The following is a 144179-nucleotide window of genomic DNA, read 5'->3' as shown; positions in this document are numbered from 1 at the left end:
AAAAAAAAAAGTTTTTATTTATTTATATTATAAAAAATTTATCATTTTTCCATAACTAGCAAGATAGAAAAATTAGAAGACTGGGAAATTAGAATATCAAGTTGGTGTCTACACGTACCAAAGTTCTCCTTAAAATCCACAATCCTCTTTACTAAACCCTTTGTCCTTCACCATCATTCATAATCAGAAGAACCCTTAATTCCTCTTCCCAGATACTAACCAAGACCCCACTTTCTCTGTTATTTCGAGACACTGTTTTAACAGTAAAACCCGCCGGAACTGAAACCCAGAGCAAAGGCGAAATCAATGAGTCGGTGAAAGAATTTAGGAATTTCAAAGAAAACCCAAAAGGGAAAAAGAAAGAAACAGAGAAATTAGATGGGAAAAAACCCAAGAAATTCAAGTGTTTGGTTTATTGGGGATGAAAACAAAGAAGAAAAGATGAAAAAGACGATGAAAGATAGGAGAGAAAGGGAAAAGGTAAGAGCTTTGAAGGGTCTTTCACAGTTATCTGAGATTTTGTCAGGCATTTGTATGCAAAAGGGTATTTTAAGGAGGCTAGTTTTGTGGAAGACAACAAGTTGGATTTTGGTTACTTTGAGAATAGTTATGGCAGGGATTTTATCAAGTTTTCTGCTTACAATTTTGGTAAAGATCATCAAGATATTGCAAAGTAAGAACTTTTGTTTTCTCCTTTTTTTCTTTTTTAATTTGGATTTGACATTGTTCGACAATTGTTAATGTTTTATATTCATGTTGGCTGATTGATGTACTTCATGTTATATTTGGTTGTTCACATTGTAGGGGAAAATGGAGTTTGAGGATTATGGTTATTTTGCATTTTTCAAAGGAATTCATAATAACTAGGTGGATTGATAATATTAGTTTCTTACTTCATTGTTATATACTGTTCATTTTTCCTTAAGTACCAGAGTTCGAGCATGGATATAGGATATATATATATATATAGAAAAACATATAAAAAGAATTGAGCTTATCCATATTTTATAGTTATGGTGTATGAGGGTATATAGGAAAACTTAAAAAGAAATTCAGAAAATAGGGAAACAGGGATAATCATATTTAAGTGCATAGATGCATACATATGTGCAAGGCTACCGGTATTCATAGACACAAGTGTATGTTCAAGCATGTCTTTTTCATGTAGTTATATTAGAGTTATTCATTTGGACCGAACCATGGGTTGAGTGGCAAAAGACTTGATATCAAGTATTTAATTGATACCAATCTTGGGTTCAGTCCTTGGACAACCCTAAACCCTCCCCTTATACAAATAAACTTTAGAGGTATTATAAAAATTCGCTGCATTCTTCAGTCAAATTGTCAAGAGATTTAGCCATAGCATGCCGTAAGAATGCAAGGTCTTAGATTCAAGCATTGCAAAACTGGCAGATATGCACTGAACTTTCACTTAAAATCAATGTTAGTAATTAAGTACATAGTAGCAGCATATGCTTGTCAGAGCTATATGATGTTCTACTAAAATTGTGCAAAGTTGGTTTCTATGTGTTTGACAAAATATCAGGTGTGACAGATTTTCATTTATTTTTTTAGTATCAATCAATGATTGTAGCATAATTTTTGACTTGATATGATATGGTCAACCATATGTACACCGATGCAGTTTATCTATTAAAATATCATGCTTTTATATATAGCTCATCTCCTTGCCATCGTTTTGGGGAATCATTACTTCAATGACTGTCCTTTTGCTTCTTGTAAATAAAATAACCTTCGATTTTGGTATTTGCAGATGGTTGCTGGGAAGTCACTTGAAAAAAGTGGTGCTCTTTGGTTGCGCTTCCCTTGATAAAAATAATGTCTTCGCTGGTAAGAGATTTTTCTTTAAAATTCAAGAAAACACCGTAAGCCATTATTCCAATGTTTACGTACAATCTTCGTATGTTGTTTGTTTTACTGATCGGTGATCTCTTCAGGTATGCAGTCGATGCATGTTAAAGGATTCATGCGAGTATGCTAATAAGAGTGTATGGGGAATCGGTACCAACAGTTCGCTTCTGGTTGATGTAATGAAAGTTATCACTTTGTATGCTTTAGATTTAGTGCCTGCAAAACTCACCGTTCCGGATGAGGTAAAAGATTCAATCAACCAATTGTTGAAGGTGGTTATAAAGTTGAGTCAACCCACATGCCAAGACTCCTAAAATGTTCCTACAGGTACTTATTGTAAATTCCTCTTACTCGGACTTCGAAGTAAGATATGAACATGTTTAACTTTTGTAATTTTCCCTATATTTGTAGGATTATATCTCCATATCCATGTCTGAATATGTGCTGGATAAATACTCAAGGGAAAATGAACGTTAAGAGTCAGAGTGACATAGGTAAATTCAGCTGTAACTATGTCAGTATCATCATTTTGGTTTCCCTTTGATTTGTTCGACTCATAATGTTACAGATTATCGATATGATTGCAAGAAAGACGAGCATAGCTTTTTCTGGTGACATGAAAGTTGTTCTTTGCAGAGAAGCACATGTCTAAAGATGAATTTTCGAAGCAGAATACCGATGAACGATGTAGGTATGTAATTTACATTCATGAAATGACCCATTTCCTTTGTTGACTGCTTGCAAAGCTCTTAGTAATCTAGCATCCATATCAGATCATTCATTCAAGCCATTTTAATTGAGTTTTCCTTCCTTCGGTCGGTCAAGCATACAATAGCAGTTCGACTGGTAAACTGTTAGGCACCCGTTAATCAAACCCGAGATTTTTTCGTTTTAAATATATTTAGCTTATACATTCTTGTGATTTGGGGTGGGATTTGAACGTGTATCAATTGTATTAGTAAAACTTTTAATTTACTATTGAGCTAAAACTTCATTTTACTATTTTTAGACATTTTAATTTTATTATACACATTTTATTACTTTCATCAATTGAATATCTATACTATTTATTAAGTATTTTATTGTGTTGGTGTTACAAGTTAACTTAACATTGACTCAAGGTTGATGACAACACCTTAATAAACAATCTAAATCTAATTTTTTCATTTTAACATGGTACATATTGCATTTGTTATTATTAATTAGTTTCAAATTATACATTTTATTATTTGTTGTATATTATTTTTAAAGACATATTTATGTTCTAAAATTATAATTTTCACACACATACACATATTAATAGAATTTCTAATATATTATTAATTAGCTTATTATATTTTAAAATAATACTTTTGGATGAAAGGAAAAAATTAATGACTCATTTGATACTTAACAACTTTTAACGTGAGAAAATATAAAAATTAAGGGTAAAAGATATTTAATAACTTAAATAACAAATTACATGACTTAAATGATCCACACCTAAATAATTTGAATGATAGATGAAACCAGATTCAAATTTGAAATATTTAAAATTTTTAACTTGATCGTTTGGAAGCACTGTTTATAAGTTACTAATTAAAATAATTAATATAAATGGATTTTGCATGTATCAAATTTAATAAAATGATATTTATGTAAAAAAGTATGCAATTAATGTCTTGTCTCCCACTTTGCCTTTAGCCCTCCACACTTGTCTCTTTTTTCTGGGAGACCATGACCGTCTTTTACTTGTTAAAAAAGACTGGATTTTTTTTTAAAGACTGCATTGTTGTCTTGCCAATGGATGGATGAAGAATTGAAATTAGATTTAAGTGTTGCATTTTGGGATTTCCTTAGAATCAAATATTTAAAGAATATTGAGACAACATTACAAAAATATTAACTCATCACTTGTTTCTTCTCTTATGATTTGTCTTTTACCCTTTCCTTACCATCAAAATATTAACCCAACTTTATGCCAAAAACTAACTTCCTCTCCCTTTTTAAGTTTGTGCTACTGTTTACAATTTTTGGACTATTTTTTCTGCACTAGAAATGTCAATTAAACTTAGTTTACTTATTTTTAAATTTTGATTAATTTAATTATATGTTTCAGGGAACCCATATTGCAAATTTGACTTTTCTCCAAATACTTTCTCTTGCCCATAATAAATTAACAGGTATACTTATGCTAACGTGATGTAATTGTTTTATGCAATACTATTTCTATAATTTATTACATTGTTATGTTGAATCTGTTTTTATTGAGTTGTGGTCTTAATTATAAGTGCTACTATTGATCAAGTCTTTCATTTTAAGCTTTCATTTTGTGTTGTGTAAGATTGTGGTTAGAGTGCAATTGGAGGTGCTCATAGGCTTGCATCTATCCTATTTAATTTTTTACAACAAAATTAAGTCAAGTCAGGCCATTATAATGTTGAAAAAACTAAAGTCTGAATCCAACCTATACAAGCCGAGTCATCTTGCTCATGAACACTTTTAAGCCCAATACTTGCATGTAATTTTTTTACTTAAATTATGAGTCATGAGATGTTGTGCCTAGATCCTTAGAATAAAAACTTTAAAATATTAAAGATTGATTAAAAATTATTAAATTCAGTAATTCCTCTCCTTCCGGTTTGCCTTATACACACACAAAACTTTACGGTAGAAATCTTGGCTTTTGATCCATCATTTTTCTTTGGTTCTGATATTTGTTCATCCATAACCATTGTTTGTTCTTGACTTGAATTAATCAAAGTAATGATTTTGAGATTTTGGGTGATATATTGATGGTGAACATCGTGTGCTAAAATTTTCAAAAAAATATGTCTATATATCTTGTTTGTTTTATATATTTCAAAATTTAGAGATTGCCTTAATAAGAAAGATGAGTATTAGTGAATAAGGCAATAACAGTAAACATACTCTAAAGATAAGTCAAAGAATAAAAGTCCATATTTGTGAGAATAACTTGACATCTTGTTGACAAATCCTCCATCCTTTTTAGCTGAAAGAGCAAGCAACATTCGTATACTATCCAAATGAGCTATTGGTGCGAATGTATCTGATAAATCTACGCCAAACATTTGTGCGTATCCTTTGACGACCAGCCTCGCCTTATACTTGTTCATAGAACCGTCAGGGTGGAATTTGGTTCTGTAAACCCATTTAACCCAAATAGGTTTCTTGTGCGAAGGTCTATTCACTAGCTCCCAAGTGACATTTTCTCAATCATATTCAGCTCCTCCTACATTGCAACCCTCCATTTTTCATGTTCAACAACTTCAACAAAACCGACTGGATCAATAACAATAAAAATATTGTTGTATTTGCAGCTTTAGCCTAGAAATTTTTGGGCAACCCTTTCTCATGCAAAAGACGTTGTCATCTCCAGTATTATTCTATTTTACACCATTTCTTTTACTTCTTTTTCATTAATTACATGACTAGGTTTTGATTTTTCACCTTAAATTTATAAATTTAACAAATTAATAATCTCGACTTTTGCAGCATTGCTAACCCAACCAAATTATTTGTATCTACAATTTATAATCTACATTTATATAATATATATATTTATATATATATATATATATATATAACAAACATGCAAAATCTCTTGCATTGATGAAAATGATTAAGAGTTTTACTATTTTTCTATTTTGTCATTGCAAGGGTATTTATTATTATCATTTATAATTAAGATGTCTAGTTTCACTAAAAGTATTTTATTAAGAGAATGAATTTGATAATAATAAAAAGTTAATTTTTATTCAAAATCTACATTAAATTAATTTATGTTCTGAATTATAATTTAGACGTATCTCTACCCTTTTGGTTTGCCTTATTATTCATTTGTTAAATTAATTTTTCCTCAGGCCATATTTTATATTATGAGAGAAACAGAGTATATTAATTATCCAAACATGAATAATAAGGTCACTATTCTTTTCCCAAGTTTCTATTTGATTAGTGGTCACTAGGGAGAGCAAAATCCGATTCGATTCGAAAAATTCGATAAAAATTTAAATTTTGAATTAAATAGTTTAAGTTATTTGAGTTAATCAAGTTATTCGGATCAACTCAAACAAAAAATTAAGTTTTTCGGTTTAACTCGAATATTAATTACACAATTCGAGTTATTCGAAAATCCGAATAAGAAAAGACAAAACTACATAGTTTTGATAAATGTTTACTTTATTAAAAGTTAAAATTCAAAATAATTAAGTTAAAAGGTAAAACTACGTCGTTTTGATAATATTTACTCATTAAGTTAAAAGACTAAATCATTATATTATTCATGTAGTTAAATAATCTTGTATTTCATCTACTAGTTAAATAATCGGTCCATCTAAACATAACATTAAGTATAAATAATAGGATTCGTTAACTCGACTCGATTTGACTCGAAAATTTTTGACTCGATTCGATTCGATTTGAAAAAATTTCAAATTGAGTTCGGTTGCTAAAATAGGATTTGTCAACTCGACTAACTCGAAAATTTTTTACTCGATTCGACTCGACTCGATCGAATACTCACCCCTAGTGGTCACTATGCTTTCATAGCGCGAATCTTGAAACTATTGTGATTTGCTATAATTATAAAAATTATAAGTCTCTAAATATTCCTCTAATTTTTTCAAAAAAGTAATTAAGCTCGTTTTTTTTTCTTTTTTGTATTTAATTTGGTATTTAAACTTTCAAAATACATCAAAATGACTCAAATTTTTCAAAAAAAGCAATTTAGCCCCTGTTATTTTTTGCACTCAATTGGATACTTGAACTTTCAAAATGCATTAAAAAGGCCCTTAAACATTTCAAAAAAAGCAATTAAATCCCACTTTTTTTTTTTGCACTCAATTGGTTACTTGAACTATTAAATGCATCAAAAAAAACCTTTGACCATTAACGTTAATAGTTAACTATTAAAGTTAACGACCTCTAACTTTTTTTAATTAAAGTCACCCAATATAACAACCATGGCATGACATGTACAAAAATTATAAAAATAAAAATCAATAAAATTTATAACATTAATTATATTATAATAAAAATATTAAAAATTAAAAAATAGAAAAATTAAAATTGTAAAATTTTATAAAAATCATAAAAACATAAAATGCATAAAAAGGCCCTTTAATCATTAACTTTAATCGTTGACAGTTAAAGTTAATGACCCTCAGTTTTTCAATTAAAGCCATCATTTGTCTGCTACTGAGGATGTGACATGTAGCAAAAATTAAAAAATATATAAAATCAATAAAATTTATGGAAAAATTATAAAATGCTTCTTTTAGTAAGATAATTTATATATTTTTTTACATTTTTATAATTTTTACGACTTTATAAAATTTAATAATTTTTACGATTTTCATGAAATTTTACAATTTTTATAAAATTTTTATGATTTTGTATTTTTTAATTTTAAATAAAATTTAGATATTTTTATTAAAATTTAATATTTTATAACTTTCATTAATTTTTATTTTTATCATTTTTGCCACATGTCACGCTATTGTTGTGACACGTGGTGGCTTTAACTGAAAAAAAAATTAAGGGCGGTTCAAGTACCCAATTGAGTGCAAAAAAGGCAGGGTCTTAATTGGTTTTTTGAAAAAGTTTGATGACTTTTTTATACATTTTGAAAGTTCAAGTGCCTAATTGAGTGCAAAAAAGTGCTTAATTGCTTTTTTTAAGAAGTTTGAGGATCTTTTGATGAATTGTGAAAGTTCAAGTACTGAAGTGAGAAAAAAAGCAAAAATTTATATATATATATATATATATATATATATATATATTAAGTTTGACACCCTTAAACCAAATTATAAACACAAAATGTAAATTTTAATTACCCTTATAGATAATGCTACTACTTAGACTCCGACTCTAAAGAAAATGTCAATTTTCTATTAATTATGTTATTTTTATTTTTAAATTTCAATTTTCAGGAAAGAATTTTATAACTAATAATTAAAACTTTACTAACAATGATAAAAATAAACATCGTATCAACTAATTTGCTTCATGATTTGAGTTATAATTTAGAGTTTCATAAAAAATAGTTAAAATTATTTGTAGTTATAATAAATATTACATCAATAAGTGTTCGGTATAGTGATAAGATACATTACTCTCTTAAGAAAAGAATAAGTTTCAAGTCTTAGAATTGATAATCTTGACAAAATAACCACAAACGCCAATCATGAACTACAAAATATACATAAAAATACGAAAAAATAATAAATACTACAAATTGGAGTATAAGTAAGATATTACATGTCTATCTCTTTTATAACAAATTACAAATTGTTGGTATAGTTTCATCTTTTATTTGTTTTCTATTTATTTATACATTTATATAATCCTTTTTACTTTTAAGTAATCGAAATAAAAATTTCTTTAGAAGGTAGTAGCAGTTTCCTTTAATAGATTACAATTAAAAGTGTTGTTATGCATCTAAAAATGGTTAGAAGTAGAAGATGAGGTTTTATGAAATTATGATTCCCGTCATTCCTAGAGATGACATAGAATCACAATTTCATACAATTCTTTCTCTAGAAATAGTGTACTAAATTAATCAATTATTTTTATTCATTATACACATAATGCTTGTATTACATCAAAAATATATTTATTTTACAATTTTTATTCCAAAAATCATCAAACCCCAAATTCTAACTTTATTCTAATTTTACCTACAAGGGTGAATTCCAACACCATCAGCTTCATTGCAATGGTACACTGTTTCAAACAATAACTTAATTGGAGAAATCTCTTCTTCAATATGCAATTTGACTTCCTTGATGAGTCTTGTTCTATCGGAGAATAATTTGGAAGGAACAATTCCAGAGTGTATTGGAAACTTGAGTTCTTCTCTTATAAAAGAAATTTATCTACAGAAAAATAATTTAAAATAATTTTCATGGTCAAATACCAGAAAATTTTGCTAAAGGATGCATGTTGAAAAGTTTTCGCATCAACAACAACAAATTAGAAGGGTCACTACCACGATCTTTGGGTAATTGCAAAGATTTAAACCTTCTCGACGTTGGAGACAACAATTTGAATGGCACTTTCCCAAATTGGTTAGGAAATTTGGATCAACTACAAGTTCTTATCTTGAGGTCGAATAGATTTTACGGTCAAGTGGATAGCTTTGATGATACGATTTCCTTAACACATTTGCGTATCATTGATCTTTCTCACAATAACCTCAGTGATTACTTACCAACCCTTTTTTTTGAACATTTACATGCCATTAGAGAAGGGTATGGAAAGAAAGTTGAACCAGAGTACTTGACAGAAGAAATTGGTAAAGTTACAGTGATTATGCTCGTGGTTTATCTTTTACAGAAAAAGGGTTGGACACAAAGTTTCAATCACTATTATCCACTTGGACCGTTATTGACCTTTCTAGTAATCAATTCAGGGGAGAAATTCCAAAAATACTTGGTGAGCTTCATTTGCTTATTGTCCTAAACCTCTCCCATAACTGTTTAATAGGTGCTACCCCATCATCTTTAGGTAATTTGTCAGAGCTTGAATCATTAGATCTCTCATCAAACAAGCTCGAAAGAAGAATTCCAACAGAGTTAAAAAAATCTTGGATTCTTGGAGGTGTTAAATCTTTCTCAAAATAATCTCAAGGGACCCATTCCTCAAGGCAAACAGTATGATACTTTCACTAATGATTCCTACATGGGAAATCTGGATTTATGTGGTTTGCCATTATCAAAAAGCTGTGATACTAATGAGGAACCTCCAGCCAAATTTGAGAGAGATGATAACGATGGTGATGAATTGAATTGGAAATTTTCTATATTGATGGGATATGGATGTGGGTTGGTGCTGGGAATGAGCATGGCATACATTGCATTCAGGACTGGAAAACCATGGTGGTTAATTAGGATTGTCGAGCAAGTTCGACAAAGATTTGCAAAAAGGTAAGAGAAGCCAACTCTTCGTTGAGTTCAACAAGTTGTAAACAGAACAGAAAACTTCATAGCTTGGTGGTACGCAGGCCTTTTTTTGTAACTGTTTAATAAACGTTTTGTGTGGGTGCTTTATTGTATGTTATGTAGTTTGTATTATGTTTTTTTAGGTCCTCTCTCATGGCAATGTTTCCTGATGTGTACTGGTTTGTAAAGACTGGCTTTATCGGCACTTAATCTTTTTAATAAAATTGATATGGCTTAGTCATAGGGAATAGATAGTCCAAGAATGGTTAATTTATTCTAAAGAGATTGTCAAGAATTAAGGGAGGTAAACTAATGCAAAATTATATCTTCAATACTTCTGAATTGAATTTGAATCATGGTTTTAATTGCATGATACATGTCTTCTTTGTTTTTAACCTCAATCATATTTGTTGTCGGATATACATTTTATGAGGTTGATTTATTACAGAAAAGATTTAAAATTGAATCTATAAAATTAAATTACTTGATTTAGATTAATGTAATTCTTTTTGTGAAATTACAGATATCATCATATGCATTTTTTTATATATTTAATTGCGTAAATATGTTCCCATTCTAAAATTAATAGTGAAAATTTGTTGAGAACTCTTTTACAAATTACAGATGATAGGAGTTATAGTATAAAGCCAACTTTATACTTTTCATTTTAGGAGAATATTTGATGTACTGTTAGTACATAAGTCCTATACATTATAAGTGAATAATAATATGATATATTATTATTAAATAAAAAATAATGACTTATAAATAAATATTAATAACTTTCTTTAAAGATAATTATTTATAAATAAATGTTAAAACCTTAAACTTAAACATACGATTTTAGACCTTAGACCCAATATTTAAACCTTTAATTCAAGATCTTAATTAAATCCGATAGTTGTTAATATTTATTTATAATAGTTATGTTTAATGTTTAAATAGAATTATTAGTATCTACTTATAAGTACTACATATATATATATATTTTTAATAATAATATGTCCTATTATATTTCACGATGATACATGAAACTTATACAGACTCATACATTGATAATTCATCAATTTTTTCAAAATATATGATTAATCAAATTAAAGTATAAAAATAAATGCAGACATGATCTAGTATTTGATATAACTATAAATAGCTTCAAGTCAAATTTATTAAGTAAAAAGAGATTAATAACTAGTAAGAAATCCATCAAGCTAATAACAGAGCTATAACTCTTTATGATAAAATTTTGAAACGTTATAATTGAATTATGAAAATATTAATATTGTTAAAATATCAAATTAAAAAAAAATCAACTAACACATTAAACTTTAAAAACATTCCGAACATGTTTAGTTGGACTGAATAGAAAAAGATTATAGTCCAATTCGATGGACCCACCACCAAACTAATATTTGGTTGGCTGTAATGGCTATTATAACCTACACCTAATCCGTTCTATTTAGGGAAAAGATTACATAGTCATTCCATTCTCTCACCATTGAATAGGCGTTGAATAAGATTTGTTTTCTTTTACCTTTCCAATTTTTACTCTCACCTTTACCCTCCTCCTTCAACCCAATAGTGATTTTCAATTTTTGAATTTTCCTATTTAGTTTATCCACCTATGTGGTTTTGAGTTTCATTTATTTTTCCTTTCTTTATCATTGAAATTCCAAGCAAAATATCATGGGCAAGGATCCTGGTCTCTACACTGAAATTGGCAAGAAAGCCAGAGGTATAAAATTACCATTTTTTTTAAAACAAGAAAACTTTAAAGCTGTAACATCTATGTCTAATTTTTAAATTTTTGGGATTTTATAGATCTTCTTTACAAGGATTATCAGACTGACCAAAAGTTCACTTTGACCACTAGCTCTCTCACTGGTGTTGTAAGTTTGGTTCTTATTTTCTGAGTTTGTTTAAATTTTTTTCTCTACATTATGTTCTCTTTAATTATTATTAAAGAATTCATTTGAGATGCTTTGTCCTGTGAAACCTAAGTTTTGATTTTTTTCATATTTAATTTTATATAAAACACATGTCTTATTGTAAAATTATGTTAATTACAAAAAGGAATGTTTAATTTAAGCTGAAATTAAAGGTAAGGTGTATGCTTTTCAAACATGTGTGTGTTCAATTTTGGAAGTATAATAGCAGCTATTTTTCTTGAATTTCATCATGGTTATCTCAATCTTTTCACTGCAATGTATAATGGAAGATGTTTGATTTCTCAATCTGCTATGAAAACTTGAATTAATTTGACCTTGTTTTTGTTGTTTTTCCCTTTATTTTAAGGCAATTACCCCTGCCAGTACGAAGAAAGGTGATCTTTTCTTGACTGATGTTAATTCCCAGCTGAAGTCTAAGAATGTTACAACTGATATCAAAGTGGACACCAGCTCCAATGTAAGTACTTCATCTGCTCCTTCTGTTGGTTTCTAGCTTTATGTATAAGTTTGAATTCAAGTTAGATAAGATGCTCTTTCCTCCATTATATCAGTTGTTGTTATAGTTTTAAATTAATTAAAATTTATAAAATCAATAATTTATTTTGCTACAATATAATAATTATATTAGAAGACTTTTTTTTTACAAATTTACATATTACTTTTTTTTGCTACAGTCGAACTGAACTGTTGTCAAAGACAAAAAAGAACAGCAACAGAGAATCAGAAAAAACAGCAGACAAAATTAAAACGTCTACCAACAATACTACGTCAACAGAGCAACAATACAAAAACACACCACCAAGCTTTAGACATTTTCTCCCTATTAAAGCCAGCAATCGCCACGGAAGATGCCAATTCATTACCTTTCTAATCGGCCACCGAGAACACAACTTTTCCAGCCTTTAACATATCACTATCCATGCCTGCAAAAATTGCTTTTGAGAGACCAAGGTCTCATTGCCTTGTTAACACACCAAGAACACACCACCAAAGATCCAAGTTCAATAAATAATGAATCATAAATTTTCCAGTTCAAAGATAAAAAAAAAAGAACTTCCAGAGCCACCTTTACTGCACCAGTCTCGGCCACAATAGCTTCGATAGCATCCACCGCACCAGAAAATAATGCTTTTGCGACACCCTCCTTATCTCTCAGTACGCCACCACAATCAGCTTTCTCCTCTTTTGCAACCCCACACAACATAAAACTTTAACCATATGGAACAGAGCACTGTTGACATCCCCTTCTTTTAACCATTACATTCTTGATTTTTGACGGCAAAAAAATTCTTTGAATTTCATTGCTTCCCAAAACTCAATGTTTAGCTTTTTAAACTCCTCCATTTCCATCTCCATCAACTTTCTTTGTTTGCTTATTTCATCAATCACCTTAATCCTATCTTCGCTTTCAATAATTCTTTTTTCCAAAAAATTGCCAGCTTCAACAATCCATTTCTAGAGGGCTCCCTTCAGATTGCACAACTTAACAGCCGTAAGCCCTCTTACTCCCCCCATTCCCAACCATTCCATTTTGAATAACTTCCTACTATCATCCTTTTTGAGCCAAGCATAAACAGACCTTGACCCCCAGTCAGAAGATTCGATAACCAACAAGACTGGAAAATCTTGCTGATGAAAAACTCCAACCAATCTTCCTTAATTAAGAACCTGTCAAGTCAGCTACGTTTACAAACCGTACCCATCCAAGTGAACTTTTTCCCCACTAACGACAGATCAACCAAACTTACCTCAATCAATAAACTCTCCGAACTCCTTCGATCCCTTCTCCATGCCTGAACAGATAATTCGTTCACTTCTAATTCTCACCATATTGAAATCCCCTCCCACTACCCAAGCTTTACAAAATGTACTTCACAAGCCGAATATCTCCTCCCATATAAATTATTGAGCTAAAAGGTTGTTGGGAGCATATACATTTATCAGAACAGCCTCCTTCCCCTCATGCACCCATTTACCTTCAACTACAATTACCCTCTTCCCACAAACTCAGCCTTGACCGAAAAACACCCCTATCCCAAATAGTAAATAAACCTCCTGATCTTACAATAGCAGCAGCAAATTTAAAATCAAAACATTCATCCCCCCAAAATTTTCTAACTAACTCAACTGTCACCGATTCCAACTTGGTTTCTTGAAGAAAACATACATTATCCCTAGTTATTCTCACTAATCTACTAGCAGCTTCAATTTTAGCACCCGAACCCAGCCCTCTATCTTTCCAAGTTACAATACGCATAACTCAAAACTAGTTGAACAATTGAAAGTAAAGTCGAGAAAAATAACCACTCACCAGAATCACGAAACCCCCAACCCTCAGCCTTTGAATTCTCCCTATTGCTTTCCTTCAACCCTCATTAATTCTTCGATAACCATCTCTTCATCGCCTTGCACACTAAAGCCCAGCCTCTTCCCCACCTCCCACGTCTTCTTTGCTTCTTTTAGGATAACTTTCCTTCTATTGCTAATGTCTGAATCTGGTAACGACAAATTAGCTATGCTATCGTCAATCCTAGAATCCCCCTTTCCTTTTGATTTCCTTGCTCCCCTGTCCCTCTTCTGTTTATCCTTCGAGGTGAGCACAAAGTCCTGAATCTCACGCATAGATCTGATCTTCTTATTCTGCACTTTCTTAATTCTCTTATTCTGTCGCATTCGATGGATTTCCTCTTCTATTTCATCTGCAGAAACCCGATCCCTTGAACCCTCTGAACCTAATAAATGAGATAAAGCTTGATTAAACTTTGGGTTCTCGACATTATTTGGACACAGTGGCACTATCTCATTTAAGCCCAATTCATTTCCCACCGATACTTGAGTTTCCACCTCAATATTTTGATCCACACCCAATGCCAATGCCAAGCCCATATTGTTCAAATCTTCAAGTTCCCTATCAGATAAATCGCCAATTGCCACCCTTGCTGCTGGAACACTCACCACATTACTTACAGAGTTACCTTCCACATTAAATGCCTCAGCCGACTAACCCTGCACCCCATTATCATTGCCTTCATTCTCGAGGCCAGTCTCAATACTTCCTTCAATCCCATCGTTTCGTCTTCCCTCCGGTGACCGATCCAGTTCCGATCTGTTTGCCGATTCTACTTCCGATGAAGCAACTTCTTCTCTCGCCAATTGATCCCCTCTTCTTATTTGGTTTTCATTTGGTTTTTCCACCAATCGTCTTTCTTTTATACGGATTGGAAACGTCTCATTTCCAATCTACTATAAAATTAAAAATTGAATTTTTTTTAATTTTAATTTTAATGCATCAAAATTGACTTTTACATTTTAAACTTAAATAAATAAATTTAGTCAAATTTCAACAATTCAAAATTAAATCAATCAACCACCCCTTTTCATATGTTTTAAGCACAAAATTTAAGCATCCTTAAAATAAATGGCCTAAATTAAAATTCGATTTGATCACTGAAAATGAATTTATTAATTTTGATATAGATTAAAAATAGTTAAAATTAAACTTGACTCTATAAGAAAAACATGCACCAATTGTTATGATTTTTCAACCAAAATTTAACTGACAAAATATACATCATTGAACCATGCACATATTAAATAGGAATGAAATATTATTATCATAATAAATAAAATAAAATAAGGAAGTTTGATAACTAAAATTAATAATATATAATGTCACAATGTAAGCTCTGCTTTAATTTCTTCATTGATTATCTCATAATTTATAATCAATTTTTCAAAAATAATACTTTCATATTAAAAAAGTCAAACCTATTATCCATATCAATGAAATCAATAACCAACTGCTTCAAAATAATGCCATGTTTGGTTGGATGAAATTGCTATTCCATTGCTGCTTTATTCCGCGCGCTACAATGATCCATATGTTTAGTTCACCGTTTAGGTGATTCTACAGCTTAGCTATTACAACCTCATTCCCTCACATCTTGTAATAGCTATTCAGCAGAGAGGTCTCTGACTTGCTATTCAACACAAAACCTGAATACATTTTCAGATTTTGGGACCAAAATAGACTGCTTTCTTCTCCCAAAAATCTGCTCCAGATTTCTTCCAACCTTTTTCCCCAAATCAAGCATTCATACATCCGTCCTTCATCTTCATCTCCTCAAAGGTAGGTTTTCTTTTTTTACTTCAAGCTCCGATTCTATTTCTCCTTCCTCATAACTGCTCCAGATTTCTTGTTTGTGTTTCAAAGTTGAGAACTTTGTTTAGATTTCTTATCTTCAATTCTAATTCTTCTTTTGCGGCAGAATTTCAGATCCCTTGGAAGAAGGTTTCAAGCTTCGCCCCATTGCTAATAGAGGCCAGGTATTATTTCAAATTAATGACAGTCAGTCTGCTTGACTGAAATGCTACACATTCTGTCTGTTCTCCTGAGTTGTTAAGTTTGCTTTGATTGCCAGTTGTCATTAATTCAAATTAAGGACGCCATCTATGTTTGTAAGTAGTTGTTTATTACTGCAACTGGTATGTTTTTTGTGTGTTCTTTCTTTCTTCCATTGGGTAATTAGTGTCAAAAAAGAAGAGATGGACCAACTTGATAAAGCGAAAATGTATTTTCTCCTTTTGCTTGAATCAGATAGCCCATCGTTCATAGCTTGTTTTCTTCACTTTTCATTAACTGCTAAAGCTCTTATAAATATTGCTTCATATAACATATGATATGGTACACTGGTATCTATACTATTCAGCTTATAAATGTTTCCTATGCAGCTTGTTAAAAAGTTTGGCATTGATCATAACGATGCTTTTGCATTCTGGGACTGGGTTGGCGGTCATTACAGTGGTTAGTTTTTATCAATATCTTTGGTTACTGTTAGTTTTTATCAATATCTTTGGTTACTGTTAAGGATTAAGACCTTTTGTAGTAGAGCTGTGGAAGATAATTAGCCATGAAGTAAATTCTATTCCCAAGCCGTGCACAATCTCAAGTTTACAGTATCAAAATGCCTTGTATTTGTGCCAGTTAAAAAAAATTCTAACTACCTATTTCATCCTACTTAACCAATCCGGCTCAGTCAACTAAGTCATATTGAATTGTCTGTTATTACCTTCTCTCCAAATCAAACAAATGTATGCATTCCATCCTGTTCTCGGCAAGATGGATATAAGAGCCTTTCCTCTTAGTTTAACAGTCACCCATTGCAACTCCTGCTGCAAACTCTCAACTGATTTTTGAATCTGGCCCCCTCCCGTACTGCTCCCAAGTATCTACACTCAAAAAACAGATGATCCTTTGTCTCCAGCTCCAAGCCAAAAAAATTGCACCTGCCATCAATATTTTGCCCTCTCCTTATAATTCTATCCTTAGTAAGCAGTCTGTTTTGAACAGCCAACCAAGACACCAAAGAAAGCTTTGGTATATGAAATGGGTACCAAAGCTGCCGAATACTGATTTTTATCAGCCCTGCCACTTATCATATTCCATATGTTGCCAACTATAAACTTTTGGCCGTGAAATATCCATGCACCTGTCTGTGTAGGTTAATGAACTGAGCTGCTAAGCTTCTCAACTTGAGCAGCGTCTTCCAACACCAACAGCTACTGTTGGATCTCTGCAACCGCATAAAAGGACTACCCTTATTGTGGTTGTGCTGCATTCACTTTTCGAATTTCTATAACTTGTAAATTATGGTTTATAGTGTCCATTAGGAGTCTGTATCTGATAGGTGATGTTGATCTGTGCAATTTAAAGAGTATCTCATTGTTCTAAGGAAATAAATCACTTCAAATATAACAAACAGAACTTAAGGATGAAAATGTTCTTCAATTTTCATTTGTGGAGTTCATTTATTATCGCAAAATTCAGTTTTACACGCTGTACTAAGAACTTGTTTATTTTACAGTTGTAAATTCTATGACAACTAAGAGTGTGTCATTAGTTTTAAGTTTCAACTGAGCTCTTAAATCTCCAACTGCAGTAGTTCTTTTGGCAATTATTTCTTCATCCTTTTTACTTTGCCCCCTCCTAAAAAAGTAATAATAATTGTCGTAACCATTTTTTTGAAAAAAAAAGGGGAATCGACTTGGATTTTGAAAATGAAAACGAAAAATTGAGAGTCGCCACCAATCTTTTTTGATGAGGTGTGATCGGGTCACCTTTAAATTAACCATTTTAATAAAAGTTAAGATTTATTAAAATGATAATTTTTAGTCTGCGAAAATCAAAAAATGAGTTCGGGAGTCGGTTACGCACGAGGAAGGATTAGCACTCTCGATACGCCCAAAATTAGTACCTAGTTGATTAATTAGTGTCTTAGTGTCGAGAATTAAAAACTTGAAAGACCTTTGAAATACGATCCTTTTTTTTTATAAAAAAGTTCAAGTGTTAAAGACATTCTCGTCTCAAAATATGAAATGTCACATCCAGTGAGTTAGGACACGACATCTTGAATTTTTGAGAGCGAGCTTGCCTTTTATAAAAAACTTACGTATTTTAATTTGTTAGAAGGGTATTCGATTATTTAGAGTAAACGAGAAAAATCGAAACCCAGTAGTTAGGTACGTTTTCCGAGTTCTCAAACACCGAATATTGCCTTTGTTTTAAAACAAATTCATATTTCGAGGTGACGAAATGTCATACCCGGTAAGTTAGGGCACAACACTTCGTATCTCCGAGGATGAGCATTTTCAAAACTCGTATAGCAATTTAAAAGAGTATTCTGTTATTTAGATTAAATGAGAAAAATCGAAATCCAGTAAGTTAGGGCACGATTATCTCGAATCACCAAGTACGGCATATCACTTTTATAAAAGAATCATTATTGGGGTTAGATAAAAACCTACATTCGTAATGAAAGGGGATAATAAAAGATGCATAACAAATAAAATTGATAGCCTTAACAAAATAAACCTAAACATGAATGAGAATGATAACTATAAAAACAATGGAAAAATATATGCATCAAACAAATAATAAGAAGAGGAAATAATAAATGAGCTAAAACATTCAAACTAAAAGAACTAGTAGTAAATGAATAAACATTACATAAAACTATTTAAGAAATGATAGTAATAATAATATTAATGGTAGAAATGCAAGGAATAAAATTTTTAAGTTTGAAGTGATGTGAAAGATATATAAATGAATAATATGCAATAAATAAAAATCAGATAACTTAAAGAATAATAGGTAAAGATAATAATATAATAGCAATAATGAAAATATAAATATATAAGAAATATAGATAGATGAATGATAGGAAAATAAACATAGATAGAAAATAATAATAGTCATAATACCATAGTTATAACAATTACAAAAATAATGATAATAATAACATCAAAGTAGAGTGAATAATAATACTATATAAAAATATATATATATATATATATATATATATATATATATATATATATGTATGTATATAATAGAAATACACACTACTATATAATAGTAATAATAAATATAAAGATACAAAAATCAAATATAATAAAATATTAAATTAAAGTAATAAAAACAATACTATACGTAATATATATATACATATATAATAAATATATGGTGATACTAACGAAAGGTGTGCATAATATATATTTAGATATTAAAACATATATACATAATGTATAAAAAGAATATATATAGTATTAAAATGGGAAATATGCATAATATATATATACATACATATGTATGCAAATATAGACATCATATAATATTATCATACATATGCATTAATAAGAATGATAATATTAAAACTATTAATAATACTTTATAACACATATATATACAAGTATTAAATAAAATAATAATAATGAGCTATTAATAAAAATATAACAATAATAATATTAAAATTAAATTAGAATAATAAGGAAAAGTAAAAAAAAGGGGGACGAAATCGAATTAAAAATGGAATTTTGTGGCGAATTTAAAATAAATGAAGGAGAAGGGGGTTAATCTGAGCGCGCGAGCAACCAGGAGGGACCAAAGGGGAAATTATCCCTCTCTAAAACGCAACGTCTTAACCGGGGCTAAAATGAAATAGAAGTAAAATCATAGGGATAAAATTAAAGGAAAAAGAAATAGACGAGACCCCATTGAACTAAGCCTCAAAAGCGGAGAGACTGAGGGCGTAAATAACCCTTCAGTCTAAAAACACGCGGATCCTGGGCATAGGTCGGTCGGGTCATCGGGTCATTGTCTAAACGACGCCGTTTTGGGTGCTGAGTGCTTGCCCCAAAACGACGTCGCACCAGGGGCCTTTAAAAGTCAAAATTTTTTTTTGAAACTTCATTTTTGTTGAGTTCTAAAAAAAAAAAAGAGAGAAAAAGGGGTTTTCTCTGGAGAAAATCGAAACCGGCCAGGGGTTCGACCATCGCCCCTCCGTGGCTACGTGACGCCGGTGCCGTCGCCGGCCACCGCGTGTTTCAGAAAAGGGTATATTTCTTCTTTCTTTTTTTTTCTATTATTATTTTTGTTTACAATATATGTATATATGCGAATAAAAGGGCGTGGAAAATAGAAAAGAAAGAAAAATGAAAGAAATCGAAAGAAAATGAAATCACATTTGTTCCTCTGATTTTTGATTCTATGTTTTCGTTTCTTCTTTTAATGTTTTTCTCTTGATTGGATATTTTGTGCCTTTGACTTACTGATTTTGATTTCTTCCTTGGGCTTTGTTTTATTTCTTGCGATTTGTTGATGTTTTCTAATCTCAGTTTTGGTATTGAGTCTTCTTTTTTATTTCTTACCAAAAGAACCGAATGTACAAAGGTTTTATTTTTGGCTTTAAATAGCCATTTACATGCCATTTGCTTTCTGTCTACTCTCGTTTAATGCTTGCAGGTGAAATGATGGTGCAAGTTGGAGGATGGTGGGACGGTGCTGCAGACGTCGGTGGTGGATGGGACAAGGGTCAGGGGCGGCCAGCAGCTGATTAGGCTAGGGTTTTGGTTCTTTTTTTTTGTTTTAGGGTTTGAATTGGGCTGCTATTGGGTTTTGGATTTAGTGGGTTTTGGGCTAGGCTTTGGTTAGTTTGGGTCTGGGGTTATTTGGGAGTTATTTGGGTAGTTGGGTTTTGGGCTAGGGGCCAAAATTGGGCTTGTATAGCTGCCCCTCTTTGCTTGTTGTCGTGCAACGAGAATAGAGCAAAGACTTAAGAAAGACCAATTTTGCCCAGTCTCACCGTGTCTGGACTTGTTTAGCGCTCCCTTTCCCCAGGTAGCTTCATTCCAATCTTGTTACTTCGCTTCGCTTCACTGCTCTACCGCAACTTCATGAAATAAGATTTGTGTTGATCTACTCTACTGCAACTTCAGAGAGATAAGATCTGTTTTGATCTGCTCTACTACAACTTCAGAGAGATAAGATCTGTAATTTAGCTTTAATCTGTCCACTGCAACTTCAGGGGAATAAGATTTGTGTTGATCTACTCTACTGCAACTTCAGAGAGATAAGATCTGTTTTGATCTACTCTACTGCAACTTCAAAGAGATAAGATCTGTAATTTTAGCTTTAATCTGTCCACTGCAACTTCAGGGGAATAAGATTTGCTATCTTCAGTCTGCTCCACTGCAACTTCAGGGAGATAAGACTTGTTTTGATATTCTTCCGCTGAAACTTCAAGGAAATCTGTTGTGACTTTTTAGTCGTTCCAATGCCATTTCAGGAAGAAGAGATCCACTGAAACTTCAAGGAGATCTGCTGTAGCTTTTAGCCGCTCCAACGCCATTTCAGGAAGAGGTTCATTGAAACTTCAAGGAGATCTGCTGTGGCTTTTAGCCGCTCCAACGCCATTTCAGGGAGAAGAGATCCACTGAAACTTCAAGGAGATCTGCTGTGGCTTTTAGCCGCTCCAACGCCATTTCAGGAAGAAGAGATCCACTGAAACTTCAAGGAGATCTGCTGTGGCTTTTAGCCGCTCCAACGCCATTTCAGGGAAAAGAGATCCACTGAAACTTCAAGGAGATCTGCTGTGGCTTTTAGCCTCTCCAATTCCATTTAAGGAAAAAATATTTTTAATTCAGCCTGTTGCCCTACTGCTTAGGGGGTTAAGGCTCCTCGTCATCGATCTGTTCCACTATTGCTTAGGGAGACAAGATCTGTAATTCTCAGACGTTGCTACACCATATTCTAGGGGTATGATCTGTAGAATCTGTTTCAAATACCTATGCTTATGCAAAATGATTAGGAAGCTATGATCGAAATGAATCAGAATGCCCTTAACTAGGCATGTCATGAATGATCTATAAATGCATGAGTGCAGTATGTTATGAGAATGATCCATTTTTTAATGTTTAGGTTGTCATTGCTCTTTGTTTATCAAGGTTCTTTCGCTGAATTGGTATTCCGTCTTCTTATTCGGCTTAGATTTTTTGAACAGAAAACCTGAACAGGTAGTCCCAATTTAAACTTTTTCTTCTCGAGTGTTTCCAATCCTTCGGTTAGTTCTAAATAATAGCCCTGTTTCAGGTTCATGTACTATTTAGAAACTTTCAGAGTAATATACAGAACTCTTTTTGCAAAAGTGTCATTAGTCCATTGGTCGTTATTTCGATGCAAAAATGCTTGAGAAAGATCGTAACAATGGATAGAACTGAATTTTATTGGAAACAAAATTTGAAAGGAATAGATTAATCACAGAACATAGGCATTGCTGGAAGACAAAATAAACAAAAGGAAGATAGGTCCCCCAAATATCGCAGCATGAACTCCCCTGTATGAACTTCTTGAAGACCCTTCTTTTGAGCCTAATATGTGTTTAAGGGATCTAGAGTACTCTTGCTGATACCCCAAGATGTAACATCTCTCCTTTTTGCTAATTCAGATATTACAAGAATGCCGCAAGCTCAACCTCTGATCCAAGTTTGAATCGCCCTTTACGGGTTTTCGATTCAAAATCCCTTTGATCTCAAGGTGCTCTTTGTAAGTTTTCACCTTGGCCTCTCCCCCTTTTTTTTTTTTTAGGCAAAGTATTTCTTGACCGAATCTGAATTCACAGGGTTAGGCAAAGTCTTGCTATCCATTTCAGTCAATATCAATGCTCCTTTGGAAAAAGCCTTCTTTACCACATAAGGTCCTTCCCAATTTGGCATCCATTTTTCTCTGAAGTCTTTATGTATAGGCAAAATCTTTTTTAACACTAGGTCTCCTTCCTGGAATTCTCTGGGACGAACTTTTTTGTTGTAGGCTCGCATCATCCGTTTTTGGTACATTTGACCATGACGGATTGCCTTTAGCCTCTTTTCTTCGATCAAATTCAACTGATCGTATCGGCACTGGATCCACTCTGCCTCATCCAGCTTTATTTCTGCCAAAACTCTGAGGGAGGGAATCTCTACCTCGATGGGTAAAATTGCCTCCATTCCATAAACTAGTGAGAAAGGAGTTGCCCAGTAGAGGTCCTGATAGATGTTCGATAAGCATAGAGGGCGAACGGTAGTTTCTCATGCCAGTCTTTGTAATTTTTAGTCATCTTTCCCACAATCTTCTTGATGTTCTTATTGGCTGCTTCGACTGCACCATTCATTTTTGGGCGATATGGTGACGAATTGTGGTGTCTGATCTTGAACTGACTGCAGACCTCTGCTATTGTACTGTTGTTCAAATTCAATGCATTATCAGATATGACCTTTTCGGTCATTCCATATCGACAGATGATCTCTCTCTTTAGGAACTTGCTAACTGCTGATTTTGTAACATTAGCATATGAAGCGGCCTCCACCCACTTGGTGAAATAATCGATAACCACAAAGATGAATCGATTCCCATTTGAAGCTTTTGGTGAAATTGGCCCGATTACATCCATGCCCCACATTGAAAAAGGCCATGGAGAAGTCATAACATGCAGAGGTGAAGGAGGCACATTAATCTTGTCTCTATAAATTTGGCACTTATGACATCTTTTGGCATAGTTAATACAATCTCCTTCCATGGTGGACCAATAATAACCGAATCTCATAATTTGCCTAGCCATTGTGAAGCTGTTAGCGTGTGTACCACAGACGCCCTCATGAACTTCTTCTAAGATTTTCTTGGCCTCAATAGCGTCTACACATCTTAACAGTACCTGATCCTTCCTTCTTTTGTATAAGATCTCCCCGTCCAAGACATAATCGCCGGCCAGTCTTCTCAACGTTCTTTTGTCGTTTTCAGTAGCTTGGTCGGGGTATTGGCGATTCTTCACATACCGCAGGATATCATGGTACCAAGGATGACCCTCATTTTCTACTTCTTCTTCGAGGTTGTAACAATGAGCTGGAACCTCGTAAATACTCATTTGGATCGGTTTCACATCTTCTTGTCTGTTCACCTTGATCATAGAGGCTAAAGTTGCTAGAGCATCGGCCATCTGATTTTCTTCTGGAGGGAGATAGCAGAAGACGATATCATCAAATTTTTGAATCAATTCAAGGACCAGATTTTTGTAATTGATCAACTTGGGATCTCTCGTCTCCCATTCACCTTTGAGTTGATAAATCACTAGTGCAGAATCTCCATATACTTCTAGCGCTTTAATCTTGCATTCTATGGCTGCACGTATGCCCATGATGCACGCTTCGTATTTCGCCATATTGTTCGTGTAGTCAAAATCTAATTTACTAGTGAAGGGATAATGGTCTCCGTCTGGAGATACCAATACTGTCCTGATTTCGTTACCCATGGCGTTTGATGCTCCGCCAAAGTTTAGCTTCCAAGGATGACCTTTTTGAGGGCCTTCTTCAGTAGTTCCTATATACATTAGATCTTCAATTGGAAAGTCAAAGTTCAGAGGCTCGTAGTCCTCTAGGGCTCTGCTTGCCAGGAAATCTGCTATCGCACTCCCTTTTACAGCCTTCTGGTTCACATAGACTATATCGAACTTGGAAAGTAGAATTTGCCATCGGGCCATTCTCTCGTTCAAAGCGGTTGACTCCATTAAATACTTCAGGGGATCCATTTTAGAGATCAGCCAAGTTGTGTGGTACAACATGTATTGTCTCAGTCTTCGGGTTGTCCAGATTAAGGCACAACACAACTTTTCAATGAACGAGTATCTTGTTTCACACTCAGTAAACTTCTTACTGAGGTAATATATCGCTCTTTCTTTCCTTCCTGACTCATCAGGCTGGCCAAGCACACATCCCATGGAATTTTCAAACACCGTTAAATATAGTATTAATGGCTTGTCTGGACTAGGTGGCGTCAACACCGGGGCATTAGACAAATATTGCTTAACCTTGTCGAAAGTCTTCTGGCACTCCTCGTCCCAAACACCAGGGTTGTGTTTCTTAAGGAGCCGGAATATGGGATCACATTTCTCAGTTAGTTGTGAAATAAACCGAGTGATGTAATTTAATCTTCCTAGAAATCCATGAACTTCCTTTTGAGTACGCGGTGGAGGTAACTCTTGTATGGCTTTGACTTTATCTGGGTCAATCTCAATCCCTTTTTCACTGACCACGAATCCTAGTAGTTTTCCTGACCTGGCCCTGAAGGTACATTTTGCTGGATTGAGTTTCAGCTGAAATTTTCTCAACCTCAAAAATAATTTTCTCAAGACTCGCACACGCTCTTCTTCAGTCCGAGATTTGGCGATCATGTCGTCGACATAGACTTCGATTTTTTTATGCATCATATCATGGAATAGGGTCACCATGGCTCTCTGATATGTTGCTCCCGCATTTTTCAATCTGAACGGCATCACCTTATAGCAAAAGGTTTACCACATGGTCACAAATGTGGTTTTATTCATGTCTTCAGGATGCATTTTGATCTGATTGTACCCTGAGAAACCATCCATAAAAGAGAAAAGTGAGTAACCTGCCGTGTTATCCACTAAGGTGTCAATATGAGGCAAGGGGAAATTATCCTTTGGGCTAGCTTTGTTTAAGTCTCTGTAGTCTACACACATCCGTACTTTTCCATCTTTTTTAGGGACAGGAACGATGTTGGCTACCCATTCCGAGTACTTGACTACTTGTAAGAAACCAACATCAAATTGCTTCTTGACCTCCTCTTTTATTTTCAACAAAACATCGGGTCGCATCCTTCGAAGCTTTTGCTGAACTGGCTTGTATTCTTCTTTGATGGGGAGCCTATGTACCACAATGTTAGTATTTAGCCTAGGCATATCTTGATATGACCATGCAAAGACATCCTTGAACTCTTGGAGTAACTCAATAAGGTCCCGCTTTGTCTCTGTGGTAATACAAGCTCCAATCTTTACTTCTTTCTTTTCTAGTTCATCTCCCGAGTTCACGATTTCTACTGTCTCTTTGCAGGGTAGAATCTATTTCTCGTCTTGTTCTACCATCCTTAACAAATCAGGGGATAAGTTACAGTCTCTGTCATCCTCAATGTCCTCGGATCCCTCCAGACACATATCACGCTCAAAAGGAGACTCTGAGTTAGTAGTAAGGTTGCTCACATCATTGATATCCGGGGACCTGTTGTAGGTGCGAAGGAAGATACAAAGAACAAAATAATCTAAGAGCCATGATATGTATGGTATGATCATGAATGAAAGAATAAAAGAATATTTGCACTGAATACGACAAAAGGATGCATTTCATTGAAATAACGATTTTGAACATAAACCTAATTCACAAAAGGACACCTATTACTCCTAGGCCTGAAGTAATAGGTGTGTTTTGGGCATTACTCTGTATTGGTTCTAAAGACTATAGAAATCTCTTCTGCAGTCCAATTATTTAGAACACTTTCTGGCTCATAAGGGCGGATGCCCGACAAATTTTCTACTATAGCTCCTTCCTCATATGTGGCGTTAATGCTTAAGTCTTCCAACATTTCTTCAGAAAATCCTTTCCTTGTCGCTCTTCCTTCAGCGTGAATAATTCCTCCTGACACGAATGTACTGGCTATGTGAGGAAAGGTCATTGGCTCCCACTTAACCTCTTCCCCGCTCAAGCGTGCTCTTCTCCTTTCTTATTTCTTCTCTTGCTCTATTTTCTTTTGTCTCGCATCTGGCTTGAATCCTAAGCCAAAGCGGTCTCGTTTGTCCATGAGCATAGGTGTTTCGATCCTCCCTTGTAGGCTTCTTCCAAGCCCTTTTCTTGGCAAAGCTCATTTCCCAACAGTCAGTTGTAGGCCCATTCTTGTAGTTTTAGAGATTCGGGGCATCGGGATCTTATTTCCTTCGACAACAAAGGTCGTATTTACAAACTCTAATGACCGAAAAGAACATTCTATGGTTTCATCATCTATCTCCACATACGGTGCATTGCTGGTAACGGATGCAATCATATCTTCTTCTGCATTTGCGGTCACCAATCGACCTTCCGTTACAAATTTGAGCTTTTGATGTAATGATGACGGCACAGCCCCTGCTGAGTGAATCCAGAGCCTTCCCAACAAGCAATTGTAAGAGGGCCTGATGTCCATGACTAAGAAGTCTATCTCGTACGTGCTAGGGCCGATTAAAAGGGGTATTTCAATCCTCCCCATTACTTTCCTTTCGGTACCATCGAACGCCTTCACCACATTTTGGCATGTTTTCATGTGGGAACTATCCACGGGCAACCTATTTAATGTGGATAGAGGTAGGACGTTTAGTGCAGATCCATTATCAATCAATACCCCCGGCAATGTGAATCCATTGCAACGTGTGGTAATATGTAGAGCCTTTGTAGACCCCATACCTCCCGGTGGTATTTAATCATCGTTAAAGAAAATAAAATTATCGGCACTGATATTGTTGACCAGACGATCCAGTTTGTTAACAGAGATGTCATTCGTAACATAAGTCTCATTCAACACTTTCATTAATGCCTTCCGATGTGTTTCTGAGCTCAACAGTAGGGCTAGCACCGAGATGCGAGCTGGTTGCTTACGTAGCTATTCAACGACGCTGTACTCACTATGCTTTAAAAATTTTAGAAATTCCCTAGCTTCATTCTCGATTACCGACTCATTGACTGGTGATTCAAGCCTGACCATCTTCTCCTTCCTTTGCTCGACCATAGGGGCCTTTTCTTTAACGATTTCATTTTTTGTACTCGCAGGATCATAACGTCTCCCACTGCGTGTATAGAAACCTACATCTTGGTTCTCTTGAAAAACACTTACCGGGTTTTCCCCCCGGGGATTGTCACGTTGCAGTCGTAATTCCAAGGAACCTTTTTGCTATCCTTGTAGGGGAAGGATATCGGTTTTTGAATTATGACTCTCGGTGCTAGTTGTACTCCTACTTCATTGCTCCTGGGTCGCGAAATGATCACCACGGGATGATTAACTCTTTGGACCCCTTCTGTTGTTCCTTTCTCTGTAGCGTACACTTCTTCTTCCTCTGATCCTCTGGTTTCTTCATAAAATTCCATCTCCTTATTGTCCATTAGATTTTGCACTATGGATCTGAACTTATTGCACTCTTGGATATCATGACCCCCATCAGTATGAAACTCGCAGTATCTTCTCGCTTCTCTAGGCATTTCCTTTGGATGTTGTGTGACTAAACCTCTTTCCACCATCTCCTCCCAAACTCGTTTAAGTGGAGTTTTTACCTCTGATACATCTTTCTTGATTCTTTTGCTCCCATTTTCGACTATCGCGTTTACCCCTTTATTACCATGGTCGGGTAACGGATTTCCTGCCACATTGGGACCTGGTGAGTCATCGAACTTTATGACACCCATTTCGATGAGTTTTTCCACTAACTTTTTGAACTCGGTACAATTCTCGATCGAGTGCCCCGTTATTCCTGCGTGTTACTCATAGTGAGTGTTTGTGTCATACCATTTTGGGAACAGGGGTTGTAAAGGCTTTAAATAGAAAGGTGACACCACGTGGGTATCAAATAAGCTCTGATATAATTCCTTGTAGGACATCGGGATAGGCGTAAACTGGACTCTTTCTATGTTAGGCTTTGAGTTGGACTCTTGTCTCACGGAGCCTTGATAGCTGGTAGTCACCGTCCTTGGTTGGCTCACAGTGACAGGCTTGTTATAACTCTTATTGTACACACTCGTGTTATTCACCTCGTTTTCTTTTCTCCTCAGAATTACTTTCTTGGCATTTTCTCCTACTTCAATCTTCCCACATCTTATCGCGTTCTCTATCATCTCTCCTGACATTACTATGTCCGAGAAGCTCTTAGTGGCACCTCCCAGCATGTGGTTGATAAATAGAGCTTTCAGAGTGTTAATAAAGAGCATAGTCGTTTCTTTCTCCAGAAAAGGCGGTTGAACTTACGTCACCACCTCTCTCCATCTTTGGGCGTACTGCCTGAAACTTTCATTCTGTTTCTTCTCCATATTTTGTAGAGTGATTCGATCAGGCGCTATGTCTGTCACGTGGCTGTATTGCTTCATGAAAGCTTGTGCCAAGTCTTTCCATGAACGGATTTAAGCACGGCTTAGTTGATTTGTACCATTTGGCCGCAGACCCGACCAAACTGTCCTGAAAGCAGTAGATTAACAGTTGATCATTGTGAATGTACCCTGCCATTCTTCGACAAAACATAGTGATGTGAGCCTCTGGACAGCTAGTTCCATTATATTTTTCAAATTCTAGCGTTTTGAACTTGAGGGGGAGCACTAAGTCTGGAACTAAACTTAACTCCTTTGCATCAATTCCACCACGGTAGTCAGCATTTTCTATTTCTTTAAACTTTTCTTCCAACCATCTACACCGTTCTTCGAGTTCTTTCGGAAACTCTACCCTTGTCTTTTCTACCCCTACTACATCATTCAGATCGGGGACACCGGGGTTAGTCGGGTTATCTCCCGGATTAGAACCTGAACCAGCTTGGTAGTTCATCGGCATCGAGGTATCGGCCTGTAATTGTTGGGGCCTGATTGTCACAGACGGCCTTTGTATGTGCGGCTCATGTTGGGATTGAGTATTCATCGGAGTGAAACCAGGGGGTAGAGAGGATCCTCGGTAACGGCTGGCCTCTCATGTTGTATTTGAATGTTCACCGGATTAAAACTAAGGGGGTAATGCGGATCTTCATTATTATTTCCAACATCGGTCATACGCCCTTTCCTTTATCCGTTCTACTAGTCAGTAGTCGGGTCATTTCTTCCATCATACTTCTTTGCGACTCCAGCATTTGATCCCTCATTTCCTGCTGGATTTTAGCTAACCGCTCTTGTACTTGTGCTTGTATCTGCTCCTGCATCTCTTTCTGCATTTGTTCCAATCTCTCTAATCTTTGGTCCATTGCTCTTGTTTTTCCTCTTGTACTGTAACGATGTTCCAGGGTAACTGTCATGATTTTTAGGGTTTTTGTGAGTTTTAGTGCGTGTGATGCAATACTGATGCATGAATGCAATGAATGTGATGAATGCAAAAAAAAGTGTTGATTCCAACCCGATTTCATTAGAGTAACTTTTCTAGAAAACAAGTTTCTTTACATAAAATAGATTACATATAAGGCTTGGCCCTGATACTTAAGGCCTTGACCTGCCTAAAAAGCCAAGCTAGCTCTCGACCTCGGTCCGATTCTGACTCATATTTTAAACTCAGCATATCGGCTTGTACTGCTAACGTTTGCAAGTGATCAGCCACTTCTTGCACTTGAGTCAAAGCTTCGCCCATGACGTAGTCCCTGCTCCTGACTTGGTCTTGAGATTGATGAAGTTGCTCCTTCCATCGCTCGTTATTTACCTCGAGGAGTTCTATCTGAAGTTCACGATTTTGCAGCGCCGTTTTGAGTTCTTCTATATTCTCTTTCAATTCTTCGATTCTATTCTGATTAGCTTTCAACTCGATTACAGAGTTACGCGAGCGATACTGATACAATGACCTCTCTAACTCTGATACCCGGATCTTTAACACCTCTTTCTCATTCTGGCTTTCTACCAAACTTCTTCTCAGGGCACCCTCTCGAGCTTGAGCATCGCGAAATTTTTCTTCCCACTGGTTGGCTTTGCTTTGTTCTTCTTTAACTTCATATCGCCACTGTTCAGATGTTTTTCCTAACCCAGCAGTTCTCATTGATCTGTGTAGCTTCTTATAGTCTGTTTTCAAACTGTCCAAGTCCTCTTCAACCTTGTTTTTCCCTTTTTAGAGTTTTTCAGCTTCTAGTTTCTAGACATCGACATCTAACCCTAACTGCATCTTTTCTTCCTCCAATTGCTCAATCCTCCTCTCTAGCTCCAGGCTCTTTTTCTCGAAGTCTTACCTGATGATTTCTAGCTCAGATGGGATTACTTTCAAGTGTTCTTCTATCGGCTGAGGATTCTCTTGATCTGATGTAGGGATATTGTCATTGATCCTCTGATGCCACCATCGGTCATACTCGGGGGTAGTCATGGGATTGGCAGCAAACTTCTTCATTCTACGAGTCTGGTTCCAGGCATTTGACATCTCGCGAACTTTCTTTTTGTAGTTATTTCCTGTGAACGTAAACTCGCACTGAGCTAACCCATACGTAGGTGGTGTAAACTGTCTAGATCTGTACTGTCTTAGTGCAAGCAGAGGTGCGTACCCGACTGCTCCCCATACTCCTAACAAGGGAACCCAATCAAAATCTCCGCATCGGTATAATATTTCATCAGGAACCATCCACGGGGCTTTCCATTCAACGTCTTCCACTTGTAAATTTTGGAGAACCGTCATCCAATTTTCTTCGAAAATATCATCTCTCCTCGGTGTAGCTACCAACTCTTTCAGTGGAGAGTAATTCTCGGAGAAGATACGATACGAGACCTTCTCCACTTTCCAAAAATGGCTGTGGAACCAAGATAGCAAGAGCTGTGCACATCCAATAAATCTCCCTTCACCCGCCCTTCTACATGCATTCAATGATTTGAAAGTTTCAGCTAAGATTACGAGTACAGGTGTGGTTCCTTTACCAAGCCTGTCAAAAAGGTCGGAAATAGCCTTGTCTACATGCCCCAAAGCTTTGGGGAAGATGACCAGTCCATAAATGCTCAGGGCAAAGACATCTACCCTTTTCTTCACGTTGGGGTGAGCTAAGATTAGATCCCTCAGGTTCCTCCAAGGAATGCATTTACAATCTCCTTTCTGTTTGATTCGAGTTGTCACCCACTGTTCGCTCATCCTTGTGATGTTCATCAGCTTTTTTGAAAATGCTGGGACGTTAGCGGGTCTAGAATAAATTCTGTCAACCTGAATTTTTGGGCAATGGAGCAAGGTCGTGTATTCCTCTATAGTAGGTACCAAATCTACTTTCCCGAAAGTGAAGCAACTGTAAGCAGAATTCCAATATTGGGCAAGGGCTCGAAACAGGTGTTCATCTACCTTGACATCGAGCAGATAAGGTAAATCACCGTAATGACAATAGAATAGCTGTTTGACCTCGTTATCCCACTGACCCCAAATTTCTTTCATCTCTTGGAGATTATTCTGAGTTACGCTAATCCGAGTAAAGTTCCATAACTCTGACACATACCCCTCGGTAAGACTGTTACCTTTCTCTTGTTGTGTCGTCTCAGCCCATATCCGGACAGCCGCGTTGTCTTCTACTTTATCAAAAAACCCCTTTCCCATGATAAGCTATCTATTTAGGAACCGAATGCGAATCAACACCTTTTATGATGAAAATGCCATGCAAATACAATCAAAGTAAAACAAAGTAAGTCAGTAATTTATACACAGTTCAAAGCAAACAAAGAATAATAAATATAGCACTTGCTCAAGTAAATATTAGGGTTTCGGAGTGGCTCTACCTAGGGTAGGTTCCTAAGGTTCGCTATATGGGGCTTGGTTCTAGAGTAAGGGTACCTGAACCAGTAGATTCCTCGATCTTCACCCATTATAGGCTCATACAGACCGAGTTCAGTTCAGGGGAATACATTTCCCTATGGCTGCACGGAGATGAAAATCTCACGAAGACATATGTACGGATGTATCCCGAAAGTGATCCACTATCCTGCACGGAGGTGAAAACCTCACGAAGGAGTAGTTTCTCGCTCCCACTTAAGAGGGTGTGACCACAGTGGTCATGCAATGCAATATGCAAAACCATTTAAAGACTCGGATCAACGTAGCAGGTATTATATAAACCACAAAAATAGCTGATGAAATGCAATGAAAGGATCGTATTTCAAAATCAAATTTTCAATTTTCGATAAAAAGACAAAAGTTAATCAACTTGGGGCTTGACTCTCTTATTTAATCACCAGTGGAGTCGCCAAGCTATCGTAACCATTTTTTTGAAAAAAAAAAGGGGAATCGACTTGGATTTTGAAAATGAAAACGAAAAATTGGGAGTCGCCACCAATCTTTTTTGATGAGGTGTGATCGGGTCACCTTTAAATTAACCATTTTAATAAAAGTTAAGATTTACTAAAATGATAATTTTTGGTCTGCGAAAATTCAAAAATGAGTTCGGGAGTCAGTTACGCACGAGGAAGGATTAGCACCCTCGATACGCCCAAAATTCGTACCTAGTTGATTAATTAGTGTCTTAGTGTCGAGAATTGAAAACTTGGAAGACCTTTGAAATACGATCCCTTTTTTTTATAAAAAAGTTCAAGTGTTAAAGACCTTCTCGTCTCAAAATATGAAATGTCACATCCAGTGAGTTAGGACACGACATCTTGAATTTTTGAGAGCGAGCTTGCCTTTTATAAAAAACTTACGTATTTTAATTTGTTAGAAGGGTATTCAATTATTTAGAGTAAACGAGAAAATCGAAACCCAGTAAGTGAGGGTACGTTTTCCCGAGTTCTCAAACACCGAATATTGCCTTTGTTTTAAAACAAATTCATATTTCGAGGTGACGAAATGTCATACCTGGTAAGTTAGGGCACAACACTTCGTATCTCCGAGGATGAGCATTTTCAAAACTCGTATAGCAATTTAAAAGAGTATTCTGTTATTTAGATTAAATGAGAAAAATCGAAACCCAGTAAGTTAGGGCACAATTATCTCGAATCACCAAATACAGCATATCACTTTTATAAAAGAATCATTATTGGGGTTAGATAAAAACCTACATTCGTAATGAAAGGAGATAATAAAAGGTGCATAACAAATAAAATTGATAGCCTTAACAAAATAAACCTAAACATGAATGAGAATGATAACTATAAAAACAATGGAAAAATATATGCATCAAACAAATAATAAGAAGAGGAAATAATAAATGAGCTAAAACATTCAAACTAAAAGAACTAGTAGTAAATGAATAAACATTACATAAAACTATTTAAGAAATGATAGTAATAATAATATTAATGGTAGAAATGCAAGGAATAAAATTTTTAAGTTTGAAGTGATGTGAAAGATATATAAATGAATAATATGCAATAAATAAAAATCAGATAACTTAAAGAATAATAGGTAAAGATAATAATATAATAGCAATAATGAAAATATAAATATATAAGAAATATAGATAGATGAATGATAGGAAAATAAACATAGATAGAAAATAATAATAGTCATAATACCATAGTTATAACAATTACAAAAATAATGATAATAATAACATCAAAGTAGAGTGAATAATAATACTATATAAATATATATATATATATATATATATGTATATAATAGAAATACACACTACTATATAATAGTAATAATAAATATAAAGATACAAAAATCAAATATAATAAAAATATTAAATTAAAGTAATAAAAAACAATACTATACGCATAATATATATATACATATATAATAAATATATTGTGATACTAATAAAGTGTGCATAATATATATTTAGATATTAAAACATATATACATAATGTATAAAAAGAATATATATAGTATTAAAATGGGAAATATGCATAATATATATATACATACATATGTATGCAAATATAGACATCATATAATATTATCATACATATGCATTAATAAGAATGATAATATTAAAACTATTAATAATACTTTATAACACATATATATACAAGTATTAAATAAAATAATAATAATGAGCTATTAATAAAATATAACAATAATAATATTAAAATTAAATTAGAATAATAAGGAAAAGTAAAAAAGGGGGACGAAATCGAATTAAAATGGAATTTTGTATAATTTAAAATAAATGAAGGAGAAGGGGTTAATCTGCGCCATGAAAGCAACTGGGGAGGGACCAAAGGGAAATTATCCTCTCTCCAAAATGCAACGTCTTAACCGGGCTAAAATGAAATAGAAGTAAAATCATAGGGATAAAATTAAAGGAAAAGAAATAGACGAGACCCCATTGAACTAAGCCTCAAAGCGAGAGACCGAGGCGCAAATAACCCTCGTCTAAAAACACGCGGATCCCGGGCATAGGTGGGTGGTCATCGGGTCATTGTCTAAACGACGCCGTTTTGGGTCTTGAGTGCTTGCCCCAAAACGACGCCGCACTGTGGGCCTTTAAAAGTCAAAATTTTTTTTTGAAACTTCATTTTGTTGAGTTCTAAAAAAAAAAAAGAAGAGAGAAAAGGGGGTTTTCTCTGGAGAAAATTGAAATCGGCCAGGGGTTCGGCCATCGCCTCGGTGGCTCATGGCATTGCCCGCCATGCGGCCCCGTGTTTCAGAAAAGGGTATATTTCTTCTTTCTTTTTTTTCTATTATTATTTTTGTTTACAATATATGTATATATGCGAATAAAAGGGCGTGGAAAATAGAAGAGAAAGAAAAATGAAAGAAATCGAAAGAAAATGAAATCACCTTTGTTCCTCTGATTTTTGATTCTATGTTTTCGTTTCTTCTTTTAATGTTTTTCTCTTGATTGGATATTTTGTGCGTTTGACTTACTGATTTTGATTTCTTCCTTGGGCTTTGTTTTATTTCTTGCGATTTGTTGATGTTTTCTAATCTAGTTTTGGTATTGAGTCTTCTTTTTTATTTCTCACCAAAAGAACCGAATGTACAAAGGTTTTATTTTTGGCTTTAAATAGCCATTTACATGCCATTTGCTTTCTGTCTACTCTCGTTTAATGCTTGTAGGTGAAATGATGGTGCAAGTTGGAGGATGGTGGGGCGGTGCTGCAGACGTCGGTGGTGGATGGGACAAGGGTCAGGGGCGGCCAGCAGTTGATTAGGCTAGGGTTTTGGTTCCTTTTTTTTGTTTTAGGGTTTGAATTGGGCTGCTATTGGGTTTTGGATTTAATGGGTTTTGGGCTAGGCTTTGGTTAGTTTGGGTCTGGGGTTATTTGGGAGTTATTTGGGTAGTTGGGTTTTGGGCTAGGGGCCAAAATTGGGCTTGTACAATAATTATTTGCATGATTTTGGTATATACTTGAATATCTTGAATATATTTTGTGTTTTCTACTTTAAGGTTTTTAACGGGGACTTCAAGCATTGATCAACATTTCCATTCAGCTCCTTTCAAGAATAATATATTATATATACCTGTAAGTGCCTTAATATATATCAACTCCCACTGCAGTTGTGCGTCTTTGTTGCTCATAATATTAGCATAAAGCCATCTGCCAAAGTTTTTATGGGTTTACGGATTTGGCTGTAATCTAATACAGGAATTTAGATTGTGCGCCAATTGATAGTGTGCTGCTTCCTTACGAGGCTGGTGAAAGGCAAATCTAGAACAAATGGCTAACACAAGTTTTATCAACTAGTCAACCAGGTGAATTGTCTGTTACATCTTGCATATGGTAGAAGAATATTAGGAGATTTGTGTTGCATATATAACATCTTAGACCACCTTGAAGTTGCTAAATTATATATTTAACCCTGGACCTGCAAAGCTATGGATCTCTGCCCCTAGGAAAAATAAGATGCTTGTGCAAAAAATAGAGACCAGAAAGCTTTGTTGGAGACTGGCCAAATATGGCACATTATTCTTATTAGTTACCATGACAAATTTAAAGAAGTAGTAGCTTCTTGGCAATGTTCTGTGCTATTCTCTTTTTTTGTATATATCCTTGTAGGATAATCATGATTTTGACTTGACTTTATATTTTCTGATGGTTTTATTACTTTTTGTAATTTCTATTTTTAATAGTTTTAATACATTTTAGTTTTTCTTAAACAATTTTTTAAAATTTTTAAATTTTCATTTGTGTTTTTTCTTAAAATAGTTATGTCAGGTTTTTCCCAATCAAGTGTTTCTTCCCAGAGTTCTCGAGGAACCAAAAGGAAATGGGTTTCAGAAGAAGATGCTGCGTTGGTTGCTTGTATGGTCGACTTGCACAATGCTAGAACCTTTAATGCGGATACGAGATTCAAAGCTGGCTATTTAAATGAGTTAGAAAAAATGTTAGAAAAAGTTTTACCCAATGTCATGTTGAAGGCTAAAGCTAATCTTGAATCGAGAATTAGGACATTGATAAGGTATTGGTCAATCGTTTATGACATGCTTAGTGGAAAAAACAATAGCGGCTTTGGTTAGGATGAGCATAGGCAGCTTGTTATTGCTGTAAATGCGGTGTGGAACTCATATATAAATGTAAGAATTATTTCAAGTCTTTATTATCTTATTTTGACAAAATTTATATCTAATATGAATTTATCATTTTTATAGAGTCATAAAAAAACACCTCAATTCAAACATCGGAGTTTCCCTTATTATGAACAACTTACTGCCATCTACGCAAAAGATCGAGCGACTGGAAAAGATGCTCAAACAGCTGCTTATATTATTGAAGAAATAAATGCTGAGGATGTAGCTGCTACAAATACTCATGAAGAAAGAAACAATTTTCATGGATCCGAAGCTGATGTTTCTTTGGATGACATAGATCTTTCAGCTACACAACTGCAATCAGAACCGCAACCAGCTAGAAACCAAGGTGATTCTACATTTTCAAAGAAGAAAAAAAAGATTTCTGATGCAAGTGATTTTTCTACTTCATTTAATGATGCTGCCGCTTTATTGGCGGAAAATATACGGACCGTTGGCCTTGAAATTAGTAAGAGTATTGCATCCGAAGTGGTAATTCAACAAAAGTCAGAAATGACCATTCAAGAAAGTGCTCTGAAATTATATCCAACATTATGTGAAGTGGAAGGTTTAACTGAGGATGAACGCTATCAAGCATTGAGCAAAATTCCAGATCATTCAACGCAAATGCTCATTTTCTTTAGTTTATCTTCTGTTGTGCGATGGGAATGGGTCAGAAGATTTCTTACTGACCATTAAAAATCATGGTTCTGTTGATATTTTTGTAACTTTTTGTGTTTGTAATATTTGGATGGTATAATGACATGATAGAATGTCATTACAATGATGTAACTTTTTGATGTTGTAAAATTTTAAAACATATGGATTATGACATATAAACTAATGAAATCATGTAACTTTTGTTAATATATGAATATTATGCTTGAATGTGAAATATAATTATCAAGTTATTTATTATTTTAATATTTAATTATTTTTATTGTAGAATGATTAAATTATTTGTTTGAAATGATATTTTAACATATTAAATATGTATTGCAGTTTAAAAATAATAAAGTAGATTATATATTTTTTATAGTATTATATATTTTAATTTTTAATTCATATAATAATAATTATATTAAGAATGTTATTAAATTATATTTTTTATTAAATTATATTTAATAATAATTATGTTAAAATATGGTTAAGCTATTTATTATTTTTATTAAATTATTTTTAATAATAATTTTATTAAAATTTAATAACAACAAAGAATAATCATCTACTTTAAAAAAATTCTGCTAAGGGTATTCTGGTCATTTTAGTTTTTTTTTCTTATGCTATTACAACATCATTCTATTCAACCAAACATAAGAATATTATTATAGTTCTATTCCATTCTATTCAACCAAACAGTTGAATTACTTATTACAACTCTATTCCATTACAGCCAACCAAACGTAGTGTAAATATTTTCGCCAAAAAATGGAGCACAAGAGACATCTTTGTCTTGTCAATGGTCTTATCGTAACCTATAATCAGCTACTTCAAAACCGATGCTTTCTCCAAGAAGTGACGCACAATATGCATATAAAAGCAACCAATGAATATAACTGTCTCAAGTTAGGTGTATGAAATGTTGCTTGGCAATACAATAGTTGCAAATTCATCATCCCTACAGTCCTGTAATAACCATGAATTGAACCCTTCAACTAAAAAGTTTAATTTCATATCATACAAATTAGATAATATGAAAGAAAGGTTATGTAACGCCCCAATTTTTGGGAATTCTGTGAATGTTGGCAAAATTTCATGCTTTAATTTTGTCATTTGTGAGTGAAATTATGAAATAGGACCTATGTGAAAATGTTTGAAAATGCTATAGGCTAAATTGAAGTGGCCAAATAAATAGAAGTGCAAAATAGGAGGATTTGCATGACAAACCTCCCATTTTACATGAAGTGGCCAGCCATCATGTTGTTGTAGACAAAATGTACACTTGATATCCATAATTTATGGTACAAATTGATACAAATTAATAATAGGTTAGGTAAATGTTTCATGATAATAGGTTAGGTAAATGTTCCATGATAATAGGTTAGGTAAATGTTCCATGATAATGTGTTAGGTAAATGTTTCATGATAATGGGTTAGGTAAATGTTTCATGATAAGAATTTCATGTCTTTTGTATTAAAGAATTAAATGGATGAAATATGAAGTTTTATTAAAAGAAAAGTGGTGAAAAGAACAAAGCTTTGTCCATCTTTGTTCATCATAGCTGAAAGTTAGAGAAGAGAAAGGAGAGGAGAAAGCTCTTGAGTATTTGGTCATTAGGAGGAGGAAAATTGAAGGTAAGTTCTTGGTACCTTGCTTCTATTTTGAGGTTCATGAGTTCTTCTTGATTCTACCTTAACTCTTGAAGTATATTTTGATTTTTAGTTGTGTTGTGAGCATTTAGTCATGAATTAAAATGAAGGAAATGGTTGTTGTTTCATGTTCTTTTGATGAAAAATGGAAGATAGGTGAAGTTGAGCCAAACAAATGAGCATGCATGTGCCTTAGATGTTAAAGGAAAAATCAGCTAACATGTTGTGCTTTAAAATGATGAAATGGAGATTATACTTAAGTAAAATCATAGATATGTGATGATTGATTGGTGATATACATGTTTAAATAACATGCATGCAAGGTATGTGTGAAAGAGTGATTTGGTAATAAATCTGCTTGGGACAGCAGCAGTAATGTGACTTTGGAAAATCACCATAAATTGTGAGAGATGAGTTAGAAGCTGCATAAATTATGTAATTAAAGCTTAATGAGTCTAGTTTCAAATGGAATAAACGAGAACATATTTTGAATTCTGTACAATGAGAAATTTGATTCGTAATGAAGTGTGGTCAGATTAGTCAAACAGTGAAACATGGGAAACTTTGAGAAAATCTGGTATTGATTGGCTAAACCAAAAATTCTGAAAATTTTATGATTAGAAGATATATGAGTCTATTTTCAGGAAAAATTAACGGCACTTGATTTGGAGTTTCGTAGCTCCAGTTATAAATGATTTAGTGACTGTTGCTCAGGAAGACAGCTTGCAGTGAAATTATGATTATGTGGTAAACATTGACAAAAATTTGTTAATGAGTTGCTTATTGATTTCTTATAAGCTTACTATGATCTGTAGGTGTGGTTGGCCGAATATTGTAAGGGGTTAATACGTAGTTCGTATTTGAACAGTTAGATTAATGTGTTAGTAATCCAATTGTAGGCGTTCGTGTGTGGATCTCGTCAACATATCGTCGCAAATGTGTGTAACTAACACCCTCTTTCTTAGTCTAGATCGGCAAAAGTCGAAAAGTCGAAATGCCGAAAACCGTATTTTGTAGATTTGCGAAAAGCGAATGCTCGTGAGGTAAATCGATTAATGTTTTTGGTAAGCTGCAATGTTTGGACCGCAAAGTGCATGATTTACGTGCCCTCGATATTTTTGGGCTTAATGGGCCAAAATTGGAATGATGGGCCAACGGCCCAATTCGTAAGAACCCTCGATGCGTGATTACGTTAGTACGTGAAAAGTAAGAATATGCATGAAAAACCCTAAAATAGATAAATTACTGAAATACCTTTAAAAGTGGAAAATTTACGCTTTTACCCTAGGAGATAAATTACCAAATACCCCTAGGATTAAATTGACCTAAATGCATGTTTGATCGTTGTTATTTATGCATGCCATGTTGTTATTATCGATGCATGGGATGGGATATTGACGGAGGAAGTATGAAAGTGGCTTGTCCACGATTGGAGGCTTTGCCTCAATTTATTGATAAGCGAGCAACAAAGGTCGCAAGCTGTGGAGTGTTGAAATTTGGGTGGGTTGAGCTATTCCCACATGGAGTGTATGGCTGGTACGGGTGGAGTGTAGTGGTTGGTGGGTTGAGTAGTCTCCCAAATGGGCTTGCATATGTTATTGATGTTACATGTATTTTGAAATGGGCCTATGGGCCATGCTGTTATCTGAATAAGGGGCTAAGGCCCGCTTTATTGTAATCTGAAAGGGCTCTGGCCCAGTACCACTGTTACCTGAATGGGCTTAGGCCCAATAGGCTTGAGCTGACTTGGGCTTTGAATGGGTTTTCCTTACACACTGAGTTTCCCCAAACTCACCCTTTTTATTTTCATCCACGCAGGAAATCCCCAACCATAGTGGGCTTGGAGTCGTGAGGGAATCTTGAGTGGCCACCCGCTCAAAGTTTGATTTTCTTCCGTGAACTGGACATCCTTTTAATACGTTTGTGGTTTTGGGCTTTTAAATGTAATAAGGCCGCTTATTTATTTTGGTGGTTTTAATATGTATTACTAAGATAGGTAATACTTATTTTAACTGTTGAAATTGGATAGCTTTAGGCGCGTTTAAAAAAAACAACAGTTGATTTCAAAATAACACGACAACAAGCAAAGCTTCCGCAATGAAAGTATTTTCCAAAATTAATCACTTTTCCTAAAATGACTTAATCGAACCGGTTTTCTAGAAATATCCATGACGTTAAGTCGTGGCAATGGCAGATGCATGTCTAGGATTGGATCCGAAGGAGCTTGGTACTTAGCAATCCGATGAACTCACCACCTCTTTTCCGGTTTCCTACCGGTGCATGACTTCCATTCACTTTAACCCTTAATGAATTAATCTTTTGAACATCAAGTACGATTTTCGGACTTAGAATGGAAATTTTTTTATACGTTTTTGATGTGGCATGCCGGATCCGGCCATAACTTCTGGGCCGGGTTTGGGGTGCTACAGGTTAAAACATATTGAGATGTGGTGTACATACTTTCATTAGATGAATGTTTCAATAAGGAAACGACTCCTGTTTGACTTTAATCGCAAAATGCGTTAAAATTTTCCAAATATTTGCTCCTCCGTCATTTGCGAATGTACCATTCTACAACAATTTGTGCCACAGTTTTATTTTATTTATTTATCAAAATAGAATAATAAATTTTAATTTGTTTTAATGTACTATTAATTGTTTTTTAGATATAACCATATTAGAAATATTTTAAACAATTATTATATTGGTAATTATTCTGGGGTAGAGGATTAACCTAAACCCTATCAGACCCAAATAATTGAAGAATTGAAGCTCCCTTAAACTTTTTTTTTTTTAAAAACTTAACCTTGGTCTATTCAAAACTTATCATATTTCTTTTTGGATTAAATCAAAAACAAAATTAAAATAAATGATGTTTGAACCAATTTGAATTGGTTGAATCCACAATAAATTTTTTTTAATAAAATTTTAATAATTTACTTAATTGAGTTGATAATTTAATTGATTTTACCACCAACTCAAATATTGCAAATCAATTTTCCTATGTTCCGGAATGGTTACTTCATCTCCAAGTGCTTTATCATAGTAGAGATGGACTTCAAAAAATCAAAGGCGTCTTTAGAACTTTCAGTAACATCAATGCTTGCTGAAGCTTGGGATAATACACGATTTGAATCACCATCTTCATGGTATTCTAAATATAGTTTCGACCAATTTTGACCCAATAAGACCAATTAACAAACCCACCCCAAACAACTAAAACCAAACTCAATTTCTAAAGCCCAATTACAAACCCATAAGCCCAACACCACAAAATTTTCAGAAAAAGAAAAAAGAAAACCTAACCCTAGCCCCCCGCCCCTAGTGCTGCCGCCTCTGACCAGTCCACTGGCAGCCACCGACTCCACTGCCCTGTTGCGTCACCACCCTCCAACTTGCACCTGCAAAACATAAATGAGAAAAGACAGCAAACACAAGGGAAAAAAGGAAAATCATGTAAAAATGGCTATATAAAAGCCAAATAAATACAATGTAAGGGTCTGATTTTTTTCTTGAATAAAAACAGCAGGAATTCAAAGCAAAAAGAACAACAAAAGCAATTGGAGTAGAAAGGAGGTTCAAAATCGGGCTAAGGTTTTCTTTTCTTTTCTTTTTCTTTTTTTTTCTTTTCCTATTTTCAAATCTATCTCTTCCTATATAATATATTAAATTATATCAAAAATATATTTTAAAAAATATATATAAAAAACGTACCTTTTACATTTTCACAGTGGCCGGCAACGGCGGTGGGCCATGGTGGCGACTGGACTGAAACCTCGCCGGAGCAATGGCCTCTGCAGAGAACAAAGAGGAAGAAATGAAATTTTTTTTAAAAGAGGAGAAGAAAAAAAAAATTGGGTTTATATAGGCCACCAAAACGACGTCGTTTTGGGACTGGCCTTAAACACCCAAAACGACGTCGTTTTGAGACGACCCGACCCGCTCCGACCCGCTCCAACTTTAGGATCCACGTGTTTTCATTGGAGGGGCTATTTTTGCATTTAGCCCCTCTAATTTTTTATTACTTTACAATTAAATCATTTTTTATTTTTAATTTGGCCCCGAAATTTACTGCGTTTTGCGATTTGGTCCTCCCTTCAGTGACGTCGTTTTAAGGGCTCGGGTAAATTGCCTTTTTGGCCCTCTGTAGTCGCACGCGCATTCAAATGGGTCCCTTTTTTATATTTCTTTTTAAATTGGCCCCCTAACTTTTACTCTAATTTCAATTTAGCCTTTTGTGTTATTTTCAATATTGTAATTAAATTAATTAAGGTAATATATTACTGTTATCTCTTATTATTATTATATTTTACTTTTGGTGTTTATTTACTTATTGTTTTGTTAATTAGTTCATTAATTTATTATTATTAACATATTATTATTCTTAATGTATTATCATTACTATTATTTTTATTTTTTCTTTCTTTCTTTACTATCAGCATTTTATTATTATTATTTGTTGTTTAATATATTATTATTATTGTATTTTTTATTTATTACCACTTCTATTGTTATTACTATTATTATATTTTACTACCATTATTTTCATACATATATACGCTCTGTTTATATTATTACTACTATAACTACTATATTTTTTACTCCTCTATTATGTATTACCAATATATTATTACTACCATTGTTACTGTTATTATTATTATCACTTGTTATTATTCTCATCACTATTATTATACTTTATTATTGTTACTTATTATTTTACTATTATTATTTAATATATCATCATTATCATTATTTTCATTGTAACTTAATAGCTTAGTATTCTTATTTATTATTTTTTTTATTATTATTATTATTATTATTATTATTATTATTATTATTATTATCATCACTATTATTACTATTAGCACTATTTTTATTACTATTATTTAATATATTATTTTTATTACTATCGTTACTATTATTGTTATATTGTTACTATTACTATCATATTATTATGTTATTATATCTTTTACTATTATTATTATTGTATTTTTACTATTATTGTTATTATATTTTCCTTTTTTGTATTTACTTATGCGTTATTATTATTTTTATTAACTAATTTAATACATATATTTTAGCACACTTATTTTATTTATATGTCATTACCCTATTATTAATATTTCATCATTTATTTTATTTATATTTTTTAAATAATTTTAAACTTTAGATTACTTATTATTTGTATTATTGTTATTATTATTTGTATTTACCATTATTATTACTATTAATTTCACTTTTATTACTATTACTATTATCATTATTATTAATATAAATATTAATACTCTTATTACTACTTTTATAATTATTATTAATATTATTGTTTTACCACCACTATTATTATTATCAACAATATTATTATTATCGTTTTCATTATTATTGTTATTTTGTGTTGTCATGTTTTATATTTCTTTTATTTACTTATGTACTCGTTTATTTCATTTCCCTTACACATTTGTTTTATGTTACTAATCTTGCCCCGAAGAAAACAATTTTTCATAAAAAGCGATACTCCGTGTTTGAAATTTTGAGAAAATCATGCCCTAACTTACTGGGTTTCGATTCTTCTCATTTTAACCTAAATCACGAAATATTCTTTTAAATCTCAATACGAGTTTTGAAATAACTGCTTACTCTCGAAGATACGAGGTGTTGTGTCCTAACTTACTGAATATGACATCTTGTTATCTCGAGGTAAGAGCTTTTGCAAATAAAGGCAATATTCGGTATTAAGAAATTTAAGAAAACGTGCCCTAACTTACTGGGTTTCGATTTTTCTCGCTTACCCTAAATAACCGAACATCCTTTTAAAAAATTAGAATACATTAATTTTAAATAAAAGCAAGCTCATTCTCAAAGTTCGAGATGCCGTGTCCTAACTTACTGGGCGTGACATTTTATTACTTCGAGACGAGAAGGTCTTTAATATTCTAGTTTTTTTACAAATAGACGGATCGTATTTCAAAGTATTTTAAGTTTTTAATTTTCGACATTAAAACACTAATTAATCAACTAGGTACCAATTTTTGGGCGTATCGAGGGTGCTAATCCTTCCTCGTGCGTAACCGACTCCCGAACTCATTTTCTGATTTTCGTAGACCAAAAAATTAACGTGGTGACCCGATCACACCTTATCAAAAAAGATTGGTGGCGACTCCTCTATTCGTTTTCATTTTCAAAACCCAAGTCGATTTCTGTTTTTCAAAAAAATGGTTACGACAATAACCGTGGGAATCTCATCCCAGTGAAGAAGGCAATTTTCAACGCCGAGCCGTGGGCAGCTAAAGAAAAGCTTGCTCAACGTGTTACCACTCACTATCTGAACCGATTCAAACCAGGCGGTCTCGGGACATGGAAAGAAAACACAGACACCAATCAGGATTTTTTCGACTACGACCCCTTTAAACAAGTTTTGAGTTTTGAGGTTCTGACACGGAAAGATCGCACGAGGTAAATATTGGAATAGTTGAGAGGTATATCAATATTAAACTCTTCGAGGTTAGACGAACTAGCTGTCGAAGAGAGATGGATCCACCAAAAAATCACGGATTTGTTGTACGTAGTGGTTTCTAACGAAAGAAAAATCCTACGGACAATTGTCAAGTTTTTGTGGTTGTTCAAGACATGGTTCATGATATCGTCAAATGGATAGCTCAAATTATAATGATATTCTCGCATATCAAGAATTGGAACCGACCTCCATAAGTATCGAAATCTCGTGAATATGTTGAATGGCCCGTGAACCTACATTTGTGATGAATACATCTGATGATGGCAGAATTCGAGCTTGAAAAAGAGGAATCTTGAATGGCTTTAACCACCTCTAAACTATCAATTTGCATCAATATATCATCATAGCGCTCTTTGTAAGTGAGAGCTAATCCATCAAGAACTCCCCACAATTTAGTTTTGAAGATTGAGCATTTGCCTAGATTTTTGTTGTATCCCATAAGCAATTTGATAGTTTCTGACATCAAATTGGACCGCCCGCTGCAACATCACCCTAGGCAATTTGGACCGCCCCATCAGTGCAGAGACTGATCCAACTTTCTGACATCTCGATTGCTAACCTTTGTTCTTTCTGTCTAGAAACGTTTTTCCTGTGAAAAGAAACAAATTGTTTTGCCCAAATATATGAAATCTTAATAATCTCACTTGTACTCCAAGAGATGCCCTGTAAAAGAAAAAGTTTCGATTTTTCCAAATACGCCAAGTTAAGAAAACGAGATCAAATCCTTTATGACATAGTTTTATTACATAAAATGAATATAGTATGAGAATAATAATATGAATGGATCACGATGGTTATAAGCATGTGAAAATTTGATTAATTGAATTAATTTAATCCCATTCTGTTTAGTTGAGTTTTCACTTTATTTAGTTGAGACTCAATTTTATCGGTTTAACTGATCAATTTCAATTTTAAGTGTCCAAACCAAACAAGTCAAATAAAGCAACATACTAAACTCTTTATATATGCCTAAATCCAGGCCGAAGTTTATTTTCATTTAACCCAAAATCAAATAATCAGCCCAATCCAACTCATATTCAATTAAATGAAACCCAACCCAACTTATTTTCAACTCATTTATTTATATATAGAGAGATTACTCTTATATTTATAAAAATATTATTATTAATTTAATGAGGCGTATAACTGGAAATTAATTTATTGTTCTGGATATATTAAATAAACATTACATTATCCATAAAACAAGCATGGCATTTGTTGTTAATAAATTTTATCACAAAGAAAAAAAGAATTAATGTATTGTTGAATAGTGAATAATGGTGTAGACATGCAGTCTTGCGTTTTTCTGGCTTTCATTCTTTACCGTGTATTGTGGTTGGAGCCCAATCTTATTCATATTACTAGTCAACGGATTAACATCACTAGAACAAAACAAATCAGATGAACACAAGACAAAATACATCCAAACAAACAATACACCAAAATAAGAGGAAGACAGAGATAGAAAGAGAGAGGGCCCAAGATTCCTTGTTGGTATTCAATCCATGCATTACTACAAATTACAAAGACTTTGACCTACGAAATTTATCGTTTAACAATCATATCTTTTTTTACACCACAAATATGTGCTTTAAGAAGAGTGTTTTTAACAATGAATAATGAGCTACCATCTTTTATTTGCAAGGGTGATCTAGGGATGTCAATTGAGTGGGTGGGTGTCGGGGTGCTCCTTCCACACCCATGTTTGCCAAGAATTTTCATCTTCGTCTTTGTCTCGTGACTCGCTGCGGGTACAAAACTCAAAACATCCTTGCTTCACCACCCACGTGGGTCCCAAACCCACTTAATCTCAGCAATACCCGCCCTACGACTCACTTCATATAATATATTTATAAGTATCAATTAAATAAATATAAGTCAATTTTTTTATGAAAAAAAGTATAAAATATCTTTCCTCTAGACTCCCACCAGATATGTGACATTATTCCAACTGTCACCATTTAAAAAAAAAAGTAAGTCATCAAGACCTTTAATTGGTAAATAAAATAAAACTTCAAGTTTAAAAAAATCAGAAAATAAAGTCCTTACATAATATCTAAATACAAATAATATCTTCAAACGCAACACAAGTGCAAAAATTAAATACTATTAAGATAATTATTAAATTAAATTTTTATAAATATTATTTTTTTAATATGTTTATTATATTATGCGAGCGGGTGGGGATGAGGCAGGTACAAGGTCATACCCACGCCTACCCCACCACCAATGGCAGGTCTATTTTTTGTCCCTATCCCTACCCCACCACCCGCAAAACCTGTACCCATCTCCGCCCAATTGAGTGCGAAGTGGGGTGGAACCCTGCAAAAACTGCTCTATTGATATCCCTAAGTGATCCTACTTAAATTTTGGTCTTTCTAATTTAAAATCAATTCCTAATAAATGGAAAAATTCAATTTAAATATAACATCACAAATTTTCTTTCTTTTAACTAATTTGAAATAACATTATTATAACAAGATAGGTGAAATCGAAGGAGTTTATCGCCTGATAAACTCAAAAAGAAAGAGACATGGATTAGATTAGAGTAATTATTTTACCAAATTACAGACATCATCATACCCATATATTATTATTATTTAATTGGATAAAACTATTTAATTACAAATTTTGAAATTAAAAGTGAAGATTTCTCAAAATTAGATGGATGTTATACAAACAAGATCAATGAAGATTATAGTTCAGGGTTGCCAATGTGACCGTAAAATCTATTCCACTACAGATTTCCTAATCAATTTATTCTTAACCACTTTAGTCCAAAACAATAAATCTCAATTTAATAATAAAACGAATCATTAACAGAAATTTGATTTAAAAATCAGCAACGAGTGAGGTATAATGATGATACAACTTCCTCAAATCAGGATGACCACCATCTTTTGCTTTCTCCACGGCAGAGAAAGAAGAAAGCTCAATTATTTGTAAGATAATACCTGAAATTTTACAACCATATACAGAAGTCTGATATTTTAGTTTTGGTTTGTAGGCATGTTCCTAAATGTATGTATCTAGGAAAAATGCCATTAGCAGAAGAAACAGAGCAATCCATAATAATTTATGGCAGAGCAGGCTTCAATCACGAATGATCCACACAAAGATTAACTTTATAATTTCACACTCTTTATAAGAATAAAATTAAAATGAAAAGGCCTTTTATTGGATGTAAAAATTATTCCATAAACTGTGCTCTTATAGGAGATCTTTTATATGTAAGTTTAAAATTTAAAACCAAAATTGATTTACTTGAATTTTGCAGATCTAATTTTGTAATTTTTTTTAAAATTTTCATAGCAAAGGCAACTTCAACTAGAATCAACAAAATTTTCCATTATTACTTATACTAAAAGCGATAATATATGGAAATCTTCTATATTTCTGATTATTGTGTGATTTAGAATACACCAACAAAATTCCCAATGGAAATTTATAATAATTTTTAAAACTTATGGAAATATATATATTATTCTACTTTAATTAAGGCAACATTATAATGATATATAATGTACGAAATGGCTAAAATTGCTGCAAACTTTTGACTCGCATTAGAAGAAACATGCTTACTTAGTTACATTAAAAAATACTTAAAAACTTTGCTTTATATAATATATATGAAATAAACAAAGTTTTGGCCTTAAATAATAGAGATATCGTGCTGCGTTTTTTGAGTTAATGTTTGAATCTGTTTTCTGTTGCTACTCTCCTTTTGTATTTCGAAAAAGAAAGAAAGGAAAAGAACCCTTTACACCCGATTCTTTTGTGGCTTATATAGCCCATTTTTTACAAGATTTCAATTATTTTTATGCACACTGTCCTTTCTTCCTTTAATTTTGTAGGTGAACGGCAGTGGAGGAAGGTGCCACTTGCACTGACGATGTGACTAGGGCGGTTGGAGTCAGAAGACCCTAGGCGCGGCGCACCTAGGGTTTGAAATTTTTCCTGTTTTTTTTGTTATGGTTTGGGCTACATTGTTTTGGGCCTAGTGGGTTTAGGTCTGCTTAGGGTTTGGGTAGTTTTAGGTTTTATTTTTGGTTCAGTGGGCCGAGCAGGAATGGGCTTCTACAGCTGTCCCTTTTTTCTTGTTGTTGTGTAACGAGAACGGAGCAAAGACTTTCAAGAAAGACCAGTTTTGCCCGATCGCGCCGAGTCTTGACTTCTTTAGTCTCCTCTTCTTTAGGTAGCTTCATTCTAGTCCACTGTATCTTGTTGCTTGATTCACTCCATTGTAACTTAAGTCTGCTCCATTGCAACTTCAGGGAGATAAAACTAGTGACTTCACTCTATTCCGCTAGAACTTCAAGGAGCTACGAATTGTGGCTTCAAACCTCTCTAGTGCTATTTCAGGAAGAAGAAATTTGTAACTTCGATCTACTCCGCTGGAACTTCAAGGAGATACGAATGGTGGCTTTGAGCCTCTCCAGTGCCATTTTAGGAAGAAGAGATTTGTAGATTCTAGTCTGTTACTATGAGGTTAAGGCTTACTGTCTTCGATCCGTTCCACTACTATATAAGGAGACAAGATCTGTAATTCAACCTGTTACCCTACTGCTTAGGGGTTTAAGGCCTATCGCCTTCAATTTGTTTCCCTACTGCATAGGGGGTTAAGATCCATAAATTTAGCCTGTTACCCTACTGCTTAGGGGTTTAAGGCCTGTCACCTTTGATCTGTTTCCCTACTGCTTAGGGAGACAAGATCTGTAATTTTTAGCCTGTTACCCTATTGCTTAGGGGTTAAAGCCCTTCGTCTTCGATCTGTTTCCTACTACTTAGGGGGTTAAGATTTGTAAATTCAGCCTATTATCCTACTGTTTAGGGGTTTAAGGCCCTTCGTCTTCAATCTGCTCCACTACTGTTTAGGGAGACAAGATCTGTAATTTTTAGCCTGTTACCCTACTGCTTAGGGGTTAAGGCCCTTCGTCTTCGATCTATTTCCCTACTGCTTAGGGGGTTAAGATCTGTAATTTTCAGCCTGTTACCCTACTGCTTAGGGGTTAAGGCCCTTCATCTTCTATCTGTTTCCCTACTGCTTAGGAGGTTAAGATCTGTAAATTCACCGATCTTGGGACATGATCTTTAGAATCAGTTCTATGTATTTATGCTTATGCCAAAGAATTAGGATACTATGATCGAAATGAATCAAATGTTCCTAACTAGATGTGCTATGAATGATCTATAAATGCATGAGTGCAGCATGTTGTGAGAATGGATCCCTTTTTAATATTTGGGTTGTCATTGTTCTTTGTTCATCAAGGTTCTTTCACTGAAACGGTACCCTGTCTTCTGGTTCAGCTTAGATCTTTGAACAGAAAACCCGAAGAGGTAGTCCCAATTTAAACTCTTTCTTTTCAAATGTTTCCAATCTTTAAGTTTGGTTGGTTCTAAATAATAGCCCTGTTTCAGGTTCCTGTACTATTTAGAAACTTTCAGAGTAATATGCAGAACTTCTTTTGTAAGAGTGTCATTAGTCCATTAATCATCATTTCAATGCAAAATGCTTGAAAAAGATCATAACAATGATAGAACTGAAATTTGTGAGGAACAAAATTTGAAGGGAATAGATTAATCCCAGACAACAAACATTGCTGGAATACAAAATGAATAAAAAGAAAATAGGTGCCCCAGATATCGCAGCGTGAGCTTCTCTGTACGAACTTCTTGAGGACTCCCTTTTTGCCCAATATGTGTTTAGGGGATCTAGAGTACCCTTGTAGATGTCCTAAGATGTAACATCTCTCATCCTTGTTAATTTAGGTATCGTAAGTCTGCCGTCTGTCCCACCTTTGATCAAAATTCGAATCGCCCTTTACGGGTTTTCAATTCAAAATCCCTTTGGTTTCAAGGTGCTCTTTGCGAGTTTTCACATTGGCCTTTCCTCCATTTTTTTTAGGTGAAGTATTTTTTAACCGAATCCGAATTCACAAGATTGGTAAAGTCTTGCCATCCATTTCGGCCAATATCAATGCTCCTCCAGAAAAGGCCTTCTTTACCACATAAAGTCCTTCCTAATTCAGCATCCATTTTCCTCTAAAATCCTTTTGTATGGGCAGGATCTTTTTCAATACTAGGTCTCCCTCGTGGAATTCTCTAGGACGAACCTTTTTGTTGTAAGCTCGCATCATTCACTTTTGGTACATCTGACCATGGCGGGTAGCCCTTAGCCTCTTTTCTTCAATCAAATTCAACTGATCGTATCGGGACTGGGTTCATTCTGCTTCATCCAACTTTACTTCTTATAAAACTCTGAGGGAAGGAATCTCGACTTTGATAGGTAAAACCGCCTCCATTCCATACACCAATGAGAAAGGCGTTGCCCTGGTGGAAGTCCTGGTAGACGTTCGATAAGTATAGAGGGTGAATGGTAACTTCTCGTGCCAGTCTTTATAAGTCTCAGTCATTTTCCCCATAATCTTCTTAATGTTTTTATTAGCTGCCTCAACTGCACCATTTATCTTTGGGCGATACGGTGACAAGTTGTGGTGTCTGATCTTAAACTGACTACAGACATCCACTATCATGCTGTTGTTCAAATTCAATGCGTTATCAGATATGATCCTTTCTGGCATTCCATATCGATAAATGATTTCCTTTTTTAGAAACTTCCTAACTGCCAATTTAGTAACATTGGCATATGAAGCGGCTTCTACCCACTTGGTGAAATAGTTAATGACCACAAAGATGAATCGATATCCATTTGAAGCTTTTGGTGAAATTGGCCGAATCACATCCATGCCCCACATTGAGAAAGGCCATAGAGAAGTCATGACATGCAGGGGTGAATGAGGCACATGAATCTTGTCTCCATAGATTTGGCATTTATGACATCTTTTGGCGTAGTTAATACAGTCTCCTTCCATGGTGGACTAATAATAACCAAACCTCATAATTTGCCTGGCCATTGTAAAGCCATTAGCGTGTGTCCCACGGACGCCCTCATGGATTTTTTCTAAGATTTTCTTAGCCTCTATAGCTTCTACACATCTTAACAGTACTTGATCTTTCCTTCTTTTGTATAGGCTTGATCTTTCCTTCTTTTGTATAGGATCTCCCCGTCTAAGACATAGTCATTGGCCAGTCTTCTCAATGTTCTTTTGTCATTCTTGGTAGCTTGGTCGGGGTACTCACGATTCTTTACATACCGTAGGATATCGTGGTACCAAAGGTGATCATCATTTTCTTCTTCTTTTTAAAGGTTGTAACAATGAGCCGGAGCCTCATAAATACTCATTTGGATTGGTTTCACATCCTCTTGCTGATTTACCTTGATCATAGAAGCTAAAGTTGCTAGGGCGTCAGCCATATGATTTTCTTCTCGCGGGAGGTAACATAAGACAATATCATCAAATCTTTAATTAATTCAAGGATCAGCCTTCAATAATTGATCAATTTGGGGTCTTTCGTCTCCCATTCACCTTTGAGTTGATAAATCACTAGGGCAGAATCTCCATATACCTCTAACACCTTGATTTTACGTTCTATGGCCTCGCAAATTCCTATGATGCTTACTTCGTATTCTGCCATATTGTTCGTGCAGTCAAAATCCAATTTACTAGTGAAGGGATAATGATCTCCGTTTGGGGATACCAGAACTGCCCCGATTCCATTACCCACAGCATTTTATGCTCTGTTAAAGTTTAGCTTCCAAGGATGACCTTCTTGAAGGTCTTCTTCAGTGGTTGCTACGTGCATTAGATCTTCATTTGGGAAATCAAAGTTTAGAGGCTCATAGTCTTCTAGGGCTCTACTAGCTAGAAAATTTGCTATTGCACTCCCTTTTACAGCTTTCTGGTTCACGTAGACTATATCGAATTCAGAAAGTAGAATTTGCCATTGGGTCATTCTCCCATTCAAAGCAGTCGACGCCATTAAGTACTTCAGAGGATCCATTTTAGAGATTAGCCAAGTTGTGTGGTATAACATGTATTGTCTCAATCTTCGGGTTGTCCAAATTAAGGCACAACATAACTTTTCAATTGATGAGTATCTCATTTCACACTCAGTGAACTTCTTACTGAGGTAATATATCGCTATTTTCTTCCTTCCTGACTCATCATGCTGGCCAAGCACACATCCCATAGAATTTTCAAACACCGTTAAATACAGTATCAATGGCTTTTCTGGACTAGGTGGTGTCAATACTGGGGCATTAGACACATATTGCTTAACCCTGTCGAAAGTCTTCTGGCACTCCTCGTCCCAAACACTAGGGTTGTGTTTCTTAAAGAGACGGAATATGGGGTCACACTTCTCGGTTAGTTGTGAAATGAACCGAGCGATGTAATTTAGTCTTCCTAGGAATCCCCGAACTTCCTTTTGAGTACATGGTGGAGGTAACTCTTGTATGGCTTTGACTTTATCTGGGTCAATCTCAATCCCTTTTTCACTAACTACGAATCCTAGCAGTTTTCCTGACCTGGCCCCGAAGGTAAATTTTGCTGGATTGAGTTTCAGCTGGAATTTCCTCAACCTCAAAAATAATTTCCTCAAGACTTGTACATGCTCTTCTTCTGTTCGGGATTTGGCGATCATGTCGTCAACATAAACTTCAATTTCTTTGTGCATCATATCATGGAACAAGGTTACCATAGATCTCTGATATGTTGCTCTCGCATTTTTCAGTCCAAATGGCATCACCTTATAGCAAAAGGTTCCCCACATGGTTACAAATGTAGTCTTATTCATGTCCTCAGGATGCATCTTTATCTGATTGTACCCTAAGAAACCATCTATGAAGGAGAACAGTGAATAATCTGTCGTATTGTCCACTAAGGTGTCGATATGGGGCAACGGGAAATTATCTTTTGGGCTGGCTTTGTTCAAATCCCTTTAGTCTACGCACATTCGTACTTTTCTATCTTTTTTAGGGACGGAGACGATATTGGCTACCTATTCCGAGTACTTAACTACTTGCAAGAAACCAGTGTCAAATTGCTTCTTGACCTCCTCTTTTATTTTCAGCAAAACATCGGGCCTCATCCTTCGAAGCTTTTGTTGAACTAGATTGCATTCTTCTTTGATGGGGAGCCTATATACCACAATGTCAGTACTTAGTCTAGGCATATCTTGATACGACCATGCAAAGACATTCTTGAACTCTTGGAGTAACTCAATAAGGTCCCGCTTTGTCTCTGTGGGAATGCAAGCTCCGATCTTTACTTCCTTTTTTTCTTGTTCATCTCCAAAATTCACAATTTCTACTGACTCTTTGTGGGGTAGAATCTATTTCTCCTCTTATTCTACCATCCTTAACAAATCAGGGGATAAGTTACAGTCTCTGTCATACTCAAAGTCCTGAGATCCCTCTAGACACATAACCCTCTCAATAGGGGACTCTGAGTTAGTAGCAACGTCACTCATATCGTTGATATCTGGAGACCTGTTGTAGGTACGAAAAAAGATACAAAGAACAAGAGAATCTAAGAACAATGATATGTATGGTATGATCATGAATGAAAGAATAAAAGAATATTTGCACTGAATAAGACAAAAGGATGCATTTAATTGAAATAACGATTTTGAACATAAGCCTATTTCAAAAAAGGGACTCTTATTACTCCTAGGCCTAGAGCAATAAGTGTGTTTTGAACATTACTCTGTGTTAGTTCTAAAGACTACAGGAATCTCTTCCGTAGTCCAATTGTTCAGAATACTTCCTGGTTCATAAGGGCGAATGCCCGACGAATTCTCTATTCTAGTTCTTTCTTCGTATGTGGCATTGATGTCCAAATTTGCCATCATTCCTTCCACGATTTCTTTTTCCAACGTCCTCCGCTCAGGGTGAATGACTCCTTCAGACACAAAAGTCTTTGATATATGGGGAAAAATTATTAGTTCCCACTTGATTTCTTCCCCGCTCAATCATACTCTCCTTCTCTCTTACTTCTTCTCCAGCTCCTTCTTTCTTTGTTTCATGTTTGGCTTAAATCCTAACCCAAAACGGTCTTGTTTTTCCTTCATCATTGGTGCATTAATCCTTCCCTGGAGGTATCTCCCGAATCCTCTTCCGAGTAGGGCCTCTTTTTCAACAGTTAGCCGTAGTCCTATTCTTGTAATCTCAGATAACCTGGGCATTGGAATCCTATTTCTTTCGATAATGAATGTCACATTCACAAAATCTAAAGACCGAAAAGAGCACTCGATTGCTTCATCATTTGCCTCTAGATATGGGGCGTCACTAGTTATTGCTACGATGATGTCCTCTTCAGCATTGATCGTTACTAACCGACTTTCGGTTACCAATTTCAACTTCTGGTGTAGTGATGAAGGGACTGCCCCTGCTGAGTGTATCCATGGCCTCCTCAATAGGCAATTATACGAAGGCTTAATGTCCATGACCGGGAAATCTACCTCGTACGTGCTCGACTCGATTAAGAGGGGTATTTCAATTCTCCCCATTACCTTCCTTTCCGTGCCATCAAATGCTCCCACTACATTTTGGCATGTCTTCATATGAGAACTATCTACTGGCAACCTATCCAACATAGATAAGGGCAGGACATTTAGTGCAGACCCATTGTCAATCAATACCCCCGGTAATGTATACCCTTTACAGCGAGTCGTGATGTGCAAAGCTTTAGTCGATCCTTTGCCTCCTGGCGGTACTTCATCATCATTGAAGAATATGAAGTTAATAGCACTTATATTGTTGACTAAACGGTCCAGTTTGTTTACAAAAATATCGTTAGCAACATAAGTTTCATTCAGCACCTTCATCAATGCGCTACGATGGGTTTCTGAGCTTAAGAGTAAGGGCAGTACCGATATACGAGCTGGCTGTTTGTGCAACTGTTCTACGACGCTATATTCGCTGTACTTTAGAAATTTTAAAAATTTCTTCGCTTCTTTTTCCGTCACTGATTCATTAACAGTCAGTTCAGGTCCCGCTGGCTTCTCTTTCTTTTACTCAATTGCCAATGATTTTCCTTTAACCTGCTCGACTTTTGTATTTGGGGTATCATAACGCCTTTCGCTGCGCGTATAAAAACCCTCGTCTTGACCTTCCTCTGATGCATTAATTGGGATCTCCTCTCCCGAGATTGTTACATTGCAGCTATAGTTCCACGGTACCCTTTTGCTATCTTTATAAGGGAAAGGAACGGGCTTCTAGATTACGACCTTTGGTGCAACTTGTGCCCCGGCTTCATTAATTCTCGGACGTGATATGATAACCACTGGGTGGTTGACTGTGTAAACATCCTTCGTCGACCCCTCTTCTGAGGCACACACATCTATTCTTTTTGGGCTTCCGACATATTCGAAGAATTCTATCTCCTTATTATTCATTAATCCTTGTATTAAAGCCCTGAATTCGCTGCATTTCTGAATCTCATGATCTTTTTGATTATGGAATTCACAATAATTCTTTGCTTCTCGAGGTCTGACCCTTGAATTCTGTGTTATCAACCCTCTTTCCACCATTTTCTTCCATACTTCTTTCAGCGGGGTATTCACTTCTGTAATGTTCACCTTAATTTCTTTCCCCGAGCTCCCGATTATCGCATTTATCCCCTTATCCCCATGGTTAGGTAATGGATTCTCTGCACTAGATGTATCATCAAATTTCACGATGCCCATATTGATGAGTCTTTCAACTAATTTCTTGAAAGTGGTGTAGTTTTCTATCGAGTGTCCTGTGGCTCCTGTATGGTATTCACATTGGGCATTTGCGTCATACCATTTGGGGTATGGGAGTTGCATCGGCTTTAGATAGAAGAGAGACACGACATGTGCATCAAATAAACTTTGGTATAACTCATTGTACGTCATTGGAATGGGCGTAAATTGGAGTTTCTCCCTATTTTGCTTTGTATTGGGCTCTTGTCTGGGTGGACCCTGCTGACCAGTGGTTGTCGACCTTGGTTGGCTTACGGTGATAGATTTCGAATATGTACTCACATTATTTACCTCGTGCTCTTTCTTTCTCGGTGCTGACCTTTTGGCATTTTCTCCAGCCTCTATTTTCCCACATCTTGTCGCATTTTCTATCATTTCTCTAGACATTACTATGTCTGAAAAACTCTTGGTTGCGCTACCCAGCATATGGTTAATAAAAGGTGCCTTCAGGGTATTAATGAAGAGCATAATGGTTTTCTTTTCCAATAGAAGGGGCTGGACTTGTGTGGCCACCTCGCTCCATCGTTGGGCATATTTCCTAAAGCTTTCATTAAGCTTTTTCTCCATATTCTGTAAAGTAATTCTATCAGGGGCTATGTCTGCCACATGACCGTACTGCTTCATGAAAGCTTGTGCTAGATCTTTCCATGAACTGATCTGGGTGCGACTCAGTTGGTTGTACCATCTAGAAGCGGCCCCAACCAGACTTTCTTGGAAGCAGTGAATCAAGAGTTGATCATTATTGACATGACCTGCCATTCGTCTGCAGAATATAGTGATGTGAGCTTCGGGATAGCTAGTCCTATTGTATTTCTCAAATTCCAGAGTTTTGAACTTGGGAGGGAGTACCAGGTCCGGAACCAAACTTAATTCCTTAGCATCGATTCCACTATGATAATCGGTGTTTTCCATTTCTTTAAATTTTCTTCTAACTATCTAAACCTTTCTTCAAGTTCTTTCAGGAGTTCTACCTTTGTCTTTTCTGTTTCTGTTACTTTATCAAGATTGAGGACAACAGGGTTAGTCGGGTTATCCCCCGGATTGGAGCCCAAGCCAGCCTGATAGTTCACCGGTACCGAAACACTGGCCTGAAATGGCTGGGGCCTAATTGTGACCGATGGCCTTCTTGGGTACATATCAGGTTGTGTCTGAACGTCCGTTGGGGCAAAACGCGGAGGGTATATAAGATCTTCATTATCATCTCCCATATTGGTCATGAGGCTTTTTCCCTTTTTCTAATCCGCCAGCCAATAGACGCGTTAATTGATCCATCATACTTTTTTGGGACTCCAGCATCTGGTCTCTTACATCTTGCTGGATTTTGGCTAGCTGTTCTTGCATACGTGTTTGTAGTTGATCCTGCATCTCTTTTTGCATTTGTTCCAATCTCTCTAACCTTTGGTCCATTGCTTTTGTTTTTCCTCTTGTACCGTAACGATGTTCCAGGGTAACTGCCATCATTTTTAGGGTTTTTGTGAGTTTTAGTGCATATGTTGCAATGCTGATGCATGAATGCAATGGATGCAATGAATGCAATGAAAGAAAAAGCGTTGATTCTAATTCGATTTCATTAGAATAACTTTTCTAGAAAATAAGTTTTTTTACATAAAATAGATTACATATAAGGCTTGGCCCTAATACTTAAAGCCTTGACCTGCCTAAGAAGCCAAGCTAACTCTCGACCTCGGTCTGATTCTGACTCATATTTTAAACTCAGCACATCGGCCTGTACTACTAACTTTTGTAAGTGATCAGCCACTTCTCGCACTTGAGTCAAAGCTTCACCCATGACGTAATCCCTGTTCCTGACGTGGTCTTGAGATTGATGAAGTTGCTCCTTGAATCGCTCGTTATTTACCTCAAGGAGTTCAATCTAAAGTTCATGATTTTGCAGCGCTGTTTTAAGTTCTTTTATATTCTCTTTTAATTCTTCGATTTTGCTCTGACTAGCTTTCAACTCGATTACAGAGTTACGCGTACGATACTGATACAATGACCTTTCTAACTCTGACACCCGAATCTTTAATCCCTCATTCTCGTTTTGGCTTTCTACCAAACTTCTTTTTAGAGCACCTTCTCGAGCTTGAGCATCCCAGAACTTTTCTTCCCATTGGTTGGCTTTGCTTTTCTCTTCTTTAACTTCCTGTCGCCACTGTTCAGATGTTTTTCTTAACCCAGCAGTTCTCATTGATCTACTCAGCTTCTTATAATCTGTTTTCAAACTGTCCAAATCCTCTTCAGCCATGTTTTTTCCTTTTCTGGGCCTTTCAGCTTCTAGTTTCTGGACATCAACATCTAACCCCAGCTGTATTTTTTCTTCCTCTAATTGCTCGATCCTTTTTTCTAATTCCAGACTCTTTCTCTCGAAATCTTGCCTGATGATTTCTAGCTCAGATGAGATTACTTTCAAGTGTTCTTCTATTGATCGAGGATTCCCTTGATCTGACGTAGAGATGTTGTCGTTAATCCTCTGTTCCCTCTATCGGTCGTACTCAGGGGTAGTCATGGGATTGGCAGCAAACTTTTTCATTCTACGAGTCTGGTTCCAAGCATTTGATATCTTGTGAACTTTCTTTTTGTAATTATTCCCCGTGAATACAAACTCGCACTGAGTTAACCCTTATGTTGGTAGTGTAAACTGTCTGGATCTGTACTGTCTTAATGCAAGCAGAGGAGCATACCTGACGGCTCCCCATACTCCTAACAAGGGAACCCAATCGAATCTCCATATCGATATAATATTTCATCAGGAACCATCCACGGGGCTCTCTATTTAACGTCTTCCTCTTGCAAATTTTGGAGAACCGTCATCCAATTTTCTTCTGTAATATTATCTCGCCTCGGTGTAGCTGCTAACTCTTTCAGTGGAGAGTAATTTTCAGAGAAGGTATGATATGAGACCTTTTCCACTTTCTAAAAATGGCTGTGGAACCAAGATAGCAAGAGCTGTGCACATCCAATAAATCTCCCTTCACCCGCTCCTCGACAAGCATTCAATGATCTGAAAGTTTCAGCCAAGATTACGGGTACAGGTGTGGTCCCTTTACCAAGCCTATCAAAAAGATCGAAAACCGCCTTGTCTATATGCCCCAAAGCTTTGGGGAAGATAACCAGTCCATAAATACTCAGGGCGAAGACATCTACCCTTTTCTTCACATCGGGGTGCGCTAAGATTAGATCCCTCAGTTTCTTCCAAGGAATGCACTTACAATCTCTTTTTTGTTTGATCTGGGTTGTAACCTACTGTTCGCTCATCCCTGTGATGTTCATCAGCTTTTTTGAAAATGCTGGGACATTGGCAGATCTGGAATAAATTCTATCAACCTGAATCTTTGGGCAATGGAGCAAGGCCGTGTACTCTTCTATAGTAGGTACCAGATCTACCTTCCCGAAAGTAAAGCAACTGTAAGCAGAATTCCAATATTGGGCGAAGGCTCGAAACAGACGTTCGTCTACCTTGACATGACAATAGAATAGTTGTTTGACCTTGTCATCCCACAGACCCCAAATTTCTTTCATCTCTTAGAGATTATTCTGAGTTACGCTGATCCGAGTAAAATCCCACAACTCTGACACGTACCCCTCGTTAAGACTGTCACTTTTCTCATGCTGTGTTGTCTCAGCCCATATCCGAACAGCCGCATTGTTCTCTACTTTATCAAAAAACCCCTTTTTCCATGATAAGCTATCTACTTAGCAACCGAATGTGAATCAACACCTTTTATGATAAAAATGCCATGCAAATACAATTAAAGTAAAACAAAGCAAGTCAGAATTTCATACGCAGTTTAAAGCAAACAAAGAATAACAAATATAGCACTTGCTCAGGTAACCACTAGGGTTTCGGAGTGGCTCTACCTAGGGTGGGCTCTTAAGGCTTGCTACATGGGGTTCGGTTCTAGAGTAAAGGTACCTGAACCAGCAGATTCCTCGATCCTCACCCATTATAGGCTCATACAGATCGAGTTCAGTTCAGGGGAATACATTTCTCTATGGCTACACGGATATGAAAATCTCACGAAGACATAGGTACGGATGTATCCTGAAAGCGATCTGTTATCCTGCACGGAGGTGAAAACCTCACGAAGGAATAGTTTCTCACTCCCACTTAAAGGGTGTGACCACAACGGTCATGCAATGCAATGTGCGAGGATATATGCATAAAAACTCGAAGTAATTAAAGAAAATAGGAATAAAATGATGAAAACTGGCAGAAAAACGGGTGAAATGCAATGAAGGGATTGTATATCAAAACTAAATTTTTAATTTTCGACCAAAAGACAAAAGTTAATCAATTTGTGGCTTGACTCTCTTATTTGTTTTCCCCAGTGGAGTCGCCAAGTTGTCGAAACCATTTTTTGAAAAACGCGGGAATCGACTTAAGTTTTGAAAACAAAAAAAAAAGGAGTCGCCACCAATCCTTTTTTGATGAGGTGTGACCGCGTCACTTCGTAAAAATAGTTGTTTTTAATAAATAATCTGATTTATTTAAATAATGATTTTTTCGCGAAATTTAGAAAAATGAGTTCGAGAGTCGATTACGTACGAGGAAGGATTAGCACCCTCGTAACACCCAAAAATTGGTACCTAGTTGATTAATTAGTGTCTTAGTGTCGAAAATTGAAAACTTGAGAAACTTTGGAATATGGTCCCTCTTTTTTAAAAATAACATTCGAATGTTAAAGACCTTCTCGTCTCGAAGAAACAAAATGTCATATCCAGTGAGTTAGGACACGACATCTCGAACTTTTGAGAATGAACTTGCCTTTTACTTAAAAATCTGTGTATTTTAACTTCTTTTCAAAAGGATATTCAGTTAGTTAGGGTGAACGAGGAAAATCGAAACCCAATAAGTTAGGGCTCGTTTCCTCGAATTTTCAAACACCGAATATTGCCTTTACTTGCGAAAAATCTTATTTTGAGGTAACAAAATGCCATACCCGGTAAGTTAGGGCACCACATCTCGTATCTCCGAGAATAAGCATTTTTTAAAACTCGTATTGCGATTTTTAAAAGAATATTCCGCTATTTAGATTAAATGAGAAAAATCGAAACCCAGTAAGTTAGGGCACGATTTTCTCGAATTTCCAAATACGAAATATTACCTTTATGGAAGAATTGATATTGGGTTGGATAAAATCTAAAATCGTAATGAAACGAGATAATAAAGAATGCATAACAAATAAAAATTGATAGCCATAATAAAATAAGCATAAACACGAATGTGAATGATAACGATAAAAATAAAGGTAAAATATATGCATCAAACGAATAATAAGAAAAGGAAATAATAAATGAGCTAAAAATAGTCGAAATTAAAAAAAACTAGTAATAAATAAATAAATATTAAGCAGAACTATTTAAGAAATGATAGTAATGATAATAATATTAATGGTAATAACGCAAGGAATAAAATCTTTAAGTTTGAAATGATGTAAAAGATATATAAATGAATAATATGCAATGAATAAGGAATAAAAATAAAAATGAGATAATTTAAAGAGTAATAGGTAAAGATAATACAATAATATAATAGTAATAATAACAATATAATAATAATAGTAATGATAGTAATAAAATAATATATTAAATAATAGTAATAAAAATAGTGCTAATAGTAATAATAGTGATAATAATAATAGCACGATAAAATAAGAATAGTAAAATAATGATATTAATACCTAAACATAAATCTAGATATAATACCTAAAATATAATAATAATGAAAATATAAATACATAAGAAATATAAATAGATGAATGATAGGAAAATAAACATAGATAAAAAATAATAATAATAGTCATAATACAATAGTAATAGTAATTACAAAAATGATAATAGCAATAAAATAAGATAATAATAATAATAATAACCGTAATAGTAGTAATAAAAATACAATAATAATATATTAAATAACAAATAATAATAATAACAATAATTAAAAATGATAATAGTAATAAAAATAAAATAATAGTAATGATAATACATTAAGAATAATAATATGTTAATAATAATAAATTAATGAATTAATAACAAAACAGTAAGTAAATAAACACAAAATAAAATATAATTATAATAGTAATATTAACAAAATAATAATAATAATAATAATAATAATAATAATAATAATGATAAGAGATAACAATAATATATTAATTTAATTAATTTAATTACAATATTGAAAATAACAAAAAAGGAGCTAAATTGAAATTAAAGTAAAAGTTAGGGGCCAATTTGAAATTAAACAAAGAAGAAAGGGACTGATTTAAAATCTCAAAAAAACATGGAGGGCACTCTAAAACGCCCGTTTCAAGGGGGACTAAATTGAAATCCGAAGTAATCTTCTGGGCCAAAATTAGTAATTAAAAGGAATTTAATTGTGAATTAATAAAAAAGAGGAAGGACTGCGCGCACAAATATCCCAGAAACCAAAAACACGCGGATCCTTGGAGCGGGTCGGGTCAAGGCGCGGGTCCTAGGCTTAAAACGACATCGTTTTGGCATTAAGAAGGCCGACCAAAACGGTGTCGTTTTGAGGGGCTATTTAAATCCGATTTTTTTAAAAATTTTCATTCTTCCTCTGTTTTAAAAAAAAAAAATTCTCTTCCCCTCTCACTTTCCTCTGCAGAGGCCATTATGTCGGCGAGGGCTTCGGCCAAAAGTCCGATCATCGCTCGTCGTAGGATTCGCCGCGCCGGCCACCTTACACGGTGGCCAAAAATCAGAAAAAGGTAAAAAAAATATTTTTTTTATATACAAACAAATTCGGAAAAAAAATAAGAATAAAAAGAAAAGTAAATAGACCTTTGATTCGGTCGTTGAGATATCTTGCTATGATTTTTGAGTTAATGTTTGAATCTGCTTTCTGTTGCTATTCTCCTTTTGTATTTCGAAAAAGAAAGAAAAGAAAAGAACCCTTTTACACCCGATTCTTTTGTGGCTTATATAGCCCATTTTTTACAAGATTTCAAATATTTTTATGCACGCTGTCCTTTCTTCCTTTAATTTTGCAGGTGAACGGCGGTGGAGGCAGGTGCCACTTGCACTGACGATGTGACTGGGGCGGTTGGAGTCAGAAGCCGCACCTAGGGTTTGAAATTTTTGCTGTTTGTTTTATTATGGTTTGGACTACATTGTTTTGGGCCTAGTGGGTTTAGGTCTGCTTAGGGTTTGGGTAGTTTTAGGTTTTATTTTTGGTTCAGTGGGGCGGCCAGGAATGGGCTTCTACAGTTAATATTTTAATATATGAAATATAAATTTTAAATATTTTTATAATTATTTATAAAATTTAAGTAGAAGATATAAATTATATTTTAAATATTTAAATATTTAAAATAAAGGGAGAAGAGATTAGAGATGAAAAGTAATTAAGCACTTAAAAGTGCTTTTAAAAAAAATAAAAATAAAAACTTTAGCTTCTCCGATCGGTCAAAAATACATTTGAAAAGTAAAATTTTTTAGCTAAAAATTACTTATTTAGCATAAATTTTTTTTTCTAAAAGTGCTTCTCCACATAATTGCTAAACACAACCTAAATGGGGGCTTAGGTAGTGTGGTAGGCGGTGATGATGAAAGATGGTGGACTTGATGGAGGTGATGGTTGATGAATGGAAGGTTTTGGAGAGTTAGATTTAGAATGAGTGATGGTAATGGAGTTCGTTTAGGTTTGAGTTTATTGGTGGAAGGCAATGTGGTTGAAGAGATGGTTGGAAGAGGCAGTGGTTGGAGAGAAAAAAAAAAGATAAATAAGGAAAAAGGAAATAAAAATTAAAAAGATTTAATGGGAAAGAAATGAATTTAACAGTAGTGATCATTTTATTTAATTTTATTAACCACAGTGATTAAATTAACAATGTTTTTAAAATGATTAAAATAAGACTAACTCTATATTAATCTATTTTAAGGTTACTAACGAGTTAATTTATATTTTATTTATAAAATTACTATTATTGAATGCGACATATAGCTGTAAATTAATGAATTGGTTGTGGATATATTAAATAAAATTACTTTATACATAAATAAATAAAAAGCATGACATTTGTTGTTAATAAATTTTATCACAAAGAAAAAGGAATTAATATTTGTTGAATTGTGAATAATGGTGGAGACATGCAGTCTTAAAAGAAGTGACAAATTTCCAAATTACTTTTTTTTATTTTTTTAATTCATGTTTCCAAAGCTCTGAGTCTTGCATTTTTTTGGCTTTCATTCTGTACCGTGTATTGTGGTTGACGCCCAATCTTACTCATAAGATTAACATCACAGGAATAGAACAAATCAGATCAACACCAAGCAAAACACATCCAAACAAAAAATACACCAAAATGGCACGCCTAAAAAAAATGAGAGGAAGACAGAGACAGAAAGAAAGAGGACCGAAGATTCCTTGTTGGTATTCAATCCATGCATTACTACAAATTACAAAGACGTTGTCTTGTTGGAAAATCATGCCTTTTTTGCACACCACAAAAGAGATTTAATGCAAACAAATCTATGCTTTAAGAAGTGTTCTTTTATTAAAGAATAGCGAGCTACCATCTTTTATTTGCAAGAGTGCTAAATTTTCGCCTTTCTAATATAAAATTAATTTCTAATAAATCAAAATATTTAATTTGAATATAAAATTTTGAAATAACATTATTATAACATGCTTCTTATATATTGGTGAAATCGAAGGGAGTTTATCAGGTGATAAACTCAAAAAAAAAAAAAAAATTAATGAAGATTATAATTCAGGATTGCTAAAATAATTATTTGATCTATAATAATCCAAGGCAGAACTGGCTTCAATCACGAATGGTCCACACAAAGCTTAATTTGATCTATCTGAAGATGACAAAGTTTCTACTACTTGTTGGCATTCTTTTCAATTCATGTTTCCAACATAGGTCCATCGAAGCAACTGCGACTTAGCCGTGCAGAACAAGTAAGAGATGAGAACCAAAGGCATGTCTTCAAAACTAGAAATTTAAATTTTATAGAAAAAAATGCCTTTTCATCTTGGTATTTATTTTGTTAGACATTACAAAATAGTTTCAATCAAAGTTGAGGATCACGATCAAACATGTTGCAATCATGAGACTCTAAATCAAACCATGTCACTCACTTTCTTCAGCTGGTCCCCAAAACTTGTCTTTGTTGTTTTGATGCCTTACAATTGGTATTTGGACTTTTAAACCAATGAAAGATCAACAAAGTTCTCCCCATTTAGAGGGGTACTGACTTAGTAGTACTTGGGTTGATAGGGAACAAGCATGACCCTCGAAACCTCTTGGCAACCAACTGATCTATTTTTATTTCTAGTTGTAATTTAATCGGTATTACTGCCACTGCTTTGAATTAGTTAAAAATGAGTCTCGCAGACACATCGAAGTCCAACCCTACTTAGGGACAATAACTTCCATGGATATTTACCCATTGAGTTATTTAATTTGCCAACAAATTTTGAACTCGCTAAACATCGAAGCTTGTTTCCGAACACCATCAAATTCACTTGTTTTATCCCATCAACTTTGAGCAATTTGTCAAAAACTAGAATCAAACAATCTCAAAGGATAGATTCCTACAACATTTGTAATCTATAAACTCAATAAGATAAGATATTAATTATTTAGTTGTGTATAAAATCACAAACAACTCTAAATTTAGCTTATGTAAGACAACATTCTACTTTCATAATCAAATATAAGATTTTGCTAGATTGAGAGATTATTATTATTTTTTTTTTTGAAAAGACAATTTTATAAGGTTGGAATTAAATAGCTGTCTTGCAATTGAGGCATGGGGCAAAAAATAAAAAGCAAAGAAGCTTAATGGAGATTTAGAAAGGCAGATTCCTTTACTCCAAAATTATAAATGGTATAATATCATAATGGTTTCTGAAGTTTATCAAATTTTTCGAGAGGGTCCCTACACATTAAAATTACATTCGAAAGAAAGTATGCTACTTTATTGAATGAGACATATAGCTGAAAATGAATATATTGGCTCTTAATATATTAAATAAAAATTACTTTATACATAAAACAAGCATCACATTTTTTGTTTAATAATTTTGATCACAAAGAAAAAAGAATAGAGTAATGTCTTATGACATTAAATAAAATGATATTTAAGAAAAGGAACATGCAATAAATGTATTGTTTGGTTTTGAATATATGTAGAATAAATGTAAAAAGTTCAAAAAAGATGTGGTTGGGTAACGTTAGATGATAGATAGCATCAGCTCATGTATAGGCTGAAAATTAAAGAGAGCAGCAAATGGTGTGCAGGTGTATAATAATATCTGAAATTTTAAAACCATAGGGAGAAGAATGCCATTAAAAGAAGAATCGATAATAATACAGGGCAAAGCAGAGAAAATATTCTAATACTTGGTTCAATCACAAATTGTCCACACAAAAATTAATTTGATTTGTCTAAATATGACAGTTTTTATTACTTGTCTTTTCAATTTATGTTTTCAATGTAGGTCCATCCAACGAACAGCGACTCAGCCTTATATAACAAGAGATAGAAAACCAAAGGCATGTAATCCAAACTAGAAATTGAATTTTTATAGCTAAGGAAAAGAAGAAAATTTAAGTCTTTTCCTCTCAATATTTATTTAGCCAGACATTACAAAATAGTTTCAATCAAACATGTAGGAATCATTAGACTAAATCAAACAGTGTCACTCACTATCATCTGCTGGCCCCCAATACTTGTCTTTTGTTTTTGATGCCTTGTAATTGATATCTGGACTTTTAAACCAAGGAGAGAGTTTTCCCTTCCGTTAATTTCGCCTTTATTATATTTAAAAATGAAAAGAGAAAACATCATTTTCCAATTGCGAATTGGAATTTGTGATAATCTTGAACTTGGGTTGCAAGAAAAACTTTAAATAATAAACACTACACAAATTTTGTCAAATTTGTTAATAAAATTAACAGGAAAATGAGGTGATCTTTTTGTGTGTGTTGTAATATAACGTAGATTAAAAAATTAATTTATTATTTTGGGTCTTTAAAATTCTTTTTCTCTTCTCCACTCTTTTCTGTCTTTTTCCCCTCAAAGCTGTGAAGGTCCATCAATATATTTTGCAAAACCCATTCATTAATTTCACAAAGCTTTTAAAACCCATCAATTTTGTTCATTGCATTCGGTTTTGGTGATAACGGTTCGGTTCATATTGATTTGAAAAAGAACACTACTAATGTATAGGTTATTTTAAGGGTTAATATAAATTTTAGTCATTAAACTTGACAATTAAGTCTATTTTGGTAATAAAAAATTTTAGTAATTAAAAATTGATTCATGTACGTCAACATGATGTCCATATGGTATGTTATGTATCACTATCTAGTTATTACGTTAGCTATGCAACTTTTTAATAATATAAATGGATATAAAATTTCATAGAAAAGACAATTATGCTCTTTTAACTAACGAATAGGAACTAATTTGCCTATTTTTTAAGTAGATAAGGCAAATATGCACTCTGAGTACTAGCACAACGGCCTCCATTGGTACTTTTATTCATAATTTTAAAGTATTATGTTACCAATCTTTTATGTTTTATCGAGTTTAATGATCAAAATAGACTTAACTATCAAGTTCAATTACCAAAGTGAACCAAAAAGATGTAAATATTAAAATGGACCTAATTGTGAAGTTGATATATTATAATAATATAACAGCAGTTATGAGTATATGTAAACAATTGATGTAATAGTTAATTAAAGTATAAATAAAACTTAATTTAATTAATTAATTAAAGTTAATTATCATATAATCTAAAAATAGTATGCTATTTTTAAAATTAAAATGTTGAACTCTATGTTTAAAAATATAGAAAGAGAGAGGGCTTAAGATTCCTTGTCGCTATTCATTCAATCCACGCATTTGTACAAATTACAAAAACCTTGACTTACACAATTCATTATTCGACAAGCATGTCTTTTTCGCACACCACCAAAGAAAAAGTGTTTTTATTAAAAGAATAGTCAGCTGCCATCTTTTATTTGCACGAATGATCCTATGTAAAATTTTGTCTTTCTAATAAATTAAAAGATTCAATTTGGATATAAAATCACAAATAATTATAAATTTATTTAACTAATTTGAAATAACATTATATCATCATATCCATATATTTTATTTGCAGGCATGTTCTTAAATGCATGCATCTCAGAGCAAATTAACTAAATTAGTTTAAGAATTTGATATTATGATTAATTAAAAACTTAGGAAAGTTGTTCATGAATGACAAAAGCGAACGAGTTTCACACAAAAACAAAGAAGATCATAAACCTTAATTGTCAGTGGTGCTTGATTTTCAAATTAGATGTTGGAAAAAGTGGTTAATTGAAAGAACTTGGGAGCAACTGTGAATTAAGTTGAGGATCTCTATCAAACCATGACAGAAGTAACAGTGAACTTTTCAAAGCATAGGCACAAGTCTGATATGTTCTGGTTTATAGTTGCAGGCATGTTCCTAAATGCATGGAGCTATGAAAAATGCTTATAAAAGAAGAATCCATAATAATAGAGGGCAGGACTGAGAAAATATTCCAATTTTTTTGTTCAATCACGAGGGATATGAGCTTCTCGCCAATATATGAAAATAAAAATAAAGAATACCCACCCCCAACTGATACATACAATAGACCACCACAGAATCAAAACCAATGATGAAATTTTATATTTTAACAAGTTATACTTGTCTTCAATTGAATCCTTCATATATGTAGGTATAATTGCGAGTTTGGATTTGGTTTATATATCCAAACCATGATCTTTTTTAATGTGATTGAATTATTAGTGCTACTCTTCAACTTGAGACCAAGTCTTCTATTTTAGGCTTTCCTTTTTTCCCCTATAACATGGTTGGACCACAAGATTGTACGTATTTCATACTCAAATTATGAGTCAATGGATGCCTTACTTAAATCCTTCGAATCAAAGTAATTAAAGGATACTGAACTAACATTAGGAAATTATTAAACTCAGTTGTTTCTCTCTTTATGATGCGCCTTACACCCATATCCAACCTTATGGCAAAACCAAGCTTCCTCCCTCCGTTTATGTTTGGGCTGCTATTTGCAACCTTTGAGGTTATTTTGTCTGCAAAATATTCTAGCTTCACCGTTGATCAATCTGCTCTTCTAGCACTAAAATCTCATATAACTCATGATCCTCACAATTTCTTGGCAACCAATTGGTCTACTTCTACCTCCGTTTGCAACTGGATTGGAGTCACATGTGGTTCTAGGCCCCACAGAGTCACTGCTCTGAATTTGTCAAGCATGGATCTCACAGGCACCATTTCTTCTCAATTGGGAAATCTATCTTTCCTTGCTTGGCTCGACATTCATCAAAATAGTTTCCATGGCTCTTTACCCATTGAGTTAACTAATTTGCGTCAGATGAAATATTTGGACTTTGGTAACAATAGCTTCAATGGAGAAATCCCATCATGGTTTGGTTGCTTAACTAAACTTCAAAGATTGTCTCTGTACCTTAACAACTTCATTGGTGTTATCCCATCTACTCTAGGCAATTTGTCAAAACTAGAAAGGTTGACCTTGGCTGGGAATCAAATTTCCGGTAGAATTCCAAATAGTTTATTCAAGTGCAAAGAGCTGAAGTTTTTATCATTGTATAAAAACTCCTTGGAGGGAAGTATACCTACAGATATTGGAAATTTGACTTTGCTCGACAGTTTGTATCTTGGTGACAACCACCTCAAAGGTAAACAATTCCTGGTTATTGTTTCATTCATTTTTATCTAATTTCCATCAACAGTTGTTTTAAATAGTGAAGCGGGACTTTAAACAATAACCACTAAGTTCAGTGCTAGCAAAAGCAAACTTAATCATAGAGTGTATATATATTATTTATGTCAATTGAGCCATCAACCAATTTAATTGGTGTCAAACGAAACTTAGTCAGATTTTCAATGCAACTCCTGATTTACCCTTAATAGCGGGTAGGAACACATCAGAACTCATAGTCACCTCCACAACCCCATACTTGAGGAATAACAGAGTGAGATATCTCGTCAACCTCTGTTCTTTGTGAGAAATATGAAAGAACTAAAGCAAAAGTGTTGTTTAAGATTGGCTTATGATTGGTTTAAGAGCTGTTTATGATTGGTTTTCAGATGTAATAGCCTTGTTTCTGTTAAAACTTTCTTTTTATATTGTTGTAGTTTATTTTAGCTTCTTACTATAGTAATGCTTGTCTCTAAAGAAACAAATTAGTTTGAGTGATCTTCTAGCTACTAACACTTCTTGGTCCATGAAAAACATTTGTAGAATTTCACCTTAAATTTATAAATTTTTCTGAATACCTCCAAAGCTATTTTAATTGAAAAAGTTATTGGAACCTACCATTCTTTGAAAAGTCAAATGGGGTGGGCACCGAAAGTAGAAAGTAATATTGGTTGGCAAGTTGGGTTAAAAGTTAGCATGGGATAATTGCAATTTTGGTCCCTAATTGTATAGGGACATTGCAAGTTGATCCTTGAACCTCAACTATAAATAGGCCTAACCATTTCTTACTTTCTTCATCCCATAATTACCATTCTCTACTCAAGGCATTATTCTCTCTCTCTATTTGTAAATTTCACTTGTAATTTTTGGAGTGAAATATATTTGGTAGTGCCCGAGGACGTAGGCAAAATTTCTTTGAACCTCGTTAAAATTCGTGTTCTTTATTATTTGTTTTGCATATTTTGTGAATGTGATTGTAGTGATTTATTGTGCTATTAAATTACGATAGAGGATATTCGCTAGGAAAGACTTGGTATTTAAGTGATCTTCGTGATCTACCTCTCTTTCCGGAATTGAACTTGGTGTGATTTTTCAAGACAATAATTTTACTCTTTCACACGCTCTCCGCAACAATTGGTACCAGAGCAGATTCGTACTTGGGGAATACGACCGTTTACGGTACTATTCACGTATACAAGACTATTCACGTACAGAAGACTATTCAAGTATACGGCACTATTTACGAATACTGATCTGTTCACGTATCTGATGAGTTGGGATTGAGGAGAAAATGGTAGAAAAGATCGTCATCGCAAGGACTCATCGTGACAAATGCAAAATTTGAAGTAGAGAAATTTGACGGTACCAATAATTTTGGTATGTGGCAATGTGAGATCCTGGATGTCTTATGTCAAGAATGACTAGATATCGCCCTTGAAGAAAAACCCGACAAGATGGATGACAAGGAGGGCCAAGATCAATAGACAAGCGTGTGGTACAATCCGCCTATGTTTGGCTAAAGAGCGAAGTACTCTGTCATGAGGGAGACATCGTGAAGAAGTTATGGGATACACTGGAAGAAAAGTTTCTAACGAAAAGTCTTGAAAATAGGCTTTATATGAAAAAGAAACTTTATCGATTCACGTATGCACCGGTATGTCGATGAATGACCATGTGAACTCATTCAATAAAATTTTAGCAGACTTGCTAAATTTGGATGAGAAATTTGAAGATGAAGACAAGGCATTATTGTTGTTGAATTCCTTCCGATGAATATGATCATCTTACCACCACATTGCTTCATGGGAAGGACACGATCACATTTGATGCGATCAGTAGTGCGTTGTATAGATCGAGACTCGAAAGAAAGATAAAAGAGATCACAGAGATACAACCGCGAAGTCTTAACGAAGAAGAGGTCGTTCACACAAAGACAAATCTGGTAGAAGGGGAAAGTCCAAAGGGAGACCCGCTAAAGATGAATGTGCCTTTTGCCGTGAAAAAGGGCATTGGAAAAAGAATTGTCCTAAGCTACAAAAGGGCAAGGCTATTTCTAATGCATGTGTAGCGGAGCATGATGAGGAGTCAGACTTTAGCTTGGTTGGCATGGCAATGGCATGTCAAACGGATGAGTGGATTTTGGATTCAGGATGTACTTACCATATGTGTCCTAATAAGGACTGGTTTTCTAGTCTTAAAGAGCTAGAAGGTGGAATTGTTCTTATGGGCAATGATAGTGCTTGTAAGACAATGGGAGTGGGTACAGTCCAATTGAAGAATCACGACGGCTCAATCCAAGTCTTGACAGATGTTCGCTACGTACCTAGCCTGAAGAAAAATCTCATCTCATTAGGGGCCTTAGAATCTAAAGGGCTCACAATCACTTTGAGAGATGGATTACTAAAAGTAGTAGTGGGCAATTGACGGTGATGAAAGGCACAAGAAGAAATAACTTGTACTTTTAAATGGAAGTACAGTTATTGGATCAACATCAACAATTTCTACAAAAATGTAGATTCAGAGGCTACCAGATTATGGCATATGCGATTGGGACATCTTTGGTGAAAAAGCTTTGCAGATATTGGCGAAGCAAGGCTTGTTGAAAGGTGCAAATTCTTGCAAAATGGAATTCTCGAACATTGTGTTCGGGCAAGCGAAGAGGGTAAAATTTGGTCCGACAATTCACAATATGAAAGGAATTCGGACTACGTTCACAAGGATGATGTGGGGACCTACCAAAGTAGCTTCTTTGGGAGGTATGCACTATTTTGTTACTTTTGTTGATGATTATTCAAGAAAAGTATGGGTGTATCTAATAAAAGAAAAAGTGAAGTTTTGGATGCATTTCGAAATGGAAGAAGATGGTGGAGACTCGATCGGTCGAAAGGTCAAACGACTTCGATCGATAATGGTACTTGAGTATAAAAACGATCCATTTCTACAAGTATGCCAAGATGAGGGCATTGTGCGACACTTCCTTTGTTCGGGATACACCACAATGAGAATGGGGTGGCAGAACGCATGAATCGAACTATCTTGGAGAAAGTTCGATGTATGTTGTCCAATTTGGATTGGACAAAGAATTTTGGGTGAGGCGATTACATATCGTGCCATCTAATTAACCGCTTGCCATCACCGCAATAAATGGAAAAACTCCTATGGAGATGTGGACTGTAAATCACATCGATTATGATTCTTTACATGTATTTGGTTCCACTGCATATTATCATGTAAAGAATCTAAGTTAGACCCAAGAGCAAAGAAAGCATTATTCTTGGGTATAAGCGATAGAGTAAAAGGATACCGTCTCGGTGTCCTAATACAAGGAAAATTGTTTTCGAGAGAGATGTGACTTTTGATGAATCAACCATGTTGAAGTACAAGGATTCACAAAGGATGACAAAACCAGAGTACTTTGCGGCAGTGGAGCTTGAAATGGTTAACGATGATCCAGCTAATATTGAGGGACAAATGATGAAGAGGTTCCTACCCAAGAACCTCTACAGCAACAAGATTCAATTGCATATAGAAGGCCAAGAAGAGAGATTCGTAAGCCTGCTCGCTTTGATGATATAGTGGCCTATGCACTTCCAATTGCAGATGATGATGTTCCTTCTACTTACACAGAAGCAGTAAGTAACCCTGATGGTGTGAAGTGGAAGCAAGCAATGAATGAAGAAATGCAGCCTCTTCATAAAAATAAGACCTGGGAGTTGGTGACACTACCCAAGGGAAAGAAGGCAATTGGATGCAAATGGGTATATGCAAAAAAGGAAGGATTTCCTGATAAAATTGAAATTCGATACAAGGCTAGATTGGTAGCAAAGGGTTACGCTCAGAAAGAAGGAATAGATTACAATGAAGTGTTTTCTCCAGTTGTGAAGCATTCGTCTATTCGGATTTTACTAGCCTTGGTTGTGCAATATGATCTTGAACTAGTTCAGCTTGATGTGAAGACCGCGTTTTTACACGGTGATTTGGAAGAGGAAATCTATATGACTCAGCCAGATGGATTCAAGGTTCTGGAAAAGAAAATTGGGTTTACAAACCGACAAAGTCGCTTTATGGATTGAAGCAATCTCCGAAGCAATGGTACAAGCGATTTGATCGAGTTCATGAAAGGGCAAAGGTACACAAGAAGTAAATTTGATCATTGCGTGTATTTTCAGAAGCTACAAGAAGAAACTTTCATATACTTGCTCTTATATGTTGATGATATGCTAATAGCATCTAAGAGCAAAGTTGAGATTGAAAGATTGAAGACTCAACTCAATCTCGAGTTTGAGATGAAAGATCTAGGAGAAGCTAAAAGATTCTCGGCATGGAAATATGGAGAGATAGAGCTCATAATAGAGTTAGCTTATCTCGAGCGATTTGAAAAAGGTACTACGTTAGTTTGGCATGAACGAAGCGGACAAAACCTGTAAGTACCCCGTTGGCTTCTCATTTCAAGCTTTCTGCACAACTATCTCCTTCGACGAATACGGAACGAGAATACATGTTGCAAGTTCCGTATTCTAATGCAGTGGGTAGCTTGATGTATGCAATGGTGTGTACAAGACCCGACATTTCACAGGCAGTTAGTATAGTGAGCAGGTATATGCATAATCTCGAAAAGGACATTGGCAAGTCGTGAAATGGATTCTACGGTATATTCAGAAGACCATGGATGTTGGATTACTGTTCAAGCAGGATAATACACTTGGTAAAGGTGTTATTGGGTACGTTGATTCTGACTATACCGGTGATTTAGACAAGCGAAGATCAACCACCGGTTATGTGTTTACACTTTTTGGAGGACCAATAAGTTGAAGTCTACACTACGGTCTCTGATTGCATTGTCAGCACGAAGCGAGTACATGGCTGTAATGAGAGGTAAAGGAGGCTATTTGGTTACAAGGTATGGCTAAAACCTTGGGGTTGGTTCAGAGCATATTAACGTGTATTGTGATAGTCAAACCGCTATTCATTTAGCAAAGAATCAAGTCTATCATGCACGTACAAAACATATCGACGTCACGATTCCATTTTGTGCGGAAATTATTGAAGAGGGAAAATTTGTCTTCGAAGATCAAGATTGCAGATAATCCCGCAGATATGATGACCAAGGTGGTAATGACAACCAAGTTCAAACATTGTTTGAACTTGATTAATATCTGCAAGTTTAACAGTTGAAGAAGGCACTATCAAGTATTGTTGTCAAAGGCGAGAAGAATTGTGTGAAGATAAGATTATCCTAATCAAATCTTCAAGGTGGAGATTATTGGAACCCACCATTCTTTGAAAAGTCAAATGGGTGGGCACCGAAAGTAGAAAGTAATATTGGTTGGCAAGTTGGGTTAAAAGTTAGCATGGGATAATTGCAATTTTGGTCCCTAATTGTATAGGGACATTGCAAGTTGATCCTTGAACCTCAACTATAAATAGGCCTAACCATTTCTTACTTTCTTCATCCCATAATTGCCATTCTCTACTCAAGGCATTATTCTCTCTCTATTTGTAAATTTCACTTGTAATTTTGGAGTGAAATATATTTGGTAGTGCCCGAGGACGTAGGCAAAATTTTTGAACCTCGTTAAAATTCGGTGTTCTTTATTATTTGTTTTGCATATTTTGTGAATGTGGTTGTAGTGATTTATTGTGCTATTAAATTACGATAGAGGGATATTCTGGCTAGGAAAGACTTGGTATTTAAGTGATCTTCGTGATCTACCTCTCTTTCCTGGGAATTGAACTTGGTGTGATTTTTCAGTACAATAATTTTACTCTTTCACACGCTTCCGCGCAACAAAAGTTGAGGTGTGTTTGGGTATTTACTAGAACTTCTCCACATATAGGTTAGCTCTAACTTCACCTTCTTCTACATTAACCTATGTAAGTCAATATTTTACTACACTGATAATAAAATTTAAGACTTCGTTAGATTTGGGATTTTTTTTTCTTTTTGTAAAAAGAAATTTTCATGAGCTTCAAATGGTTTTTCAGTTTGATTATAATTAAAATGGTTGAAAATGATCTTCATTATTCTCATTAATAAAATATTAGTTTATAATTAACAATGTTCTCATTGCAGGTCATCTTCCATCAGGAGTATTTGATAACCTTTCAAAATTGCAAGTACTCAGTTTAGAATCAAATCAGATTTCTGGTAAAATTCCAAATAGCTTATTCAAGTGTAAGGAGTTGAGGGTTTTATTATTGGTTAACAGCTCTTTGGAAGGAAGTTTGCCTCTAGAAATTGGGAATTTGAGTATGCTCCAATATTTGTATCTTGGTGCCAATAACCTCATAGGTAAACAATTTCTCATTATTGTTTCACTCACCTTTTTCTTATCTAATTTCTACAAATATTGAAGCATGAATTTAAACAATGAATGCTAGCAAAACAAAACTTAGTTATAGTGTACCAATTATTTGGTGTGAAATTAAAGGCTGCGTGCTTTAGGAGTTTGTTTGTAATTTCTTTCCTATTTTGGCAAGTGTCCTTGGAAATCTTTGGTTAGTTTTACCCTTTTAAGATATTAATAATTCTTTTAATTTGGCCGAGAAAAAAACATATCTACATGGCATATCTTGCTTTTAAAATGTTCTTAAAATTAATACAGATCTTTTTTTGTAAGGCAAGTCAATTCCATTAAAGTAGAAATTTTTAGAAAATTATCTTGAAAAAAAAAAAACGCATATTCATAAACAATCAGTTTAAAATTAATACAGATCTTTTTTTGTAAGGCAAGTCAATTCAATACTTTAACTATTTTAACATAAGAAAAATATAGGAAATATTGGTACAAGTAAAAAGAGAGCAATAATTTCAGTACCATTATCTGATCGAAGTCGTTTGACCTTTCGACCAGTCTGAGTCTCCACTATCTTCTTCCATTTCAGAAATGCATCCAAAACTTCACTTTTTCTTTTCATTAGATACACCCATACTTTTCTTGAATAATCATCAACAAAAGTAACAAAATAGTGCATACCTCCCAAAGAAGCCACTTTGGTAGGTCCCCACACATCACTGTGAATGTAGTCCAGAATTCCTTTCATATTGTGAATTGCTGGACCAAATTTTACCCTCTTCTGCTTGCCCAGAACACAATGTTCACAGAATTCCATTTTGCAAGAATTTGCACCTTTCAACAAGCCTTGCTTCACCAATGTCTGCAAAACTTTTTCGCCAGCATGTCCCAATCGCATATGACATAATCTGGTAGCCTCTGAATCTACATCTTTTGTAGAAACTGTTGATGTTGATCCAATAACCGTACTTCCGTTTAAAAAGTACAAGTTATTTCTTCTTGTGCCTTTCATCACCGTCAATTGCCCAGGTACTACCTTTAGTAATCCATCTCTCAAAGTGATTGTGAGCCCTTTAGATTCTAGGGCCCCTAATTAGATGAGATTTTTCTTCAGGCTAGGTACATAGCGAACATCTGTCAAGACTTGGATTGAGCCGTCGTGATTCTTCAATTGGACTGTACCCACTCCCATTGTCTTACAAGCACTATCATTGCCCATAAGAACAATTCCACCTTCTAGCTCTTTAAGACTAGAAAACCAGTCCTTATTAGGACATATATGGTAAGTACATCCTGAATCCAAAATCCACTCATCCGTTTGACATGCCATTGCCATGCCAACCAAACTAAAGTCTGACTCCTCATCATGCTCCGCTACATATGCATTAGAAATAACCTTGCCCTTTTGTAGCTTAGGACAATTCTTTTTCCAATGCCCTTTTTCACGGCAAAAGGCACATTCATCTTTGGCGGGTCTCCCTTTGGACTTTCTCCTTCTACCAGATTTGCTGCTGTGTAAACGACCTCTTACTGTTAAGACTTCTGCAGTTGTATCTCTGTGATCTTTTTTATCTTTCTTTCGAGTCTCAGATCTATACAACGTGCTCTGATCGCATCAAATGTGATCGTGTCCTTCCCATGAAGCAATGTGGTGGTAAGGTGATCATATTCATCGGAAGGAATTCAACAACAATAATGCCTTGTCTTCATCTTCAAATTTCTCATCCAAATTTAGCAAGTCTCGCTAAAATTTTATTAAATGAGTTCACATGGTCATTCATCGACATACCGGTGCATACGTGAATCGATAAAGTTTCTTTTTCATATAAAGCCTATTTTCAAGACTTTTCGTTAGAAACTTTTCTTCTAGTGTATCCCATAACTTCTTCACGATGCCTCCTCATGATGAGTACTTCGCTCTTTGGCCAAACATAGGCGGATTGTACCACACGCTGTCTATTGATCTTGGCCCACTCCTTGTCATCCATCTTGTCAGGTTTTTCTTCAAGGGCTATATCTAGCTCTTGCTGACATAAGACATCCAGGATCTCACATTGCCACATACCAAAATTATTGGTACCGTCAAATTTCTCTACTTCGAATTTTGCATTTGTTACAGTAGTCCTTGCTGATGACGATGCTGCTGCCATTTTTCTCCTCAATCTCAACTACTGTATACGTAAACAGTATCGTATACGTGAATAGTGTCGTATACATGAATAGTACTGTATACGTGAATAATATTGTAAACAGTCGTATTCCCCAAGTACGAATCTAGCTCTGATACCAATTGTTGTGTGGAAGCGTGTGAAAGAGTAAAATTATTGGACTAAAAAATCACACTAAGTTCAATTCCCAAGAAAGAGAGGTGGATCACGAGGATCACTTAAGTACCAAGTCTTTCCTAGCCAGAATATCCCTCTATCGTAATTTAATAGCACAATAAATCACTACAATCACATTCACAAAATATGAACAATAAATAGTAAAGAACACCAGAATTTTAACGAGGTTCGCAAATCTTGCCTACGCCCTCGGCACTACCAAATATATTTCACTCCAAAATACAAGTGAAACTTTACAAATAGAGAGAGAACAATGCCTTAAGTAGAGAATGGCAAATGTGGGATGATGAGAATGAGCAATGGTTGGCCTATTTATAGTTGAGGTTCAAGGGCCACCTTGCAAAGTCCCTATTCACTTAGGGACCAAAAATTACTATTATCCCATGCCCAACACTAAATAAATATTTGGTGCCCATAACTTTGACCTTTCCAAGGTATGGGTAGGTATGGGAAAGGTATGGGCAAGGTATGGGGTATATTTTAATATAAATCTTTATTCGATTTATGTTAATTGAGCCATCAACCAATTACCTGATGTAAAAGTAAAGGCTGCTTGCTTTAGGAGTTCGTTTGTAATTTTCTTTCCTATTTTGTCATGCCTCTGTATTTAGTATCTCATGTTTTACTAACCGCTTTGGTTAAACATTTTATTTGGTCAAGAAAAAAAAAATTAAGGCAACTTCTCTAAATCACAAATCTTGCTTTTATAATATTATAAAGCGAGTTACTTCCATAAAAGTAGAAATCTGACTTGCAATCAGATGTATGGACCAATGAACCAATCAAAGATGACCAGTGTTTCCCAAATTCAGTCTTGTATTTTAAGGCTTTCCGTTTGTAATTAATATATTTTTTGCCACTTTGCTTTGGCTCTCCTCACTTGTCTCTTTTTATTACAACTTATTTATTTATTTATTATATTGGTGTAATTTATTTAAGCTTGTTTAGTTTTTAGTTTCTTACTATAATAATACTTCTGACTCTGAAAAACATTTGATACTTTAGCTACTAGAACTTGGTCCATGAGAAAAATCTTATAATTTCACTTTAAATTTACAAATTTTTCTAAAAATCTCAAACTATGTAAATGGTCAAAAGTTCAATTGTGTTTGAGTATTTATTAAAATTTCTCTATATCCTGAGTTACTTCTAAGCTAGGTATCTACATTAAACATAAATTTTAAAAAGTACACACACAAAGATAACATAATTCTAGCACCAAGCTATTCTGACCAATTTATTTATATTTTTAGGTAAAATCCCATCAACTATTGGAAACTTGACCACTCTCGAAGTTCTTCATCTTTCCAATAACAGCTTATCAGGTACAATATCATTTTTTTTTCTTTTTGTTGTTACATTTATGCAATCTGTTATATATTATTAATTAGCTTTTGGCTTAAAAATACATTCAATACTTTAACTATTTTAACATAAGAAAAATATAGGAAATATTGGTACAAGTAAAAGAGAGCAATAATTTAAATTACAAACTATTGAACTTTAATGATGGAAATCTGAATAATTTGAATATTGAACTTAAAACAATCCACATAAAATCTAAAATATATTGGTTTTTTTACTTGAAATCATCTAAAAGATTTACTGTTTATGTATTAATAAAATAAGTAATATGTGGATTTTTATATATATGAAACTTAATATTTAATAATTTATATATAAAAATAATGTCTAGTGACAGTAAATAAAATGAGATATGCAAAAATAAATATGTAATGAAGGTATTGTTTGCCACTTTGCCTTCACCCTCGTTACTTGTCTCTTTCTCTTGGAGACTGTGACCGTCTTTTACTCGTGAAAGAAGATTGGAGGTTTTTTTTTTTTTTTTTTTGTATTTATAGAATACTTTCCTTTTAATTTATTTACATTGCTATCTTGAATATGTTTTTATCTAGTTGGGCCCTTAATTATAAGTGCTACTTATTCACTAACTCTTGCATTTTAGACTTCCATTTTGTGTTGTATAATATTGTGGTTGGAGTGCAATCAGAAATGTTCATGGGCTTGCATATATCCTATTTAATTTTTAACAACAAAATTAGGCTGGGTCAGGTTACCTTAAAGTTGAAAAATTAATCTCGAGTCTAAATCAGCTTACCATGAACATTTCTAAGCCATACTTATATAATTTTGTACTTAAATTGTGAGTCAAGGGATGTTGTGCCTACATCCTTGGAATGTAAATTTTAAATATATGGAAGAATGATGAAAAGTTATTAAATTTAGTTATTCCTCTCCTTATGATTTGCCTTATACCCACACAAAACATTATGGTAGAAGTTGACTTCTTCATCTTGGCTTTTGATCCATCATTTTTCTTTGGATTCATCCACAACTGTTGTTCTCGGCTTGAATTACTCAAAGTAATGATTTTCTTTGTGTTAAATGATTTTGAGATTTTGGGTGATATATTGATGGTCACCATTGTTTGTTTCATATATTTTAAAAAATAGAGATTGACGTATCAAGAAAGATGATGATGATGAGTATTAGTGAAGAAGGGGATAACAATAAACACAACCTAAAGATAAGTCAAAGAATATAAGTCAGTATTTTTGAGAAAACAATCTAAAATTGTTTTCAGCCATAAGTTCAATATAAGAGAAATAGAGTACATGACTTTGCTCTCTAATTACAGAAAAAAATTAAAGTGCATGGGTTCTGTCATCAAGCTATTTTGACAAATTTGATTATATGTTTTAGGTAAAAGTCTTTCGGCTATTAACAATTTGACTAGTCTCGAGATCATAAATCTTTCTAATAACAACATAACAAGTATAATATCATTTCTTATATTAGAATATATCCCATACCTTGCCCTTACCTTTCCCATACCTACCCATACCTTGGAAAGGTCAAAGTTATGGGCACCAAATATTTATTTAGTGTTGGGCATGGGATAATAGCAATTTTTGGTCCCTAAGTGAATAGGGAATTTGCAAGGTGGCCCTTAAACCTCAACTATAAATAGGCCAACCATTGCTCATTCTCATCATCCCACGTTTGCCATTCTCTACTTAAGGCATTGTTCTCTCTCCCTATTTGTAAAGTTTCACTTGTATTTTGGAGTGAAATATATTTGGTAGTGCCCGAGGACGTAGGCAAGATTTGCGAACCTCGTTAAAATTCAGTGTTCTTTACTATTTATTGTTCATATTTTGTGAATGTGATTGTAGTGATTTATTGTGCTATTAAATTACGATAGAGGGATATTCTGGCTAGGAAAGACTTGGTACTTAAGTGATCCTCGTGATCCACCTCTCTTTCCTGGAAATTGAACTTAGCGTGATTTTTTAGTACAATAATTTTACTCTTTCACACGCTTCCGCACAACAATTGGTATCAGAGCCAGATTCGTACTTGCGGAATACGACCGTTTACGATACTATTCACGTATACAGCACTATTCACGTATACTATACTATTCACGTATACGGTACTGTTCACGTATACAGTAGCTGGGATTGAGGAGAAAAAATGGCAGCAGCATCGTTATCAGCAAGGACTACTGTGACAAATGCAAAATTCGAAGTAGAGAAATTTGACGGTACCAATAATTTTGGTATGTGGCAATGTGAGATCCTGGATGTCTTATGTCAGCAAGAGCTAGATATAGCCCTTGAAGAAAAACCTGACAAGATGGATGACAAGGAGTGGACCAAGATCAATAGACAGGCGTGTGGTACAATCCGCCTATGTTTGGCCAAAGAGCAGAAGTACTCTGTCATGAGGGAGACATCAGCGAAGAAGTTATGGGATACACTGGAAGAAAAGTTTCTAATGAAAAGTCTTGAAAATAGGCTTTATATGAAAAAGAAACTTTATCGATTCACGTATGCACCCGGTATGTCGATGAATGACCATGTGAACTCATTCAATAAAATTTTAGCAGACTTGCTAAATTTGGATGAGAAATTTGAAGATGAAGACAAGGCATTATTGTTGTTGAATTCCCTTCCTGATGAATATGATCATCTTACCACCACATTGCTTCATGGGAAGGACACGATCACATTTGATGCAGTCTGTAGTGCGTTGTATAGATCTGAGACTCGAAAGAAAGATAAAAGAGATCACAGAGATACAACTGCAGAAGTCTTAACAGTAAAAGGTCGTTCACACAGCAGTAAATCTGGTAGAAGGGGAAAGTCCAAAGGGAGACCCGCCAAAGATGAATGTGCCTTTTGCCGTGAAAAAGGGCATTGGAAAAAGAATTGTCCTAAGCTACAAAAGGGCAAGGCTATTTCTAATGCATATGTAGCGGAGCATGATGAGAAGTCAGACTTTAGTTTGGTTGGCATGGCAATGGCATGTCAAACGGATGAGTGGATTTTGGATTCAGGATGTACTTACCATATGTGTCCTAATAAGGACTGGTTTTCTAGTCTTAAAGAGCTAGAAGGTAGAATTGTTCTTATGGGCAATGATAGTGCTTGTAAGACAATGGGAGTGGGTACAGTCCAATTGAAGAATCACGACGGCTCAATCCAAGTCTTGACAGATGTTCGCTATGTACCTAGCCTGAAGAAAAATCTCATCTCATTAGGGGCCCTAGAATCTAAAGGGCTCACAATCACTTTGAGAGATGGATTACTAAAGGTAGTAACTGGGCAATTGACGGTGATGAAAGGCACAAGAAGAAATAACTTGTACTTTTAAATGGAAGTACAATTATTGGATCAACATCAACAGTTTCTACAAAAGATGTAGATTCAGAGGCTAATAGATTATGGCATATGCGATTGGGACATGCTGGTGAAAAAGCGTTGCAGACTTTGGCGAAGCAAGGCTTGTTGAAAGGTGCAAATTCTTGCAAAATGGAATTCTGTGAACATTGTGTTCTGGGCAAGCAGAAGAGGGTAAAATTTGGTCCAGCAATTCACAATATGAAAGGAATTCTGGACTACGTTCACAGTGATGTGTGGGGACCTACCAAAGTGGCTTCTTTGGGAGGTATGCACTATTTTGTTACTTTTGTTGATGATTATTCAAGAAAAGTATGGGTGTATCTAATGGAAAGAAAAAATGAAGTTTTGGATGCATTTCTGAAATGGAAGAAGATGGTGGAGACTCAGACTGGTCGAAAGGTCAAACGACTTCGATCAGATAATGGTACTGAGTACAAAAACATTCCATTTCTACAAGTATGCCAAGATGAGGGCATTGTACGACAATTCACTGTTCTGGATACGCCACAGCAGAATGGGGTGGCAGAACGCATGAATCGAACTATACTAGAGAAAGTTCGATGTATGTTGTCCAATGCTGGATTGGGCAAGGAATTTTGGGCTGAGGCAGTTACATATGCGTGCCATCTAATTAACCGTTTGCCATCAGCTACAATAAATGGAAAAACTCCTATGGATATGTGGACTGATAAATCTGATACTGATTATGATTCTTTACATGTATTTGGTTCCACTGCATATTATCATGTAAAAGAATCTAAGTTAGACCCAAGAGCAAAGAAAGCATTATTCTTGGGTATAACTGATGGAGTAAAAGGATTCCGTCTCTGGTGTCCTGATACAAGGAAGATTGTTTTCAGTAGAGATGTGACTTTTGATGAATCAACCATGTTAAAGTACAAGGATTCACAAAAGAAAGACAAAACCAGTAGTACTTTGCAGTAGGTGGAGCTTGAAAAGGTTAACGATGATCCAGCTAATATTGAAGGGACAAATGATGAAGAGATTCCTACCCAAGAACCTCTACAGCAACAAGATTCAATTGCATATAGGAGGCCAAGAAGAGAGATTCGTAAGCCTGTTCGCTTTGATGATATAGTGGCCTATGCACTTCCAATTGCAGATGATGATGTTCCTTCTACTTACACAGAAGCAATAAGTAACCCTAATGGTGTAAAATGGAAGCAAGCAATGAATGAAGAAATCCAGTCTCTTCATAAAAATAGGACTTGGGAGTTGGTGACACTGCCCAAGGGAAAGAAGGCAATTGGATGCAAATGGGTATATGCAAAGAAGGAAGGATTTCCTGGTAAAAATGAAATTCGATACAAGGCTAGATTGGTAGCAAAGGGTTACGCTCAGAAAGAAGGAATAGACTACAATGAAGTGTTTTCTCCAGTTGTGAAGCATTCATTTATTCGGATTTTGCTAGCCTTGGTTGCGCAATATGATCTTGAACTAGTTCAGCTTGATGTGAAGACCGCGTTTTTACACGATGATTTGGAAGAGAAAATCTATATGACTCAGCCAGATGGATTCAAGGTTGCTAGAAAAGAAAATTGGGTTTGCAAACTGACAAAGTCGCTTTATGGATTGAAGCAATCTCCGAGGCAGTGGTACAAGCGATTTGATCAGTTCATGAAAGGGCAGAGGTACACAAGAAGCAAATTTGATCATTGTGTATATTTTCAGAAGCTACACGATGGAACTTTCATATACTTGCTCTTATATGTTGATGATATGCTAATAGCATCTAAGAGCAGAGTTGAGATTGAAAGATTGAAGACTCAACTCAATCTCGAGTTTGAGATGAAAGATCTAGGAGAAGCTAAAAGGATTCTCGGCATGGAAATATGGAGAGATAGAGCTCATGATAGAGTTAGCTTGACTCGAAGCGATTTGAAAAAGGTACTACTGGCGGTTTGGCATGAACGAGCATACAAAACCTGTAAGTACCCCGTTGGCTTCTCATTTCAAGCTTTCTGCACAACTATCTCCTTCGACGAATACGGAACGAGAATACATGTTGCAAGTTCTGTATTCTAATGCAGTGGGTAGCTTAATGTATGCAATGGTGTGTACAAGACCCGACATTTCACAGGCAGTTAGTATAGTGAGCAGGTATATGCATAATCCTGGAAAAAGACATTGGCAAGCTGTGAAATGGATTCTACGATATATTCAGAAGACCGTAGATGTTGGATTACTGTTCAAGCAGGATAATACACTTGGTAAAGGTGTTATTGGGTACGTTGATTCTGACTATGCCGGTGATTTGGACAAGCGAAGATCAACCACCGGTTATGTGTTTACACTTGCTGGAGGACCAATAAGTTGGAAGTCTACATTACAGTCTACAGTTGCGTTGTCAACCACAGAAGCCGAGTACATGGCTGTAACAGAGGCTGTAAAGGAGGCTATTTGGTTACAAGGTATGGCTAAAACCTTGGGGTTGGTTCAGGAGCATATTAACGTGTATTGTGATAGTCAAAGTGCTATTCATTTAGCAAAGAATCAAGTCTATCATGCACGTACAAAGCATATCGACGTACGATTCCATTTTGTGCGGGAAATTATTGAAGAGGGGAAAACTTGTCTTCAGAAGATCAAGACTGCAGATCATCCCGCAGATATGATGACCAAGGTGGTAACAGCAACCAAGTTCGACATTGTTTGAACTTGATCAATATCCTACAAGTTTAATAGTTGAAGAAGGCACTATCAAGTATTGTTGTCAAAGGCAGAAATAATTGTGTGAAGATAAGATTATCCTAATCAAATCTTCAAGGTGGAGATTATTAGAATATATCCCATACCTTGCCCATACCTTTCCCATACCTACCCATACCTTGGAAAGGTCAAAGTTATGGGCACCAAATATTTATTTAGTGTTGGGCATGGGATAATAGCAATTTTTGGTCCCTAAGTGAATAGGGAATTTGCAAGGTGGCCCTTAAACCTCAACTATAAATAGGCCAACCATTGCTCATTCTCATCATCCCACATTTGCCATTCTCTACTTAAGGCATTGTTCTCTCTCCTATTTGTAAAGTTTCACTTGTATTTTGGAGTGAAATATATTTGGTAGTGCCGGGGACGTAGGCAAGATTTGCGAACCTCGTTAAAATTCAGTGTTCTTTACTATTTATTGTTCATATTTTGTGAATGTGATTGTAGTGATTTATTGTGCTATTAAATTACGATAGAGGGATATTCTGGCTAGGAAAGACTTGGTACTTAAGTGATCCTCGTGATCCACCTCTCTTTCCTGGGAATTGAATTCAGTGTGATTTTTTAGTACAATAATTTTACTCTTTCACACGCTTCCGCACAACATCTTATAACAGTTGATATTATATAACAATGATTTAGAAGGGCAGATTCCTATAATAGCTAGGAATTTTCAAGCTTCATTTGGTTATATTTTCATAATAATTCTTATTCAGGTTCCTTACATGTGTAAATCTTAAATATATTTTCACCAGTAAAAAAATAGTTTCAAAACTAGTCATCTCATTACAGGCCATCTACTATCAAGATGTTTGATTACATTTCTAAATTTCAATTATTAAGCTTGACACATAATCAAATTTTAATAGAATTTCAAATAGCTTATTCAAGTGTAAAGAGTTGATGTATTTATCATTGCATAACAACTCTTTGGAGGGAATTATGCCTATAGAAATTGGAAACTTGCCCCAATCTTTGTATTTTGGTTACAACAAGCTCATTTTCATGTGAGTTCTTACTAGTTTCTTAACTGTTCAACTCCTCAGTCCCTTTTCACCTAGACTATATCTGGGGTCTAACAACATTTTTGGGTTCCTAGTAGTCTATATGTGTAGATATATGTGTGTTTGGTAATTCCTTAGCAAAAAATTGTATCAATACGGGCTTATCACTATTATAAATGTTTGGCTTAAAATGCACATGTGTTTTTGAAAATTTGTGGCGAGAGATAAATAGCATGTAGTTTAGGGAAACATATTGTATGCAATAGTATCACTTGTTTGACATTAGCTAATCATTGCTAACTAATAAAAGTTTCTAAAAATATATATCTTTGTTAAGCTTCGATGATGTATCCTATATTTGAACAAAAATATTAAGCGTGAACTTTTTATTCCTCTAATTTTCATCATCAATCAATTAAGCTATAAATTTGAGTATTATAATTAAAATATTTTTGGCACAGCTATCAATAATTTTTTATTATTAATAAAAATTATCATTTATAAGTAACTAAAAGTATTTTATTAAGAAAAATTATTTTATAATAACAGAAATTTTAAATTTTATTTAAATTTTACATTAAATTAAGTTATGTTCTAAACTATAATTTGGACGTATTTCTTACCCTTTTGGAAACAATATTTTTAAAAAATTATTGGATTAACATCAAACTTATAACTAGGCTATTTCTATCCGTTTGATTTTTTTAAATTAATTTTGCTCAACCATAGTTTATAGTACGAGAGAAATAGAATATGTAAATTATTAATAATATGTTTTTAATCTATTTTTCACCTAGTCATAAACAATCAGTTATTTCAAGTGTTTTATTAAAATTTTAATTTCATTAATAGTAAATTTATTTGGTGATAAGAGCATTAAATTAATTTAAGATTTGATTTTTAATTTGGGCGTATTTTATACCCTTTTGAATCACAGAAGACTCCTAACTAGCTATTTCTTCTACCCTTTAGATTTGTCTTATTATTTATGTGTTGATATTATTGAATAGGAAAGAAATAGAGTACATGATTTCTCTTAGCTTTGATTACAGAGTACATAATTGATATTGTATGTTTCAGACTTATACCTACCCGCATGGATAACACCACCCACTGCCATTCCCTCTTTCTCTTCTTCACACTACTCCCACAGCCTTACAAAATACAACCCTCAATCAGCTTTGATTTTTGACAATTTTAAGTTCTGTTATAAAAAATAATAAATTTTAATGATTTTAATTATATATTTTAGGTGAAATTCCGCTGGTTATTGGAAACCTTACTTCTCTCGTGCGCATCAGTCTTGATAATAACAACTTAACAGGTATAATATCATCTTTATTTTCCTTTTTATTGTTACTGTTATAATATATACTTATAATAGAATCGTGGTGTAGATTACTAAATAGCTTTGCAATCTTTTAACTTTTACTATAATACTTTTGGCTTAAAACAATTAATTACACATTTAATCCTTTAATTACTTCGAAATTAGAAAAATATAAGAATAAGAAAAATATCAATAATTTGAATTGCAAATTACTTAAATTTATTATATCAATATGATGATTATATCAATATGATGATTTGAATATTAAACTCGTTGGCACCAATACATTCAACAAAATTTAACATAATTTATAATGATACCAAAAACTACACATTATGCTATAATTTAGGTTTCAAAATGTTAACTCATGAGAAAATGTCAAGATTTAGATGAAAATTTGTATCTTTTATAATTTTATATTTTTCATTTTAAATTTAAATTTTCAGCTAAAATTGCATAATTTAAATTTAAAAATTGCAACTAAGAAAGGGTTTGATGTTGCGAAATAAATTAATCATTCATTTTATACACTCCATTCATGTGTATACATAGCAAATATTATTTATTTACAATTTTTCTTCCAAATAAAAGTTGAAGTTATGAATATTATTTCATTAAAAAATTATGAAAATTATTGTGTCTTATGTGTAAACATCATTATATTATTTTTTAATAAAATATTTTTCTAAAAATATAAAATAATAAAATACATTCAAATTAATATTTGTTACTTTATTAAAAAATACTTTAACCATAAATTAATACTTAAACCATGCTATTTTTCTCAAGTTTATTCCTACTCTTCCATTTTTTATTAGTAGTGATAACTAAACTATACTCGATTATCCAAATGCCTCAAGATTACATATAAGATATTTGAACTATTAGGATTTAATTTTTCATTCAATCACATATATGTCTCTATCTTCTAGGAGTTATCTGCTCTGACGCTCAATACAAAGCATCTCCTCCAATTAGATTTGATAAATGACATATTAATCTTTCAATCAGTTTACTCATTTTTTATTAGATTAAATTTCTTTCCGTTTGATTTACCTTATTTTTTAAAATTAAAATTTGCTCATCCATAGTTCATTATATGTTTTATAATGAAATTTCTCCTATGTTTAGAAATTAATTTTTGCCCAACCATAGTTAGTTTTTAGAAATTCATCGAGCTACACCATTCGTTATTCACTGGTCCCTCGAGTTCTATCACTTTAAACACGATATGATTCTAACACTTTGAGTCGCATAATTACAAACATTAATAGAATAACTAGTATTATCTCGCTCACTAGGAATTCTCACAAAATCTCGTGCTTGAAGAGTAACCTCTTCATCACCTACCCTCAGCATAAGTTCACCACTATCTACATCAATAACAGTTCTAGCAATAACTAAAAAGGGTCAACGTAAAATAATGGGTAACTCATTATCCTCATCTAAGTCAAATATAACAAAATCAACAGCGAATATAAATTTATCGACTGTAACAAGTACATCTTCAATAATACCCCTAGGATACTTAATTAATCTATCAGTTAATTGACTATTCATCCTAGTGGGTTTGGGTTCCTCGAGAACAAGTTATTCGAACATTTTATAAGGCATAACATTTATACTAACTTTAAATCAGCCAAAGTTTTTCAACATTTAAGCTACCAATAAGACAAGAAATATTAAAACTTCTTGGATCTTTAAGTTTGGTGGATAATTTGTTTTGTAGAATGACCTAGCATCTTCATTGAGCTCCATAGTTGACAAGTTGTCTACCTTTCTTTTATTTGTTAATAGTTCCTTTAAAGATTTTGTATATTTTAGCATTTGTAAAAGGGCTTCAACAAAAAGTAAATTAATATGTAATTTTTTCAGAAGTTCAAGAAATTAGAGTTGAGATATTTTCAATAATAATTAAAAATAAATATATTTATAATAAAATAGAAAATTAATTAAACTCAGTAACTATTTGAATTGTATATTAAGATATTATATAGTTCAACTTTCAAAATAAAAATTGAGAATAAACAAACTAAATTTTAAGAGTTTTTGTCAAAGTACTTAATGCTTAATTGATACGTTGAGAAACAATATTTGTGGTACAGTTTTACGGTCCATGGTTTGATTAATATACTAAACCACGTATAATTGAAATGGAAGGTTGAAAAGGTGGCCATTCTTTTCAGTTCATGTTTCCAATTAATGTTTTTTTTTTCTAGAAACTACTTGTCTCTTTTTTCTGGATGTATGGAGAGGGGGAAGCCAGAACAAATTTTTAAGGGGCCGAATGATATTTTAATTTTTTATAATCTATATCTTTGATAATTTTTAAATGATTAAATTAAATTTTTATAATTTTAAAGGGATAAAGTAAAATTTTACCATTAAAATTTTAAAATTTTTAAAAAATTTAAAAGGCCTAAATAACAATTTTCTATTTTAGTGGGATTGGGACCCTTGCTAGCGCCTAGATTTGCCTCTGTATACGAACCATTGAACCGATCATGGATAACCACAGAAACTTGTGACTAAGTCTTACATTTTAGGCTATCCTTTTCTGTCGTGTATTTTGGTTGGAGCTCAATAACTTTGAGCTCAATCCTCACCAGTCAAAGGATGCTGTGTCGAAGTATTTAATTAATATTGAGCTAGCATTACAAAAAGTATTTACTTAGCTATTTCTCTCCTTATGTTTTTGCTACTACTTGCAACATTCGGAGCTGTTTTGTCTACGAGTTCACTCAACATCATCACTGATCAATCGGCCCTTCTGGCTTTAAAATCTCATATAAGTAATGATCCACACAACCTCTTAACAATCAATTGGTCCACTTCTACCTCCGTTTATAATTGGATTGGTATCACATATGGATCCAGACACAACAGAGTCAGTACTTTGAATTTGTCGAGTATGGAGCTCACAGGCACCATCCCACAGCTCAATTGGATAATCTATCTTTCCTTGCTTGGCTTGACATTCGTCACAATAATTTCTATGGTCCTTTACCTGTTGAGTTAACAAATTTGCATCGGATGAAATATTTTAACTTTGGTAACAATAGCTTCAATGGAGAAATCCCATCATGGTTTGGTTGCTTCACTGAACTTCAAGGCTTATTTTTATACCTTAACAACTTCATTGGTGTTATCCCGTCTACTCTAGGCAATTTGTCAAAACTAGAAAAGTTGAACTTGTTTAGCAACAATTTAGAAGGGAAGTTTCGTGTAACGATTGGAAACCTTTCAAACTTGAAAGAGTTGTATCTTGGCAATACATCTCTTTCAGGTTTTATATCTTTCTTGATCTTGATTATATTCTCATTAATAAAATATTGAATTATAAATAAAAATGTTCTCATTGCAAGTAATCTTTCATCAGGAATATTTGATAACCTTCTTAAATTACAAGTACTCCTTTAAAATCGAATCAAATTTCCAGCAAAATTCCAAATAACATATTCAAGTGTAAGAATTGTGGGCTTAATCATTGTATAGCAACTCTTTAGGGGGAAGTTTGCCTTTAGAAATTGGGAATTTGACTCTTCTCCAACAGTTGTTTCTTGGTTACAACAACCTCATAGGTAAATAAATCCTCATTATCACGAAACTTAGTTGTAGTGTAAATCTTTATGCGTTTTATGTTAATTGAGCCATCAACCAATTACTTGATGTAAAATTAAAGGCTGCTTGCTTTAGGAGTTCGTTTGTAATTTTCTTTCCTATCTTGACATGCCTCTGCATTTAGTATCTCATGTTTTACTAACCGCTTTGGCTAAATATTTTATTCGGTCGAGAAAAAAAAATCAAGACAACTTCTCTAAATCACAAAGCTTGCTTTTATAATATTATAAAGCGAGTTACTTCCATAAAAGTAGAAACCTGAGTTGCAATCAGATGTATGGACCAATGAACCAATCAAAGATGACCAGTGTTTCCCAAATTCAGTCTTGTATTTTAAGGCTTTCCGTTTGTAATTAATATATTTTTTCCCACTTTGCTTTGGCCCTCTTCACTTGTCTCTTTTTCTTAGAACTTTTTTTTATATATATATTGGTGTAGTTTATTTAAGCTTGTTTAGTTTTTAGTTTCTTACTATAATAATACTTCTAACCCTGAAATACATTTGATACTTTGGCTACTAGAATTTGGTTCATGAGAAAAATTTTATAATTTCACCTTAAATTTACAAATTTTTCTAAAATTCTCAAACTATTTAAATTGTCTAAAGTTCAACTGTGTTCAAGTATTTATTAAAATTTCTCTATATCCTGAGTTACTTCTAAGTTAGCTATCTACATTAAACATAAATTTAAAAAGTACACACAAAGATAACATAATTCTAGCACTAAGCTATTTTGACCAATTATTTATATTTTTTGGTGAAATCCCATCAACTATTAGAAACTTGACCACTCTCAAAGTTTTTGATCTTTCTTATAACAACTTAACAGGTATAATATCATTTTTTTTCTTTTTGTTGTTACATTTATGCAATCCCTTTTTAGTTGTTATATCAGGTATAATATCATTGCATAACAACTCTTTAGAGGGAATTATGCCTATAGAAATTGGAAACTTGACTATACCCTAATCTTTGTATTTTGGTTACAACAAGCTCATTATCATGTGAGTTCTTACTAGGTTCTTTACTGTTCAACTCCTCAGTCCCCTTTCACCTAGGCTATATGTGGGGTCTAGCGACATTTTTGGGTTCCTAGTATTCTATATGTGCAGATATATGTGTGTTTGCTAATTCCTTAGCAAAAAGTTGTATCAATACCGCGCTTAGAATGCAGATGTGTTTTTGATAATTTGTGGCGAGATATAAATAGCAAGCAGTTTAGGAAACATATTGTATGCAATAGTATGATCAGTTGTTTGATAGTAACAAATCACTGCTAACTAGATACATAAAAATAAAAGTTTCTAAAAAATTATACTTGTTCAGTTTCTCATTCAAACTTGAAGGTTTATCCTATATTTGAACAAAAACATTGAGCATGAACTATTTTATTACATCTAATTTTCATCATCATTTAAGATATAAATTTGAGTATTATAATTAAAACCATTTGTAGTTGTCATAACTATTATAAAACTAAACAAAACTTACATGTTTAAAAAATAGGTATGCTCAACAAATAAATTAAGGGCTTGCTAGGAAAATATTTGTAAATTTTAACTGATTTAATTATATGTTTCAGGTGAAATTCCTCCTGTTATTGAAAACTTGAGTTCTCTCGAACACTTTTTCTTAATAATAACAAATTGACAGGTATAATTTCATGTATCTTTTCTTCTCTTTTTGTTATTAAGATTATGCAATCTTTTAAGTAATTAAAATAAAAGTTACCTTAAAAGATTAAAACCTTAAAGTCATTATTATGCATTTAGAAAATATAAGATGTTAGGAAGTAAATTAACCAATCATTTTATCATTTATCTAGTTAATCCGCGTGTTTATCAAGAATATAATTAATAAAAGGGATTATATAAATCCATTACTTCACATATATGTTACTTCTATTCAAATTATGTCACCTAATCATACTTTTAGAAAGTGTCAACTTTTTTGTAGTATTTCTAACTCAACCAATATATATTCTATAGATATAATAAGCCTCAACTCCAAAACTAATAAAATGATTGATTAAAATATCTTTTGAATTAAAATATGTAATTTTATTAAAATATAATATATATATATATATATATATATATTTCTCTATTAAAGTTTTAATTTAATATTTTCATTATTAAACTCTTTCAAATAATTTATTTCTTAATACAAATAAGACTCAATTATTTAAATTCAAACATGGGTAATAATCACTTGGTGAGGACTATGGCTTTAGAAATCAGAAATATGACATCCCTATGCATTTCTCCATCGCATGGAACAACTTCTTATATAAGCAAAACCAAATGTCCTGCTTTCCTAATATTCTTAAAAATAAGAAAACTAGTTACCTTAAACCTTCTTTTTATATTGCTCTACATTTTTAAGTTTTTATTTTCTTTATATACTAATATTTTTTCTGTAAAAATAATAATTACTCATTTAATACTTTTAATCATTAGAACTTGATTCATTAAAAAATTAGAATAATCTCACCTTAAATTTACAAATTTTTATAAAGAAACTATTTGAATTGCCAAAAGTTTAGGTATGTTTAGGTATTTATTAGAACTACACATCCTAATTCATCATCTACCTTATAGCAGAAATTAGCTTATTCGTCTATTTTGATCCATCATTTTCTTTGGTTCCCATATTTGTTCATCCATAACTTCATTTGTTCTTCCTTTAATTTACTGAAAGTGATGATTTCTTTTTCTCGGATGATTTTGAGATTTTGAGTGACATATTATGGGACCAAAGTATCTAATCCTCTTCTACAACTATGAATTTTGTGATTTGTTATTTTTGTGTTCAGTGCTTGACATATTTTTTTTAGATGTTTTAGTTTTTCCTTTTTATATGATCTATATGGTGTTTTTATTTGGCACAGATATAAATATATTTTATTATTAATAAAATTATCATTTATAAGTAAGACTTCTAATTTCACTAAATGTATTTTATAAAGAAAATTTATTTTATAAAACAAAAATTTTAAATTTATTTAAATTTTATATTAAATTAAGTTATGTTCTAAATTATAATTTAGATGTATTTCTTACCCTTTTTGGAAACAATGTTTTTTTTAAATTATTGGATTAACATCAAACTTGTAAGTAAGCTATTTCTATCCGTTTGATTTTTTTAATTAATTTTGCTCAACCATAGTTCATAGTATGAGAGAAATAGAATATGTAAATTATTAATAATATGATTTTTCATCTATTTTTCATCTAGTCATAAACAATCAGTTATTTCACGTGTTTTATTAAAACTTCTAATTACACTAAAAGTAAATTTATTTGGTGATAAGAAAATTAAATTAAATTAAGATTTGATTTTTAATTTGGGCGTATTTTATACCCTTTTGAATCACACAAGACTCGTAACTAGCTATTTCTTCTACCCTTTAGATTTGCCTTATTATTTATGTGTTGATATTATTGAATAGGAAAGAAATAGAGTACATGATTTCTCTTAGCTTTGATTACAGAGTACATAGTTGATATTATATGTTTCAGGCTTATACCTACCAGCAAGGATAACACCACCCACTGCCATTCCCTCTCTCTTCTTCACACAACTTCCACTGCCTCACAAAATACAACCCTCAATCAGCTTTGATTTTTGACGATTTTAAGATCTGTTATAAAAAAAAATTAGTTAATTTTAACGATTTTAATTATATGTTTTAGGTGAAATTCCATCGGTTATTGGAAACCGTACTTCTCTCATGTTCATCAATCTTAGTAATAACAACTTAACAGGTATTATATCATCTTTATTTTCCTTTTAGTTGTTACTGTTAATGCAGTCCCTCTACTTATAATAGAATCGTGCTATATATTACTAATTAACTTTACAACCTTTTAACTTCTTACTATAATACTTTTGACTTAAAAACAATTAATTACACATTTAATCCTTTAGCTACTTTGAAATTAGAAAAATATAAGAATATTGGTATAAGAAAAATATCAATAATTTGAATTGTAAATTACTTAAATTCAGTATATGAAATATGATGATTTGAATATTAAACTCGTTGGCACCACTACATTTAACAAAATTTAACATAATTTATAATGATAGAAAAACTATACATTAGGCTATTTAGGTTTCAAAATGTTAACGCCTAAGAAAATTTCAAGATTTACATGAAAATTTATATCTTTTTATATTTTTATATTTTTCATTTTAAATTTAAAATTTCAGCTAAGAATTGCATAACACTATGAGAAGAAATTAGTCATTCTCATGCAACTAACAAAGGATTAGATGTTGAGAAATTGATGGTCACTAAACTAACTAAAAATTCGACTAAGGCAAGCACACCTATCGAACAGTAGTATAGTTATGGTGAGACCGGAAATATCGTATCCACAAGGACTAAAAGTACTAGTAATTACTATCTTTTTATTATCTAGCCCAAGAATTAAAGGGATGTTTTTAAACTAAGATTAACTAACTAATTAACTAATGAATACAACATAGGTAGAAGTTGGAAAATACTTTTGGAAAACCGATGGAGAAGACAATATCCAAGGAAGAATCCACCTAGACTTCACTTATTTCTTCTGAATTAGATGATTTATTCACTTGACTTAATCCGTAGAAATCCTTGATTTATGTTAATATCTCTTTCAAGACTAAAAACAACTGACTCTAGGTTGATTAATTGAAATCTCTTTCTAATTAAAACCCCTATTGTCACATTAACTTGATCTATGGATTCCCTTATTAGATTTGACTCTAATCCGACAGATTTATGTCGTCCTATCTCTAGGATTGCATGCAACTCCGCTTAATTATGGAAGATCTACTCTTAAACAGGAACTTTTGCTCCTCTGGATAAGCACATCAAAACCTGAATTTATATCCTGGAATATTAAAGCAAGGATTAAAAATCACAATTAAGAATAAGAACAAGTATTTATCATATAATTCAAATAGTATTAATATCTGTCTTAGGTTTCATCTCCCTTAGGTATTTAGGGAGTTTAATGAAAACAAAAAAAATAAAGAAACCCAAAGAACTTCTAGGAGATTGGATGGAAACCTTCAGTCTTGAGGTAAATCCTGCCTCCGAAATGATTCCGATGGTTGTCCTTAGGTATTTTCTGCCTGCTACTCTGCGTGCCCTTTTAATCCTCTTCTCGTGTGTTTAAATAGACTTTGGAATGCCCAAAATTGCCCAAAATTAGCCTTTTCCGAGTAGAGTTAAAATAGGTCTCGACAGGGACATGGCCTTGTGCCACGTTTGTGTGAAGGTGCTCAAGCCGTGTGCAACTCTGACTTGATTTAATGTCGACACGGCCATGACACACGGGTGTGTGGTATGCTAGTATGTCACACACGGGCATGTGGATTACCCGTGTGGAAGTGCCTAGGCCGTGTAAAACACTGAATTAGGCCCATTTTGTCCATTTTTGGCCCGTTTCTTGCCCTTTTCGCCTTCCTATGCTCACCTAAGTATAAAACATGAATTTAAAGGATTAGGAGCATCGAATTCAATGAAATCTTATTATAAATCATCCAAAGATATGCCAAAAATGGGGTAAAAATATGTATATATTATGGTTTATCAAATATCCCCACACTTAAGCATTTGCTTGTCTTCAAGCAAAATTCTCAACTCACAATTAAAATTAATTCTTCTCAACTTATAATTCTTATCAAATAATGTTTCGAAATAATCCACAGATAATCATACATTGAGAATTCAACTAAAAAAACATTAAAGTTTCAAACAATCCAAGTTGAGTATTTTAATCATAAAATCATAGGTATTCCCCTTTATCTAAGTAATTACCTTTAATTCCAAATCGACAAGGGTTGACATCCTCACTAAAGATTCACTCAAATCACTCAAAGTGTTTAAGGTTCGATAATTAAGCACTGAATAGCCAAACATGAAAAGTTATTACCATAGGCTTGCATGAAAATCAAATCTCCACCACTATAAATGAGATGTTACACAAATCAAAAGATCATTAACAGGGTTGTAATGAGGCTTGGCTTAAAGGTGTGGATAAAGGCTAAAAAAGAATGCTAGAATCAATATTAATTTAATAAATTACCAAAATTCAAAAAATAAGGCTAATTACTGAATTACAAACAAGTGTCAGAAGTAAAACTATCCAAACTAACGAAGTGAGCTTTTTCTCAATATAATAACTTTAACTTATCCAAGCTCTTTATAACAATATGTAATTAAATAAATAAATATACATTTTATTTAGATTAAGAACAAATACAATAATGGAAAGTACATAATAAGAAATATTTCAGCAATTGAAATGAACGAACATAGTTAGGTAACTAATCAAATCAAATCTCGATAAAAAGGGAATTAATAAAATAGGAAAAATTCTCAATGAATCAAAAAGTATGATATAGAGGTTAAAATTTTAGGGTAAATTAAGAAATGGTTTGTTAAGCTCAACGGCGTTTACTAAGGGTTAATTATGAAGGTAGGCTTTTTGTGGGGTAAGTGAGTTAAAACCTAGGTGTTTTTATCATCTCAGTATATCAAATCAAAGGTGTGGTCTCGACATGTATAATCGAAGCGAGTTCTAGAATAACAATTCAATATTGACACACTCATAACCAATAAAATAAGTGAGCAAGAAAGATATGTGCTCTAAAAGGCTCAAAATATCACGAAAATTATTGGTATTTGATGTCAATCCTGTAAATTCAAAACTTCAAGATAATACCCAAATTCAAGGAAACAACTCAGCAATTTTAATTCTCAAAAGTCAACTTATCATGCTTGATTTTCTAATGTCTTAAAGTTTAAACAGTCAATGCACAATTACCTATGTTTTAATTCAAAATATATCAATAAAAATCATAAATCAATCAAAATTCATTCTAATAGTAATATGAGCAAACTGTTTGAGAACAAGAAAAAAATTTAGGGATTTTTTGATAATTACATAAATAACCTCCCCACACTTAAGATGTACATTGTCCTCAATGTACAAAGATATATAATAACAATATAAGCATAATATCAAAAGAGAGTGAGAGAAGCGAAACTACCCTAAATTTTTGGATAAAATCCTTGGAATAGCGAAAGGTAGATTTGTAGATAAGACCAATGAAAGGCATGATTCTGAGTGACTAAAAAGAAAATAAACACAATTTTGGAAGAGAATTAAGGGATTACTCGATAATAACCATAAAGATAATCATAGTTCAAAATATAAAACATAAGTCTTTAAAAATAAAAAAACAGAAAAAATTAAAATTAAAATTAAAATTAAAATTAAAAAAAAATAAAAATAAATGGAGTCAAATATCCTCATCATTAGAGTCATGAGCCGATGGCGCTAGAGGAGCGATAAGGAAGTGCTCGCGAATCTACTGCAAAGTCGCATCGAAACTATCAAGCCTCGCATCAAGGCTGTCGAACCTCTGAGCACAGTACTGACAGAAATCAGTAAACTCCTCGAATGACACTCCTCTAAAGCTGGCAGTAGAAGGAGCATGGCGGTGACTCGATGGTGGAAGTTGTGGTGGATCCTCATGATAGGGAGGAACATTATTAGCAAAGTTCTTGTCATCATCCTGAGCTTCAGAATGCAATAATTGGTACTGAGAAGGATCCACTCCTCGTTGTCGCTCGATCATCCTCATATGAGTCATGCTCGAGATGCCCTGAGGGGACATCTGGCCTGCTAAGGTAAGCATTGAGGACTGCTCAGGTGTGTCGAGTAAACCAAAGTGTCGAGCTAACAAGTTACATACAGACCTAAGCAAAGAGGCCCCCTCTTATGTCGTTCAATCTGATGGCAGAAGGATAGTGCGACGAAGTATGACAAATTGATAATTCGAATGAGGGGGGTCGGGATATTGTTTGGTGGCTGGTGCGGTGCGAAGGTGGGAGGGGAGTTGGGTCGAGCGGCTGGTGGGGGTTTGGTTTGTGGGGTTTCGGTGCGAGGGTGAAGAGGGGAGTGAGGGGGGTAACGGTGGCCAGAATGGGGGGTTTAGACGACTGCGGCAGTTAGGGAAGAAGGGAGAAGGAAAATGACAAAACAAGGTATAAAGGGATTAGGGATTAGGGTTTTAAAAGAGGACATGGTTGTATAAGGCCCGTGTTGGGCCATACGGCTGTGTCACACGCTCGTGTGGTGTTCATCTCGGCCCGTATGTGTTAAAAATTTAAGCCTAGTTTTCACACAGCCCAGGACACGCCCATGAAACCTCACACATGGCCATGTGTCTTGCCCGTATAGCTCCCTGACTTATTAAAATTTGAAAAATTAAGCTCCAGTTTTCACACGGCCAAGGACACACCCATGTGTCCTGACCGTGTGCTTCATACGGCCGTGTCGTACGTCCGTGTGGATTTATCGTAGGTCGTGTGCCTATCAATTTTTAGGGATTCGCAACCCTGTTTCCGTACAGCCAAGGACACGCCCGTGTGTCCAAGACATGTGGGTCACTATTCTTGCATAAAAACACGAAAAATAGATAAAATAAATCCGTTAGTGGTGTTAGTGCTCGAGCTGCCTCCTGAGAAGCGCTTATTTAAAGTCTAAGCTCTACTCACCTCATATTTGCACTATCAGCTCTATCAAAATAAGGTTTGAGTCAAGTATTATTTACCTTGAAAGTTCTGAATTCAGTATGTTTTACCTTGACTATACCGTGTGGGAAGATATTTAGTACCGTGAAGGGAGTTGCTCTGTTTACATTGGACTTTAAAGTGACAAATCGAGGGTCCATTTTTTCCATTAGTACCTGCTCACCAATCTTAAATTGATTTGGTCCATCCCTATCCTTAAGTTCGTCATGAAGTTGCTTCAGTTCATCATGTGTTTGTGGTTTCTTCTTGACGTGTGTCCGCCATTCATCTAGTTCATCAATTTAGAGTCTTTGTTCCTCATGAGTTGTTCTATTTTGCCACATAGGCTAGGATGTTGCTCTATCAAGTTCTTTTTAGGGGTTTCCTGCAAAGAAGTTTGAGTCATAATGCTATTCATATCAACAGAATTTGTATAGCCATCTTGCTTAATAGATAATTTAGTCAGATCACAATCTTGGAGAGTAATCATGTCATCTTCTACACAAAGTATTAGTTCTCCTACTCCAACATCAATAATAGTCCTAGCAGTTTCTAAAACGGGTATACTTAAAATAAAAGGCACGTCACTATCTTTTTCCATATCTAGAACAACAAAATCAATTGGGAATATAAATTTATCAATTTTGACTAGCACATCTTCAATGGTACCCCTAAGAAATCTAATTGTTTTATCTGCCAGTTGAATGTTCATCTTAGTTTGTTTGGGTTTCCCAAGACCTAGTTGTTTAAACATTTTATAGGGTATAACATTAATTTTTACCCCTAAATCATCCAAAGCATTGTTAACATTTAAACTACCAATTAAACAAGGAATCGTAAAACTCCTTGGATCTTTCAACTTGTTGGGTAGATTATTTTGAAAAATGGTTGAGCAAACTACATTGAGCTCCATGTGTGACAAGTCATCTAGCTTCCGCTTGTTTGCTAAAAGCTCTTTTAAAAATTTTACGGAATTGGGCATCTACGAAAGAACTTTAATAAACGGTAAGTTAATATGTAATTTTTTAAAAAATTTAAGGAATGTACCGAATTGTTCATTTGTGTGGTCTTTCCTTGTCGCATTTGGGTATGACACACGAGGTTTATATTTCTTATCGACCAAATTATGCTTATTCTGACTTACCTCAAGTTTACCATTGCTTACCGTAGTTTCTCGTCATGGTTCCGCTTCAGATTCAGCTAACTATTTTTCATCTCGAACAGTGATTGCGTGAAGCTGCTCTCTTGGGTTAGCTTTGATGTTGCTTAGCAAACTACCTTGTGGTCATTCTGAAATCATCTTTGCCAATTGATCGATTTGATTCTCAAATTCTTAAACCGATGCTTATTGATTTTTAAGTGCTGTTTCGGTATTTTAAAAGTGAATTTTAGATACTGAAATAAACTTTGTTAGCATCTTATCAAGGTTTGGCTTCTTCTCTTACTGGTAAGGTGGTTGTTGAAAGCCTAGAGGGAGCTGTGATCTTTGATTTCCTCTTCCACCCTAAGAGAAATTGGGATGGTTCCTCCAACCTGCATTGTAAGTATTACTATATGGATTATTCTGAGGTCTAGAATTGTTACCCATATAATTGACGTGTTCTTTCTCTGAGCTAGGGTTGTAGGATAGGCATTCTGGATTGTTCATCCCTCCCTCATTAATATCGCATTGCATCACCAAATATACCTGCGTAGAACCATATAAACTATCAATCTTTTTATTCAACAGTTCTACCTAGTTCGATAACATGGTGACCGCATCGACGTTGAAAACACTGGCTATTTTGACAGCTTTGTCCTCATAAATTTCCATTGATAATTATTCAATGACATCTCTTTAATGAACTCATAAGCCTCCTCAGGTGTTTTGTTTTTTAGGGTACTACCGGCAGCTACGTTGATCATTTGCCTAGTTGAGGGGTTCAAATCGTTGTAGAAAGTTTGAACCTGTAGCCAAAGAGGTAACCCATGGTGAGGGCACCTTCTCAATAAATCCTTGTATCTCTCCTATGCGTCATAAAGTGTTTCTAAATTCATCTGCACAAAAGAAGAGATATCATTCCTTAACTTAGCCGTTTTAGCCGAAGGAAAATATTTAAGTAAAAATTTTTCGGTCATTTGTTCCCAAGTAGTGATTGACCCTCATGGTAACAAATTCAACCACTGTTTAGCCTTATTTCGTAATGAAAAGGGAAACAACCGAAGGCGAATGGCATCATCAGAAATGCCATTGATCTTAAAGGTGTCGTAGAATTCCAAAAAATTTTCCAAATGAGTGTTTGGATCCTCGTCTTGCAAACCATTAAACTGAACAAACTGTTGTATCATTTAAATCGTGTTAGGTTTCAGTTCAAAATTATTTGCAGCAACAGTAGGTTTAACTATACTCGATTCAGTTCCTGTTAAATTAGGTTTAGCATAATCATACATAGTACGAGGAGTAGGATTTTGATTTACTGGATTTGCAGCACCCATAGGAGGTAGCAGATTAGTCTGATTATCAGCCATCTCCTTCTCTCGCTCTTCTTCTATGTATTGTAGGCTTTGCATCATTTCTCTTTGGTTTCTGTGAGTTATGCTCTTGATCTCACTGTAAAAAAAAAAGGTCCTGACGGGTTCCTTCTAGTCATAAATTAGAGATACCTGTCAGAAGCAAAATAAAAGAAAAATTAGTAATAATAAAAATAAAAAAATAAATTGCAATAAAACTAAAAATTGCTAAAGTAATAAAAGTTAAGCGTTCCTAATATCTTAGTCCCAGGCAACAGCACCAAAAACTTGATGGTCGCTAAACTAACTAAAAATTCGACTAAGGCAAGCGCACCTATCGAACAGTAGTATAGTTATGGTAAGACTAGAAATATCGTATCCATAAGAACTAAAAGTACTAGTATTTACTATCTTTTTTATTATCTAGCCTAAGAATTAAAGGGATGTTTTTAAACTAAGATTAACTAACTAATTAACTAATGAACATGACAGAAGCAAAAGTTGGAAAATACTTTTGGAAAACCGATGGAGAAGATAATACCCAAGGAAGAATCCACCTAGACTTCACTTATTACTTCTAAATTAGACGATTTATTCACTTGACTTAATCTGTAGAAATCCCTGATTTATGTTAATATCTCTCTGGAGACTAAAAACAACTGACTCTAGGTTGATTAATTGAAACCTCTTTCTAACTAAAACCCCTATTGTTACATTAACTCGATCTATGGATTCCCTTATTAGATTTGACTCTAATCTGGCATATTTATGTCGTCTTATCTCTAGGATTGCATGCAACTCTGCTTAATTATGGAAGATCTACTATTAAATAGGGACTTTTTCTCCTCTGGATAAGCACATCAAAACCTGAAATAATATCCTAGAATATTAAAGCAAGGACTAAAACTCACAATTAAGAATAAGAACAAGTATTTATCATATAATTCAAATAGTAATAAAATTTGTCTAAGGTTTCATCTCCCTTTTGTCTTAGGTTTCATCTCCCTTGGGTATTTAAGGAGTTTAGTTCATAATAATGGAAAACATCTCAAAATTAGGAAAACAACAAAACATAAAGAAACCCAAAGAACTTCTGGGAGATTGGATGGAAATCTTTAATCTTGACGTAGATCCTGCTTCCGAGCTGATTATGATGGCTGTCCTAAGGTATTTTCTGCCTTCTACTCTGCGTGCCCCTTTAATCCTCTTCTTGTGTGTTTAAATAGACTTTGGAATGCCCAAAATAGCCCAAAATTAGACTTTTTAGAGTAGAATTAAAATAGGTCTCGACAGGGACACAGCCGTGTGCCACGCCCGTATGAAGGTGCTCAAGCCGTGTGCAATTCTAACTTGATTTAATGTTGACACAGCCATGACACACGGGTGTGTGGTATACTCGTGTGTCATACGGGCGTGTGGATTACCTATACGAAAGTGCCTAGGCTGTGTGAAACACTGAATTAGGCCCATTTTGTCCGGTTTTGGCCAGTTTCTTACTCTTTTCACCTCCTTATGCTCACCTAAGTATAAAACATGAATTTAGAGTATTAGGAGCATTGAATTCAATGAAATCTTATTATAAATCATCCAAAGATATGCCAAGAATAGGGTAAAAATATGTATACATTATGGTTTATCAGAAATAAATTAATCATTCATTTTATACACTAATGTGTACAGCAAATATTATTTATTTACAATTTTTCTTCCAAATAAAGTTGAAGTTATGTGTAACAACCCAAACCTAACCTAGACGTTATGGCCAAGTCCGAAAGCATTATGAGGAAGGGTTTTGAAACTGGGGATACTTAAATAAAACGTCCAAGTTTTGAAAAATGTATTCACTTATATATTTATTACTGAAACCGTTACATGTTATCCAAATCATTTTGCAGTGGAAGTTTGAAAAAAAAAATACAGTTGTTCGCATAAATCGATGTTTGTCGAATTGTCGCAGTTTAGAAATCATAACGCAACCAAACCAAAAATTTAAACCCAACAGTCCAAAAAATCCAGAGAGTCCAAAAATTACAAAATTCTCACGAAAGTCGAAAATTTAAGTAAAAACCATGAAATAATAGTAAATGAAAACAGTTTCCCCGTCGAATGGTCACCGCTGAGCCTCCGTGGCACCGTCCCGCCTATGTTTGTAGATTACCTAAATAGAACAGACAAATATATGTGAGTTTACGAAAACTCAGTGTGTAACCCAACAGAGATAGACATGCAACATATATAGATTTTTATATACAGTCAGATAGTGATCTGGACCTAAGTACATCACAAAAACAGATGTCAAAATCAGATGTACAAAATAGAAAAACAAAATCCTACCTCCATCCTCTGCACACCATCTTTGTCCATCTCATCACACCATGTGGGGTTAAGAACACCCACCCATCCCTATACACTATATAGTGTTGATGCGACACATAACAGATAATATGCTGTCAAGCTACCAGAATATAGGCGAAGAGTCGCCAAACAGATCACTTCCTCTATATATACAATTCCCACCCCAAACACAGATACAGAATACAGATGTAGAAATATCAGAATTAACATGCTTAACATGCTCGTATACAGATAGATACTTACTTAAATAGTACAGCCAGACATACTGTAGCGCCCCAGAACCCCGCCTAAAAGTTTAGATCAAATCTCGGAGGTTACACTGACCACCAAAGTGATCGAAGGAAAATTTTACAAAACAACATGAAAAACATCATAGTATTTAAAATAGAACTTACGTTTACATAAAACTTCGATTTACAAAAAACATTTTATTAACCAGTTTTAAAAAACGTGACGCTTCCTAGACCTCCGACGTGCCAAGTCCAGCAACAGCATACAAAAATACCTGAAACAAGGAAATTGAAGGGGTGAGCTACACGAGCTTAGTGTGAGTTCAAAACGATTAATGACAGATTTACAGAAGAGAATTTCAGCTAGTAGTTCAATAGCAAAACATACTTACAGAGATATACAGAAATAGAAGGTAAATTCGAGGTTAACGTCCCAATAAAACATAACAATTAAAACACACCATGTCACACACAGACACTCAGTCACAAGTGTTATTCAGTCAGAAAAAATATAGTCAAATAATCTTGCACCCATAACACTCAAACAGATGAATATGAATGCAGTCAAGTAATAAAAACCCACTCATCCAACCAACACACCTCTCCGTCCCCCAATCACACCCCAAAAGAACTGTATAAGCTCATCCAGCCAAACACTCCATATAGGACCTCGAAAGGCCTATCCGACCCTATGCACCATGTATGTGGACTAAGCCACTCAGATAATAACACGCAGCAAAGTTGGTGTATATGTCGTGCAGTGCATTATGGTAAATCGCCATACAGATATGTCGCAGTTAAATTGTCAGATTGGATCAGAACCAGTCTTCCTTCTCTTCACAACCAACCCAAAAATTACTTTATGCAAGTGCATGTATGCTTACAACCTCACAAAACAATGAGCACATAGATAGATAATTAAGCAGAAACGGCATGCACACATCCAACTAACCAGGTTCAGAATTAGATATCTCGCACAATAGTCACAAATAACACATAAGCCGAAGCCTAGAACAGAGTCTTAACTACCCTCACTAAAGCCTAGCAAAGGGTTGGAACACACAGACTCATTTTCAGATAAAAAAATAAATAGAACTAAAAATACACATAAGCCAAAAACCACAACACAACCATTTTCAAAAAGGAAAGAACAAAAATAATAAAAAGAAAACAAAGAGAGAGAGAGGGAGAGGGAGAGGGAGAGGAGAACGTGAAAAAAAAGAGTAACCAAAATAAAAAAAACTAATTATTATTTTTTAAAACTTAAAACAAGTCTACTATTTAACAAAATAAAAATATTTCTCCAAAACGCACACACAAAGATTCGAGCACATGACTTAGAGATACACTAACACACAACCAACCACCAAACCAATAGGCCCATTCTATCACGTAAATGAGCAACTAAAGACAATAGCACAACCTACTCACTGACCCTAACCACAAAACTCAAAACTTCTAACCCTAAAATTTAGGGTGTTACACATACATACCGGTATCTGACTCATATCAGTCTATTAGAATATCAAATCACATGAAATAGGGTTTGGTTAGCCCTTCCTAGACCTGGCCTAGAAGATTGGACCAGATCCCGGAGGTTACATTGATTACGGAGTGATCGTAGGAAGATTTTCAAAACCAGTTATCATAAATTCCATTACAAAACTTATTTATCTCTTTACGAACCAAAAACATTTAACCATTTAGTCTTTACAAAACTTTATAGTTCAAAAACCGAATAAAAAAACAGAAATAGAAAATAAAAACTGATAATCTATTTTTCACCGAGACCTCCACATACCGAGTCCAGCGTCGAAGTTTCAGAAACGTACCTGCAAGGGAAAACACTAAGGGGGTGAGCTTTTTGAGCTCAGTGTGAGTTCAAACGAGTAACAACATACTTAGTGAAACGAACTCCAAATGACAAATTAGTTGCAAAATTTATTTACAGGTATATGCAGAAACAGATACAGCACAGAACAATGCCTCAACACACGTAACAGTCAAAGCGCACCAAGTACACACATCATACTCAACACAAGTGTTGTTCAGACAAATAGAATACAGATAGATAATCTTACCAACACATCTCTAACAGATGCACATGATTGTAGTTAAGTATTGAAACCCACCCATCCAACCAACACACCTCTCCATCCCCCGATCACACCCCTAAAGAGTTGTTAACGCTCGTCTAACTAATCACATCAATGAGGACTTTGAAAGGCCCATCCAACCCTACACACCATGAATGTGGACTAAGCCACTTAGATAATAATACACAACAAGGCTAGTGTATATGCAGCAATGTTGTAGTCCAATGTACAGGCATGTTGCAGTTTAAACTGCCAGATCAGATATTAGTACGCAGCAAAGCTGACATACTTGCGGTACAGTCAGTAAACCACTATATGAATAAGTCATAGTAAAACTGTCAAATCATATCAGAATCAGACTCTCTTTTCTTCACAACCAACCCAAAAATTTATTTTATGCAAGTGCATGTATGCACACAATCCCATAGAAACATTGAACACATTGACAAACAGTTACACAGAAATAAATATGCACACACACTCAGCTAACCGGGTTCCGAATCAGACACCGCATACACAACAGTTACAAATAACACAAAAGCTGAAATCCATAAGAAGGTCTTACTTACCCTAACTAAAGCCTATCCAAGAGTCGAAACACATACAGACACAATTTCAGATTAAAACATACTCGGAACCAAAATAAGTGACTAGGGGCCACACGCTTGTGTGCTCTAGCCGTGTGGAAACGCCTAGGCCGCGTGGGGGGTTAAACACTTGTGTGAAGAGGGGCACACAGCCGTGGGGCTGAGGTACACGCCCATGTGAAGGGAGGCACACGCTCGTGTGAACCAAGGACATGGCCGTGGGAACAGGCCGTGTAACTCACTGTCCATTTGTACTAAAGTAGAGTACAGGGTAGACACGGTCGTGTGAAGGTCTCACACGCCCGTGTGCCTACCACACACGGCCATATGTCCAAGACACACGCCTATGTGGGATCCCTAAATTCCTGAATTAGCCACACGATCGTATGAAACTAAAACACTTAAACCCTAATCCCCAAACACATATGCTAGTTTGCCTAAAGGACACGGCTATGTGAAGATCAAAAAAATTCACAAATCGATAACACGGCCATGTGGCACCAAATTTTGCCTGGAAACCCTAATTCTTAATCCACACGATCGTGTGAACTGGTACATGCTCGTGTGACCATGAAAACACCTGTAACTAGCCTAAAAATTGAGCTTTTTCGGTCAGTTAATCGACCTCCAAACATAACACGCTAAATTACTAGAGATTGCAGTCAAAACAAGCCTCAATTGCCCATTTATCAAAACACACAATAAGATTTCTCGAATACCACAGTAAAACAACAAAACACAAGTATATTGAAAGAGGTTCGGATCCCATACCTGATTCGTGATTAACAATGCTCAAGTGCTGACTTGACGACAAGGAGAAAATTCACTCAAAAATGGCCAGCAAAAATCACTTTCCAACAAAAATAATAAAAGCCAATAAAAAATAAATAATAATAGTTTTATGAGTTAACTTAAAACAAACCTGCTACTTAACAAAACAAAACATATTAAAATGTTTCTCCAAAATACACACACAAGACTCGAGCCCAGAACCTAGATCCCAGAGGTTCACTAACACTCACTCAACCACCAGACTAGCAAGCCCATTTTAACACCTAAACACGCAACTAAGCACAATAGGGCAACCCTCACATTGACCCTAACCCCAAAACTCAAAACTTCTAACCTCAAAATTCAGGGTGTTACACTTACTGACCCTACGGTAGGCCCAGAGTCGATCGGAATGACCTAAGCGACTCTAGGGAAATTTTTAGAATTCTCGGCCCACATGCCTAAGTTGGCCTTGCCCATGTGGCCCACATGCCCAACCTGGCCTAGCCCCTATAGCCCACACGGCCACTCTCTCTCCGTCACACAGCCGTGTCTTGCGTACGGCCATGCCTTCGTCAGTCACATTGCCGTGTCTCATACACGGCCAGCCACATGCCCATGTGGCTTCGACAGACTCCATTTTTTACTCCATTTTCAACTGAAATTTCACCTATTGCTAGAAATCTTATTTCTTTCGAGTACATTATTCTTTCCAATAACTATTTAACAAATATAGTATCATTTTTTTCTTCTTTTTTTTTCATCAAAATTTTCGCTCCTTTCTTGTTACATTATGTAATTCCATCTGGTTATTGTTACATTTTATTAATTAGCTATATAATCTTTTTAGTTTCTTAATATATTACTTTTAGCTTAAAAAATTTAATTACACATTTGATACAAATAGAAAAAATAGGAAATATTAGTATAAGAAACAAATTTGAATTACTAGTTACTTAAATTAAATTATCCAAACATGGATAATAATGCAACTATTTTTAAACAAAAAGTATTATCATAAAAATAACTTTCATAACACAAATCTTGAGACTTTCATGATATTCTATAACCTCAACTAAGTCATCAATCTTATAAAAATTATAAACACAAAATGTACCATGACAAATAAATTGATAATGTCTGTTGAAGAAGAAAACATGAAAGAGAAATTTACAATATGCATCAAAGTTATCCTATTATTGATGAACACTGAATTGATAAAACAAAGTATAAATGCCTATATTTATAGGCTTACAAAGAAACTACCTTAATACGAAAATAGCTAACAACTTATTCAATTAAACTGAAAAATCTGGAACTAACAAAGATTCTACCGATATATTTGGTCAACTAAACAACCCACTACTTTGAATTAATTTTCAACACTCTCCCTTAATTCAAAGTTGCAGACACCAAGTAGACTTCTGAAATAGCTGAACTTCTCCTTTGATAAAACCTTTGTTAGCACATCTGTAAGCTACTCTTGGGTACTGCAATACTCCAAAGATATCTCCTCTTTTGCTACCAAATCACGAATGAAATGATAACGAATATCGATGTGCTTTGTTCTGCTATGAAATGTTGGATTCTTTGTCATGGTGATGGTTAATTTGTTGTCACAAAATATTTCTGTTGCACATTTCTACTCTTGTTGAAGATCAGCTAACACTCTCCTTAGCCAAATAGCTTGACAAGCTGCTGTAGTTGCTGCTACATACTTAGCCTCTAAGGTTGACAATGCTGTTGTAGCTTACTTCTTAGAACTCCAAGTGATCACCTCTTAACTTAGAGTGAAAACATTTGCTAATACACATATTCTATCATTTAAAGAACTTTCCCAATCACTGTTTGTGAACCCACACAATCTAAAATTTAAAGTTTTTGAGTACCAAATGCCATACTCCAAAGTTCCAGCAATGTACCGCAAGACCCATTTTGCTGCTCCATAATGAAACTTTGAAGGTTATTGCATAAACCTAGAAATAACACCAATAGGAAATGCAATATCGAGCCTAGTATGAGTCAAATAAATTAAACCTCCAACCAAGCTTCTGAACCTCCTTGCATCTGCCATTTCTTCTCCATCTTCTAGCTGTAATTTCTCATTGATATTCATGGGTGTAGCTGCAGGCTTGCAATTAAGCATGCCAAAATTACTGAGAAAATCCTTAGCATATTTTCTTTGTGAGATAAAAATTTCATCTTCAGCCTGATAAACTTCAAGACCAAGGAAATAATGCAATAAACCCATATCCGACATTTCGAATTCATTCATAATTTGAGACTTAAACTCATCAATAGGAAAGTTAGAGGAACTAGTATAAATGATATCATCGACGTAAAGATAAACAATGATCAAATCATTTTTACCTTCCTTTTTCACATACAAGGTGGGTTTATTCTCACTTCTCATGTACCCTTTCTTCTAAAGATACCCATTGATCTTGTTGTACCATGCTCAAGGGGCCTGCTTCAATCTGTACAACGCCTTTTTCAATTTGTACACATTTGTTTCATTGCCTTTCTTTATGAAACCTTCTGGTTGTGCTACATGAGACTACTCTTGTAGATCTCCATTGAGGAATGCTGATTTGACATCAAATTAATAAATAGGCCATTGCAATTGTGCAACCAATTTTAGAAGAAGCCTTACCGTTTCAAACCAAGCTACAAAGAGAAGGTCTCTTCGAAATCAACACCATATTGCTGTGCATAACCTTTCGCCACAAGATGAGCTTTGTGCTTTTGGATGCTTCCATCTGCATTAAATTTTGTCTTGAACACCCACTTCAAACCAATTGCATTTTTGTCTTCTGGCAAGTCAACCATCTCCCAAGTTTCACTCTTTTCGATGGATTTCATCTCCTACATCATCTCCTTTTTGCCATTCTTCCTTATCAGCAGCTTCTTCATAATACAGAGGATCTGAAATAGCTAGAGCAAATTGACAAGATGCATAAGTGTCATTAGTATATTTTGGATTTAGCTTTCTGACCCTTATTGATCTCCTTAGTGGAATTAGTTCTTCAGAAGACTCTTCAAGTGTTGTAGATGTTGTTGGTGCTGACTTTTGTTTTTCATCTGGAGAATATTCAATGGGAAAAGAAATCTTCTGTTGTACATTGGGTTTCCTACCACACCAAGCTTCATATGGAGTTTTGTTCATGGCAGCCCTTATCGGCGAGAGATTTAGTAGATAGACTGATGTTGCCACAGCTTCTATCTAAAACTGATTTGAGAGTCCCCTTGCTTGTAACATGCTCCTCGCCATCTCCACAACAATTTGGTTCTTTTGCTCAGTGACACCGTTCTACTTTAGAGTGTAAGGAATTGCTAACTCCCTACAGATGCCATTGTCTTCACAAAATAGATTGAACTCTTTGGACACGAACACTCTTCCTCGATCCGTGCAAAGAACTTTGATATGGTAGTCACTTTAGTTCTCTACCATAGCCTTGAATTTTTGGAACTCTTCATAATTTTCTGACTTGTTTTCCAAAAAATACACCCAACTCATCCGGCTATAATCATTAGTGAGCAACAATAAGTAACGGCTCCCTCCCAAGGACTCGGTTTGCATAGGACCACATAGATCAACATGAATTAATTTTAAACATTCATTAGCTCTTTATGCTTTTCCAATAGGAAATGGCTTCCTAGTTTGCTTTCTATAAATGCACCCCTTACATAAATCAAGAGAGCCAATTTTTGGTAGTCCAAGAACCATACCTTTATCACTTAACAATTTCAGGCCTTTAATATTGAGATGTCCATACCTTAAATGCCATAGCTTCGAGTCATCCTTTGCACTTGCAGCAAGGGAAAATATCTCCATGTTTGAAACATCCAACGAAAACATCTTGTTTGGAGTCATGTGGACACGGACTTGTTTGCCTAACTTTTTATTTTTGATCTCATCAAATATGACAGAATATCTACCATCTATTAGATGTCAAACACTCAATAAATTGTATCCTAAATCAGGAACAAATTAAACATTGTCCAAAATTTTTCCTTTTCTATGGTTAGAAAAAAAATTTACCGTGCATTTTCTTTCAATTTGCATCTCCCTTTTGTTCCCAAGCTGCACCTTTATCTTTTGTGACTCATCAAGCACCTTGAATGAGGATTTGGTACCTATCATATGATTCAAACAGCCGTTGTCCACAAACTACAAATCACTTGGCTTATGGTTAGCATCAATACAAGCCATAAAAAGCTTGTTTTCCTCATCAGTTTCTATTGCAAAATTAATTTTTTGATCCATATGCAGCAGTTAACTTCTATATGCCCATATATGTTGCAATGATAACATTGTATGCCACATTTTATGTTACCTTGCTTATTGTATTGCCTCTGTCCATCATTTATTCCTCTGCCTCTGCCTCTACCATAACCATGGTGACATCCATCATGAAATCCTCTTCTTCTTCGATCATTGTTTGTTGAACAACTATTGTCACCTTGATTTGTGAATGTCTCATTCACTTGAAATGCCTTCCATTCGCTCTTTTCTGCTGATCTGTTGATTCTCGCCTCATGAAATTGAAGAGACCCTATTAGTTCATCAATGGAGAGAACTGATAGATCTTTGGATTCTTCTATAGCAGCCACAATATGATCAAATTTTGTTATCAAGCTTTGCAAAACTTTCGCTACAATTATCTCATCTGAAATCTGTTAGTCGTAAGAGCCCAATTAGTCGACTATTGTCCTTGTTCATGACAAAAAAGTAGTAACTGATTCACCATTCTTCATCATCAAGGTTTCAAAATCACGTCATATTAATTGCAATTTAACCATTATAACCTTTGAATCACCTTGATACTCTTTCTACAAAATTGACCATGCTTCATTCTATATGGTTATTGCAGCAATTCGTGAGAAAATAGAGTCATGAATCGCTTGCTGGATAATGAAAAATGCTCAACATCATTTTTCTTGGTTTTTTTCAATCTCTTTTCTTCTTCTTCATCAAGTTCACGTATGTCAGCGAACCCGTACTTGACCAAGTCCCATAGCTCTTGTGATTTGAGTAATGTATTCACCTTGATGCTCCACCACTTATATTTCTCACCATTGAAAATAGGTATGAGTGGTTGAGAGGAAGAAAAACTAGCTGATGCCATTCCAAGAACACACACTCTCTTCTCTCGTGTTTCTCAAAGACCCAAAAAGGTGTTTCTCTCAAATACCAAGTGGACCCAAACCTAACTTTCACTCAATTGCCTAAAAAATAAAACCTTGCTCTGATACCAAATTTGTTGAAGAAGGAAACGAGAAAGAGACAATTACAATATGCATCAAAGTTATACTATTATTGATGAACACTGAATTGATAAAACAAAGCATAAATGCCTACATTTTCAGGCTTACAAAGAAACTACATTAACACAAAAATAGCTAACAACTTATTCAATTAAACTAAAAATATGGAACTAACAAAGATTCTACTGAGATACTTGGTCAACTAAACAACCCACTACTTTGAATTAATTCTCAACAATGTCAATATAACCACAAATAAATTTATTGAGAATAAATTATGGGTAATAATTATTTGGTGAGGACTGTGCCTAATAAAATTCACAAATATGACTTCGTTTGCATTTCTTCATCACATAGAACAACTTGTGAACAACTTCTCATATAAGCAAAACCAAATATCCTACTTTAATAATATTCTTAAAAATAACAAAGTTAATTACCTTAAAACTTCTTAAATTTAGTATGAAAATATTGTAGTGACGTGCTCTTATTGGAAATGGATACAAATTACATACATATTATGGGCACCAATGTAGGCCAGAGTATCTAATCCTCCTCTACAACTATGAATTCTGTCATGTGGTATTTTTGTGTTTAGTGCTTGACATAACGATTTATATATTTAATTTTTTTCATAATAATTAAATCTATTCCTAATCATTATAAGTAGTATAAAATTGAATACAAATTACAAGATTTTTAAAAAATAAAAGATGAAGAAAATAGATGCTTATAATGCTAAAAAAATTAATGGCTTGCTAGAAAATAATAATAAATTTTGACAAATTTAATCATATGTTTCAGGTGAAATTCCTCCTGTTATTGGAAACCTTACTTTTCTCGAGGCCTTTGATATTTCTAATAATCGCTTAATAGGTATTATATCATTTTTCTTCTCCTTTTATTATTACAATTAATCAATCTCTTCTAGTTGCAATAGAACTTTGTTATCTATTATTAATTAGCTTCATAATCTTTTAGTTTCTTAATATAATACTTTTGTTAATGGTGCATTAAATATTTTAACTACTTTAACATTAGAAAATGTAGGAAATATTGGTACAAGAAAAAGAATCAATAATTTGAATTAAAATTACTTAAATTCAATGATTTAAAAACTTGAAAGCTAAACTCAAATGAATGAATCTTGGACTTAAATTCTTTTAAAGTTTTTTTTTCTAAGTCATATTAGATTTTATTTAAAACATTTGAAACATGAATTACCTGTCCATAATCTGCCTACCCAATACAGCAAACAAAATTACAGGACACCAACGGAAAAAATAATGAAGTATACTATCACCATGCTTAGAAAAGGCTTGATATCTCACTTCTAGCTTTGGCCATTGCCTTTGCAATGACATTACCTCCCTGTCCACTTTAACAACACAACCACTGCTAATATTGGGTGGAAAAATGTTCACAAAATGCAGGGGTTCTAGGGGGAAGAATCGAATTATAACATTTTGAATGGGTCTAAATATAATTTTATCATTATATTAACTTGAAATTTTACAATTTCTAAAAATATTAAATTAAAAATTTTCTATTTTGAAGAGATAGAATTGAATTATAAATATTTGAGGGTTAAAGTGCAATTTGACCATGCTATTCAAATTTGATTAGAAGTATTTATTATGCAATTTTATTTACTGATAAAAAGAAGTTAGATTTTACATTAAATTAATTCATGTTTTGAGTTAACCTTAAAATGCATTATTGCATTGTTGTCCTACAATTCAATGCCTTAACCATTCAATAGTACGTATTTCTTACCCAAAAGATAAGTCAGAAAATGGATATGAGAGAAATCATTGAAAGTATATTAATTAACATTAGACTTCCCTATCTATTTCTGCCATTTTAATTTGCCTTGTTATTTTTTTGATTAAGGTTTTTTTTTTCTCAATCAATTGAATAAGAGAAGCAGAGTACATGAGTTCTAGCTATGACTATAGGCCATACATCAAAGATACTCCACACAACTACACTCAACAAAGCATAACATCAATTGAAATATTTTATTTTTTTCAACTCGAAATGATCTTAATCAAAATTATTTTGATTTTTCCAACTGTGAGTTTTAAATGTTAGTTAATTTTGATATATTTAATTATATATTTTAAGCGAAATTCTTTCGGTTAGTGAAAACTTACTTCTCCCACAAACTTTATCTCTTCCATAAAAAAATTGCTACGTATAATTTAATATTTTGTTTTTTCTCCTTTTGATGTTACTTTTATGCAACTCCATCTTACTATTACGTAATCAAAATAAAAGTTACTTTAGATATGTGTTTAGAAGGTGGTAGTAGTTTTCATTTGATAGATTACAATCTTAGAAGTAGTATAATAAATTAACCTATCATTTTTATTGGCTATACAATGCATATATTATGCTATAAATACAATTCATTTACATTTATTGTTTCAAAGATTTTTCAAACTCCTAACTCTATTCTGAATTTTCTCCAAGGGCGAATTCCAACCCTACCATCTTCATTGCAATGGTGCTTTCTTTCAAAGAATAGCTTAGCTGGAGAAATTCCTATATCAATATGCAATTTGAATTCCCTTACAATTCTCTCTTTATATAAAAATAGTTTGCGTGGAACAATTCCGAAGTGCATTGGAAATTGGAATTCTTCTTTTTCGAATAATTATTTTCGTGATAAATTACCAAAACAATTTGCTCAAGGTTGCGCATTACAAAGTTTTCAAATCAACAACAACCAATTAGAAGGGTCACTACCACGATCTTTGGCTAATTGCAAAGATTTGGAGCTTCTCGACGTTGGGAACAACTATTTAAATGATACTTTCCCGGATTGGTTAGGAAATTTGGATCGTCTACAAGTTCTTATCTTGAGATCGAATAAATTCTATGGCCAAGTGGTTAACTCTAATGTTGTTGTTTCCTTCATTCATGTGCATGTCATTGATATTTCTCACAATAACTTTAGTGGCTACTTACCTATCAAGTTTTTTGAGAATTTGCATGACATTAGAAAAGGATATGAAAAGAAAGGTAAACCAGAGTACATGAAGAATACACTGGCTGATGGAATGTGGTATTATGAGAGAGGTTTATCTTTTATAGCTAAAGGATTGGAAATGGAGTTTGAATCACTATTAACCAGCTGGATGGTAATTGACTTTTCGAACAATAAATTCTTAGGAGAAATTCCTAAAACACTTGGTGAACTTCATTCACTTATTATCCTAAACCTCTCTCATAATAGCTTAACAGGTCCTATCCCATCATCATTAGGTGATTTGTTAGAGCTTGAATCATTAGATCTCTCCTCAAACAAGCTCTATGGAAGAATTCCAACGGAATTAACAAATCTTGGATTCTTAGAGGTGTTAAACCTTTCTCAAAATAATTTAACGGGACCCGTTCCTCAAGGAAAACAATTTAATACTTTCATTAATGATTCCTACATAGGAAACCTGGGTTTATGTGGGTTGCCATTATCAAATAGATGTGATAATGATGAGAACACTACAACCAAATTTGATGGAGATGATGAGGAAGAATTGGATTGGAGATTTTCTATATTGATGGGATACGGATGTGGGTTGGTGCTGGGAGTGAGCTTGGGATACACTGTACTCACAACTGGAAAACCATGGTGGTTGGTTAAGATCATCGAGAGAGTTCAACAAAGATTTGCAAAAAGGTAGAGAAGCGAACTCTTTAGCGGCTTTTTTCTTTTCTTTTACAAATTAAATAAGTTTCGGACAGAGTAGAAAACTTCATTGTTTCGTGGTATGCAAGCCATTCTGTATAGTTGTTTTATAATTGTGTTGACCTTCTGCTTTATTGTATGTTGTGTTGTTTGTAATATGTTTTCCTAGTGTTTCTTGTGATGCACTAGATTATAAATATTGTCTTAATTGGTGCCTTCTATGTGTTTTCACATCTTTTTAACAAAATTGATGTGGCTACTTAGATTTTTTTCATTATAAAAAACAAATTGTATTTCCAATAAGAAATAGATAATCCAAAAGAGCTTAATTTCTTCCAAAGATAGAGTTGGTAAAAAATAGAGGGAGGTAAAATAACACAAAACTATAATCTACAAAATTTTGTATTGAATTTGATCAATCATGATTTTATTACCATGTTTCAAAAATCTCAAATTACTATATATTTTTGGATAGGTTACATAAATAGTCACTCTACTATTAAAAATATTCCTGTTAAGTTATCTAATTTTAAAAATTACAAAATAATCATTCGATTTATCCTTTTAATTTTTTTTAAATTCAAAACCAATGATTGCTTTTAACTTTATGATTTATATTTTTAACAATAGTTTTAATACATATCATTTCTATGTGATATAATGATAAAAGGAAAAGTTACGTCAGAACCAAATAAAAAAAAAACTCAAATAACCAAATCAAAAGAAGATAAGTTGGATGTTTATTGTCCAAACCTTTTTTTTTTAAAGTGGGCCGACTTTGATTTTAAAAACAAAAACGGGAGTCGCCACCAATCTTTTTTTTATGAGGTGTGATCGTGTCACCTTGTGATTGATCGTTTTAATAAAGCGTTTTGATTTACTAAAATAACAATTTTGATCTACGAAAATCGAGAAAACAGGTTCATGAGTATGTTACGTACGAGAAAGGATTAGCACCCTCGTAACGCCCAAAATTGGTACCTAATTGATTAATTAATGTCTTAACGTCGAAAGTTGAAAACTCGAAAAGAATTTAAAATACAATCCCTTTTTTATTAATGTTGACAAAAATACTTGAATAAATTGAAACGAGCATTAAAAGCCCTCTTGTCTCGAGATGTCAAAATGTCATATTCCGTAAGTCAGTACACGACATTTTAACCCTCGAAAATAAGCTTGCCTCTCAATTGTTTTATTTGGAAATTATACTTTGATCTTTAAAAGGATATTCGGTTATTTAGATCCAACGAGAAAGATCGAAATCCCATAAGTTAGGGCACGGCCTTCTCGAGTCTCTAAACTCGGAATATTGCCTTCATTTTTGTTTAAAATTCATGCGTTTTGAAATTTGAAGGATACTTGGCTGTTTAGGTTCAATAAGAAAATTGAAACCCCATAAGTTAAGGCACGATTTTTGAATTCTAAAATTCAAAATTTTGCCATATTGTTGAAAACTTTCCTTTTTTGAATAATAGCGAGTGCGATACTTAAATGATGTGCTTTTTTTATTAGGAGCAAAGTATGACGACCTATTATGGATAAAAAATTAAACACAACTTTGGAAGTAATTTCAATGAAATGAGATGGAATAATAATATAGAGCATGGAACAAACGAAATATGGCAATAATCACACCACATGCATCATTTCAATATTAATAATCAAAGAAAGACGAAGTAAATAATATATAAAAAATTTAAAATAAATAACATAAAAGTTTAAAATAATATATATACATACATACATATATATATATATATAGCAACTTAAAGCAAAAATATAACAACAATTTAAAATAGTATATAATAAAACAGTTTGAAATAACTACTATATAAAATGATTTAAGATAAAATAATATAATATTTTAAAATAATAATATATGAAAGAGAACTTACAACAAGTAGTAATACAATAAATTTAAAATGAATAATGTACAAGCCCGTTTAGCCCAAAACCCAACAACCTCCAAAATCCAAACCTAAAATTTTAAACCCAAATAACCCCTAAACCCCAAACTGACCCAACTGCCTAAATTTAAGGTTTTAGACTCTTAAACCCTAAACTACTTGCCCTCTGACGCCTCAGCACCGCCCCTAGCCTGCTACCACCGTCATTGTCACCTTACCACTTGCCACTGTCGATGTTTGACCTTTTGAACCTGCAAAAGAAAGTAAAAAGGCAGAGACAACAGCCCAAGCAGTCGAACAATAGTAATAGAAAGAAAATCAAATGTAATAACATTTTTCGACTATAAAAGGCCAAGATCTATCAATGTAAAGGGGATTTTTTTTAATACAAAAAAGAGAAGCAGATCAAAACAAAGAAGGCAACAAACTAACCAGAGAGACTCATCGTGCAAAGGTCTCAATCTTTTTTTTCTATTTTTCTTTTCTTCTTCCTCCGAGTACGCATACATATATTTCTTTATTTATTTTTTAAGAAAAAAACAACACACATATAGTCACACACAAATAAAAAAATAATAATACAAAAAATATAAAAAATATACCTTTTTTTCTGGCTGCCTCGCCGAATTCTGGCTTTGGCTAGAGAAAACAGAGAACCCCCTCCCCCTTTTTTTATGAAGCAAAGAAAAAATGAAGTTTTTATAAAAAATTGCTTTTATAACATTAAGGAAACGACGTCGTTTCCATTGGCCTCCAGACGCCAAAACGACGTCATTTTGGGAGGCCGACCGATCCGACCCGCCCAACGAGGATCCCGTGTTTTTGTATAATGGTCTAATTTTGCCATGTCCCTCCGCTTTTATATGTTTTATAATCAGGTTTTATTTCTTTTAAATTGGCCTGAAATTTATCACGCTTTGTGATTCAGGTCCTCCTCCAAAGGACGTCATTTTAAGGGCTCGAGAAAATTTCCTTTTGGCCCTCGAAGTTACTCGCGCATTCAAATGGGTCCCCTCTTTATATTTCTTTTAAATTGGCCCCAAAACTTCATTTTGTTTGAATTTAGTCCTTTTCCATTTAGTTTGGTTTTTATATTATTTTACCATTTTTATTTTATTTTAATATTATTTCTTATTCTATTTATTATTATCATTATTATCATCATTATTAACATATTTTTTCTACTATTTGAATTACTTTTTAGTGTCAATTAATATTTACACATATATATATTTTATATTTATATTTATAGTTTTTTATATATTATTATTATTCCTAATATAAATTTTTATGTATATATATTTAAACACTATATTATATACATATTTTTAATACCACGTTATATACATTTATCACTATATCTATTTTTACCCCTATTATATTTGCACTACAGAAAACAAACTTTTAGCGGCGTTTTTTTTTCCTTTAGCGGCGCTTGGGAAAGCGCCGCAAAAAACGCCACTATATACACCGCCGCAACGCCGCTAAAGACCAGGACTTTTAGCGGCGCTTTTTTAAGAAACGTCGCTAAAGAATAGGACCTTTAGCGGCGCTTTTTAAAAACGCCGCTAAAGACCAGGACCTTTAGCGGCGCTTTTCCCCGAAAATGCCGCTAACGACATGATCTTTAGCGATGCTTTCCCCAAAAACGCCACTAAAGACCATATATATTTCATCTTCCTTTTTAATCATTTCATATTCATTCTTACCTTAAATGATCATACAAAATTTAAATAACCTAACAATGGACACATTTTAAATATTTTTTGAGTTCAAAAACATTAATAAGAGAACTTTTCATTTGATCAAAATGTTCATAATCAATCTTTGAAAACCCAATCTAATGACTACAATACACTTTCTTCTAAAAAGTAAAATCTTTGAAACTTCTACCGAATAAACAACATGATGTTCACTATAAGAAACTTTAACTACAAGCATACTACAATTACTTGTCAGTTTAATTCCAGCAAAGCTTCTTAATTGACCTACTCCAGACCTGCACAAGTACTTTTCAGTTGAAGTTGCTGCACCCATGATCATACCTAAAATTGCAAAAACATAGAATCAATGAACTCATATAGAGTATAACAAATCATCTGTGAGCTTTGAAGTTCTTAAAATGCTACACAAAGAACTTACATAATTTATACATATTTATTTCTTTTTTTTTCCTGGCTATAGATTTTTCAAAATAATCAATAAAATTATAATAAATTCCACTTTTAGCATAATTCAAGGGCTTATGCAACCAAAAAATCTTAAAATTTACCCTTAAATAAATCCAAAGATCCCTATATTACTCCTATTAAATCCTTAACCTTTAATTTACATTCAAGTAAGTTCTAACTCTGGAAGAAAAACACACCTGAAACTCTGCATTACGATCCTCAACCAACGATGGAAGCTGAGAAAGGCAAATTTCAGCAGCCATGTCCCATGCATCCCTGGAATGTGCAGAAGAAAATTTTAAAATAAAAAACTGAGAAACAAATTGTAAAGTAAGTCAATATCCCTTGCAGTACCACATATGGTGCTGATGGGTGACCAAAGAATCATACGGCTTACATTTATAATCATTGGAATCAAGACAGTAGAAATAATTGCACAAAGTACTACAATCTAAGCAATAATTAGACAGATACAGTTTTTAGTTGTAAACCAAATAAGGAAAAAATGAACACTAAAGCCAATACAAATCACATTTTTAACTGAAAGACTCACTGAAGATTTATATGTAAGAAGAGCAAGAAAAAAATGGAAAAAGAACAAAACCAAACCAAAACCAACGTCCAAGCATTCCATTTTATACTAGTGAAAGATTTTTCAAAAGAAACAGAAAAACCTGAACTTAAACTCACCTAACAATTTTCAGACAAATAAAAATGGTATTCATGAAAAAGTAAATAATAAGCATAATACCTTAAAAGAAGGCGAGTAGGACCAATTTCAACAACTTTTCTTGCCCGAGCATTCACTCTGTTGAAGAACGACCACTCGGGCATGACAGAAGCCCTTGTTCCATGTTAAATGCAAACTGCAAAGGTAACTGAAGTTAGGCCCATCCATGTCAAAAGTAATGAAAAGCCACAGGGTGCAGATGCTAACCATGGAGGAACCTTGATCACCAAAACCAGTATAGACACATTCAAATTTAGCCACTAACATATCGTCGTAAGGCTTACCACTACATTAAGATTTCAATTTAAAAAACGGGGATTTAATAGATGATTAGAAGCAAGCAAATAAAATTAAAAGAATAGTGATAACAACAAACTAATGATGTAAATGAATCTTATAGAAGATATAAACACAAGGCTACAGACATACAAACCTTGCGGCAAGCGGGCTGCCATAGAAGTCTTTGATAATTGGATTTCCTTTTTCATCACAAGTACTAGCATGCTGCATATTTATATATTATAAATAAATCATATAACTGAAACATAACCCATAATCCCCCAAAATATCAAATTCAAATTCAGAATTAAAGGTACTTGTAGGGTGCTACTTTTCACAAACTTCTCTTTGAAGGAAAAAGAACAAACACCTAGTGACCAAAAAGAAAGAACCTATGGAGTGACGTAACATTCCATACCGAAAAATAAGACTCTTTGTCCCACTCCATTTTAAAACATGCTCTCGCTTTTAAATTCCAACAATATTAAACATTGTCCGGTTTCCCGCTAACTTAAATGGGGGCTCAAAGATGCTCAAATATAGTATTGTCTTTTGACAATGGAGTATATCATCAATGTATTTAGTTCGACACACAAATGCTAAAAGGAAATTAAACAAAAGATATGACTGTTCTATTTCAACTAATGAGATGAGACACATCGATTCTTCCTCGTAATGTAAACTCACGTATAGTAATAAGCTACTCTTTCTTGGTATAGTGACGTCATCGCAATAACCAAGCCCGGGATCAAGAGGGACCAAAATCAAAATTGACGCAAACAGTAATAATTAATTTTTTAGACAGAGTAATAGCTAAATCATGCTTGGTATAATCTTATTGGTATCCTTAATTTCATGAAAATAATAAAAAAATTCAAAGAATTAAAAATAATCATCCCTTAACGTTAATAATGAGAAAAAAAATAGATTTAATCAAAATTTGCATATACCCTAGATTGTATTTAAAGAAAAAACAATGAGAGAAAAAAAAATGGAAAGGAATAAGATAACTTTACCTGGGGACTGCACAGTCATTAGGCTGCCATCTATACTTGAGGTAATTCCGATTAGGTCTGCCATTTTTCCGGCAATCGAAGCCACCGCCGACGAAGGGACAACTTGAAGAATCATAAAGAGGGTTAAAAGAATCATCAAAAACCCAACTTCCTTGAAAAAAATCACAGCTTTTCACTTCATTTCTCTTCACTTCATACCCCATGTTAAAGCTACTGTGAATATCTCCGTGAACTAAAACTATAGCTAAAGAAAGTAAAAACAAAGAAGGCAATGGTAGTAACCTAAAAAACCAAGCAAAGCAGCCATGAAAGCATAAGCAAATGAAGGTACTATAGCCACATAAGGTTCTGCATTTATATAAGATAATTTTTTTTTCGAAAAAAAAGGGTGCTTTAATTTCAAGGTTTAAATAAGGTAACAGGATCGCTTTGTTTTTATTAGTATTGTCTGGCAGCCAGATAAGGGCATAAATTATATATTTACGAGATATTTTGAAATTCAAAATTAGAGGACAAATAACATGATCAAACTACCGAATTCAAGGTTAGTTACTTAAAGCACCAAATACAAAATCGATTGTAAAACTTACCAAGAGTGACAAAGAAAACTTCATCACCTCCGGGATGATCATCCATGAACGGAGTTACATCATAAACCTAGATCAAGAGAAATCTCAATCATAAACAATAGTTTAACTTCAAATACCTTGTTCTTGACTTCAATGGACTACTAAACATCAAAGGAGAAACGCTTGATATATAACGAAAATTTGACCTACAAACACCGAAATCAAAATTTTCATTCCCGTATTCAATTACGGTAGCACTCAACTATTTTTCACATAAGTAATGTTGGATGAGAGCGACGATGGAACTCTGGAATGGTTCATTTGCATATTTATGTGATTAGATCCCATCATTACCCTTTTATTCAACTAATTAGAGATAATATGAGTTACGCCAATTGAAAAACTTCAATCTATCGACAAAAGCAACCACATAAATGGCATAAACATTGCGAACACACACACACACTCTTATATGTATAACTAAAAGATAAATTAATAGTATCCAAATACTTGCAATTGAAAGATGAACTAAACTCACAAATCATCTATAATCAAACAAAATAAGCATGATTTTTAAATAAAAACAAAGGAACTAAAACAATCCAAAGAGAGAAAGACCGAAACATTAATCGAATAAAAGAAAGAACAAGATCGACCTTCCGAAATAATCACCAACAATCTTTGGTTTTGTTGTGGTTGGCAACCTCCTCGAAAGTGTGCACTTTAGGATCTTAAGCCATTCCTTCAACACGCCAACCAAAGAAAAACACCAAAAATTTAATCTAAACCCTAAACCTATAACATTTACACCAAAAATCAACTATAAGCATGAATTACTCGAATATTTACCTCTTCTCCAACATTGACAGAAACTCTAGATGTTGAAATACCTGGCCGAATCGCTTTCCCTAATACCTGAAAAAAATTGAATTTTTTTTAAATATAAGGACTTTACTTAAACGAAGAACTATTAAAAAAAACTTAGGGATTTTGGGGAAAATTTAAGGATTAGGGGAAATGTAGAGAATTGGGGAAATCTATTTTGGGGTTTCTTGGAAATGGCTAAATGTTTGGGATATTTGTTTTGGGATTTTGGGGAAATGGTGAGTGTCGGCATGACACAAGAAGATGAAATTTAAGAAAAAAAGATTTACTGCTCATAGTAGTTTTTGTGGCGTTTTTAAAAAACGCCACTAATCTCTTAATTTTCATATTTATTTTTATTTGTTATAATAGTGTTTTTGTGTTTTTTAAAAACGCCACTAATCTCTCAATTTTCATATTTATTTTTATTTGTTATAATAGTGTTTTTTGTATGCTTTTAAAAAACACCACTAATCTCTTAATTTTCATATTTATTTTTATTTGATATAATTTGGAAGCCATAATAATTAATTAATGATAGTCAATATTTAATAATATATATATAAAGTTTATCTATTATCTCTTAAATAATTTAAACTATAATTATAATTTTAATATATTAAGATTAATATTATTTCTTTTACAATTATATAAGAAATCGTTTAATATATAAATTAAAAATACTAATTAATCTAAACCCTAAACCTCTTAACCCCTGTCCCATAAACACTAAACTCTAAACCCTTAACCCTAAACCCTTACACCTTAAACTTTAACCCTAACCCTTAAACCCTAAATCATAATCCCTAAACCCATAATTCATCATAAACCTTCAAATACTAGTTAACTCTTAAACCTTAAACCCTAAACCATATATCTTAAACCATAGTTAACTCATAAACCCTAAACCATATATCTTAAACCTTAAACCATATATCTTAAACCATAGTTAACTCATAAACCTTAAACCCCAAACCATATATCTTAAAACATAAACCATAAACTATAATGATAATTAATTCGATATTTTAAATTCAATACTATCTCTTTTACGATTATATAAGAAAATATTTAATATATTGTATAACCATAAATTTTAATAATTATTATTTTAGGGGTTATAGATTAGTGTTTATGATTTTTTGGGTTTAGGGTTATATGACTTTTTAGCGTTTTTCCAAAAGCGTAGCTAGTGTTTTGGTTTTAGCGGTTTTTTACTAAAACGCAGCTATTGCTCTGTTTTAGTGGCGTTTTGTTAAAACGCCGCTATTGCTATGTGTTTTACAATTTTTTATGCTTTTTGATAAAACGCCGCTAAAGCCCTATTTTCTGTAGTGTTGTTATTAATATTAGTATATGTTTTATTATATATGTATATATATCTTTAACATATGTATGCGTGTATATTTATATATTATTATTAATAGTTTTGATATTATTGTTTTGTTAACGCATTCGTATGCCATATATACATCCTTTTAATATATATATATATATATATATATATAATACTCCATATTATGTACATGTATATTAATATTATATCATGCACATCATTTTTATTATGTTTTTATGTATATATATTGTAAATATCATATTATTCATATATTCTATTATGTATATTTTATAACTATTATGTGCTTATTTCACATATGTATCCCGTATATATATTTTTAATATTATATATACTTTTATTTCTATTATTACGTATATATTTTAATACCATATATATTATTATCGTTTTATACTATTATTATTTATATTATTATTTTTGTTATCGTTTTCGTTATCATTGTCATTTTATTTTGCCATGCTTTATTTATTTTTATTCGATCATTTCATTTGTCTTATGCTTGTGTTTTATATTTTTATATTGCTAGCCTTGCTTTCATCTTTTATAATCGCTTATATCATTGTTATTGATCTTGTCGCACTTATTATTGTGTATTAGCACCATATTTTGGTTTTATGTTTTACAGTAAATCACATTATATTTTTCACTCGATACCTTAAAATAATTCTTTCATAAAAGTGATATTCCGTATTTGGTAATTCGAGACAATCGTGCCCTAACTTACTGGGTTTTGATTTTTTTCATTTAACCTAAATAACGGAATACTCTTTTAAATCGCTATCTGAGTTTTGAAAATGCTTATTCTCAAGATGCGAAGTGTTGTGCCCTAACTTACCGGGTATGACATTTTGTCATCTCGAAATAAGAATTTGTTTTGAAATAAAGGCAATATTCGGTGTTTGAGAAGTCGAGAAAACGTGCCCTAACTTACTGGGTTTCAATTTCTCTCGTTCACTCTATATAATCGAATCCCCTTTTAATAAGTTAAAATACACAGATTTTAAAAAAGGCAAGCTCGCTCTCGAAAATTCAAGATGTCGTGTCCTAACTCACTGGATGTGACATTTTATATTTTGAGACGAGAAGGTCTTTAATATTTGAGCATTTTCTTTACAAAGAGGGATCGTATTTCAATGTCTTGCAAGTTTTCAATCTTCGACACTAAGACACTAATTAATTAACTAGGTACCAATTTTTGGGCGTGTCGAGGAGCTAATCCTTTCTCGTATGCGAATCGACTCGAACTCATTTTCGATTTTTAGAGAGCAAAAAATATCGTTTTAGTAAATCTTAACTTTTATTAAAATGATTAATTTGAGGTGACCCGATCACACCTCATCAAAAAGGATTGGTGGCGACTCCCGTTTTTCGTTTTCAAATCCAAGTCGATTCCCGTTTTTCAAAAAAATGGTTACGATAAATAATACATGAAAAGATTTAAAATAAGTACAAATTTACCAAAAGGGTTGAAATTTTTACTAAATAAATAGTAGGAAAATAAATAAATGAATAAGATAAATAATAAACAAAACAAATAAAAAAAGTAAAAAATATAAAATATAAAAAACTAAGGGTCGAATTAAAATTGAAATGAAATTTGGGTATAAATTATAAAATGCAAAAAAGATTGATGAAACATAAATCAGGATCCAATTAAATGCGCGCTAAAAGGAGAGAGACTGACTGAGAAAAACTCCCAAGCCTTCAAAACGTAGCGTTTCGATGCAGATCTAAGTGAATCAAGGGCAAAAGTCATGGGGAAAAATTAAAAAGTAAAAGAAAAGAAAAGGATTTGATAGAAAACGCACGAGAAAGCGAAGAGACTAACTACATAAATATCCTATTTTAGCAAAATGTGTGGATCCTCCCCTTGAAGCGGGTCCAAAGCGCGGGTTGGGGGGCCAAACGACGCCGTTATAGGGCTATTATGGCCTGCCCAAAACGACGTCGTTTGGTAGGCCTTTATAAGCTAATTTTTTTCTAAAAAAATTTTAGTTTTCCTTCTTCTCAAAAAAAATTTTCAAAACCTCTCTCAAAACTCTCTTCCTTCCTTCCATTATTCGGCCAATGCTCGTGGCCGGTCCACTGTGGCGTCGTCATCCACAATGGGTTGTAATAAAAAAATTGCCATTTTTGGATTTTTGACTCGATCTCATTTTCACACCATCTATCATCGAAGATGGTCTCTCCACCCACTACTGTCCAAACACGAGAAAGGTGAGATATTTTTTTTATGTTTCGTTTGCTTCTTTAACAAAAGGAAAACAAAAAGATGAAAAAAAAAAAAAATGAAAGTAAAATGAAATAAAAAAGACCACCTTTTGAATCTTTTTCTGGTTTTGATTCTCTTTGTGTATTCATTCGTAAAAAAATACAATGATGTTTGTAGGGCTTTTATATAGCCGAAAATAAAAAGAAAAAATACATGCTTTTTGTTATTTTTGTATTGTTGTATTTGTTTTTCCTTTTTTGCAGGTACGGAGGAGACGTGGAGGTATGCGGCATGGAGCCTACGGAGGCTAGAGACCGTACGTGGGGGCAGCGACGCCAAGGGAACCCTAGGGTTCATCCAAAAATTTGATTGAGTTTTGGGCCTGGTGTATTTTGGGCTGTTAGGGTTTTAGTTTGGGTTTGGATTGAGCTTCTAATGGACTAATGTATTTTGGACTATTTATTGTTTGTTTTTTTATTTCTGTTATGGGCCCGGGAAAATTGGGCTGATTACAATTATTTTGTAAATTTTTAAAATTGAATGATTTAACAAAAAATTTCTAATAATTAAGTAATTTTTTATGTACTTTAGCTGTCTTTGGCATATGAAGCACAAAAGCAAAGATTGGTTGTATGATATTTCTAAATATGCAGCGTTGTGAAGAAGGATTTGCGGTAGAATTCCAAAGTGTAGTTAACAACGTTGAAGTATTCTTCTAACATATACAAAACAATAGCATTATATGAACATATAAATAAATAAAAGAGCACCACAAAATCAAGCAATATATGAACATATAAACAAATAAAAGAGCACCACAAAATCAAATAATTTTAATGATTTTAAATTTTTTAAAATATTTTTTTGAATTTTTAGAATTTAAAAAACAAACAAATGCTGACGTGTCATCCACGTGTATGCCACATCAACAAAGTTAAAAAAACATTAACATTTTCATCCATTTTGGGATGACTTGACAAAAAACACAAGTTTGAGGGCTAAAAATGTGAAAAATTAAATCGATCGCTAAAATAACTTTTGTTTTGTAAAGTTAGAGTGCCAAATAAGTCATTATGCCAAAAATTATTTCCCATTCAAGAAGGGTAAAGTACAGGAATGCCACTAAACTATTGCACGCATTGTATTTTGGTTACTAAACTTTTAATTTTTTCAATTTAGTCATTAAACTATTCGAAATCAAATTTTTCTACCACAAAAAATTAACAGCGTTTGGAATTTGATGGAAGTGCTAACATGTGTTTTCTATTGGTCTAATAACAAGTTTGAGGGCTAAAATATGAAAAATTAAATCGATGGCTAAAATAACACTTTTTTTTGTAAAGTTGGAGTGCCAAATAAATCATTATGCCAAAAATTATTTCCCATTCAAAAGGGTAAAGTACAGGAATGCCACTAAACTATTGCACACATTCTATTTTGGTTCTTGAACTTTTAATTTTTTCAATTTAGTCATTAAACTATTCAAATCAAATTTTTTACCACCAAAATTAACAGCGTTTGAAATTTGATGGAAGTGCTAACATGTGTTTTTCTATTGGTCCTCTAAAATTTACATATTCTATTAATTTATCCTAAAAATTTATATAAAAATATAAAATAATTCTTAACTTTCTTAAAAATATAAAATAATATTTCACTAAAATTATAGAGTGTTTGTATGAGCCAATTTTCACTAATTTTTTTTATGGAATTGGCTACTTTTATTTAATTTCTCAATCATGTTTTTTGAAGTTTTAATTTCTCAATTATTAATACCATTTTTAAACATATCCATTACCTCCAAAAAGCTTTATCGGCGAACAAAAAAATAAAAAAAAAATGAAAAAATCAATCCTCAAATCAATGAATGAAGTTTGAAAGTGAACAAAAAAATTGTTTGAAAAATTTTAAACTACTTAGATTCCACCAAACACTGAGAATTGATGAATGAGAGCTGGTTGTTTTTTCAGTTTTAACCTCAGTTAAAAACAATTAAAAATTAAACAAAAACCAAATATCTTTTATCTCCAAAATTGATGAACACAATCAAGTCTCACTTCCAGTTTTAGTTCATCGATATCAAAAGCTGATACCCCTAAATCAAAAATACTATAAATAGAAAACAAACAATCCAAAAATTTTAAGCCACTTGATTCAACAACAACAAAAAAAAAAAACTCATAATCAATCATTCCAACAATACTCATTTAACCTTTTGTCAATCAAGCCATTTATAATAACGCATCAAAGCAGTGGAAAAGAGATAAAAAGATCCAGTGGCATGTTGGTTCAAGCATTATGAATTGGTATTTCTAGACTTTGGAATTGAAAAACTCGTCTCGACCTTGGTTGAAATATGTCATTAGTGTTGACGTTGATACTTCAAGATTTTAGATTTGAAATATCATTAACAACGTGACTAGAAGAAGCCACCAGTGTTGATGCTAGTAATGACTACTCCCAAGATTAGCAGGAAAGAGAGTTTTGTTTATTTTAGAAAAAATGATAATGAAAACTTAAAAGGGTTTTTTTACCTATTAGAAATGTGAGTTTGATAATACTTTTACTTTTTACCATTTTTTATATTTTATATTTTCTTTTGAAATTTTAATAATATACATTTGAATTTAAATTTTTAAATTTTTAAATAATTTTCTATATATTTTTAAGTAATTGATGACATAACATGCATGTGAACTGCTAAATTAGTAAATTTAACAAATGTTAATTTTTTCATCTATTTTGGAATGGTTTGACAAACGAGGTTAGTTCAAAGGTTAAAAGAGATAGAAAATTTATCGTTTTGTAAACATTGAGGGCTAAATTTATTAAAATTTTTAGAATTTGAACCAAAATGACAAATTTTGTAGATATTAAGAGGTGGGGAAGCCGAACAATTTTTAGGGGCTGAATGAAATTTTAATTTTTATAGTCTTTATCTTTATAATTTTAAAGGATTAATCAAATTTTTATAATTTTAAGGGGTCAAAGTGCAATTTTATCTTTACTAATTTAAAATTTTAAAAAAATTAGAGAGCCTAAATGGTAATTTTTCATTTTAGGGGGCCAGGCCATGCTAGCCTCCCTAGAATCGCTCTATTTAAGGGCTAAATTTATTTTATTTTTTATATTTAGAATTAAATTAATAGAATATGTAAACCTTAGAGGACTAATTTTTTTATTAGACTAAGAAAAAAAACTCATATCATCACTTCCATTAAATTTTAATAAAAAGTTAAAAATTTAATGACGAAAATACAAGTCCCTTTAAAATGCAAAACATATTTGTTTTCATTTGGAATTAAAATGCTTCTCATATCACTCACTAACTTGGTAACACAATGAGGTTGACTTGTTCCTAAGTGTATTTGTACAGCTAGCATACAAACAAAGACTCTTGACTTGGGCTTTGACATCAATGCCAATAGCTTATTTCTGTATTTAACTATTTGATTTTCAATGAAAACTTACTATAAACAAAAATTAAAATTCATAATTAGTTGGACTAACAATTATAATACAACACCAACTATATCATAATATTTATTTATTATTTTAAATATTTATGCTTAATTTTTAAATGTTTTTTAGTGTGTTCGGTTTTCTTTAATTTTAAACTTTGTTTATTTCATCATTTAGATTAAATTCAATGTTTTTTTTAAGTCGAGCAACTTAAATATGATCTTTCTCTCATTTCTTCCGTGGATCCTCTATCAGAATAAACTCCTGCTTTCACAAGAAATACCTAAGTGCCAGATAAAAATAACCCTGCTCCTATAGTTGACTTAATCCTCCACCTAGCAATACTTTTTACCACAATAAAGATGCAACCAATTACCCTATTTCTTCGGCATTCCCTCTCCACAGCCCTAACCTTGCATTCTTTAATCATTCAAACCTTTTTCTGCCTAATCTCTCACAACTTCTCCCTCATCTCTGGTATAGTGGTATTTTAATTTTTCCAAATTCCTGCCATTAACATTCAATTGTCAACAACCCTCTTGAGCATACCGTATCAAGTATATATCCATATACAATTTGTATAATACAAATATTCATGCGTTCAAAGTAAAAGAATTGTACATTAATTTCCAGAGATGCACATTTTCTTAAAGATTAGCAAAAGACTAAATACGGAAGGGAGGGAGATGGATCCAACCTTGCTATTTCAAATTTACTCTTCATCCCACTGAATAACCCCCAACATAAATTGATCAATTTTTCAACTTTAAAGGCTCAATTAAGTGCAATTTTTTCATGATGAATTTAATTGATGTTTTCGGTTGAGGGCTCTTTTACAACTAAGCCGTCCTCAACTTCTCTCAAAATTGTTTGACAGTCCTTATCCCACCTTGTCAAAGATTAAATCATTAGATGGCTCATTCAACAAGCTTGAAGGAAGAATTTCATGCGAAACTAAAGAACCTTTTGTTCTTGGAGGTACTAAACCTTTTCATAATTATCTTGCTGATGAGTTGGATACTTTCACCGATGATTACTGTACAAGCCCAATTTTGGGCCCAATACCCAAAACCAACTAAGCCCAAACCTAAGCCCAACAAGAACCTAAAACACCAAAACCAAAGGAACGAAACCCTAGCCAAACATGTGCTCCCCACCTCCACCACCGACGCCCGCAAGCACCACCACTGCACCACCGCCCACTTGCGCTGCAACATTCAAAAGCAGAATAGACAAATATTAAAAAGGAAATGTAAGGGCTATTTAAAAGCCAAATCCAAAAAGCAGAAGAAAGGATTTTTCGGTACTTTTATGAAATAACAAGCAATATTAGATTTTTTTTAAAAGAGAGAAAAGAGAAAAACTCAGATTACAGCAAAAAAACCAAACGGAGAACAAAAATTGAAGGTTACCCCTATTTCTCCTTATTTTCTTTTTTTCTTTTGAATCTGTTCATACCCACAATCTTCACCTTATTTAAAACAGCATACATATTATGTAACATTCTGATTATCGGGTTTATTCGCGGTTTTTAATATTTTGTAAAGATTTTTAAAATTTTGTAATTGGATGTGGAATTAGTATTTTGAGTAGGTAAATGGGCTTATAGAAGGCCCATGAGTTGGCCAAAACCCAGTTGAGTTTTTGGAATTTTAGACTTAGGAGTTAGGGGTTCTGGCTAAGTGGTCTTAAGTGGAGTGATGGGTAAATTGCATCACAAATGAGCCTTTGGTAAAGTGGCTAAGTGACGCCACTAGGAAGCTATAAAGGTGGCGTGTAAGTGTTGGGGGAAGACTTGGGATCGATTCCCTGTGTTGGCAAATAGATGCATTTATTTTTTAAGTGCGGGAGGGGTAAGTGTTGGAGTTCGTGGATTCGCTAGAGGAGAGTTGGATCGGTTTAAATGCTTGGATTAAGGAGTGATAAGGGAGTGATTTAAGGGATTGGGATGAGGCTAGGAGTTAGCCGAATGGTGGGAATTGAAGAGGGAAAATCGGCGGGGATTATGAGGTTAGTATTTCAGACTTAGGTATTGATGGTGCCGCTTTCTTCGCTTTTACACCTTAGGATTGTTCTTTTCTCTTCTTCCTCTCTAGCCAAACTACCACCTCCCTATTCTTCTTCTTCCATTTTTCTTCTTCAAACTATTCATCATACCTACTATTCATCAATACTTTTGTCAATCCATAAAAGCGAAATCCGTGATCACCGCTTGTGTCGATTTCTTCAAAGCCGTGTTCTCCTATGTTTTTGCTTTTGTTAATTTACAATTATCTTTTCTTAATCCTAGATTCTGACCGCAATTCTACTTCAAGGTTGTAGCCGACATTATCATCTTCTTCATCACACAAAAGCCGAAAAACCATAGATTTGGGGCTTGTAGCGAAAACTACAAGACTTTGGGGAATCGAGTTCACCGTCGCTTGATAGATAAATCTACACTAGATTGCGAGAAATCAAGTGGGAGTAAGGTAAGTACGTATCATCTCAGATCTGTTCTTATTTTGCAAAGTTAAGAAAAGCCAAGTCCCAAAATCTAGGGAGGTCATCGACTTGGGCATGTGGCTCTAAGAGTTTTTAACTGATGTTTTCTGTCAATGATTAGTGTCTTCTTAAGTGTTGGATTGAAGGCGTTGGAGTTGGAGCAATCGGATTCGGAGCTAGCTATCGATTTTGGCAAAAAGGTAAGGTTTCAAAGGCTTTCAGGGACATGGTTCGGTCATGGATAAGTAGGTTTTGGGTTTAGTGATTACAGTTTGTAAATAAGAACTGTGCTAATCAATTGTAGGACATCGACGAGATCTCGAGAGAGCTTGTCGCGAAACAGTGTGTACTGAACACCCTTTCTTAGTTCAATTAAAAAGTTTAAATGCCAAATTCCGGCATTTCATGGTCATGTGAGTATGCGAATGCTCTCAAGTCATAGAGTAATTGTTAGATCTGCACCGCAAGGTGGTAAGCAAGTTCGTGTGACATTTTAGCGTATTTCGAAAAAGGGCTCGATGGGCCAAAACGGGCCCAATGGGCTTACGGACCAATATGGGTAAGAGAGGGCAAATTAGCTCGTTAGGTAGATGGTGGAATCAAACTACATAAAACTGATAAAATTATGAATTAGCTTGTGTAGTAGCATAGATCACGAAATTACCCTAAAGAGCAAAATTACCGATATACCCCTAGGGTTTTAAAATGGTGAATCGCATGATTGATTAATGTTGTATTTTACATGATATGCTTTTATTAATATCTGTTGCATGGGATTGGGGTATCAATGGAGGAAGTATCGAAAGTGGTTCATCCACGATCTTGGAGGCTTTGCCTCAACTTATCGATATTTGAGTGCGTTCTGTCAAGAACTGTGTGTGTAGAAATTTGGGTGGGTTGAGATATTCCCACATGGTGTGTAGGGTTGGTACAGGCAATGTAGCGGTTGGTGGGTTGAGTAGTCTCCCTGGATGGGCTTGCATTCATTATTACTGTTGTTACTCATATTATCGAATCGAGCCTATGGGCCATCTTGTTGTGTTAAAAAGGGCTAAGGCCTTGCTCATCAGATTCGAAAAGGGCTTGACCTACTATGTATCGTTATCTGAATAGGGCTTAGGCCCAATGGGCTCGAGCTGAATTGGGCTTTGGATGGGTTTTCAGATACACCGAGTTTTCCCAAACTCACCCCTTCCTCTTCCATCCTTGCGGTGAGCCCTAGAATTGGTGGACTTGGAGTCAAGGGATTCAGAGTGGCCATGAGGATTAATTGCCGATTTTAAATAAGTTTAGCCTTTAATTTGGATTATTTTATTTTTTTATGCTTAAAGTTGTAATAAGGCCGCTCTTTTTAATTGATTTTATTTTGGGGATTATTAAACCGGTTAGCACTAGGTTCGCTTTATAAAATCTACTTGTTTTAAAAGATCACGATGACGCATAAAGTTTCGCAAAGTAAATGTTTTCCCAAGAAAAATAAATATTTTTAAGCAAACGTTTTGCAACCTTAATCATTTTCTTAAGATGGTCATAATCAAACGGTTTTCTCAAAATTATACGAGATGTTAGAGTGTGGCAATGGCGGTGTGCATGTCTAGGATTAGATCCGAAGGGAGCTTGGTACTTAAGCAGTCTGACAGACTCACCTCCTCTTCTTCCTGGTTTCCTACCTGGTGCACAGCTTCCATTCACTTTAACCTACTTTTAAAAGTGTCTTTTACAACACCAACTCAGCTTTTCCAAACTAAGTAATACGGAATGTTTTGAACGCATCAATGTGGCGCATCAGATCCGGTCATAACGTCCAGGCCGGGTTTGGGGTGTTACATATTAAATATAAATATATAGAAGACGAAAAAGGGGAGAAAATTCTACCTCGAGGCAATTTCCGCCACTGTTCACTTGGCAAGACGCACGAAGCCACGGCGGGAGCGGCCGGATTCTTGATCGGTTCGGATTCGCCCGAGAAAAAAGCTCTCCCTTTTCCTTTTTTTTTCCTCTTAAACTCAGACCAAATGAAAATTCCAAAAAAATTGACCTTTATAAGCCCCTAGTACGACATCATTTTGGGGCTAACATTTAGCATCCAAAACGGCGTCGTTTGGAAGTTGACCCGAGGACCCGACCCGCTTGTTCCAAGGATCCGCGCTTTGGGATCGAGGTTCTATTTACGCCTCGATCCCTCTCGCTTTTGAGGCTGGTTTCCATCTGGTCCTATCTCGTTTCTTTGATATTTCTAAATTTGATCGCTTCTTTTGTTTTTGTTACAATTTGGTCCCTAGACCACTCAAATGGCTAAGTACCTGAACGGTGCCGTTTATGGGTATGGGTTAATTTCCTATGTGGCCTCAGTATTTCCGCCATGATTCATTTTAGCCCTTCAATCTGCATTTCGCTATTTTTATTTTAAAATCTATACTCGAACTTTTGTTTCTTCATAATTTAGTCCCATTTCTTTATTATTACTATTATCATTATTTGTTGCTTAATATATTATTGTAATCATTTTTATCCTCATTATTATGATTATTATTATTATTATTATTATTATTATTACTATTATTAATATTATTATTATTACTATTATTTGATACTATCATTACTATTATTATTCTAATTACTATTATTATTATTATATGTATACATACCTTTTATTATTATTCATGTACATACTTTTTAAATATTATTACCATTATTATTTTTATCACTTACATGGTTATTATTATTCTATTAATATATACTTTATTGCATGTGTACATATATACATTTCTTTTGTGTATAACTATCATTTTCATTACTTTATTTTAATATCACTATCATATTATATTTACTTTTTGCACTTTAACATTATTATTATTATTATTATTGTTATCATATATTAATGCATACTTTTATGCATATATATATATATATATATATATATATACATAGTATTGTTCGTATTACTTTAATTAAATATTTATCATATTTACTTTTGGTATTTCTATATCATTATTATCATCATCATCTTTGTAAGTACTATTTCCATTGTATTATAATTATTATTATACTTTTATTTTCTTATTATCCATCTATTATGTTTCTTATCTATTCATGTTTCCATTATTATGCTATATTTATTATTTATTAATATTTTATGATTATTAGCATTAGCATCATTTTATCAAGACTATATTATGTATAATTTCTAATGATTATATTATGTATGTATTTCATATATATATATATATCCCTTGCAAATACATTTTAATATCATAATTGCTATATGTATATATGTATATTATGCATATACTTTAATACTTCAGTATATATTTCATTTCATTATTACATATATATTTTAATACATCTAGGTGTATTTACGTATCATACTATTATTATTTATGTTTTTGCTATCATTATCATTTTCATCATCATCGCCACTTTTATCTTGTCATGTTTTATAATTGCTCATTTATTCATTTAAGTATTTGCTTATTTCATTCTTCCTACGTATTCATCTGTTAGCCTTATATTTATGTCCTCTTTATCGTAATCGCTTATATTATTGTCATTGACATTGTCACACTCATTATTGTGCATTACTATTAATACTATAATTTGCTTTTATATTCCACCACAAATCACATCATACTTTTTACCCGATATCTTAAAATTCCTACATAAAAGCGAAATCCGTTATTAGGAAATTTGAGATAATCGTGTCCTAACTTCTTGGGTTTCGATTTTCTCACTTAACCTAAGTAACGTAATACTCTTTTAAATCACGATACGAGTTTTAGAAAAATGCTTATTCTCGGAGACACGAATCGTCGTGCCCTAACTTACCGGGTACGACATTTTTGTCACCTTGAAAGAAGAATTTGTTTTAAAGGCAATATTCGATATTTGAAGAATTTGAGAAACATGCCCTAACTTACTGGGCTTCGACTTCTCTCGTTTACTCTAAATAACCGAATACCCTTTTTATAAGTTAAAATGCATCGATTTTACATAAAAAGCAAACTCATTCTCAGAAATTCAAGATGTCGTATCCTAACTCACTGGATATGACGTATCATTGCCTCGGGACGAGAGTGTCTTTAACGTTTTAATGTTTATTTTATAAAAAATGAATCGTATATCAAAGTCTTTCAAGTTCTCAATTTTCGGTAATTAAGACACTAATTAATCAACTAGGTACCAATTTTGGGCGTGTCGAGGGTGCTAATCCTTCCTCGTATGCGAACCGACTCTCGAACCTGTTTTCTTGATTTGCGAGACCAAAATTGTCGTTTAAATAAATCAAGCTATTTATTAAAAACAACCATTTTAACGAGGTGACCCGATCACACCTAGTCAACAAGGATCGTGGCGACTCCGTTCTTTTATTTTTAAAATCCAAGTCGATTCCGTTTTTTATTTTTTCAAAAATGGTTACGACATACTTAGCGACTCCAATCGGGGACACGAATGAGAGAGTCAAGCCACAAGTTGATTAACTCTTGTCTTTTTATCGAAAATTGAAAATTGAAAATTTGGTTTTGAAATCGATCCTCTCATGGCATTTCATCGCCTATTTTGTGGCACAATACTGCTGCGTTGGTTCGAGTCTTTAAATAGTTTTGCATTTTGCATTGCATGACCACTTGTGGTCACACCTCTTTAAGTGAAAGTGAGAAACTACTCCTTCGTGAGGTTTTCACCTCCGTGCGGGATAGTGGATCGCTTTCGGGATACATCCGCACCTATGTCTTCGTGAGATTTTCATCTCCGTGCAGCCATAGGGAAATGTATCCCCGAATCGAACTCGGTCTCGAATGAGCCTATAATGGGTGAAGATTGAGGAATCATGGTTCAGTACCCTTACTCTAGAACTAAGCCCCATGTAGCGAGCCTTAAGAACCCACCCTAGGTAGAGCCACTTCAAACCCTAGTGGTTACCGAGCAGTGCTATATTTATTGCTTTAAAGCGTGTATAAATTATCGACTTGCTTTGTTTTACTTTTATTGTATTTTCATGGCATTTTCATCATAAAAGGTGTTGATTCGCATTCGGTTCCTAAATAGATAGCTTATCATGGAAAAGGGTTTTTGATAAAGTAGAAGACAACGTTTGTCCGGATATAAATTTGAGACAACGAACGAGAGAAAGGCGATAGCCTTACCGAGGGTGCGTGTCGAGTTATGGAATTTTACTCGGATCAACAGTAACTCGAATAATCTCCAAGAAATGAAAGAAATTTGGGGTCGATGGGATGATGAGGTCAAACGGCTATTCTATTGTCATTACGGTGATTTACCTTATCGCTTTCGATGTCAAGGTAGATGAACACTGCTTTGAGCCCTTGCCCAATATTGGAATTCGCTTACAGTTGCTTCACATTCGGAAAGTAGATTTGGTACCTACTATAGAAGAATACACGACCTTGCTCCATTGCCCAAAGATTCAAAGTTGATGAATTTATGCGGACCGCTAACGTTCAAAGATTTTGAAAAAGTCGATGAACATCACAGGATGAGCGAACGATGGGTGACAACTCGGATCAAACAAAAGGAGATTGTAAATGCATCCCTTGGAGGAACCCGAGGATCTAATCTTAGCGCACCGACGTGAAGAAAAGGGTAGATGTCTTCGCCTTGAGCATTTATGGATGGTCATCTTCCCAAGGCTTTGGGGCATGTAGACGAGGTGTTGTCGACCTTTTGATAGGCTTGGTAAAGGAACCACACCTGCATTCGCAATCTTGGCTGAAACTTTCAGATTATTAAATGCTTGTAGAAGAGCGGGTGAAGGAGATTTATTGGATGTGCATGACTCTTGCTATCCCGGTTACATGACCATTTTTGGAAAGCGGAAAGGTCTCATATCGTATCTTCTCTGAAAATTACTCTCATTGAAAGAGTTAGTGGCTACACCGAGGCGAGATGATGTAATGAAGAAAATTGGATGACGGTTCTCCAAAATCTGCAAGAAGAAGATGTTGAATGGAGAGCCCCATGGATGGTTCTTGATGAAATAATATACTGATCACGGAGACTTGATTGGGTTCCCTTGTTAGGAGTATGGGGAGCCGTCGGATATGCTCCTCCGCTTGCATCGCGACAATACAGATCCGCGGTTTACACCACCAACATACAGGTTAGCCCAAAGCGAGTTCACGTTCACGAAAAAGAAAGTTCGCGAGATATCAAATGCCCGGAACCAAACTCGTAAAATGAAGAAGTTTCTGCCAATCCCATGACTACTCCCGAGTATGACCGATGGTAGAAACAGAGGATTAACGACAACATCCCTACATCGATCAAGGGAATCCTCATCGATAGAAGAGCACATGAAAGTAATCCCATCCGAAATGGAAATCATCGGAAGATTTCGAGAGAAAGAATCTGGAGCTAGAAAAAGGATCGAGCATTTGGAAGAAGAAAAGATGCGATTAGGGTTAGACATCGATGTCTAGAAACTAGAAGTGAAAGACTCGAAAAGGGAAAAACAAGGTCAAGAGGACTTAGACAGTTTGAAAATGGACTATAAGAAGTCAGCAGATCAATGAGAACCATTGGGTTAGGAAAAACATCCGAACAATGGCGACATGAAGTTAAAGAAGAACAAAGCAAAGCCAACCGTGGGAGGAAAAATTTCGCGATGCTCAAGCTCGAGAAAGTGCTCAAAAGAAGTTTGGTAGAAAGTCGAATGAGAAAGAAGGGTTAAAGATCCGGATATCGAGTTAGAGAGGTTGTTGTACCAATGTCGCTCGCGTAACTTTGCAATCGAGTTGAAAACTAGTCGACGTAATCGAAGAATTAAAAAGAATATAGAAGAACTCAAAACAAGTCTTTGCAAAATCGTGAACTTCGGATAGAACTCCTCGAGGTAAATAACGAGCGATGGAAGGAGCAACTTCATCAATCTCAAGACAAAGTCAGGAGAAGGGACTACATCATGGGCGAAGCTTTGACTCAAGTAGGAGAAGTGGCTGACCACTTGCAAACGTTAGCAGTACAAGCCGATGTGCTAAGTTTAAAATACAAGTCAGAGTCGGACCGAGGCCAAAAGCTAGCTTGGCTTCTTGGACAGGTCAAGGCCTTAAGTATCAGGGCCAAGCCTTATATGTAATCTATTTTATGTAAAAAAACTTGTTTTCTAGAAAAGTTACTCTAATGAAATCGAATTGGAATCAACGCTTTTTCGCATTCATCGCATTCATTGCATCCATGCATCAGCATTGCATCATACGCACTAAAACTCACAAGAAACCTTAAAAATTATGGCAGTTACCCTGGAACATCGTTACGGTACAAGAGGGAAAACAAAAGCAATGGATCAAAGGTTAGAGAGATTGGAACAAATGCAAAAAGAGATGCAAGATCAACTACAAATACGTATGCAAGAACAGCTGGCCAAAATCCAGCAAGATGTAAGGGACCAGATGCTGGAGTCTTAGAAGAGTATGATGGATCAATTAACGCATCTATTGGCTGGTGGATTAGAAAAAGGGAAAAGCCCCATGATCAATACTGGAGATGACAACGAAGATCCCGTCTACCCTCCATGGTTTGTCCCATGGACGTTCAAACACAACTCGATGTGTACCCAAGAAGGCCATCAGTCACAATCAAGCCTCAACCATTTCAAGCCGGTGTCTCGGCACAAATGAATTATCAGACTGGTTCGGGCTCTAATCCAGGGGACAATCCGACCAACCCTGTGGTCCTCAATCTCGATGAAGTAATAGAAGCAGAAAAGACAAGGGTAGAATTCCCGAGAGAGCTTGAAGAAAGATGTAGATGGTTGGAAGAAAAATTTAAAGAAATAGAAAACAC

The 144179-nt window shown here is 34.0% G+C and overlaps 3 protein-coding genes, 1 long non-coding RNA gene, 1 other non-coding gene and 1 pseudogene across 7 annotated transcripts in view; 5 read left to right on the top strand and 1 right to left on the bottom strand.

Moving 5' to 3' along the window:
• Positions 1-4240, top strand: part of LOC108472197 (uncharacterized) — a 4934-nt gene extending 694 nt beyond the window's left edge. Inside the window, exons 2-8 of the mRNA XM_017773704.2 lie at positions 213-405; positions 517-673; positions 1775-1886; positions 1959-2199; positions 2284-2366; positions 2441-2563; positions 3971-4240. Of these exons, the coding sequence (XP_017629193.1) occupies positions 213-405; positions 517-673; positions 1775-1886; positions 1959-2186 (690 nt within the window). The 3' untranslated portion in view covers positions 2187-2199; positions 2284-2366; positions 2441-2563; positions 3971-4240. The remainder of the gene's footprint in view (positions 1-212; positions 406-516; positions 674-1774; positions 1887-1958; positions 2200-2283; positions 2367-2440; positions 2564-3970) is intronic.
• Positions 4241-15612: 11372 nt separating this feature from the next.
• Positions 15613-17539, top strand: LOC108472198 (uncharacterized). The gene is made up of 3 exons (XR_008273967.1): positions 15613-15890; positions 16030-16087; positions 16493-17539. It is a non-coding gene; the product is annotated as an uncharacterized LOC108472198 (long non-coding RNA).
• Positions 17540-22678: 5139 nt separating this feature from the next.
• Positions 22679-29561, bottom strand: LOC128283970 (uncharacterized; annotated as a pseudogene).
• A 40763-nt stretch (positions 29562-70324) lies between these two features.
• On the top strand, positions 70325-119578 carry LOC108472308 (leucine-rich repeat receptor-like serine/threonine-protein kinase RGI4). 3 transcript variants are annotated; one of them, XM_053021007.1, is made up of 8 exons: positions 70325-71209; positions 77306-77524; positions 81127-81198; positions 89569-89640; positions 94851-94921; positions 96964-97035; positions 116445-116516; positions 119088-119578. In XM_053021007.1, the coding sequence occupies exons 1-5, from the start codon at positions 70483-70485 to the stop codon at positions 94916-94918; spliced, it is 1158 nt and encodes a 385-aa protein (XP_052876967.1). In that variant the 5' UTR covers positions 70325-70482; the 3' UTR covers positions 94919-94921; positions 96964-97035; positions 116445-116516; positions 119088-119578. The 3 variants fall into 3 exon arrangements, with proteins under 3 accessions (XP_052876967.1, XP_052876965.1, XP_052876966.1); XM_053021005.1 differs by lacking the exon at positions 119088-119578 and having other exon boundaries at positions 116445-116685; XM_053021006.1 differs by lacking the exon at positions 119088-119578 and having other exon boundaries at positions 96790-97035; positions 116445-116685.
• Positions 103807-103913, top strand: LOC128284631 (small nucleolar RNA R71). Its single transcript, XR_008275054.1, has one exon. It is a non-coding gene; the product is annotated as a small nucleolar RNA R71 (small nucleolar RNA).
• On the top strand, positions 118682-119326 carry LOC108472309 (receptor-like protein 9DC3). Its single transcript, XM_017773808.1, has one exon. The coding sequence runs from the start codon at positions 118682-118684 to the stop codon at positions 119324-119326; it is 645 nt and encodes a 214-aa protein (XP_017629297.1).
• Positions 119579-144179: the final 24601 nt, after the last annotated feature.

Source organism: Gossypium arboreum, chromosome 11 (genome assembly GCF_025698485.1).
Source record: "Gossypium arboreum isolate Shixiya-1 chromosome 11, ASM2569848v2, whole genome shotgun sequence".
Classification (NCBI taxonomy): domain Eukaryota; kingdom Viridiplantae; phylum Streptophyta; class Magnoliopsida; order Malvales; family Malvaceae; genus Gossypium; species Gossypium arboreum.
This window is presented reverse-complemented; position numbering and strand designations above follow the sequence as displayed.

Bases quoted from the DNA above. Each gene is read 5' to 3' on its own strand.
- LOC108472309 (XM_017773808.1), top strand. From the start codon at position 118,682: ATGAAGAATACACTGGCTGATGGAATGTGGTATTATGAGAGAGGTTTA.
- LOC108472308 (XM_053021007.1), top strand. From the start codon at position 70,483: ATGATGCGCCTTACACCCATATCCAACCTTATGGCAAAACCAAGCTTC. The intron at 77,525-81,126 runs GTAAACAATTTC...TTATATTTTTAG, and splicing joins TGGTGCCAATAACCTCATAG to GTAAAATCCCATCAACTATT. The intron at 81,199-89,568 runs GTACAATATCAT...TATATATTTTAG, and splicing joins TTCCAATAACAGCTTATCAG to GTGAAATTCCGCTGGTTATT.